The sequence below is a fragment of the Phyllobates terribilis genome, unplaced genomic scaffold, assembly GCF_046119375.1.
Source record: "Phyllobates terribilis strain yellow unplaced genomic scaffold, ASM4611937v1 Scaffold_4__5_contigs__length_816908805, whole genome shotgun sequence".
In the NCBI taxonomy this organism is placed as follows: Eukaryota; Metazoa; Chordata; class Amphibia; order Anura; family Dendrobatidae; genus Phyllobates; species Phyllobates terribilis.
In genome coordinates this window covers 503,676,263-503,820,441 of record NW_027362764.1, presented here as the reverse complement: position 1 = coordinate 503,820,441, position 144,179 = coordinate 503,676,263, and the positions used below count along the sequence as shown (strand labels likewise).

General features: G+C 43.9%; 1 protein-coding gene across 1 annotated transcript; it reads left to right on the top strand.

Moving 5' to 3' along the window:
- Positions 1-35,390: 35,390 nt before the first annotated feature.
- Positions 35,391-135,963, top strand: RNF144B (ring finger protein 144B). Its single transcript, XM_073678838.1, has 8 exons — positions 35,391-35,671; positions 87,904-88,102; positions 95,187-95,291; positions 101,818-101,878; positions 104,415-104,619; positions 116,819-116,963; positions 130,892-130,981; positions 135,161-135,963. Exons 2-8 carry the CDS (start codon positions 87,938-87,940, stop codon positions 135,302-135,304), a joined length of 915 nt encoding a protein of 304 aa, XP_073534939.1. The 5' UTR covers positions 35,391-35,671; positions 87,904-87,937; the 3' UTR covers positions 135,305-135,963.
- The last annotated feature ends 8,216 nt before the right edge of the window (positions 135,964-144,179 follow it).

Below are 144,179 nucleotides of genomic sequence, written 5' to 3'. Positions count from 1 at the left end.
GCCAGGTGTATGCAACATGAGAAAAGCTACTTAAAGTGGCCACTTGCAAGTTGTTCTCCTGTTTGAATCTCCTCTGAAGAGTGGCATCATAGGCTCCTCAAAACAACTGTCAAATGATCTGAAAACAAAGATTATTCAACATAGTTGTTCAGGGGAAGGATACAAAAAGCTGTCTCAGAGATTTAACCTTTCAGTTTCCACTGTGAGGAACATAGTAAGGAAATGGAAGAACACAGGGACAGTTCTTGCTAAGGCCAGAAGTGGCAGGCCAAGAAAAACATCAGAAAGGCAGAGAAGAAGAATGGTGAGATCAGTCAAGGACAATCCTCAGACCACCTCCAGAGAGCTGCAGCATCAACTTGCTGCAGATGGTGTCACTGTGCATTGGTCAACTATACAACGCACTTTGCACAAGGAGAAGCTGTATGGGAGAGTGATGCGAAAGAAGCCGTTTCTGCAAGCACGCCATTAACAGAGTCGGCTGACGTATGCAAAAGCGCATTTGGAGAAGCCAATTTCTTTTTGGAAGAAGGTCTTGTGGACTGATGAAACCAAGATTGAGTTGTTTGGTCATACAAAAAGGCGTTATGCATGGCGGCAAAAAAACACAGCATTCCAAGAAAAACACTTGCTACCCACAGTAAAATTTGGTGGAGGTTCCATCATGCTTTGGGGCTGTGTGGCCAATGCCGGCACCGGGAATCTTGCTAAAGTTGAGGGACGCATGGATTCCACTCAGTATCAGCAGATTCTTGACAATAATGTTCAAGAATCAGTGACAAAGTTGAAGTTACGCAGGGGATGGATCTTTCAGCAAGACAATGATCCAAAACACCGCTCCAAATCTACTCAGGCATTCATGCAGAGGAACAATTACAATGTTCTGGAATGGCCACCCCAGTCCCCAGACCTGAATATCATTGAACATCTGTGGGATCATTTGAAGAGGCCTGTCCATGCTCGGCGACCATCAAACTTAACTGAACTGGAATTGTTTTGTAAAGAGGAATGGTCAAAAATACCTTCATCCAGGATCCAGGAACTCATTAAAAGCTACAGGAAGCGACTAGAGGCTGTTATTTTTGCAAAAGGAGGATCTACTAAATATTAATGTCACTTTTCTGGTGAGGTGCCCATACTTATGCACCTGTCAAATTTTGTTTGAATGCAGATTGCACATTTTCTGTTAGTACAATAAACCTCATTTCAAGGCAGAAACATTACTGTGTCCAACAGTTATTACATATATCAAACTGAAATAGCTGTTGTAAAAGCACCAATTTTTATAAAACATTAAGCTTAAGATTAATAGGGGTGCCCAAACTTTTTCATATAACTGTATAATAGGGAGGGACCACATCCGGTAGCACCCTTCTCCCAAACGTGAGGTCAGAGGAGGAAGATCCAGCCTATAGTGCTTATAAAAGGTAGAAGGGGAAAATCACATTCCCACCTTACAGATCTGTTTGATGGAGACGTCCAACTTTCCACCCAGGACGTTGCCATAGCGCTCGTATAGTAGGCCTTCAGATCTTCTGGAACCCCCCACATAGGTTATCTTGATGGCTTCTCTTATCCATTTCGATAAGGTACCTTTCGAAACCCTTGATCCCTTTTTAGGGCCTGAAAGGATATGAATAGAGCCCTATCCTTCCTCAAAGATTCCGTAGATGCCAAATACTGCAGAAGGCATCTCCAAACTAGTGATGAGCGAATATATTCGAAATCTGATCTCCAAACTTAAATTCGACATGAATATGGCACATTCGGATTCGTGGTCATAAAGTCGATACATTTTACGTAAAAACCGACACCGTTCGTTGAATAAGTGTGGGAAAGTGATTGCGTGGTAACTACAGCATTTTTAACAGTTTTGCTAGCATAGTGCTGGTTTATGATGAGCGGAGGGACGTGGTAGATGAGTGGGGGGGCTGCTGATAGCTCAGAACAGGTCAGATCAGCGGCGCGCTTGTAATTTTTTTTCCCTGTAACTTTAAGTGAGGAAAGCGCGGCTAGTCAATCACAGCGCAGGAAGCATCCACCCTGTCCAGACACAAGGGCTTCTGGCATTGGCTGCTGAAATCACATGTCCTCTCTGTATAAAAAGCGGCCATGTTCCCTCAGCGCCATTTTATCCATGTCACTGCTAGAGACAAACATTGCTCAGTGCGCTCCTGTGTAATGAGAGATATTAGCTAGATAGATGGGCGCTTGTTTGGAAGTCAGCTAGTTTAGATAAGTCCTCTGCTGTGTACCTGTTCAATAGACCTTGCAGCACCTTTTTTTATCTTGCGCAATTACTGACATTCAGACAGAAAGAGGAGGGTCCATGCCATAGAACAGTATTGTGCACTGGTTGTATTGTGCTGAATGTGTAACACGGGTACTTTAGATGCAGTGACACAGAAACACAGAGCAGCCAATACGGGGTTAATAAACAGGGGAGGTTTATGATAACAGTGTCAACCTCCACGCAGGGATTATCAGGGGAAAATATGGGGGAAAAACAAGGGAAGCTTCAGGTAAAAGTCAATTACTGACAGTTCACAGTTTAACTAGATGTAGCAGAGTCGAACCGGTTGTAATCGACAGTTTTTTCACTTAGCTGACTCTTGCTCCTCACAAGGCAGTTGCCAGCTGATGCCGGTGTTGATTTTTTCAGGCGTCCCCACCCAAACAATGCTCCGTCTTCTGGCGGCAGATGGCGGTCTCCGGTTTTACCCGCTGAGCCCCTAGTCCATAACAATGCACCTCACGTGCTCGGCTCCACGGACCCTGCGTCTATTCTCCCTTTAGTCGGCTTGACTCCTCCGGTCCACTGCACTCGGATCTTGCTCCAAGTACTGTAGCTAGGAGCCTGGACCCTCTCACACTGCTCTGCTGAGCAGGACCCAGCTCCGCTTTTCCGCGCAAATGTCCTCGTCTCTTCCTCTCTCTAGCCACGCCACCAGTTCCCCGGTCACCTGACCTCCCAGCTCTCACTCTGGACACGCCCCCAGCTTCCCAGTCACCTGACTCCTGTGCTCGCAGTCTGTCTTCCCCCTGCAACCAGAGGCACGGCCCCGGCAGTTCCAGATCCCTTGCTCTGAAAGTACTTACACCCCGGTCTTCCCCCTTACATATGCACAAATATACCTTCAATCTATTTTTGCACTAGCTAATGTGATGAAGCAAGCAAGCCCTTGTAGGCCACTTTTGATTTTGTGGGGTTGAAATTCAGCTGTCTGCAGACTCTGCAGAGCTTCTCAGTGCAGAGCACAAAAACTTTTTTTTTTCATTTGCTAATGTGATAGCCCAAGCTGTGTTAGCCCAGTTTGTCAATTTTTTGGTGGGTGAAATTCAGCTCTATGCACAGTAAAACAAATATATTTTTTATTTTTGCAGGCAGAGTCCACAAAAGATTTTTTTGTGTCGCAAACATGATGCACTCTGCTAAAAGCCGCCTACTATTTTAGCGGCGGTGAACTTCAGCTGTTTTCAGAGTAAAAAAATAGATTTTTTCTGTTGCTTGAGTCCAAAATAAATCTAAATTTTGTTTTGCTAATAGTGTGCTCCTACCACAGTATCTGAGCAACATGAGTGAGAAAAAGAGAGGTCGTGGTGGAAGGAATAGGCTTGGTGTTCAAGGTATAAGTGGGGTAGGTGGTAATGTTAGTGAAAGCATTAGTGAACTAACACTGTCATGTCCTATCCAAAGACAACTAACAACTTCTGTTACTGGACGGGCTACTCCACTCCCTTTCTTTGGCAGACGCACAGTGATACACCTTGTTGATAAGGGTCAGAAAGAGCAGGTGCTCCAGTAGATGGCAAGCGCTGCTTCAAGTGGCCTCTCTTCTTTCTCTTCCACCTCAACATCACACACAGTACAGTCCACAAAGGTTGCACCCCAATTACCCTTGCTTCCCCCACGTCACAACTGTCCAAGTGCTCAACTTACTGTAGTGAACCACAGATGGGAGAGTCTGTTCACCCATTCTATACCACGGGCATCAGAAGTGTACTACAAACATTCACAGAGTCAAGAAGAGGAGGAAAGCATCTACACCGATGCCCACAATTTTTTTAGGTTGCATTCGGGGCAGTAAGGAGTATCGTCTGAGCAAGTTCCTGACCCTCGTGGCCAGATGCTAACCACCGGGGAGGGAGGTGATCCTGATGAGACTGAGACACCTGAGGCTCATGAGGACTGTACTGTGCTGTCAGGGCAACAAGAGGAGAAGGGTCACTCTGAGCGCAGAGAATGGGATAACACATTGGATGATGACGAGGTTGAAGATCCTACATAGCGTGAACCCAGAGTCATACAGCCGAGTAGCTCTTCTGAGGAGGTGGAGGAGGAACACGAGGAGGTTACCTTTCGCCCTACGGTGCAGACACAGAGTGATGCAAGCACGAGGAGCACTGCATCCTTAGCCACAACTGTGGCTGTGGCCAGCAGCGGTCTCGGGACTGCAGCTCGCAGGGGTGGCAAGGGTTGCCTAGCCTGGGCCTTTTTAGAGAGCATAAAGGATAAGCCAACTCACGTTATCTGCACACTTTGCAAGAAAAGACTCAGTAGAGAGAAAAAGTGCAATAATTTGACTACTACATGCATGAACCTTCACATGCGCACACAAGATGCGTTACGTTGGGAATCTCACTGCGATAAAATGCAGACCAGCGGACCTCAACAACCATCAACTGCCCCATCAACTGCATCCGCTGCTTCTTCCTGCTCCTCTGTTATCATGCCAAGTATTGTTACGCAGTTCTCCCAATGCAGAACCTCTGGTTCTCTACCACCACATCTTTCTCAATCCACCGTAACATCCCCGCCTGCACCTCACTCACGGTCCAGCAGTTTGTCCGGTTCACAACACTCCACCCTCTCTCAGCACTGTAGCCAGCCCTCGGTCCCGCAGTGGTGGTCACGCAAAAGATAGCTTTCTCATGTGTAGGATGAAACTAAGAGGTTGAACTCCACCATCTCCAATCTGTTGGCCACGGAAATGGTGGTTAGGCCCAATTTTTTTTTAAATGTGAACACTCCTGATTGTTTTTCCATTTGCTGGGTTGGCTGTAGTGGAAGATGTGTCGGTCCACATTATAATACATACACTCAATTTAAATTAATTATTTGTTCAGATATTGTTCTCACAGGAGAACACATGCTAAAATAGAAATTTTCTTTCTACCGTGGTACATAAAGCAGGCTACATCTCAGCTTAAAATTCTTTGGGGCAGATATTGTTCTCCATACAGGGGTACACAGACATGATAAACTCAAAATTGGTATATAAAGCAGACTACATCTCAGCTTAAAATTATTGTTCTTCATACAGGGGAAATAAAAAAAAGTTGGGTCCGAGCAGCTTCCTGACCCTCGACTGTACTGTGCTGTCAGGGCAAGAAGAGGAGGAGAGTGACTCTCAGGGCGAGGAATGGGATAACACATTGGATGATGATGAAGTTGTAGATCCCACTTGGTGTGAACCCAGAGGCATGTAGCTGAGTAGCTCATGTGAAGAGGTGGAGGAGGAGGAAGATGAGGAGGTTAAGTTGCGTCCTACGGCGCATACGCGGAGTGATGCAAAGACGAGGAGCACTGCATCCTTAGTCACAACTATGGCTGTGGCCAGCAGCAGTCGCGGGTCTGCAGCTCGCAGGGACGGCAAAGGTTGCCTAGCCTGGGCCTTTTTTTGAGACGCAGAGGATGAGCCAACTCACGTTATCTGCAAAATTTGCGATAAAAAACTCAGTAGAGGGAAAAAGTGCAATAATTTGACTACTACATGCACAAACCTTCAAATGCGCAATCAACATGCGTTACTCTGGCAATCTCACTGCAATAAAATGCAACAACCATGAGCCACCCCATCAACCGCATCTGCTGCTTCTTCCTCCTCTGTTACCATGCCAAGTATTGTCACGCGGGTCTCCCACCGCAGGTCTTTACCTGCTCCAGTCAGGCTGAGTGAGAGCCCGTCAGCTGTATCGGAAGCGGACATGCCTGTTGTTTTTGAGCGATCTCAGAAAACGAGCACACCATAACTTTATCAATCCATCGTAACATCTCCACCTCACGGTCCAGCAGTTTTTCTGGTTCACCATACTCCGCCCTCTCTCAGCACAGCAGCCAGCCCTCGGTCCCATAGGTGTGGTCACATAAAAGATTGTTTCCTCCTACACATGACAAAGCTAAGAGGTTGAGCTTCACCATCTCCAATCTGTTGGCCACGGAAGTGGTGGTGTCAGGCCCTAATTTTTTGAACTGTGAACACTCCTGTATGGCTGCTTTTTTACCGAGAAGAAAAATGGAGAACCTGGGGGAAACCCCTGCAAACACAGGGAAAACTACTTGCAGATGTTGTCCTTGGTGGGATTTGAACCCAGGACTCCAGCGCTGCAAGGCTGCAGTGATAACCACTGAGCCACCATGCGGCTCTCTGTTCTCCTGGCTCTGATGTCTAACTTGAACCTACTGCCACTCAGTGTCTTCAGCTCCTTTGTGAGAAAGTAATGTTTGGGCAGCCACTCAGTCTACCAAATAAAATTCCTGAGAAGGAAATTGTGGATGGCTTCGCTTCTGGTACTATTGGGTGCACTGCTAATACCATGGTGTGCCATAATTCACTGGAAATATTCCAGCCTGGTTGGAGACAAGGTCATTCCCACAGAAAAGTACCAGCAGCAAGCTAAGGAGATGGTGGCATCTATCATCATAAAGGAGTTAGCGCGTTGTCTAGGAGACCAACCACCGCTGCGGTCTACCTTGTGAACATTGTGTTGAAGCTTGCAAGGTGTCTCAGGTTTACCGTGACAGAGAGGAGCCAGAAGACCGCAGTGTCTGATTCCTCCCACTCCTGCAGTCATTAGAAGCCTTTCGCCTTCATATTTAATTGGCGCAGGGATTTATCTGCTCAGTTGTGAGCTCCTAGAAGCTTCCCTTCATTTAGGCTCTCAGCAGATTTGTCCCATGCATCTCCCCTACTGTGTAACTCTGTACCCCTACACATCAGACTGTCGCCTACCGTGGAAACCTTGAAAAGGAAGCTGAACACCCACTTCTTGTGACAAGCGTACAATTTGTGGTAACCCTCACTCCAGCAAACCGCTGCACGACGGTCCTCTCTCCTCTTGTTATCAGTCGGAGACCCCTTTTCACATGTGAAGCGCCACGAAATAAATGTCGCTATAATAATAATTATTATAGTACTTGAACTCTGGGTCAATTGATGGCACTTTCCATGTGTCTACATATAATTTGATGTGTTTTGGCAGCTTTTGGGCCCATTTGACAGTGTCGCATATGCATTTTTTTGCCCCCCCATTGAATCCTATGGCGTTTGGTAACGTTCGGCGAATATTCGATGAATAAATCGGCGAATATTGCAGATTCGCAATTCGGAACCCGAATATCAAAACATTCGCTCATCTCTACTCCTAACATCTAAGGTATGAAACCTTTCTACTCTATGATACTTAGTTTTACCATCGTTCTGTCCTAAACCTGTCTCCTGTGATTTATGAAATGTAGACACAACCTTAGGTAGAAAAGCCAGGTCTGGTTTCAAAATTATTCTGTCCTCCAGTACTAGAGTAAAGGGAGGATCTGCTGATAGAGCCTGTATGTCACTCACCCTACTGGGCTGATGGTAAAGCTACCAGTAGTATAGTTTTAGGGTTAATATTTTTATGGACCTCGAACTTAGAGGGTCAAAGGATGATTCTGTTAATGCATTTACACTAAATTCAGATCCCAAGGAGGAGTCTTTGATATAGGGATAGGTCTGGATCTAGTACACGCTTTAATTAACCTAGATACCCACTTGTTGCCTGCGAGATTGCAGTTGTATAGTGCCCCTAGGGGCAAAACTTTAACTTTTAAGGTGCTAACCGAAAGGCCTCATCCTAGTCCCTTCTGAAGGAACTCTAGAATAGTTTTGAGAGGCACATTTCCCCCCAAAGTAGCTCCTGTAGACAAAAGGAATTCCTTCCAGATGCTACCATATATTTTTGTGGTGATCGGCTTTCTACTCTCGGGTAAGGTGGAGATCAAATTAGACGAGAACCCTTTACTCTCTAGTAACATCATCTCAAGTTCCAGGCTGTTAAATGCAGCCCAGTTGCTTGAGGATGGTATATGGGTGTCACGGGTCTGTCAGATGCAACAGACAGTCGCTCTGCATCTGGCTGCAGAAGGTCTCTGCGTTTGGCATTGCAGACGCCTTCTTAATCCTTCTGACTTTTGGACTCAGCGGCAACCTCCCTCCTGCTCTGATTGACACACCTTCAGGGAGTCACCGGTGATATTCTCAATTTCCCTTGTGAAAGCTTACAGCTACAGCAGTCTGCTAACTTCCGCTCTAGTGCCCTTGGAGGACGTTTGGTGTTATCTCTTTGGAGTCTGCTCAAGCTAAGTTCCTCCCCCTTTGTTTGTCTCCCTTGTTGTCTTTAGTTTATAGTGGGGACGGACTTGTGCTCACCCCTCCTCTTCCCTATCCAGGGCCTAACTCTAGGGATACACAGGGCTTAGGTTCCCTGCTTGGCGATTGTGGAACCAATATAGGGACGGTAGGGTAGGCAGGGTGTTATTAGACCTGCCTGGGGGTCTCTACTCTCTTTTTCCCTAGTGTCTGTTTTTTTCCCTTATCCCTTCGTGTTGCACTTAATCTTTCCCACACTGTGCGTGACATTGGGTCCCTGAAAGAGAATATTAGAGATTTCTGGGAGAATCCAGTGATCTGTGATCAACATTTTCTTCAGCCAGAAGAACCAAGGTCTCTTGGGTCAGAAGAGGGCTATGAGAACCACCCTCCCTGATCTTCCTTAGAAAAGATGGAATCAGACATATTGGAGGAAAAGCATATGCAAGGCTTAAGTCCCAACTGATCAGAAAGGCGTCTACCCTCTAAGGGTTCTCCCTCAGTTCCAGTGAACAGAACCTTTCTATTTTGCTGTTTAGTCCGGTTGCAAAAAGATTGATTACCCGACAACCCCACATGGCCACAATCTGATTGAACACTGATTTGTTTAGGGACCATTCTCCCTGTCGCAGCTGTTTGTGGCTCAGGTAATCTGCTTTGGTATTGTCTTTCCCTCTGATATGTAGGGCCGATAATGACAGGAAGTTCGCTTCTGCCAACATAAATATCGGCTTTGTGATTAATATTAGAATTCTGGAGCGAGTACCTCCCTGGTGGTTCAGGTTTATGTATGTGACTGTGACCTGGTTGTCCGAGAGTAATCTCAAGTGGTGGCCCTGCAGGAGGGACAGTAATCTGTTTAGTGCGTTCTCCACTACAAGGAGTTCCCACATGTTTGAGGAGCCCATCTTCTCTTCCTCCGACCATGTCCCTTGGATTAGATGGTTGTCCAGATGAGTGTGTGGCGCCCCTGAGGGTTCAGTTGCCACAGAGGTACTGCACCTCACCCCGAGATGTGGTGTCTCCCTTCTCTCAGGTAAGGTGGGAGTGCTGCACGGAACCCCAAACACCTGCATCCAACACTACACTGCTCCAGGCCGGCTGGAGGGGCAACATGCAGAGTGCAGCTGCTGAGCCTTGACCCTGGCTGGAGTGGGGGGGAACCCAAAGGTAGGGGGAACCAGTAGTGGGTGTGGGTGGAGGAAGTAGTTAGAGGGAGCACTTTGGTAGGAGTATAAATAGGGAAGCCATCTTAGGGTGGCAGGCTAGTTCAGTGGGAGCAGTTCAGAAGAACAGCTCGGGAGCAGAGTCTCATTAGGAGATCTGCTCCACAAGAGGGGCCAAGTCAGGAGGCCCAGGAGGGGAGCAGGGAGTAGGCTCCGTTCTAGAAAGGATCCCAGGGGGTACGGCGCGTGCAGGACGGCACCCGTACGCCCTTCATCTGTCAGAAGACGGAGGGATCGCTGCCACATTCTAATCCCCTGAGGGTCAAGCAAGTCTGTGTAACTCCGACGGACAGGAGGGACTTCAGAGTACTCGAACAGGACTGAGGGTGGGCAGCGCAGAGCAGGAGGGAGAAGGACCTGGTGTGAAGACAGACAAAATAGGAACACAAGAAAATGGGGTTCTGCCAGGTATCCCCAAGCTGCCTGAGGAAGGATTGAACCCCTGCCCCGTGAATGCAGCGCGACGCGGGAGGCCTGCACCTGTACAGTGCACCTGTGGACTGTCTAAAGAATTGTGAGTAAAACCTCGGATGACTGCACTGTACTGCCTCCGTCCATTCTTTCATCGGCAGCATTGTTCCCCCCGCACTACAACGCCCAGCGCAACCCACTCTCCCTTACTTCACTGCCCTGAGGCCTGCTCCACCTGTGGGGAGCTGTCCCATCACAAGCTGCCCTAACATCTGCCTCAGAGGACTGTTGCAGTGCTGGTGATCCTCACCAGACACCACAGGTGGCGTCACGAACTTTCTATAATATTCCCTTTTTGCACTGACCGCCCTGGGTCATGGACCGGGCCAGCCACCATGATATTCCCCGCCAACCAGAGGCCGAGTACCCCACGGCCCCGGGGGCGCGTCAGATCTGGCGTCACGAACAGGATGCGTGACCAGCCCGTACCGTCGGGTGAAGTGTGCCTAAAGAGTTGTGTAAGGATACTGAATGTGGCGCCCGCCCCAGAAGAACGGGCGCCATAATGTGCGTGATCAAAGACAACAGTATGGAACCTCCCATCGTGGGCCGGGTCCCAGAATGGCGCCAAAAGCGTACCCTGCCCCTTGCAACAGTGACTGTCCGCATAGATGTGTCCGTCAAGGCAGGGAGGCCGTCACAGGGAGTGACCGACAGCAGATTGCCATGGGACCGCCCCCGAAAGAAGAGAGGAGGCGGAGAAAAGGAATGGAGACAGGGTGTGGTCTCAACCCGTCTAGCCAGACCGCACCCGGCAGCCAGAATGGAAGGAAGCAAAAGTCCAGCCTCCGCCTCTGGCCTGCCGCAGCATCAAGTGACCCCCCCTCACCATAGAGGGAGAAGTAGAGAAATTGTCCCCGGAGGACGTGGAGTTCCTCCAGAGCGAGTTCCTCGAGCTGGGCCAACAGGTGGAGCAAGCCCAGCAAGCAGCGGTCGCAAGGTGGAGAAGCGAGCTGCTGGAAAAGTTGGCGGCACGGTGGAAAGTGACACCGGAAGCCAGCAGTGGCGCCCCAGCCCCGGCGGAACCCGCGGAGAACCAGGAGGCCGTATGGAGTACAGGATCAGGTAGGAGAGAATCCCCAGTCCCGGGCGCTGCCAGCGCTGACCTGCTCCAGCCCTTGCCGTATGCTGTCGTACCCTGGCTGGAACAGCTGTGCAGCCCGGAATCTCCACCCCCCGGGCGCTGAACCAGAGGATCCCCCATATAGTGCTCTCCTGGAACCTCTAATTCCGGGCGCTGAAGCTGCGGGCCTACTGCTGGAAGCCCTCCCGCCGCCTCCACCTCCGGCACCCGAGTGGGTGTGCGACGCGCCTGCCTTCGACTGGTCCACCCGGATAGAGGACCAGCAGCCGTAACTGCTACTCCAGACACCAGCGCCCCCAGTTGCCTATACCAGCAGAGTGGAGTTTTGCTGGGACAACCGGGGGGGGGACCTGATGGGGTTCCCGTGGGAGACCGAAGCCGAAGCACTGCAAAGGCAAGAGTTCTGCAGGCGGGAGCACCGGCAACTAGAGAGAGAGAGCGACGCGCGCGGGGGGCGTCTCATTAGGAGATCTGCTCCACAAGAGGGGCCAAGTCAGGAGGCCCAGGAGGGGAGCAGGGAGTAGGCTCCGTTCTAGAAAGGATCCCAGGGGGTACGACGCATGCAGGACGGCACCCGTAGGCCCTGCATCTGTCAGAAGACGGAGGGATCGCTGCTGCATTCTAGTCCCCTGAGGGTCAAGCAAGTCTGTGTAACTCTGACGGACAGGAGGGACTTCAGAGTACCCGAACAGGACTGAGGGTGGGCAGTGCAGAGCAGGAGGGAGAAGGACCTGGTGTGAAGACAGTCAAAATAGGAACACAAGAAAATGGGGTTCTGCCAGGTATCCCCAAGCTGCCTGAGGAAGGATTGAACCCCTGCCCCGTGAACGCAGCGCGACGCGGGAGGCCTGCACCTGTACAGTGCACCTGTGGACTGTCTAAAGAATTGTGAGCAAAACCTTGGATGACTGCACTGTACTGCCTCCGTCCATTCTTTCATCGGCAGCATTGTTCCCCCCGCACTACAACGCCCAGCGCAACCCACTCTCCCTCACTTCACTGCCCTGAGGCCTGCTCCACCTGTGGGGAGCTGTCCCATCACAAGCTGCTCTAACATCTGCCTCAGAGGACTGTTGCAGCGCTGGTGATCCTCACCAGACACAACAGGTGGCGTCACGAACTTCTCAAATCCTCTAAATATTCCCCTTTTACTGACCGCCCTGGGTCACGGACCGGGCCAGCCACCATGATATCCCCCCAGCAGTCAGAGGCCCGGCTGCCGAGTACCACACGGCCCTGGGGTCGCGGCAAGTGCCCCTCACCCCCTGGGACAGACATCTGCGGTGACTACCATGTTGATGTTAGATACCCAAGGTACTCCCTCTAGGACTAACTCTATCCTCAACCACGAATGAAGAGAGCAGAATACCCCCATGGAATGTGTTAGTTTGCCTTTTAGATGTCCTTGTAAGGCTAACTCGTTTCCTAGAATGTACCACTGTAATTCTCTTGTATGGATCTGGGCCCAATTCACCTCTGGGATACAGGAGGTGAGGGAACTTAGTGGGGTCATTGCAAGGTTTTGTATTGCCATGGAGATCAGACTGACTATTTTTTCCCTTTTTTGTTCTTGAAGATGACACTCCTGACGGTCGGAGTCCAACATGATGCCTAAAAAAATTTGTGCTTTTTGTGGCTCTGATCTTGATTTTTCTAGATTCAAACATCATCATAAGCTTATTAAGGTGCGGTATACTTCCGCCACTTGTCCCTGACAATGATTGAATGAGCTTCCTACTATCAGGAAATCGTCTAGATAGGGAACAATCAGTCTGTTTTTTTCTCGGAGGTGGGCCGTAACTTCTGCTATTAACTTCGTGAACACCTGAGGTGCTACTGCCAAGCCAAATGGAAGATCTTCGTACTGAAAATGCCTCCCGACTCCCCCTATTGTTACTGCCAACCTGAGAAACCTCTGAAACTTCACATTATTGGTACGTGGTAATAGGCATCCTTTACATCTAGTACCACTATATAACATACAGGAAAGAGCAGCTTTATAGCTGATTTTGCTGACTCCATCTTGAATGTGGGAATTTTTAGGAACTTGTATAAGTTTTTCAGGTTGATTATCAACCTGTAAGAGCCGTCTGGTTTTCTTAGGAGAAATAGAGGGAAGTAGAACCCTTTCCCCTTCTCTTTCAGTGGAACCTCTAATAAGACATTCTTCTCTAATAGATTTAGCACTTCTGTCTCTAACGCCAGTTGTTCTAGCGGAGATGCCCGTGGAGGCATCATGACAAATCTCTCCGGTGGATGCCTTTAAAACTCCAGCCTCAACCCTGATTTTATTAGACTGAGTATCCAGAAGCTGGATAAAAATTTTTCCAGGCTGGAAGGAAGAGAGAGAGCCTCCCCCCACCAGGGAAATAAAGTCCTTCGGATGGTTTTCTGCCCTCCTGGGAGGGACCGCCGAAAATAAATCCTTTACTTCTTTTGGAGCAATCATCCCATTTATCTTGCTTTATGAACGTCCTCTTTCAGTTGAATTTCCTCCTCCGAAAGGGCCGCTTAAAGGATGAAAAGGGAGATCTTGGGAACCCATTTTTCCTATCCCCTGCTATTTCAAGGATGTCATCCAGGACTGTGCCGAATAAGTATTCTCCTTCACATGGGAGAGGGAACAGTTTGACCTTTGCCTGTGTATCACCCGGACAGCACTTTAACCAGACGACCCTGCTGCCTGCATTAGCCAATGCTGCGGACCTGGCTGCTAGTCTTGCCAAATCTGCTGAGGCATCTGACAGGAAGGCAGCTTACCCCTTTCATTACTGGGAGTGTGGCCTAGATGGAATCTCGGGGCACCTTATCCTTCAGCTGATCCTTCAAATTATTCAACCAGACCATAAGGGAACTAGCTGTACATGTCGCTGCTATGGCCGGTTTTAATGCCCCCGCTTAAGACACCCATGCACCGTTAAGGAAGCTATCGATCTTTCTGTATAAGGGGTCTTTTAACAATCCTCAAAGGGAAAAGAAAATTTCCTTGAAGCTTTAGAAATAGCAACGTCCAGTTTAGGGGCTTTGTTACACAACGTCAGAGCCTCTTCTTCAAAGGCATATTTCCTTTTGAAGGAAGAAGGAAAAGGCCCCTTTTTTCAGCTTTTTCCCATTCATTATTAATGAGCCCCTGCACTTTCTCGCTAATGGGGAAGTTCTTGTGTTTCCTCTGATCCAAAGTAACATTATATCCTGTACCGATTTTTTAGTTTTGTGGTCGACTAGTCCCATTGTGGATCTCACTGCCTTTACTAAATTGTCCAATTCATCTAGTGGAAAATGGAAAACAATGACCAGTTCCTGAGTCACTTTCAGAAGAGGAAGAACTTGAAGAAGACTCATACTGAACCCCTTCATCCGACCCAGAATATTTTTGGCTGTGTATTTATGCAATGTTTTTCCTGAGTGGGATACGGATCTCAAGGAATTTTCTACTTCTGTCTTAATGAGGAATCTCAAATTAGAGGAAAAATTTGGGATCTCTTCTGAAACAGTCTCGTCTGTACAATTCTGGCATAATTTTTTAGGCCACGTCTTGGCTAACCCCTGACCACACAAAGCAAAGGCTTTGTGATTAGTTTTAGCTGAACATTTTTTAGGGGCCCCTGGAACAGGATCCAGAATGTCGTCCGATAAAACTCCCTTTCTTCCTTGGAGACAACGGAGTCTTCTATTCTGCTGGAGTTGTGCCAGCTTTACCTTGAGTCCCTGGTCCTGCGTACTACGCCCAAGCGGCTGCCACTCTTATCCAGACATGCTGCTTTTCTTGAGGTCGCTTCTGACATCGTGGCTGGAGATGCTGTGACTGATGCTCTGATTCTGAATACTGCTGCTGCATTGTATGCTGCTGTTGCTGTAGAGAGGTCTGCTGTGCCTCCATAGTGAAAACACATGAGCACCTGCCTGGCCGGCGATCTTCCCTTAAATAAATCTATGTCACAAGGGAATCTGCTGGCCGGCAGGCTCCTGCAGCTTTTGGTACCCGCCCCCGGAAGTACAACCCTGGGTTAAAGGTCCCAGTGCGCGTCACAAGGGCTTCCGGTTCACGCCCTGTGATCGAGCATCCAGAACATGCAGTTGCCGGCCAACAAGTAAAACCATTGCATAAGCAGGTGGGGCCAAACTTTTGACTGGTACTGTAAAAATATAGTACTGTGCAAAAGTTTTAGGCAGATGTGAAAAAAAAACGCTGTCAAGTAAAAATGTTTTAAAAAAGTGTTAATCGTTTTTTTTTTTCACTTAAAACAAAACTAATGAGTAAAAAAATAAATCAAATTATAAAGAAAAGAAATCTAAATCAAGTCAATATTTGTTGTGACTACCCTTTTACCCTAAAACGGTATCAATTCTGTTAGGTACACTTGCACACATTTTTTTCAAGAAACATGGTAGGGAGATGTTTCCAAACATCTTGGAGAACTAACCACAGTTCCTCTATGGATGTAGGCTTCCGGAAATCATTCTGTCTGTTGATGTAATCCCATACAGACTTGATGATATTGAGATCAGGGCTCTGTGGGGGCATATCGGCATTTTCAGGACTTCTAGTTCTTCTTTACCCCGCAGATAGTTCTAAATGATATTGGTTGTATGTTTAGGGTCATTGTCCTGTTGCAGAATAAGTTTTGAGCCAATCAGATGCCTCCCTGATGGTACTGCATGATGGGCAAGTATCTGCTTGTATTTCTCAACATTGAGGACACCATTAAAGGGAACTATCAGCAGGTTTTTGCTATTTAGGGCAGAGACACATTGCGGTATTTCTCTTGCGAGGATCACATGATAAATCACGTACTGACTGGCACCTGTCCTGGCGTGAGCTTGACAGCTGCACAGAAATCCATCATGCTGTCATGCTCAGGTCAGGAGAGGTGTCGGGCCAGTCCATTCAGTGCGATGCGATCATCTCACGAGTCATACAGCAGTGTGTCCCTGCCCTTAATCTGAGAGTAGCATAATAAAAGGCAAATGAGCTTGATTCCAATGATGTGTCTCACTCGCGGATCATGGACCCAATGCACCACGGGCCGGGATTACCCTGGAGGGGCATGGCTAAGCGGCTACCTGGTTTTCGCTATTTCCTGATGGTGGAGTTAATAATAATAATAATAATAATATTTTTATTTATATAGCGCCAATATATTCCGCAAAGCTTTACAATTCAGACAATCTACAGACATTATCAGCACTGACCCTATTGGGGCTCACAATCTACATTCCCTATCAGTATGTCTTGGGAGTGTAGACAGGACGGATAATGGTACTGGTTCAGACAGTGGGGATTCCAGAACACTTGAAAGGACAGACACTGGAACTCGAGTCACTGGCAGGACAGGATTCGGAAGCATAGGTAGCCTGGATGTTGGAGCCTGTTCAGATGGAACAGGATTGAGCTTGGACAGAAAAAGATGTTTGGACAAGACGGACTCAGGAATAAATTCAGATTTTCTGATTCAGACAGGAACAGTCCAGCAATAGATACAGGTTCAGAAAGGTCAAGTTCAGCAATAAGTTCAGGTACAGACTAGGACAGGTTCAGGAATATGTTCAGACTAGGACAGGTTCATGAATAGGTTCAGGGACCTGAAAACAAACTAGCGGGTATAAACTCAAACTAAATACTAAACAGGGCGCTGTACAGGCACCTCCCTACAGGAGAGGATGCCTTAAGTACTGTAACATACCTGGCGGCGTCCTTGCATAGTGGTCCATCTCCCACTGTGCAGGAGCGCGCACTTGATCTCCTGTCCAGAATGTCTCTCTGGCTTCCCTCCATGCTGTCTGTTTGTGTCTGTCTCTGCTGCTTAAGGGCGGCGCCCGATCACTTCCTGCTTTTTGTACCTGCTGTGGGTCACACCCCTTGTGCGTCCTCAGCCTATTGCTGTCTGACACTTGGTATATAGCTCAGCAGCTCCCTTCTATCCCTGCCTGAGCATAGTGTTTTCCTTCAGTGTGTGTTTGCACTCTGAAGGTGCCAGGTCCCGTCTTTGTTTCCTTGTCTGCCTTTCCTGGAGGCTGTATTTCCAGGCCTGTCTGAACTTAGTCCTGTATGTCTCCTGCTTTGCGGTATCAGCTCCCGTGTCTGTACTGTGTCCTGTATGTCTCCTGCTTTGCGGTATCAGCTCCCGTGTCTGTACTGTGTCCTGTATGTCTCCTGCTTTGCGGTATTAGTTCCCGTGTCTGAATTGAGTCCTGTATGTCTCCTGCTTTGCGGTATTAGTTCCCGTGTCTGAACTGAGTCCTTTCTGTGTATCTTGTCTGTTCTGTCTGAACACGCTCCTAGCCTGTTCCTTCCGCCTTCTAGGGGCCGATTACCTAGACCCGCTCCTGTATCTGGTCTGTCCTGTCTGAACACGCTCCTTGCCTGTTCGTCCCGCCTCTCTGGGGGCAGTATTCCCAGACCCGCTCCTGTATCCCGCTGCAGTGTCGGTCTCCTCCGTACACTCAGTTCCAGTCTGAACTCTCTCCTATCCTTTACCTGTTTTTCCTCTATGTCCGTTCCCTTCCTTTTTCTGCAGAGTCTGAACTCGTACCTAACTCCTGCCTGTTGTCTCTGTACTCCCGTTTGTGAGTTTGTGGTCCACTCGCTACTTCACTGCAAGTACCCTGTGGGTGTCTGGCTCTGTCATTCCCTTCCTGTCTGTTCCGTGTGAACAGAGTCCTGTCCTGCCCTGTTTCTGCCCGCTGCTCCGGCAGTCCTGTCCTGCCCTGCTTCTGCCCGCTGCTCCGGCAGTCCTGTCCTGCCCTGCTTCTGCCCGCTGCTCCGGCAGTCCTGTCCTGCCCAGCTTCTGCCCGCTGCTCCGGCAGTCCTGTCCTGCCCTGCTTCTGCCCGCTGCTCCGGCAGTCCTGTCCTGCCCTGCTTCTGCCCGCTGCTCCGGCAGTCCTGTCCTGCCCTGCTTCTGCCCGCTGCTCCGGCAGTCCTGTCCTGCCCTGCTTCTGCCCGCTGCTCCGGCAGTCCTGTCCTGCCCTGCTTCTGCCCGCTGCTCCGGCAGTCCTGTCCTGCCCTGCCTGTACCCTTCTGCCTGTATTGTTCCTGAGTCCCGGTGTGTACTGGGTCCAATCCCGCCTGTGTTCCTACCTGCTAGTGCCTCCCTGTCTGCACTCTTGCTGTGCTTGCCTATACCCCCCTGCCTGCTTACCCGCCTGCCTGCATACCAGTCGTGCCTGCCTATACCCACCAGTCAGTGTGCCAGCCTACCAGTCTGTTCCTGTATTCCCCTGTGTGGGTCAACAGCCGTGTCCGGGGTCTGTCCTGGAGTAGCACCTGGTCCCTCTGCTCGGTTCCTCCTTGGTGCACTGGCGTCGTATGCCGTCGTGCGACCCTGGTCGGATCGGGTGAATACCTAGTTACGCCCCTCCAGGCATTCACTCTCCGGCACGGTCCAGTGGAATCACTACCAATCACACGCACACGCCGCTTAGCCCGGGCGTGTGCATAACAGCATGCTCAGGCCATGGTTCCCGTTGAGCCCCACGGCCTTCGCCCTCTGAGAAGTTTTCCAGCGAATATATGCATTAAAATAAATAAATAAATTTTTTTCTCTTAGCTGAGTTCCAGGCGAAATTACGCACCGTCCAGATGGATCTATCAGCTCTCGTTCCTGCGGATCCGCCACGTTACTATGGGGATCCAAGACAGTATCGTGCATTTGTGGAGCAATGCATGCTACACTTTAAGGCCTACCCTCTCTATTTTCCTTCCGATTGGGCTAAAGTGGCCTTTATTATGTCTTACCTGGCGGGTGATGCCTTGGAATGGATCAACCCCCTATATGAAACACAGGATCTGATCCTCCGGGACCTAATGGCCTTCCTGGTGGCCTTTCTAATGGTCTTCGATGATCCTAACCCGGAGGCTCCTGCTGAAGCTTCACCTCCCAATATCCCGGAGCAGCCCCGACGGGTAATGTGTGTGGGTAGCGCAATAGTCCTCCAGCCCAATGAGACTACTGCCCACCCAGAATCCTCACAGGGTGACTACGCTTTCCGGAATACTTCTCTCAACCTCAAGAGGCAGTCCAGACGTGCTAGACTTAGAGGCAAGCCGTCACGCCAGGGTCTGTCCTCCCTGAGTCCTCCTGACCCCAACCTTGAAGTCCCTACTGAAGCTTCACCTCCCTGTATCCCGGAGAAACCCCAATGGGTAATGTGCGTGGGTAGTGCACCAGTTCTCCTGCCCGAAGAGACTTCTGCCCATCCAGACTCCACACAGGAGAACTTCCTGCACCCGGCATCAGATGCTTCTCTCTCTTTAACCGGTGTGCATGTCCAAGGATGCTCCAAAGCTGTGGTTACCTCTGAGTCTGTGCACCTCTACTACCTGGCGGAGGATCCCCTGTTGCCTCCTGAATCCTCCGGGATACCACTCGATGACAAATGGAGAGAGACTTCTCTACACCCGGTACTCAATACTTTGTCCGCTTCGTCCTGTGAGCCTGACAATGGGTACCCCAAAGTGGTAGTTACCTCCGAGTCTCTACACCCCTCCGACCAGGCGGAGGATCTCCAGTTGTCTCCTGAACCCTTCGGGGTGCTACCTGGTAGCGAAAGGACAGAGACTCTCCTATACTCTGTACCTGATACCTCGCTCGCTTCGTCCAGTGAGTCCAACTTAGTATACTCCGAAGCAGAGGTTACTCCTGAGTCTCTACACCCCTCCGACCAGGCGGAGGACCTCCAGTTGTGTTCAGAATCCTTCGGGGTGCCACCTGGTGGTGAATGGACAGAGACTTTCCTATATCCTGGATCTGATACCTCGCTTGCTTCGTCCAGTGAGTCCGACCTAGTGTACTCTGAAGCAGAGGTTACCTGTGAGTCTCTACACCCCTCTGACCAGGCGGAGGACCGCCAGCTGTCTCCAGAACCCTTCGGGGTGCCACCTGGTGGTGAATGGACAGAGACTTTCCTATACTCGGTACCCGATACCTCGCCTGCTTCCTCCAGTGAGTCCAACCTAGTGTACTCCGAAGCAGAGGTTACTCCCAAGTCTCTACACCCCTCCGACCAGGCGGAGGACCTCCAGTTGTGTTCAGAACCCTTCGGGGTGCCACCTGGTGGTGAATGGACAGAGACTTTCCTATACTCGGTACCCGATACCTCGCCTGCTTCCTCCAGTGAGTCCGACCTAGTGTACTCTGAAGCAGTTGTTTTCTCTGAGCCTCTGCACTCTTCTGACCCGGCGGAGGACCTCCAGTTGTTTTCTGAATCCTCCGGGGTACCACCAGATAACAAAGAGACAGTGACTTTTCCTCATTATGTACCTGATAACCCGTCTATTTTTTCCTGTGAGCTTGACAAGATGTACCTCGAAGCAGAGATTACCCTCAAGTCTCTGTCCCCCTCCAACCCAGTGAACGACTGGTCCTCGAATTCCCTGCGGAAGATTCTGGCAGGCCTGAAGAAGAGGGGGCGTAAGGGGGGAGGTACTGTAACATACCTGGCGGCGTCCTTGCATAGTGGTCCATCTCCCACTGTGCAGGAGCGCGCACTTGATCTCCTGTCCAGAATGTCTCTCTGGCTTCCCTCCATGCTGTCTGTTTGTGTCTGTCTCTGCTACTTAAGGGCGGCGCCCGATCACTTCCTGCTTTTTGTACCTGCTGTGGGTCACACCCCTTGTGCGTCCTCAGCCTATTGCTGTCTGACACTTGGTATATAGCTCAGCAGCTCCCTTCTATCCCTGCCTGAGCATAGTGTTTTCCTTCAGTGTGTGTTTGCACTCTGAAGGTGCCAGGTCCCGTCTTTGTTTCCTTGTCTGCCTTTCCTGGAGGCTGTATTTCCAGGCCTGTCTGAACTTAGTCCTGTATGTCTCCTGCTTTGCGGTATCAGCTCCCGTGTCTGTACTGTGTCCTGTATGTCTCCTGCTTTGCGGTATCAGCTCCCGTGTCTGTACTGTGTCCTGTATGTCTCCTGCTTTGCGGTATTAGTTCCCGTGTCTGAATTGAGTCCTGTATGTCTCCTGCTTTGCGGTATTAGTTCCCGTGTCTGAACTGAGTCCTTTCTGTGTATCTTGTCTGTTCTGTCTGAACACGCTCCTAGCCTGTTCCTTCCGCCTTCTAGGGGCCGATTACCTAGACCCGCTCCTGTATCTTGTCTGTCCTGTCTGAACACGCTCCTTGCCTGTTCGTCCCGCCTCTCTGGGGGCAGTATTCCCAGACCCGCTCCTGTATCCCGCTGCAGTGTCGGTCTCCTCCGTACACTCAGTTCCAGTCTGAACTCTCTCCTATCCTTTACCTGTTTTTCCTCTATGTCCGTTCCCTTCCTTTTTCTGCAGAGTCTGAACTCGTACCTAACTCCTGCCTGTTGTCTCTGTACTCCCGTTTGTGAGTTTGTGGTCCACTCGCTACTTCACTGCAAGTACCCTGTGGGTGTCTGGCTCTGTCATTCCCTTCCTGTCTGTTCCGTGTGAACAGAGTCCTGTCCTGCCCTGTTTCTGCCCGCTGCTCCGGCAGTCCTGTCCTGCCCTGCTTCTGCCCGCTGCTCCGGCAGTCCTGTCCTGCCCTGCTTCTGCCCGCTGCTCCGGCAGTCCTGTCCTGCCCAGCTTCTGCCCGCTGCTCCGGCAGTCCTGTCCTGCCCAGCTTCTGCCCGCTGCTCCGGCAGTCCTGTCCTGCCCAGCTTCTGCCCGCTGCTCCGGCAGTCCTGTCCTGCCCTGCTTCTGCCCGCTGCTCCGGCAGTCCTGTCCTGCCCTGCTTCTGCCCGCTGCTCCGGCAGTCCTGTCCTGCCCTGCTTCTGCCCGCTGCTCCGGCAGTCCTGTCCTGCCCTGCTTCTGCCCGCTGCTCCGGCAGTCCTGTCCTGCCCTGCCTGTACCCTTCTGCCTGTATTGTTCCTGAGTCCCGGTGTGTACTGGGTCCAATCCCGCCTGTGTTCCTACCTGCTAGTGCCTCCCTGTCTGCACTCTTGCTGTGCTTGCCTATACCCCCCTGCCTGCTTACCCGCCTGCCTGCATACCAGTCGTGCCTGCCTATACCCACCAGTCAGTGTGCCAGCCTACCAGTCTGTTCCTGTATTCCCCTGTGTGGGTCAACAGCCGTGTCCGGGGTCTGTCCTGGAGTAGCACCTGGTCCCTCTGCTCGGTTCCTCCTTGGTGCACTGGCGTCGTATGCCGTCGTGCGACCCTGGTCGGATCGGGTGAATACCTAGTTACGCCCCTCCAGGCATTCACTCTCCGGCACGGTCCAGTGGAATCACTACCAATCACACGCACACGCCGCTTAGCCCGGGCGTGTGCATAACAAGTACTAGATGCCTCCCAGCTATTGGTTGGAGGCTAATCCAGAGTGCAATTATGTAAAGTGCAAAATAATAGTGGCAGTAACAAAACAAACAGAAGACAAAAAAACAGTGTTGCACAGGATCTAAGGAACTGAACCATAATAATAAAGACATATTCCCTTAAATCTAAGAACAAACAAACAATAGTGCACACTGTCATAAGAACTTATCTCTAATAAAACCCCTTAATGACCAGGGAACATTTTTTAAATCAGACATGTGTCACTTTATGTAGTAATAACTGTGGAATGCTTCAACATATCCCATTGATTTTGAGATTGTTTTTTGTGACACATTATACATTATGATAGTGATAAGTTTAGGTTAATAAGTTTTGTGTTCATTTTTAAAAATATCAGAAATGTGACAAAAATGTAAAATAATTTGCAATTTTCAAATTTTGAATGATTATCCCTTTAATCCAGCTAGTCATACCATACAAAAACATTAATAAATAACATTTCCCTCATGTCTGCTTAACATCAGCACCATTTGTAAAACGTTGTTTTATTTTGTTAACATTTTAGAAGGTTTAAAAATGTTGCAGTAATTTTTCATTTATTTCAAGGAACTTTACCAAACTTATTTTTTAGGGACCTATTCAGTTTTGAAATTACTTTGGGGGTCCTATATATTGGATATCCCCAAAAGTCATACCATTTTAAAAACAGCACCCCTACAACATATTCAAAATGGCTTTCAGGTAGGTGCTTTTCAGGAATTAATGCAAAGTGACATGACAGGAATGAAAAAAATGTATTTTTACCACCTAAATGTTTCTAACTTTTGAACAGGCCACTATAGCTAGAATACTTTAAAGCCGGTATTTAGCCAAGAATTGCCATGGGAAACATCAGGACCACACAATCAACATCTCAGGGTACCGATGAGGCTAAAGAGGGAGCCCCCACACTCTGTTAACCATCTAGATGCTGTAGTCACTATTGCCAGCAGTATTTAAGGGGTTAAACGGCCATGGTCGGTGCCAACACTGATCATGGCTGATGCAGCACAGACACTGGAACTTGAGTCACTGGCAGGACAGGATTCGGAACCATAGGTAGCCTGGATGTTGGAGCCTGTTCAGATGGAACAGGATTGAGCTTGGACAGAAAAAGATGTTTGGACAAGACGGACTCAGGAATAAATTCTGATTTTCTGATTCAGACAGGACCAGTCCAGCAATAGATACAGGTTCAGAAAGGTCAAGTGCAGCAATAAGCTCAGGTACAGACTAGGACAGGTTCAGGAATATGTTCAGACTAGGACAGGTTCATGAATAGGTTCAGGGACCTGAAAACAAACTAGCGGGTATAAACTCAAATTAAATACTAAACAGGGCATTGAACAGGCACCTCCCTACAGGAGAGGATGCCTTAAGTACTAGATGCCTCCCAGCTATTGGTTGGAGGCTAATCCAGAGAGCACGCGCTGCCCCTTCAAGAAGCCGGAAGTGTGCTCGCACTAAGCGTGCTGCTGAGAGACCTGCACGTCGTGTGCAGGCCTTTGGAGCAGGACAGGGAGACGCCACCTAGCGGCCATGGCAGTGAGTGTGGTGGTAAGTATGTTGGCGTCCCTGCCGGGAGGAGGGAGAAAGGCCATGCAGGGATGCCGACATTGGTGTTACCTGATGTATCACTTAGTTTACTGGGTTCAGCAGTTATGACACAATCAGAGTTCTTAGATGTAACATGAAGCAGAGCTGAGAAAGCTGCCCCCGCCTACACAAGCAGGGCTGCCACCAGGAATTTCAGGGCCCCATACTGGCAAAATTAAACCTCTGCCCAAGCTATACCCCAGCTCCGCCTCCACCCCTCGAGCCTTCCACAGTGACATGCAGATGTCATTGTGAAAGAAAGGGGAAGAGGTGAGCTGTGACACTACCTACTGTGAATGGTGGATTCTGTTATCTCTCAATGTAATCGTGCTTGTTCTGAAAATTAGGTGACTGATGAAAAGGGATCTCTCCTGGACCAGTCAGTCTATTAGAAAAGCAGTTTCTGTTTATTATTTTATAATATAAGGGGTGACATAAACTTTAAGGTAAATTCTTCCAAAACTTTAAACTATGATTAAAAGGATTGGTCATTTTCTGGTTATTTTTGATGACTGTGTTTGAGATGATGATAAGGCACTATAGCCTTTCTCGAATTTCGGCAATAAATATGAAGTATGGGAAACAGAAATATAGGCTATGTTGAATTGCTGCACTAGGTGCCTCTTAATCATCTCACAAACACATTAGTTAACAATAACCAGTGAGTGGTTAATGCCCTTAACATAAAAGTTTCGTAACACATTCCTACAAAACATTAATTCATTAATTAAAGCTATTTTTCAGAAGTCATTTAGCTAAATCCTTTGGTCAATTATGTAAAGTGCAAAATAATAGTGCCAGTAACAAAACAAACAGAAGACAAAAAACAGTGTTGAACAGGATCTAAGGAACTGAACCATAATAATAAAGAAACAAACAAACAATAGTACACACTGTCATAAGAACTTATCTCTAATAAAACCCCTTAATGACCAGGCAACCTTTTTTAAATCTGACATGTGTCACTTTATATAGTAATAACTCTGGAATGCTTCAACATATCCCATTGATTTTGAGATTGTTTTTTGCGACACATTATACATTATGATAGTAGTAAATTTAGGTTGATAAGTTTTGTGTTCATTTTTAAAAATATCAGAAATGTGACAAAAATGTAAAACAATTTGCAATTTTCAAATTTTGAATGATTATCCCTTTAATCCAGCTAGTCATACCATACAAAAACATTAATAAATAACATTTCCCTCATGTCTGCTTAACATCAGCACCATTTGTAAAATGTTGTTTTATTTTGTTAACATTTTATAAGGTTTAAAAATGTTGCAGTAATTTTTCATTTATTTCAAGGAACTTTACCAAACTTATTTTTTAGGGACCTATTCAGTTTTGAAATTACTTTGGGGGTCCTATATATTGGATATCCCCAAAAGTCATACCATTTTAAAAACAGCACCCCACAACATATTCAAAATGGCTTTCAGGTAGTTTATTAACCCTTTAGGTGCTTTTCAGAAATTAATGCAAAGTGACATGACAGGAATGAAAAAAATTTATTTTTACCACCTAAATATTTCTAACCTTTGAACAGGCCACTATAGCTGGAATACTTTAAAGCCGGTATTTTGCCAAGAATTGCCATGGGAAACATCAGGACCACACAATCAACATCTCAGGGTACCGATAGGGAGAAAGAGGGAGCCCACACACTCTGTTAACCATCTAGATGCTGTAGTCACTATTGCCAGCAGTATTTAAGAGGTTAAACGGCCATGGTCGGTGCCAACACTGATCATGGCTGATGCAGCAAGTTGTCAGCTATAGTGTACAGCTGACAGCTACAGGATTGTCTCCCGTCAGAGGATGCTAGTCTCTTATGTCGTAGGTCAGTTTTTAGTCGTATTTGTGGTCATTAAGGGGTTAATCTAGGTCCCATCTAGGGTACTGATAGTACATCGCTAGGTCCGGTACCTCAACTCCTGCATATAATGTGCCACAAAGGCCCTGGGCGCGCCGGCAGCTTAGGAACAGAGGGTGGGCCTGCAGCGACTGACATCACTCTGCTGTAGCCATACAATGTAAGTGGCTGCGGCTGTAAGTGACTGTGACCCGGGGCTTAATAAAGCAAAGTAAAGAAATTAGACCGTGCCCCAGCGTGGCACGAAGTGTGCCAGGCCATTTACACAGTGACTCAGCTGTGTTGCCTCAGCACAGGCTGCGTGTGTCTCACCCAGTCCGGGCCCCCTTTCTTTGCTTCTGCTCACCGAGTCCTATACACCAGTAATGTCAGTAACACCCTGATGGCAACCCTGCACACAAGGCTTTATATGCACATATAGTCTATTGACAGTGAGCTGCTTATCAAAGGAGGGGGAGTAGTCAGTTTAGCAAGCATGTGCCATGTAGTTTGGGCAGTGATCATCCCCACATGATAATATCTTCATTGTAAGTAAACAACAGCACCCAGCCAAAAAAGTGATACTTCGTTGAAATCTGTGTTTCAGCCCCTATCTCCTGCTGTCTCCAGATTACATAGCACAAACCTGCTGACAGACTCCCTTTAATCCTAACCAATCTCCAACTCCATTTGTTGAAATGCAGCTCCAAACTCGCAATGAACCTCCACCATGCGTCACTGTAGCCAGCAGACATTCGTTATTGTACCACCCTATAGCTTTTAGGCGAACAAACTGCCTTTTGTTACAGCCAAACATTTTTCATTTTCATTCATCATTCCAGAGCGCTTAATGCCATGCAGTTCCTATGTTTTCCTGCATGGATGAGTCGCTTGGCTTTGTTCCATGACCAAGGTACGTTTGTTTGGCCACTATTTTCCCAAGAAGATCATTTCTGGCCAGACTACTCCAAATAGTAGACTGGTTACAGCCAGTTCTGAGTTGACGGCACTGTTGGACACTTTCTGATTTCAAAGGGAAGCGTGAAGTGTTTTTCATCTGGTGCACTAAACTTCCTTGGCTGATCAGTGTGTCTACAGTCCTCAATGTTGCTCATTTTTGGTGCTTCTCCAAGAGAGCTTGAACATCACATCTTGAAAGCCTCATTCTGCTTTGAAATCTTTGTTGGGGGGAGACGTTGCTAATGCAATATAACTATCTTGTGTCTTGTTGCTTGTTGCTGCGTTCAGTCTTGCCATGGTGTGCGAAAATTCCACAACCTCACCTTTTTAACAGAGTTTGGCAGTTCCTCATCCAGTTTTAAGGCTGAGTTCACACGATGCGTTTTTAATGCGTTTCCGCGGCGGTTTTGCAGTTGCGTAAACGCCGCGGAAACGCATTAAAAACGCATGGTAAAAGGGCAGCAATGTTCCCCAATTGAAATCCGCATGTGCTGTGCCCATGATGCGGATTTTTCCGCAGCGTAAACGCTGCGCTCAAAAATCCGCAGCATGTCAATTAATTTTGCGTAAACGCGGCGTTTTGGCCGCCATTGACTTGCATTAGAACGCGCCAATTCCGCAAGACTGCATTTGTACTTCCGGACCCAGGAACCATTAAAAAAGTTGTAAAAAAAGAATAAAATAAAAAATAAATGTATACTTACCTTCTGTCGGCCCACGCACCGCTCCTGCTTGGTTCCCGGCACTTGGCAGTGAGTTGAAGGACCTGCGCTGACGTCAGAGTCATGTGACGGGTCACGTGACGCTGATGTCGGCAGGTCTTTCAATTCAAAGTTGCCGGCGAGGGAGAACGGATTGAGCAGGACAGCGCGGGCCATCGGAGGGTAAAGTATACATTTATTTTTTATTTTTTGACATTCTCTCGGGTCACACTATGTAAATCCATGCCGGTTGCATGGATTTATATAGTGTGACCTAGTCGTCAAGCACTTTCCAGGTGATGCTAAAATCGCTTGTCAATCCACATGCGGAAACGCATGTATTCCGCAGGAAAAAAGCATGCACAATCTGCATGCGTTTTTTCTGCCAGGGAGATGCAGAAATGATGTAGAAATTTTCTGCTTCATTTCTGCATCGTGTGCACATACCCTTAGACTCCTACACAAATATTTATTTTTCAGTTAATGACTGATTCAACCTTTAGGCTATGTGCCCACGATGCAGAAATGCTCCGGATTTTTTCCTGAGCGTTTCTGCATCTCCCTGGCAGAAAAAACGCATGCGGATTGTACATGCGTTTTTCCTACAAGGGACAAGCGGATGTGAAGCGTTCTTCACATGCATTTCCGCATGCTGGTTGACAAGCGCTGTCCAAGCGATTTTAGCATCACTTGGAAAGTGCTTGACAACTTGGTCACACCATATAAATCCATGCAACCGGCATGGATTTAAATAGTGTGACCGAAAGAATGTTAAAAAATAAAAAATAAATATTATACTTACCTTTTGATGGCCCCCGGAGTCCTTGTCTCTGCTTGCCGACAGCTCGCGGTAGATTTAAGGACCAGCCGACGTCAGCGGTCGCGTGACCCGTCACACGACTAAATGACGTCAGCGCAGGTCCTTTAGTCCAGGGTTCCCCAACTCCAGTCCTCAAGGCCCACCAACAGGCCATGTTTTCAGGATTTCCTTAGTATTGCACAGGTGATGGAATTATTGCCTGTGCAGGTGATGGAATTATCACCTGTGCAATACTAAGGAAATCCTGAAAACATGATCTGTTGGTGGGCCTTGAGGACTGGAGTTGGGGAACCCTGCTTTAGTCTACCGCAAGCCAAGGCAAGCACACTGGGGGCCATCAGAAGGTAAGTATAATATTTATTTTTTATTTTATTTTTTTTTTTAAAGGTTCTATGGTACCCGGGTCCGGAGGAGAGTCTCCTCTTCTCCAAACCTGGGTACCATCCGCACATTGAAACGCATGGATTACGCATGTAAAGATGCAGTGATGCGGATTCCATGCGTTCCAATGCAAGTCAATGGAGGCGAAAACGCAGCGCTTCCGCAAAATAATTGGTAGTGCTGCGTATTTTTCCACAATGATAATCCACAGCGGAAATTTCCACAGCACATGCGGATTATCATTGGGGAACATGGCAGACCTTCTACCAAGCGTTTTTTAAGCGTTTCTGCAGCAGAATTGCCTCTGCAGACACGCTTAAAAAACGCATAGTGGGCACACAGCCTTATATGAAAAACACAATCATTATTACCTGGCTGGTATATTTGGTCACTCATAGAGCTGAGTATATTCCTACAAAATCCCTGACTTTTTACAAGTGTAGCTAGAAGAATTGATGCTTCATAAAGACAAAGGGTGATAACAACAAATAGCGATTTAATTTAAAATTCTCTTTTGCTTATTCACTTTGCATTTTGTTAAATGATGAAAATAAAGTATTAATACTTAAATTTTTCAAACAATTTTTTCTACACTAGCCTAAAACTTTTGCACAGTACTGTAGTGTCCCCTAGTCCCTGCGTCTAGAACTTTACCACACAACAGCCTTGTACTAAAGTATCAAATGTGTTTGCAAAGTCCAGATATATCACATCAGCCGCATGACCAACATCCATTTTTGCACTTACACACGTGGTCAAAATTGTTGGTACCCCTCATTTAATGAACAAAAAACCCACAATGGTCACAGAAATAATTTGAATCTGACAAAAGTAATAATAAATTAAAAATCTATGAAAATTAACAAATGAAAGTCAGTCAATGCTTCCACAGAATTTAAAAAAAAATTAAACTCATGAAATAGGCCTAGACAGAAATGATGGTACCCATGAAAATGTGACAAAACGTACACGTTAAATCAAGTTGTGTCCACTAATTAGCATCACAGGTGTCTACAATCTTGTAATTAGTCAGTGGGCCTGTATATAGGGCTACAGATACTCACGGTGCTGTTTGGTGACATGGTGTGTACCACACTCAACATGGACCAGAGGAAGCAAAGGAAAGAGTGGTCTCAGGAGATTAGAAAGAAAATTATAGACAAGCATGTTAAAGGTAAAGGTTATAAGACCATCTCCAAGCAGCGTGATGTTCCTGTGGCTACAGTTGCACATATTATTCAGAAATTTAACATCCTTGGGACTGTAGCCAACGTCCCTGGACGTGGCCACAGGAGGAAAATTGCTGACAAATCAAAGAGACGGATAATACGAATGGTAACAAAAGAGCCCAGGATAACTTCTAAAGAGATTAAAGGTGAACTTCAAGCTCAAGGAACATGAGTGTCAGATCGCACCATCCGTCGTTGTTTGATCCAAAGTGAACTTCATGGGAGACAACAAAGGAGAACACCATTTTTGAAAAAAAAAACATAAACAAGCCAGACTGGAATTTGCCAAACTACATGTTGACAAGCCACAAAGCTTCGGGGAGAATGTCCTATGGACAGTTGAGACAAAAATGGAAGTTTTTGGCAAGGCACATCAGCTCTATGTTCACAGACAGAAAAATGAAACATATCAAGAAAAGAACACTGTCCCTACTGTGAAACATGGAGGAGGCTCTGTTATGTTCTGGGGCTGCTTTGCTGCATCTGGCACAGGGTGTCTTGAATCTGTGCAGGGTACAATGAAATCTCAAGACTATCAAGGGATTCTAGAGAGAAATGTGCTTTCCAGTGTCAGAAAGCTTGGTCTCATAGCAGGTCATGGGTCTTGCAACAGAATAATGACCCAAAACACACAGCTAAAAACACCCAAGAATGGCTAAAAGGAAAACATTGAATACCGACGGCCTTGTTGATGCTGGTACTCAACAACTGCCCTCTTCTGCTCACAAATCCTTCCCAACATCTGCAGTGTAGAGTTCCAACGCATTGGGACATCACACACCAGTCTGTGAGCCGCAAGCAGCAAACGCTGCTGAAACACAGCAAGGGCAGCGGAAGCTGTGACTTTCTAAAATGGGCACACAAGCGGCATATTTTAACAAGCAGATCCGGCAGCTCCGGGTAGGATTTGAGAAACTGCTGAACCACGAGGTTATGCACATGGGCCAGGCGTGGTACATGTTAGATTCTATGTTATTTTACTATCGGCCATCTTGTTGTGGTTTGCTGGCTTCTAGTCTTTTCCTCTGGTGCTGGGTGTCTTGGTCACGAGATCTCTTCACTCTTTATTACTCAGCACCTGTCTCCCATTCCCCGCTGGACATCAGTGTTGTTATGCTTGTGCCCTGGCTAAGTAGCCTTGTTAAGTTCTTTGTGCTTTGGACAATTGATTTCCTGGGACTTCTTGTTCCACCAGTTTTGTTTCCTTTTATCTTCGTTTCTGCAACTAACTTTTCTGTTAGGAGGTCTCCTGTTTTTGCTCCCAGTCCTTAGATCTTTTAGGGACCCCTTTCCTCTTCCTTCAGGTCTTCGTTTGAGTTCAGTGCAGGAGTTTCGGTGGGGCTATTCACAAGGAATAGGGCACCCACTCCAGATTAGGGTTAAGCTGAGTCTCAGTGCAGGGACAGCTTTTCTCTCCTATTCCTTTGTTCTAAGTTGCAGTTCATAATAGTACGTGTGTGAGCTTGCCTCAGAGCCGCCACCAGGTTCCGGCCAGTCACACACGACTATGCCTGGCTGTAGGTTCAGCGGTGTGAGCCACAGATCGGCCTGCTCTTTCAGAGCTGTCCACAACTCTTCAGCATTGTGCGGTTTGTCACCTAAGCATATTAGCTTCAGCTCAGCCTGTTGCCGCTTGGCCGAGGCAGTGCTGCAGTGCTTCCAGCTTGTGCCTGAAGTGGTCATTTCGGAGATGGACGCTGAAGAGGAAGAGGCTGAGGAGGATGAAGTGCAGGTGCTGTAGACTGTGGGGGCAACCCTGATTGACCTAGGGCTCATAATCCTTGGCGTCGGGAGGATATGTTCCATCCTAAGCTCCGACTGGGTCCCAGCTTCCACTATGTTAACCCAGTGTGCCGTCAGCGAGATGTCCCTGCCCACAAGTACTTGTTCACATGTCCGTGGTTAGGTGGACTTTCCCGGTAACTGCGTTGTTGAGGACATGGCTAATGTTTTGGGACACGTGCTTGTGTAATGTGGGGATGGCACACCGGGAGAAATAGTGGCGGCTGGGGACTGAGTACCGAGGGACGGCCGCCACCATCAGGTTGTAGAATGCTTCCGTCTCCGCGAGCCTAAAAGGCAACATTTCGAGCGCAAGCAGTCACGAAATGTGGGAATTTAGTAGTGTGGACTGTGGGGGCGTTGGCTGCGTATTTGTGCTTGCGTTCCAAGGACTGGGGTATGGACAACTGAACGCTGCGCTGGGACAAGGACATGCTTCCTGATGCTGCTACTTGAGAGTGTGCAACGACAGGTGCAGGGCAGGAGGCATCTTCGCATGCACCATGGACCGGGGATTGGCTTGCATGCACATCAGCGGAAGAAGCAGTGGTGCCACCCGCAGACACTGTTCCGGGGCCCTGGGGTCGGGTGCTTTGCCACCATGTGCCTGATCATGCTGGTGGTGGTCAGGCGGGTAGTTTTGCTACCCCTGCTGATGCTGGCCTGGCAGGTGGTGCAAATGACCTTTTTGGGGTTATCGGCAGAGTCTTTAAAAACCAGACTCGAGAAGACCAAACAGATGTACTGGCAACTTCGTCGTGTTGGTGTTAGGGGAATGGTTGCCCGCCTTCTGTCTGCAGCCACCATACTGCTTCTTCCTGCCTGTTGGGGTGCTCTGCCTCCCTCCCACTGTGTGCTGCTGTCCTCGCTCTGCATGTCATCCTGCCAGGTTGGGTCAGTTACTATGTCATCCACCACGTCTTCCACATCCGCACCCTGGTCCTCCTCCTGACTTTCTGGCAATTGTGTCTCATCATCGTCCACCTCTTGTGACACTTTCCCACTGTCGCCTTCGTATGACCGTGGCTGCTCAAATATTTGGGCATCGCTACATGCGATCTCCTCTTGCACCGCTTCAAGTGGATCGGGCGAGAGGCCCGAATCTATAAATGGAAAAGTGAACAGCTCTTCGGAGTGTCTAAGTGTGGGATCAGTTGTCTCTGGGCACTGGCATGGTGGGAGGAAGGAGATTCAGGGTGAGGAATATGTGGTCAAGACTCATGGCTACTGAGACTTGACCGTGTGGAAGACAGGGTGGTGGTGGTGGCTAAGTGACTGGAAACATTATCTGCTATCCAACCAATAACCTTTTCACACTGCTCTGTGTTCAATAGTGTTCTGCGGTCCCCTATTAATTGGGACAGGAAGGTCGAGCAAGAAGATGTGGGTGTTTGTTGTGGCACAATTTTAGCTTGGCCTCGGCCTCTGCATGCACCATCACCATCACGTCCAGTTCCCCGTCCCTTGCCCATTTTAAATGGAGGACAATAATTTCCAAGCTCACTACAAATGGCTGAATTTGGAGCGAATTTATATGTGATCCGTGTGACGGACAAACCACAGTTTTAAATAGCAGGCCTGTAGGTAACTATTTTGAACAGCAAACTGGTGCCAACAGCTTCACTGACAAACTAAAACAAATTTTTAATGGAGGCCAGAAATGGCAGTATTTTCTGAAAACGTATACGTGATCCGTGTGACGGAGAAAACACAGTTTTAAATGGCTGGCCTGTAGGTAACTATTTTGAACAGCAAACCAGTGTCAAAAACTTCGCTGACACGCTGAAAAAAAATTTCAATGGAGGCCAGAAATGGTAATATTTTCAGCGCATTTATATGTGATCCGTGTGACGGACAAACCACAGTTTTAAATAGCTGGATTTTTAGCGCTGTAATATGGAAAGGACCTGGCTGTATTCTGCAGTACCAACAAGCAAATGGCACAGAAAAACGGTGTTCTCTGGATTGCTTTTTAAGCAAATAATGAGGATTAAGATCCAAAAAAAAATTATTCCTGGCCCCTGAGCCTATGTCTAGAAATGTTTAACAGCAGCAGAAGCAGACAAAAATGGAATGGAGCCTCTTGTGCTATATGCACTGTAGTCTGCTATATACACTGCCTGCCTGCCTATATACACTGCCTGCCTGATATCTCTGCAGATGGATTAGTCCTCAGAAGGACTGTTTGTTGAGATGGATATGTGTAATATTCTTCTGTTCTACCTACACTACCTAATAAACAAGCGAATCTCTCCCTAGCTCAGCAGCACCTCTCCCTACACTGTCTGATTCCGGAGTGACTGTGACGAACATGGCGGAGCCAGGTCTGATATAGACTTGATGACGCTGTGCGGCCAGCCAATCACTGTAATACCACAACCGACATGGCTGCGGCATTGCAGTGAGTGGCAGGCAATCCCTGCATGTTCATTGGCTCTGTAAAGAGCGTCAAACATGCAGGGAGGGGACTTGAGCTCCCGCCGAGCAACCCCGGAAATACTTGAGCGCAGAGAATCTAGAGCAGTGAGATGCTCGGGCGAGCACCGAGCAGTAGCGAGCATGCTCGCTCATCACTACTGATAAACTTTTAACTCTTCTGACTAACAAAAAAAAATATGCTTCAAAAATTGAGCTGATTTAAAGCAGACATGTGGGAAATATTATTTATTAACTATCTGGTTTAAGGGCAGAAAATTCAAAAAGTTTGAAAATTGTGAAATGTTCACATTTTTTGCAAAATTTTCAATGTTTTCAGAAATAAAATATTATCGACCAAAATTTGCCACTAACATAAAGTACAATGTGTCATGAAAAAAAAAATCTCAGAATCCCTGGGATACATTGAAGCGTTCCAGAGTTATTACAACATAAAGTGACAGTGGTCAGAATTAAAATATGAGGCCCGGTCATTAACGTACAAAGTGGCTTGATCCTTGGGTGGTTAAGGGATGCTGCTGAAAAAAAGAAAAAACCCAAAATACAAGTAACCCCAGAGGCTGAAGCGTATGAAGGCGCAGTAGGACCTCCAAAAAGTCTATGGCCAACTCATTGTTTGCGTTTTTTATTCTTAAGTTACTTTTCTGTCATCTGGTATTCGTTGCCATTTTATGCGCTACATTCATCAACATGGCGCACTTGGTTCATGAATTCTGTGAAAACTCAAAAATTGTTTTATTCTTGTCTTTAACTTTTCTTTTTTGCGATTTTTTTTTTAGAACAAAAATTTCCAGCAAAATATCTGACGTCCATAAAGTTGTTCCGCGGACACTGGAGAACATTTGTGACCATTTTCGTGGCCTTTTGAAACCTCTAAACTTTGCTCACATTGACAAACCCGGAGAAACAAAACAGGAGAACACACAAAATAGTTTAAAAAAAAAAAGGCGCAAAATGGAAATATGAATATAACACGGAAGAAAAAAAGAATAAAACACCAAAAACTGGACAAAGCAACAATGAATGAGGCCCTGTGGGTGGCATTCTGAGCTCCAGACATCTGGGGGGTTGTGTGGGGCTACAATACCCCTGTAGCTGAGCGGATGGAGCTTTTTACCTCAGGTCCAGGCACTTTCACAGCCCGAGCTCCAGCTGTGCTGCACTGAGGGCGGACAGGGACCTGAGCAGCTGAGGGTTGATGTAATCACCTGCAGCTGCAGCGCAGCCCAGATGGGAAGTAGGAAGTGCAGAGCCCAGGCTTCCTGTACATACAGGCAGCGCTCCCCGCACACTGTAGACGGAGGGCGGGATTACCTCAGTGCCACAGCGGCGGTGACACAGTGCCTGCCCGGGAAGGTGGAGAGAGGCCACAGCGGGGAAGGCGGCTGACAGATGGAGCGTCTGTAGACGGCGCCCGGCTTCTGTGTGTGGAGAGAGGAGAGCGCCTTCTAAGGTAAGCAGGCTGTCTGCAGATGTGCCCGGCAGAGCTGTCACCTCACCACGGACTGCCAGTGTTATACATGACTGCTACTTACAATGTGCGCGATGATATGCCACCTGCCAAAGCCTGGCACATCAGGTACCTGGCATGTACTGCTGCTCCGTGCCCGCAGAAACCTCCTCTCCTACCTGTTGTCACAACACTTCTTGTTCCTGGAGCCAGGAGATGTTCAACTTTATACAGCCCATTGCACATAATGGGACTAGACAACAATATATGTATATATACATGTGTGTACCATCTATTGTATGTGCGTGTGCCGTCTCTAATGTATACACAATTATGTATGTGCGTGTGCCGTCTCTAGTGTGTGTGTGTGTGTGTGTGTATATACACATATGTGCGTGTGCCGTCTCTAATGTATACACAATTATGTATGTGCGTGTGCCGTCTCTAGTGTGTGTGTGTATATACACACATATGTGCGTGTGCCGTCTCTAATGTATACACAATTATGTATGTGCGTGTGCCGTCTCGTGTGTGTATATACACACACATGTGCGTGTGCCGTCTCCAATCTATACACATGTATGTGTGTGTGTATTTACACATGTGTATTTGCGTGTGCCGTCTCTATTGTGTGTGTGTGTGTGTGTGTGTGTGTGTGTATATACACATATGTATGTGTGTGTGTCGTCTCTATTGTGTGTGTGTGTGTAAATACACATATGTGCGTGTGCCGTCTCTATTTTGTGTGTGTGTGTGTGTATATACACGTATGTGTGTGTGCCGTCTCTATTGTGTGTGTATATACACATGTGTATTTGTGTGTGCCGTCTCTAGTGTGTGTGTGTGTGTGTGTGTGTGTATACACACACGTACGTGTGTGTGTGTGTGTGTGTGTGTGTGTATACACACACGTACGTGTGTGTGTATACACACACGAACGTGTGTGTGTGTGTGTGTATACACACACGTATGTATGTGCGTGTGCCATCTCTATTGTGTGTGTATACACACGTATGTGCGTGTGCCGCCTCTATTGTGTGTGTGTGTGTGTGTATACACACACGTATGTATGTGCGTGTGCCGCCTCTATTGTGTGTGTGTGTGTGTGTGTGTATACACACACGTATGTATGTGCGTGTGCCGTCTCTATTGTGTGTGTGTGTGTGTATACACACACGTACGTGTGTGTGTGTGTGTGTATACACACACACGTACGTGTGTGTGTGTGTGTATACACACACGTACGTGTACGTGTGTGTGTATACACACACGTACGTGTACGTGTGTATACACACACGTACGTGTGTGTGTGTGTGTGTGTATACACACACGTACGTGTGTGTGTGTGTATACACACACGTACGTGTGTGTGTGTGTGTATACACACACGTACGTGTGTGTGTGTGTGTATACACACACGTACGTGTGTGTGTGTGTGTATACACACACGTACGTGTGTGTGTGTGTGTATACACACACGTACGTGTGTGTGTGTGTATACACACACGTACGTGTGTGTGTGTGTATACACACACGTACGTGTGTGTGTGTGTATACACACACGTACGTGTGTGTGTGTATACACACACGTACGTGTGTGTGTGTGTGTATACACACACGTACGTGTGTGTGTGTGTGTATACACACACGTACGTGTGTGTGTGTGTATACACACACGTACGTGTGTGTGTGTGTGTATACACACACGTATGTATGTGCGTGTGCCGCCTCTATTGTGTGTGTGTGTGTGTGTGTGTATACACACACGTGTGTATGTGCGTGTGCCGTCTCTATTGTGTGTGTATACACACACGTGTGTATGTGCGTGTGCCGTCTCTATTGTGTGTGTATACACACACGTGTGTATGTGCGTGTGCCGTCTCTATTGGGTGTGTGTATACACACACGTGTGTATGTGCGTGTGCCGTCTCTATTGGGTGTGTGTATACACACACGTGTGTATGTGCGTGTGCCGTCTCTATTGGGTGTGTGTATACACACACGTGTGTATGTGCGTGTGCCGTCTCTATTGGGTGTGTGTATACGTGTGTGCCGTCTCTATTGGGTGTGTGTATACACACACGTGTGTATGTGCGTGTGCCGTCTCTATTGGGTGTGTGTATACACACACGTGTGTGTGTGCGTGTGCCGTCTCTATTGGGTGTGTGTATACACACACGTGTGTGTGTGTGCGTGTGCCGTCTCTATTGGGTGTGTGTATACACACACGTGTGTGTGTGTGTGCGTGTGCCGTCTCTATTGGGTGTGTGTATACACACACGTGTGTGTGTGTGTGTGCGTGTGCCGTCTCTATTGGGTGTGTGTATACACACACGTGTGTGTGTGTGTGCGTGTGCCGTCTCTATTGGGTGTGTGTATACACACACGTGTGTGTGTGTGTGTGCGTGTGCCGTCTCTATTGGGTGTGCGTGTGCCGTCTCTATTGGGTGTGTGTATACACACACGTGTGTGTGTGTGTGCGTGTGCCGTCTCTATTGGGTGTGTGTATACACACACGTGTGTGTATACACACACGTGTGTGTGTGCGTGTGCCGTCTCTATTGGGTGTGTGTATACACACACGTGTGTGTGTGCGTGTGCCGTCTCTATTGGGTGTGTGTATACACACACGTGTGTGTGTGTGCGTGTGCCGTCTCTATTGGGTGTGTGTGCGTGTGCCGTCTCTATTGGGTGTGTGTATACACACGTGTGTGTGTGTGCGTGTGCCGTCTCTATTGGGTGTGTGTATACACACACGTGTGTGTGTGCGTGTGCCGTCTCTATTGGGTGTGTGTGTGTGCGTGTGCCGTCTCTATTGGGTGTGTGTATACACACACGTGTGTGTGTGTGTGTGTGCGTGTGCCGTCTCTATTGGGTGTGTGTATACACACACGTGTGTGTGCGTGTGCCGTCTCTATTGGGTGTGTGTGTATACACACACGTGTGTGTGTGTGTGCGCGTGTGCCGTCTCTATTGGGTGTGTGTATACACACACGTGTGTGTGTGTGCGCGCGTGTGCCGTCTCTATTGGGTGTGTGTATACCCACACGTGTGTGTGTGTGTGTGTGTGTGTGCCGTCTCTATTGGGTGTGTGTATACACACACGTGTGTGTGTGTGTGTGCGTGTGCCGTCTCTATTGGGTGTGTGTATACACACACGTGTGTGTATACACACACGTGTGTGTGTGTGTGCGTGTGCCGTCTCTATTGGGTGTGTGTATACACACACGTGTGTGTGTGCGTGTGCCGTCTCTATTGGGTGTGTGTATACACACACGTGTGTGTGTGCGTGTGCAGTCTCTATTGGGTGTGTGTATACACACACGTATGTGCGTGTGCCGTCTCTATTGTGTGTGTGTGTGTGTGTATACACACACATGTGTATGTGCGTGTGCCGTCTCTATTGGGTGTGTGTATACACACACGTGTGTATGTGCGTGTGCCGTCTCTATTGGGTGTGTGTATACACACACGTGTGTATGTGCGTGTGCCGTCTCGTGTGGGTGTGTGTATACACACACGTGTGTATGTGCGTGTGCCGTCTCGTGTGGGTGTGTGTATACACACACGTGTGTATGTGCGTGTGCCGTCTCGTGTGGGTGTGTGTATACACACACGTGTGTATGTGCGTGTGCCGTCTCGTGTGGGTGTGTGTATACACACACGTATGTGCGTGTGCCGTCTCGTGTGGGTTTGTATACACACGTATGTGCGTGTGCCGTCTCTATTGTGTGTGTGTGTGTGTATACACACACGTGTGTGTGTGTGTGTGTGTGTGTGTGTGTATACACACACGTGTGTATGTGCGTGTGCCGTCTCTATTGTGTGTGTGTATACACACACGTGTGTATGTGCGTGTGCCGTCTCTATTGTGTGTGTGTGTATACACACACGTGTGGGTGTGTGTATACACACGTGTGTATGTGCGTGTGCCGTCTCTATTGGGTGTGTGTATACACACACGTGTGTATGTGCGTGTGCCGTCTCGTGTGGGTGTGTGTATACACACACGTGTGTATGTGCGTGTGCCGTCTCGTGTGGGTGTGTGTATACACACACGTGTGTATGTGCGTGTGCCGTCTCGTGTGGGTGTGTGTATACACACACGTATGTGCGTGTGCCGTCGCGTGTGGGTTTGTATACACACGTATGTGCGTGTGCCGTCTCTATTGTGTGTGTGTGTGTATACACACACGTGTGTGTGTGTGTGTGTGTGTGTGTGTATACACACACGTGTGTGTGTGTGTGTGTGTGTGTATACACACACGTGTGTATGTGCGTGTGCCGTCTCTATTGTGTGTGTGTATACACACACGTGTGTATGTGCGTGTGCCGTCTCTATTGTGTGTGTGTGTATACACACACGTGTGTATGTGCGTGTGCCGTCTCTATTGTGTGTGTGTGTGTGTATACACACACGTGTGGGTGTGTGTATACACACGTGTGTATGTGCGTGTGCCGTCTCGTGTGGGTGTGTGTATACACACACGTGTGTATGTGCGTGTGCCGTCTCGTGTGGGTGTGTGTATACACACACGTGTGTATGTGCGTGTGCCGTCTCGTGTGGGTGTGTGTATACACACACGTGTGTATGTGTGTGTATACACACACGTGTGTATGTGCGTGTGCCGTCTCTAGTGTGTGTGTGTATACACACACGTGTGTATGTGCGTGTGCCGTCTCTAGTGTGTGTGTGTATATATACACACACGTGTGTATGTGGGTGTGCCGTTTCTAGTGTGTGTGTATACACACACGTATGTATGTGCGTGTGCCGTCTCTATTGTGTGTATATACACATATATGTGCGTGTGCCGTCTCCAATGTATACACACCTATGTATGTGCGCGTGCCGTCTCTATTGTGTGTGTGTGTGTGTACACACGTATGTATGTGCGTGTGCTGTCTCTATTGTGTGTGTGTGTATACACACGTATATGTATGTGCATGTGCCGTCTCTATTGTGTGTATACACACGTATATGTATGTGCGTGTGCCGTCTCTATTGTGTGTGTGTGTGTGTGTATACACACGTATATGTATGTGCGTGTGCCGTCTCTATTGTGTGTGTATACACGCGTATATGTATGTGCGTGTGCCGCCTCTATTGTGTGTGTGTATACACACGTATATGTGTGTGCGTGTGCCGTCTCTATTGTGTGTGTGTGTATACACACGTATATGTGTGTGCGTGTGCCGTCTCTATTGTGTGTATGTGTGTGTGTATACACACGTATATGTCTGTGCGTGTGCCGTCTCTATTGTGTGTGTGTGTGTATGCACACGTGTGTGTGTGTGTGTGTGTGTATGCACACGTATATGTATGTGCGTGTGCCGTCTCTATTGTGTGTGTGTGTGTGTATACACACGTATATGTGTGTGCGTGTGCCGTCTCTATTGTGTGTGTGTGTGTGTATGCACACGTGTGTGTGTGTGTATGCACACGTGTGTGTGTGTATGCACACGTGTGTGTGTGTGTATGCACACGTGTGTGTGTGTATGCACACGTGTGTGTGTGTGTGTGTGTGTGTGTATGCACACGTGTGTGTGTGTGTGTGTGTGTGTATGCACACGTGTGTGTGTGTGTGTGTGTATGCACACGTGTGTGTGTGTGTGTGTGTGTGTGTGTGTGTGTGTGTATGCACACGTGTGTGTGTGTGTGTATGCACACGTGTGTGTGTGTGTGTATGCACACGTGTGTGTGTGTGTGTATGCACACGTGTGTGTGTGTGTGTATGCACACGTGTGTGTGTGTGTATGCACACGTGTGTGTGTGTGTATGCACACGTGTGTGTGTGTGTATGCACACGTGTGTGTGTGTGTGTATGCACGTGTGTGTGTGTGTGTATGCACACGTGTGTGTGTGTGTGCATGCACACGTATGTGTGTGTGCATGCACACGTATATGTATGTGCGTGTGCCGTCTCTATTGTGTGTGTGTATACACACGTATGTGTGTGCCGTCTCTATTGTGTGTGTATGCACACGTATGTGTGTGTGTATACACACGTATATGTGTGTGCCGTCTCTATTGTGTGTGTGTGTATGCACACGTGTGTGTATGCACACGTGTGTGTGTGTGTATGCACGTGTGTGTGTGTGTATGCACGTGTGTGTGTGTGTGCATGCACACGTATGTGTGTGTGCATGCACACGTATATGTATGTGCGTGTGCCGTCTCTATTGTGTGTGTGTGTGTATGCACACGTGTGTGTGTATGCACACGTATGTGTGTGTATACACACGTATATGTGTGTGCGTGTGCCGTCTCTATTGTGTGTGTGTGTGCACACGTATGTGTGTGTATGCACACGTGTGTGTGTGTGTGTGTGTATGCACACGTGTGTGTGTGTGTGTGTATGCACACGTGTGTGTGTGTGTGTGTGTATGCACACGTGTGTGTGTGTGTGTATGCACACGTGTGTGTGTGTGTGTGTATGCACACGTGTGTGTGTGTGTGTGTGTGTGTATGCACACGTGTGTGTGTGTGTATGCACACGTGTGTGTGTGTATGCACACGTGTGTGTGTGTGTGTATGCACACGTGTGTGTGTGTATGCACACGTGTGTGTGTGTATGCACACGTGTGTGTGTGTGTATGCACACGTGTGTGTGTGTGTGTGTGTATGCACACGTGTGTGTGTGTGTGTGTGTATGCACACGTGTGTGTGTGTGTATGCACACGTGTGTGTGTGTGTGTATGCACACGTGTGTGTGTGTGTGTATGCACACGTGTGTGTGTGTGTGTGTATGCACACGTGTGTGTGTGTGTATGCACGTGTGTGTGTGTGTATGCACGTGTGTGTGTGTGTATGCACACGTATGTGTGTGTGCATGCACACGTATGTGTATGTGCGTGTGCCGTCTCTATTGTGTGTATGTGTGTGTGTATACAAACGTATATGTCTGTGCGTGTGCCGTCTCTATTGTGTGTGTGTGTGTGTGTATGCACACGTGTGTGTGTGTGTGCGTGTGCCGTCTCTATTGTGTGTGTATGCACACGTGTGTGTGTGTATGCACACGTGTGTGTGTGTGTGTATATGCACACGTGTGTGTGTGTGTGCATGCACACGTATATGTCTGTGCATGCACACGTATATGTCTGTGCGTGTGCCGTCTCTATTGTGTGTATGTGTGTGTGTGTATACACACGTATATGTCTGTGCGTGTGCCGTCTCTATTGTGTGTATGTGTGTGTGTGTATACACACGTATATGTCTGTGCGTGTGCCGTCTCTATTGTGTGTGTGTGTGTGTGTGTGTATGCACACGTGTGTGTGTGTGTGTGTGTGTATGCACACGTATATGTATGTGCGTGTGCCGTCTCTATTGTGTGTGTGTGTGTATACACACGTATATGTGTGTGCGTGTGCCGTCTCTATTGTGTGTGTGTGTATGCACACGTATGTGTGTGTGTATGCACACGTATGTGTGTGTGTATGCACACGTATGTGTGTGTGTATGCACACGTATGTGTGTGTGCGTGTGCCGTCTCTATTGTGTGTGTGTATGCACACGTGTGTGTGTGTGTGTGTGTGTATGCACGTGTGTGTGTGTGTGTGTGTGTATGCACGTGTGTGTGTGTATGCACGTGTGTGTGTGTGTGTGTATGCACGTGTGTGTGTGCATGCACACGTGTGTGTGTGTGCATGCACACGTATATGTATGTGCGTGTGCCGTCTCTATTGTGTGTGTGTGTGTGTGTATACACACGTATATGTGTGTGTGTATACACACGTATATGTATGTGCGTGTGCCGTCTCTATTGTGTGTGTGTGTGTGCCGTCTCTATTTGTGTGTGTGTGTACACACACACACACACACACACACACACACACACACACACACACACACACACACACACACACACACACACACACACACACACACACACACACACACACACACACTCACTAGAGACCAAAGCCAGCGGCGAAACGCGCGTCGGACCTGGTCAGCACACAGGGGTGAGCTTTAATTATTACTATACATCCTCATTGCATGCTTTGGTTGGACTTCCCAACATTATACATGGTCTTCCACTTTGATAGGTGTGATTTTTGAGATATTTACAAACAATTACCCATAAGCAAGTTACAATAGACAACATTTATCCTGTTGCTTTAAGAGTCTAATCAGTATGGAGCCTTTGCACGTAGCACTTTATACAGATATTCTTCTGATATTCTCTCTCTGCACTATGTAGTAATACCATGTAATAAATTGTACTTTGGGGTATTGATTTGCTGATATCAAGCTATCCATAGCACCTTTTTGCAATAGGGCATTGCAGGGATGTTTTACTGATTTATACACTGCCTGTATCCCCCTGAGTCTGACCTTTCTATGTATGTTTTTTTTCCCTTTGTCCAGATATATACTTTTTATGTGTATTTTATCAAATTCTCTAATAAATGTTATATTTTACGTTGCCATAGTTCATATGTCATGTGTATAAGGTTTCTATTAATATGGTGGGCATATGAACATTGTTATTGTGCGTGCACTAATACCGTTGTCATGAATATCAATTGTTTTGCATGTAGATGATCCGAGGTTATTTAATGGGGTTGACCACTACTAAGACGACCCCTTCTCATTCACCATCTCACTAATCAGCAGGAAGTGAGAGCTACACATGGCCGCTCACTTCCTGTTCATTACTAATAGTTCTTAAAACTGGGACAGTGACGCCAGCGCTGATTGGGCGCAGAACTCACATGTCATAACAATTGTACATGAGCCCTGGGAACGTGAGTGCCGACATCACTGGAACTGCACCAGCATCGGAGGTGAGTATGTGTTTTTATTTTATTGGGGCCAAACATTGGGAATGAGAAGGGGTTGTCCTAGTAGTGGACAACTCCTTTAATGCCACATGTTGTACAGTGTTAGCCCACCTTGCTACTTGCATTATGATCTTGCATTGGCCAGACGTACATTTAAAAAAACACATAAGTATCAAATGGACAGCTCCACGCATCCATGTAGAGTAATGGTCAGACAGTACATCTAGGCTTATGTTTGACTATATGCAGAGTATACAATTTCTGTTTAAATGTATAGTAAAGCACAGGAAATACCACACTTCTAAATAAAATCTATATCTCGTGTAAAGATGGTTGAACATAAGCATATCAGTACTATATGAGATTACAATCTGTGGCTATGCAGAGCACTAACTTTAATGGTTTTTTTTTTTGTATTTTTTCACATGTATTGGCTTTGATGCCAAGATTGGTATGTAAAGAACCCCTTATTCTAGATTCATACCACATCTTTATATGTATCTAGTTTCCTGTAAACAAGGGTATGCACTATATGTAAATTATATGCTGTATATCTGGATTTGTTAGTTTTTCACTGAAGGTGGTTTATATTTTTGTTTTTCTGACTTCACAACGTTACCCCTTTTAAAGGGAGCCTGTCTCCTCAAGAAATGCCATTTACCTGCAGGTGTAGGGTCATTCTGCAGGAAAACACTTTTGAAAGCCTGCGTATTTGGCTGACTGGGAGAACACCTACTACAGGAGGAAAATTAAGTTTTATTCTCCCTACCACCACTTGCTTCCAGTGACAGACATTGATGGCCTACTCTGCAATATGTGTGTGTGCAGCGCGGGCTGCCAATCAAAGTGTCGTGAAGTTATTACAGCGCTCACTGTGCAGTAACTCCTAATTGTACCAACACACTGCACAGCCAATATGACTGGAAGCAAGCGGCAGCAGGGAGAATATCACTTCATTTTCCTCCTATCACTACTCTATCAGAAAGTCAGCTAATAAGGCTTTAGATGCTATTCACCTCCAGATTGACCCCACATCTGCAGTTAAGTAGCGTTTCTCAAAATGATAGGTTTCCTTTTAAAGGACGAGGTAGTCCAGGACATTTGTAGGATCTTACTATGACGCCTAACATTGTGTAATGTACTTGTCAATTTACCACCCCGTTTGCAATTTGAATCGAGACAATCATGTGCCAGCCTCTTGCTCTTCTGCTTCGTTCATTGTTTTAACTGAGAAAAGCAGAAGAGAAAGATGGCATGTGATTGTATGTATGCAAATTGCATATGGAGCATTGATATGATGAGTGTAGAGAGTGTGAAAACAGCTAAATTCTAGTGTGTGTGTATCTATGTAATATATATAATTTTTTTTTATTTATTTTTTTAGTGTGTACCGTGCCACATACTTGTATTGCCACATCATGTTCAGTTCCCACATCTTTGTTGCAGTAAGATTGGTACTGTATCTTTAAAAGTAACGGTGGCTAGTACAAAGCCCTTTACCTCTGCTGTTTCAATGCAGCGGCCAGACATAAGCAGGCTAAAGATGGGACACCTTAGCTTATGGGTCACTGCTTTGTGATTGCTCCCCTTCCTTCCTTTGCTGGCTAAAATTTTCCTGCCAGAGGCCAACATATTTAAAAGCCAACTTCACTCTCTTCTGTAATGTACTGACTGGCCATGAGTCTCCTGATTCAAACTCAACAGTCTCCTATATATGCCTGCCTATGAGGCTATTGCATTTGAGTCAGGAAACAAGTAGCAGGTCTAGACATCTTGTTCCATATTCAACATTGACACTAAAATAACCAAAAGTAGAGTGTGCAGGTTCAAATGATAATCTAAAGGGGTTGCAGCTGGGCATATGGACATAATTCATTCTTATCTGAACTTCAGAACATAATGCTTGCCATGTCATGTCTCTGTGAGATAAACACATTACAACTGAGCCTTATGCAGGGAAATATGTGCTAGTGTATTTCCCCTCACAGTGAGATATTCTCATTAGCAGTTCCTTTGAAAATCCCCTAGATTTTTAGCAGCAACAAAAGTTAAGATTATGGACTTTTGGAGTCTGGAACACTACTAACATATTGCAGTACAGTGTCCATTTTAGGACCTTATCAGATATCAAAGTCAAACATTAGAATCTCATTTTGAGGCTAAATACCCTGTCTGAGAACTGACTTTGACATGCGATAATAATAACATTCCTCTCAACTTTTGAAAAATGAGCAGATCGTGTAGTGTGCCGCGGCAAATTTTGGCCACACCCCAATCCACGCCCATTTACCATTTCTTTCTTCCCTTGAAGGAGGAGTTGTCAGAGGGGCTCTGGTAACGAGGGTCATTCAGCAGATGCCCGAGACTTCAGGGTTCAGACCAAAATCCAGGACTGTCCTCTGTATCCGGGACAGTTGAGACTAGAGATGAGCGGATGGATTCCTGGATCTCTGGTCCAGCATCCAGGTCAGTGTTACCTGGTGGCTGGAAAGGAGTCTGTGAATCTCTAATGTCCCCTGCGGCTTTTGATCACCCAGGGCGGCGCGACATCACCTGTGTGTCCTGCTCATCTCTAGTTGGGACCTGGAGCAAAAAATAATCCACTTCATTCACAGTCGGAGGCGCCAGAACTTTGTCATCTTTATGTAGCTTCACTATACGGCTTTTTTGTGTCTGTAAGGCCGTGTTCACATGTCCCAATCCTGGTATGCATGGCCCCCTCATCCCCAATCCTGGTATGCATGGTTCCCCATCACTGCACACACAAAAAAAATAAACACTCCTACTCCCCTTCCTTACCTCTGCTCCAGCGCTGCGTCCTCTTCTGCCATGCGCCCTCAGACCCTGATATGAGCTGCGGGAATATTCACTCCTCTCCACGCCGGTACTATGGCCGTGGAGAGGAGTAAATAGTCATTCTCCTTAATAGCGCGCACTGTCAGCAATTATGCAGCTCCTGCTGCGACTCGGCGATCCTGTGTGCCAACTACTAAGGAGAATGAATATTCACACTTCTCCACACCCGTGGAAGTGGGAGAGGAGTGAATATTCATTCTCTCTCATAGCGGGCATAGAAGATCACTGAGCCGCTGCAGGAGCCGGCGGCTGAGATTAACAGTGTGCGCTATTAAGGATAATAAATATTCACTCCTCCCCACTCCCATGGGCGTGGAGAAGAGTGAATATTCATTTTCTTTAGCAGCGAGCACACGTGGTAGCTGCAGCAGCTGGCTACTGCCTGTGCCCGCTGCTCCACCGCCGCAACCCCCGCCCTCCACAGCCAGAATGTATAGAAGCTGGGAGAACAGCTGAGCCGTGATGGGACGCTTGACTGTGCCCTCAAAGCGGGACAGTCCCGCGGAAAATGGGACGGTTGGGAGCTTAACCCCTTAACAACATCTGACGTACTAATACGCGTCTGTGCCCTGGGACTTAAGAGCCAGACCCGTATTAGTAAGTCATGGCGATCGCGCGCGCACACAGGCTGTGCGGGCGCGATTGCCGCCGGGTGTCAGCTGATTGTCACAGCTGACACCCGATACTATGTGCAGGGAGCGGTCCTGCACCGCTCCCAGCACATTAACCCCCGCGATGCTGCGATCGAAGTCGATCGCAGCATTGCGGGGGCAAGGAGAGGTGATCGCAGATACTCACCTCCTCTTCCGGCTTCCAGCGCTGTCTGCAAAGGCTTCCCGGGTGTTGCCATGACGACCCGATGTCGTCATGACAACATCCGGGTCACCAGACAGCAGGAAGATTGTTTGGACATGCGCAGTGCATCTCCAAACAATCTTCTCCCTGTCCAGCGCTGACAGCCTGCATGACACAGGGATGGTGCTGCATTCCTGTGCCATGCAGGCGATCAAGAGGAAAAAAAAGTGAAAGTCCCAGAGTGGGACAAAGTAATAAAGTATATAAACTTTCAGAAAGTGAAAAAAAAAAAAAAAATTGCAAAAATATTAAAAAAATAAATTAAAAAAATGAATCCACCAAAAATAAAAATATAATGTACCCATCAATAAATATTATTAAAAAAACAATAAAAGTACACATATTTGGTATCGCCGCGTCCGGAACAACCTGACCTACAAAACTGTCCCACTAGTTAACCCCTTCAGTGAACACGGTAAAAAAAAAAGAAAAAAAAAAACAAGCAAAAAACAATCCTTTATCACCATACCGCCAAACAAAAAATGGAATAACACGCGATCAAAAAGACAAATATAAATAAAAATGGTACCGCTGAAAACATCATCTCGTCCCGCAAAAAACAAGCCAGCATACAGCTCCATCAGCCGAAAAATAAAAGTTATAGCTCTCAGAATAAAGCTATGCTAAAAAATATATTTTTCGATGAAATTGCTTTTATTATGTAAAAGTGCAAAACATAGAAAAACGATATAAATGTGGTACCGCTGTAAACATACTGACCCGAAGAATGAAGCTGCCTTATCAATTTTACCACACGCGGAACAGAATAAAACAAAAAACAAAAAAAACAATTCCTGAATTGTTGGTTTTTGTTTATTCTGCCTCCCAAAAATCGGAATAGAAAGCGATCAAAAAATGTCACGTGCCTGAAAATGGCACCAATAACAATGTCAACTCATCCCGCAAAAAACAAGCAGTCACATGACCCTGTCTGCCAAAATCTGGAAAAATTATAGCTCTCAAAATATGGCGATGCAAAAACTAGATTTTACAAAAAATGCGTCTTTTAGTGTGTGACAGCTATCAATCATAAAACCCCATATGATTCTGGTATTGCTGTAATCACACCGACCCGAAGAATAAAGTCGTCTAATCACTTATACCGCACGAGGAACGGCGTCAAAAATAAGCTCTTGGGTTAGGGCTGGGTTTGGGGTTAGGGTTGTGCTAGGGTTAGGGTTGTGCTGGGGTTAGGGTTGTGCTGGGGTTAGGGTTGTGCTGGGGTTGGGATTTTTTTCAAAAGTAAGAAAAAAAGATGACGATATGGCGACTAGTGTTGAGCGCAAGTGCTCGCTGCTTGAGTTTGCATCGGGTGCTCTGGTATGCATTGAGTATCGTGGGTATTTGAGTGACATGCTCGAGTCTCTGCCCCATATGCTTCACGGCCAAAAAAACTTTACGGGGATTGCCTGCCATGCACGAGCGATCCCCGCATGTTTTTTTTCGGGTGTCTAATAACCGTGAAACATGCGGAGCAGGGACTCGAGCATGTCACTCGAGCACACGCTGTACATGGTGCATACCTGAGTACCCGATGCAAACTCAAGTAGTGAGCACTTGCGCTCAAGACTAATGACAATATGATGACCTAATGTAAACAAATTCTGTGTCGTACCTCTGGGTTCAAAATGTTCACTATACACCTTAATAAAATCCTTGAGGGGTATAGTTTCCAAAATGGGGTCACTTGTGGGGGAGCTCCACTGTTTAGGCACATCACGGGCTCTCCAAACGCGACATGGTGTCCGCTAACAAATTGAATGGAAAATCGGCTCAAATTGTTAGCGGACGCCATGTTGCGTTTGGAGGACTACTGCGTGCCCAAACATTGGAGCTCCCCCACAAGTGATCCCATTTTGGAAACTAGACCCCCCAAGGCACCTATCTAGATGCATAGTGAGCACTTGGAACCCCCAGGTGCTTCACAAATTGATTCATAAAAATGAAAAAGTGTTTTTTTTTTTCACATTTTCATTTTTATGAATCAATTTGTGAAGCACCTGGGGGTTCCAAGTGCTCACTATGCATCTAGAGAGGTGCCTTGGGGGGTCTAGTTTCCAAAATGGGGTCACTTGTGGGGGAGCTCCAATGTTTGGGCACACAGGGGCTCTCCAAACGCAACATGGTGTCCGCTAACAATTTGAGCCGATTTTATATTCAAAAAGTCAAATGGCGCTCCTTCCCTTCCGAGCCCTGCCATGCGCCCAAACAGTGTTTTTTCCCCACATATTGGGTATCTGCGTGCCCAGGGGAAATTGCACAACAAATTTTGGGGTCCATTTTTTCCTGTTACCCCTGCGAAAATAAAAAAAATTGGGTCTAAAGTAACATTTTTGTGAAAAAAGTTAAATGTTCATTTTTTTCTTCCACATTCCAAAAATTCCTGTGAAGCACCTGAAGGGTTAATAAAGTTCTTGAATGTGGTTTTGAGCACCTTGAGGGGTGCAGTTTTTAGAATGGTGTCACTTTTGGGTATTTTCTGTCATAAAGACCGCTCAAAGTGACTTCAAATGTGATGTGGTGCCTAAAAAAATGGTTTTGTAAATTTTGTTGGAAAAATGAGAAATCGCTGGTCAACTTTTAACCCTTATAGCTCCCTAACAAAAAAAAATTTTGGTTCCAAAATTGTGCTGATGTAAAGTAGACAAAAATGTTATTTATTAACTCTTTTGTGTGCCATATCTCTCTGATTTAAGGGCATAAAAATTCAAATTTTGAAAATTGCAAAATTTTCAAAATTTTCGCCAAATTTCTGTTTTTTTCACAAATGAACGCAAGTGATATCAAAGAAATTTTACCACAATCATGAAGTACAATATGTCACGAAAAAACAATCTCAGAATCAGGGGGATCCGTTGAAGCGTTCCAGAGTAATTACCTCATAAAGTGACAGTGGTCAGAATTGTAAAAATTGGCATGGTCATTAACGTGCAAACCACCCTCGGGGTTTAAGGGGTTAATATAATAATAACGTTCACTGTACACTGCTGGGACTTGAACCAAAAACTCTGTCTGGAAGCCAGTACACTTACCATTGATCTATACACTTAGTTCAAGAAACGTAGGCATTCTATGTGGTTATGTTATTTTCCATGCAAACGTGACTGAAACTCATTGGGACTTTCACACAGACCTCCTCCAAGCCAAATTCAAATGATGTGTGACTTTGATATCTGACTTTAAACATATTATGGTTGTGTAGTTGTTTGATTTTGCACATTGGTCTGCTCAACTGTTTGTAAATTCCAAAAAGCCCCAACACTCACGTGATGAAATGTATCCTATGAAACTTCTTTGACTTATTTATTTTATTCACTTATTTAGCGCCATTAATTCCACAGCGCTTTACAGACATTATGGGCACTGTACCCATTGGGGCTCACAATCTAAATTCCTTATCATTATGTCTTTGGAGTGTGGAAGGAAACCGGAGAACCTGGAGGAAACCCACACAAACACGGGGAGAACATACAAACTCCTTGCAGATGTTGTCCTTGGTGGGATTTGAACCCAGGACCCCAGCGCTGCAAAGCTGCAGTTCTAATCACTGACCCACCGTGCTGATATAAAAAGAATTTATTCAACATCACGTGAGTGCCAGGACTTTTGAAATTTGCTATCGTATTTTTCAACGAGCACCAGCTGGACATACGGAGTGCCAATCCATTTTGAAGCTTTTATATTTGTAATGCTCATTTGTTTGCACTGGCTTAGTTCTCCCTCTGTGGGACTCCCCATACTGTCACACCTTGGCGCATTATTTCCACACACCCTGTTTGCTTTCTTTTATTTTTATATATACATGGTATATCTATTTACTCTATGCATTACACACCCATCCATTATTTAAATATTATTGATATTTTCTGTGTGTATACCCTTCCATCTTATATTTGCAACCAATGTGGTGGTTTGATTCAGAGGTCTTCAAGTATATATGGATGGTATTTAGCTGAAAATTGTAGTTACCATTGACAACAATGTTTTTATATTTTGCCCTGGGTCTGTTTTTTGCATCCTACACATTCCTCTATTTTCTCTTTTTAAATGGTTTTAATATGTACCATATATCCCTTTGAATTGATGTACTAATAAAGGATTTTTACATTAATCATTGGAAAAGAGTATTTTTTTTTCTATCGTATCTATAGAGATAGATAATAGAGACACTGCTCAAAAAAAATAAAGGGAACACTTAAACAACAGAATATAACTCCAAGTAAATCAAACTTCTGAGAAATCAAACTGTCCACTTAGGAAGCAACACTGATTGACAATCAATTTCACATGCTGTGAATGGAGTATATACTACCGCGCTCGCAGGCGTCAAAAATAAGTGTCTGAAAGAATCTAGAACACCAGGGTAAACATATGTCAGGAGTAATGCAGATAATGCCGTAATAGACCTACCTCCAGTAGTGTCAATAATAAAATGGGAAAAAAGAAAAAAATCCCTGCACCTGCAATCCCCTATTGTGCTGCTATAGGGATCACATCTCTGGGAGGACGCTCTCATTACAGACTTTTTCACCACCAGGCATTATACGTGGATTCCAGGACCCAGCACAATATAGGAGTACAAAGCAAACTACACAGGTACTTTAACCATTGTGCTATCCCTCTGCATTGGTCCATATGTAGTGTCTAATTGGATGATTTTATCAGTTGTCTCTGTGATCCCTATAGCAGCACAATAGGGGATTGCAGGTGCAGGGATTTTTTTCTTTTTTCCATTTTATTATTGACACTACTGGAGGTAGGTCTATTATGGCATTATCTGCATTACTCCTGACATACGTTTACCCTGGTGTTCTAGATTCTTTAAGACACTTATTTTTGACGTCTGCGAACGTGGTAGTATATACTCCATTCACTACATTTATTCCCACAGGCAGGTGATCACACGAAACCTGCTCTACTACCAGCAGCTGCATTTCTTCTAGCAATTGTATAGCGCGAGTGGGTGGTGATTTTTAATTATTCAATTTCACATGCTGTTATGCAAATGGCATAGACAATAGATGGAAATTATTGGCATTTATCAAGACACCCTCAATAAAGGAGTGGTTCTGCAGGTGGGGACCATAGACCACATCTCAGTACCAATGCTTTCTGGTTGATGTTTTGGTCACTTTTGTATGTTGGTTGTGCTTTCACACTCATGGTAGCATGAGACGGACTCTACAACCCACAGAAGTTGCTCAGGTAGTGCAGCTCATCCAGGATGGCACATCAATGCGAGCTGTAGCAAGAAGGTTTGCTGTGTCTGTCAGCGTAGTGTCCAGAGGCTGGAGGTGCTACCAGGAGACAGCCCAGTACACCAGGAGATGTAGAGGGGGCTGTAGGAGGGCAACAACCCTGCAGCAGGACCACTACCTCCACCTTTGTGCAAGGAGGAACAGGAGGAGCACTGCCAGAGCACTGCAAAATGACCTCCAGCAGGCCACAAATGTGCATGTGTCTGCACAAAAGGTTAGAAACCGACTCCATGAGGGTGGTATGAGGGCCCGACGTCCACAGATGGGGGTTGTGCTCACAGGCCACCACCGTGCAGGACGCTTGGCATTTGCCACAGAACACCAGGATTGGCAAAGTCACCACTGGCACCCTGTGCTCTTCACAGATGAAAGCAGGTTCACACTGAGCACATGTTACAGACGTGACAGTCTGGAGACGCCGTGGAGAGCGATCTGCTGCCTGCAACATCCTTCAGCATGACCGGTTTGGTAGTGGGTCAGTAATGGTGTGGGGTGGCATCTCTTTGGAGGGCCGCACAGCCCTCCATGTGCTCGCCAGAGGTAGCCTGACTGCCATTAGGTACCGAGATGAGATCTTCAGACCCCTGGTGAGACCATATGCTGATGCGGTTGGCCCTGGGTTCCTCCTAATGCAGGACAATGCCAGACCTCATGTGGCTGGAGTGTGTCAGCAGTTCCTGCAAGATGAAGGCATTGAAGCTATGGACTGGCCCGCCCGTCCCCAGACCTGAATCCGATTGAGCACATCTGGGACATCATGTCTCGCTCCATCCACCAACGTCACGTTGCACCACAGAATGTCCAGGAGTTGGCGGATGCTTTAGTCCAGGTCTGGGAGGAGATCCCACAGGAGACCATCGGCAACCTCATCAGGAGCATGCCCAGGCATTGTAGGGAGGTCATAAAGGCACGTTGAGGCTACACACAATACTGAGCCTCATTTTGACTTGTTTTAAGGACATTACATCAAAGTTGGATCAGTCTGTACTGTGTTTTTCCCCTTTAATTTTGGGGTTGACTCCAAATCCAGGCCTCCATTGGTTAATACATTTGATTTCCATTGATGATTTTTGTGTGATTTTGTTGTCAGCACATTCAACTTTGTACAGAACAAAGTATTCAATGAGAATATTTCATTCATTCAGAACTAGGATGTTATTTGAGTGTTCCCTTTATTTTTTTGAGCAGTGTAGAATGGCACAACTTCCCCTGACATATTATAAAATTGCACCATGTGGAGCTTATTGGACCGCTTTTTATGATTATATTAATGAAAAAAATATTTTCCTATCACCCATGACAGCATCATAACGAGAGAGGGGATCCGCCCTTCCAGGACAGGAAACCTACAGAATAAAAGGGCGGCGCCTCACCACCACCTCAGTTGGTTTCCTGTCCTTGAGGGGGAACCTTATTAAAACGGCAGCAGAAGAAAGAAAAGAAGATTATTCCCAGACCTGGGCCGGTTGGTTTCCAACAAGGCACAGTCTCTGCTGCGGCCGGTGCCAGGGACCTGGAAGCGCCATGGTGGGTCCAAGGGGGCCTGTTCCGTCGGACAGGCGCGAGCAGCAGCCGCACCATTACCTTATGGTGGCCTGGCAGCCGCAGGCCGCTATCCAGGAAGTCGCGCCCTAAGACGCACGCCGGTGAAAAAAGAAGTAGCGGAGACCCATGTCTTCTAACATGTTTCCTGCTACTGTTTTTTTACTAGCCTGCGGCCCTGATGACGAGCGTACCGGAGGGTCCTTGATGGGAGAACCTTAGACAGGCTTACCTGTTGAAGATCCGGATACGACTGAGCGGTGCCCCTGCCTGGGGTTGGCAGCTCCAGCTCCGTGCGTCAGTGGAGAAGCTGCTGTGGAACTCCCCCCTGTCTGGGGTCGGCAGCTTCAACTCTGCACGTCAATGGGAGCACCTGTTGAACTGCGCCCCTGCCAGGGGTCAGCAGCTCCGGCTTTGATCGGCGCACTACTGGAGGCGCCCCTGCCTGGGATTGACCACCCCAGTTTTGCTCAGGCATGGCCAGATGGAGAGGAACAGGCCTGTGACTTGGTCCAGCCTCCGAATCTGTACAACTGGTGGTGAGTGATCTTCGTGAATGTTTACCTTGTTTATGGGGCCCTTTCCTTGTTATTGTTACTAGGAAAGGCTGAATGAAGTTAGCGCAAAACTCAAAAATGGGTGTGTATGCGCTCTGTAAGACCCCATCTGGGCCAAGGGCCTCGTGCTTTAAATTTGGCTTCAGGACGGAAGCTGGACTTTAGACCTCTAGGCTAAAGTTAGCCACATGTCTGGGCCGCACAGAGCCTCATGATTGGGCTTCAGAATTTACCACAAAAATGAGCCTCAATCTGTTCAGTAAATGTTAAAGTAACACTGAGGTTTTTACTGTTGTACTCCAGTCTGTTTACTCCATCCATAGGACAGCACATGGTGTTAATACAGCACATGGTCTCTGTGAAGGTCTGCTGTCCAGCTGCGTCTCATCAGTTGGCTCCTTCGGGTGGGGCTAGTCTGACAATTGAGATTTACCACCCAAAAGAAAGGTTTTATCCTTCATTCAGATGGATTACTCTTTTTAAAAAAAATCTGAGCGCAGTGCCTCATAAAGCCTCTTTGCGCTTCACAAAGAGCACATCATAGTGCCACATAGGACATCATAGTGCTTCATATTATAGCGCTTTGTAACACATCATAGTGCCTCACAGCGCCTCTTGGCACATCATAGTGCCCTCATAGCATAGCGCTTTCTAGCACATCATAGTGCCTCACAGCGCCTCTTGGCACATCATAGTGCCTCATAGCATAGCGCTTTCTAGCACATCATAGTGCCTCATGGCACATCATAGCATAGTGCCTCATAGTGCTTCACAGTGCCTCATAGCACTTCATAGCGCCTCATAGGCTATGAGTCACTATGATATGTTATGCTATCACAGTGCCTTATGGTGCATTCATAGTGCTGTATAGCGCCTGTTAGTGCCTCATAGCGCTTCACAGTACCTTTTTAGTACCTCATGGGGCCTCATGGTGTCTCTCAGTGCTTCAGGGTGCCCCTGTGCCTTGTAGGGCTTTATAGGGTGTCTGTGCCTTGTAGCGCCCCTGTGCCTCATAGTTCCTCTTTGTAAAGGTACTGGTTGCACAACTAAGTTTGTCTGACAAAACCAAGTTCAGCGACTGTAAACTGTGCATGGCAAGCTTACCGAATTCAGGGGGAAAAATATCCTAGCCTCTATTTTGAGACAGAGGGTGGCAATATTCCTGGCTGGTGCTCAGCTGGCTCGGTGGAATGCCGGTTGGAGGCAGGTGACAATAAGATCGCTTCCTTAGTTTTGCAGGTTAATAATAAACCTTGTAGGGATTCACTCTTAGAGGTAGGAGGCATCATGTAGTGCTCATACAGCCATTGTGGGTTTGGTCCAATCGAGCAGTTTTATTGCTTTTTACAGGTTGCACAGAAGTCATAAACATTTAATATATTCTGGTCTTGTCCAAGCTCTGACTAAATAGGACAGACCCTGACTACTCATATACAGCTCGGCTAACCCAGCTTGATAAAACAAAACAATATTTATCCAGGGCAACCACTGATACTTGTGGAGTCTGGCCTGTGTCTCTGATTAGCCCCAAGACACGTACCGTCTGCTCTGCTTTCCAGCAGTCTGACTAAAGTGAATGCCTAGCCTGCTCTGGTGCTTAGCTCTCCAGGGGCCCTAATCAAGACCTGTAAAGCTATTATTTAACCCAGGCCTACCTGGGTTTGCTACAACCCAAATGGGCTGTACAGATTCCTGAGTTAGATCATTGGAAATGGACTCTATAAGACCTACTAGTAAATCTGCAATTCCAGATTGCTATATAGTAGTATAGGCGTTTAAGGAGGTATACAATCAGGTTCCAATTCACATGAAACATCAAATTTCCTGAGAATAGTTCTTGGCATAAAATGAGGATTTAGGCTTTCAGTTTGTCTCCTTCCATTCAGATGTTAATGAGCCTTAAGGCTTTATGGAGAATTATAGTAGTTAGGACAACTCTCATTTCGAAGGAAGAGGCATTGACAATAGTTTACTTCAAATATTTCGGGTTTATGGGCAGATCCATTGAGCACTACAGAACTCACTGGGCAGTGAGTAAGCGTTGTTGTCTCCCAAGGTAGAATAAGGAGTCCTGCTATATGTCAAAATTAATAAGCAGTCTGGCCACAACTCTGAACAAGGCAATTGCTGTTAATAACTCTAATCTCCTACATTCCAGTAGTAGCATGGCCACAGGTACACACCCGTGGGCTGCCTCTAAAGACCCGGTTCCTCTTACCTAAAGAAGCTTTAGGCAGTATATAAGAAAGCTCCATCCATCTATGCATGGTCACAATGTAAAGGTATTGTCATTCAACAGAGTAGCTTTATCTTACGTAAACGATTATGGAGTATCTCTGCCAAGATCCCTAATGACACTTATGTCTAATCAGTTCAGATGGCGAAGTCTCACCTTTTATCTTTAACCCCTTTACAGCCCATGACGTATTAATACGCGTCTGTGCCCTGGGACTTAAGAGCCTGACCCATATTAGTACGTCATGGCGATCGTGCGCGCACACAGGCTGTGCGGGCGCGATCGCCTCCGGGTGTCAGCTGATTGTCACAGCTGACACCCAGTACTATATGCAGGGAGCGGTCCCGCACCGCTCCCGGCACATTAACCCCCGCAATGCTGCGATCGAAGTCGATCGCAGCATTGCGGTGGCTAAGGGGAGGTGACCGCAATACTCACCTCCTCTTCCGGCCTCCAGCGCTGTCTGCTGCGGCTTCCCGGGTGTTGCCATGACGACCCGATGTCGTCATGACCACATCCGGGTCACCAGACAGCAGGAAGATTGTTTGCTCATGCGCAGTGCATCAGCAAGCGATCATCTCGCTGTGCAGCACTGACTGCCTGCATAGCACAGGGATGGTGCTCCATCCCTATGCTATGCAGGCGATCAGAATAAAAAAAGTGAAAGTCCCAGAGTGGGACAAAGTAAAGTGTAAAAACTCTCAAAGTGGGGAAAAAAAAAAAAAAAATTTTAAAATATTAAAAAAAAATAAATAAATCCACCAAAAATAAAAATATAATGTACCCATCAATAAATATTATGAAAAAACAAAAAAACAATAAAAGTACACATATTTGGTATCGCCGCGTCTGGAACGACCCGACCTATAAAACTGTCCCACTAGTTAACCCCTTCAGTGAACACGGTAAAAAAAATAAAATAAAAAATGAAGCTAAAAACAATGCTTTATCATCATTCCGCCAAACAAAAAATGGAATAACACACGCGATCAAAAAGACGAATATAAATAAAAATGGTACTGCTGAAAATGTCATCTTGTCCCGCAAAAAACAAGCCGCCATACAGCTCCATCATCCGAAAAATCAAAAAGTTATAGCTCTCAGAATAAAGCGATGCAAAAAAATTATTTTTTCTATAAAATGGCTTTTATTGTGTAAAAGCGCCAAAACATAGAAAAACTATATAAATGTGGTACCGCTGTAAACGTACTGACCCGAAGAATAAAGCTACCTTATCAATTTTACCACACGGCGGAGTAGAATAAAAAAATTTTTAAAAAAACAATTCCTGAATTGTTGGTTTGTTTATTCTGCCTCCCAAAAGCTGGAATAGAAAGCGATCAAAAAATGTCACGTGCCTGAAAATGGCACCAATAAAAACGTCAACTTGTCCCGCAAAAAACAAGCAGTCACATGATTCTGTCGGCCAAAATATGGAAAAATTATAGCTCTCAAAATATGGCGATGCAAAAACTAGATTTTACAAAATGTGTCTTTTAGTGTGTGACAGCTGTCAGTCATAAAAACCCGATATGATTCTGGTATCTCTATAGTCGCATCGACCCGAAGAATAAAGTAATCTCATCACTTATACCGCATGAGGAACTGCGTAAAAAATAAACGCTGGGGTTGGGGTTAGGGTTGTGCTAATGTTAGGGTTGGGGTCAGGGTTGGGCTAGGGTTGTTGTTGTGTGTTTTTTTTTTTTTTTTTTTTTTTTTTTTTTTATTAAAAAAAAATAAAAAATGACGATATGGCAACTAGTGTTGAACGCACGTGCTCGCTACTTGAGTTTGCATCGGGTGCTCGGGTATGCATTGAGTATCGCGGGTGCTCGAGTCTCCGCCCCATATACTTCCCGGGCAAAAAAACCTTGCGGGGATTGCCTGCCATGCTCATGCGATCCCCGCATGTTTTTTTTTGGGGTGTCTAATAACCGTGAAACATGCAGGCGGGGACTCGAGCATTTCACTTGAGCACCCGTCATACATGGTGCATACCTGAGTACCCGATGCAAACTCATGTAGCGAGCACTTGCGCTCAAGACTAATGACAACTTATTCAATATGATGACCTAATGTTATCAAATTCTGTGTCGTACTTCTGGGTTCAAAATGTTCACTATACCCCTTGATAAATCCTTGAGGGGTGTAGTTTCCAAAATGGGGTCACTTGTGGGGGGTTTCAACTATTTAGGCACATCAGGGGCTCTTCAAACGCGACATGGCGTCCGCTCTCGATTCCAGCCAATTTTGCGTTCAAAAAGTCACACAGTGCTCCTTCCCTTCTGAACTCTGCCGTGCGCCCAAACACTGTATTTTCCCCACATATGGGGTATTGGCGTACTCAGGAGAAATTGCACAAAAGTTTTTGGGGTCCATTTTCTCCTCTTACCCTTGTGAAAATAAAAAAATTGGGGCTAAAACATCATTGTTGTGGAAAAAGTTTGATTTTTTTTTTTTTATTTTCACGGCTCAATGTTATAAACTTCTGTAAAGGACTTGGGGGTTCAGGGTGCTCACCACACATCTAGATAAATTCCCTGAGGGGTCTAGTTTCCAAAATGGTGTCACTTGTGGTGGGGTTTCCACTGTTTAGGCACATCAGGGGCACATCCGCTAATTATTCAAGCAAATTTTACATTCAAAAAGTCAAATGGCACTCCTTCCCTTCCGAACCATGCTGTGCGCCCAAACAGTGGTTTTCCCCCACATATGGGGTATCTGCTTACTCAGGAGAAATTGCACAACAAATTTTGGGGTCCATTTTTTCCTGTTACCCCTGCGAAAATAAAAATAATTGGGTCTAAAGTAACATTTTTGTGAAAAAAGTTAAATGTTCATTTTTTTCTTCCACATTCCAAAAATTCCTGTGAAGCACCTGAAGGATTAATAAAGTTCTTGAATGTGGTTTTGAGCACCTTGAGGCGTGCAGTTTTTAGAATGGTGTCACTTTTGGGTATTTTCTGTCATAAAGACCCCTCAAAGATGGCACCCTGGGATCTGAATCCAGTGCTTACGGCTCTAACAAGCCTTCGCTTGAACCCATGGATTCAGGGTCTTCACATTAAAGACCATTATCCCAGTGGCCCTGAGTTCAGCATGGTAAGTCAGTGAGATTCAAGCTTTGTCGGTTAATCCTTTGTTTATACAGATCCTAGAAGATGGGCTGGTTCCGGAGCTACCCTATCTTCCGAAGATAGCTTCCAATTTCCATAGAAGTTAGGAAATTGTGCACCCTACTTTCTGTGCTGATCCGGGAATCCATGGCGGAACAATAAGAAAGCGGATGTCCCCATCAAGCATTATGTAAGGTTGCAATTCAGTCTTCACCTTGCACCTTCTATAGACACTATAGGCTTGATCTGGGATCTTCTGCTGTCCTTTCCTTTAGGAAAACTGTTCTACAGGCTGTGGTCCCACCCTAACTTTAGAATTTTTTTCTCTGTAAATCTCTCGTTGTAGGTGCTGTCGTGAGTGATGGGAAAACACTAAATTACTTACCGGTAATGTGATTTTCCTGAGCCCATGACAGCACCCTTATATTCCCTCCCATCACTGGTAGAAGTTGATCACTTCATTTCCTTCGTCATGTTTGATTCACGCGGTGTGTAGAAGGAAAAATCATGGGATATAGAACTATTAAGTAGTGTACTCTCATGCTCTGTAAACAACTGAGGTGGTGGAGAGGCGCCGCCCTTTTATTCTGTAGGTTTCCTGTCCTGGAAGGGCGGATCCCCTCTCTCGTTGTGGTGCGGTCATGGGCTCAGGAAAATCACATTACCGGTAAGTAATTTAGTGTTTTTTGTGTGTGTTTTTATTTTTTCTTACTGGGTTAAGAATGGGGGTGTCTGATAAACACTTCTCCATTACTAACCCCAGGGCTTGATGTCAGTGTTGTAAGCTGTGAATTGTCCAAAAACATCAATCCCAAGCACCATTACCCCGATTGCCAAAGCGCCAAGGTGAAGAGCCAGAAGTGGCGCATCTTCTGTGATGGATGCAAGCTGGTATTTTTAGGCTGGGAAGGGCCCAATAACAAGGAACTTTCCCAGCTTGATAATATCATCTCACAGCTGTCTGCTTTACGTTTGCTGGTTACAAAAAATTGGAGGACTCCATGTTGTTGTTGTTTTTTTTAATTTTTATTTATTCATGAAAAGCTGTCCAATAAGCTCCACAGGGTGCAATGTGTCGGGGGGTTGTGCAATTATGTCTGGCTGGCTATATATCTACTAGCTAATGAACCCATTCTACGCCCAGGTGGTGAGCATTTTTATTGGTATATGGTCCCCCATCCTGGTATTTGTGCTGCCCCCATCCTATTCTGGTATGCATGGCACCCCCTCATCCTCCAATTCTGGTATGCATGGCACCCCATCTCTCATCCTGGTATGCATGCTACCCCTCATCCCTATCACTCTGTGTGTGTGTGTGTGTGTGTGTGTGTGTGTGTGTGTATATATACACACATACACACACACACACACACACACACACACACACACACACACATACACACACACACATACACACACACACACACACATACACACACACACACACACATACACACACACACATACACACACACACACACACACACACACACACACACACACACACACACACACTTATACTCACCTTTCTTCCCTGTGCTTCAGCGCTGCGTCCCTTTCTGCCGGGGGAGTAGTGTGGTGTCGGAGTACGCACGTGCCCATACTGCGCTGTCGGCGCCATTTTGCTGAATACACACTGCAAATGTGGCTTCAGTAAAATAGTGCCGGATTGCACGCTATGCGCATGCGCCGATTCCAATGCCACACTCCTGCCCCGGCCTCAGGCCAGAATAGAGGCGCTGCGGCAACACTCCTCCCGGTCAGGTAAGTATGGCGCCAGAGATCGCGTTATGCGTTCAGTGTCTGCGCATACGGTGATCTCCGGCGCCATACACTCCTTATACTTGTAACGGCTCGATGCATTGTTCTGTCTGGAGCCAGACTGCGCAGGCATGACACGCTTGTGCAGTCTATAAAGGCTTCAGACAGAGGGACGCATCTATGATTATATTATAGATATCTATCTCTACAGCATTAATTTCTGTCCAAAAACACTAAAAAAAGCATGAAAAAGCTAATTTTTGTCACTGCGTTTTTCCTGCCAACAGATGCAGAAATGGTGCAGAAATTTCTGCATCCAAATACTCAACGTGTGCACATAGCCTTAGGGTATGTTTACATTTAGCGTTTTTGCAGCATTTTTTTATGCAAATTTTCAGCTTTGTTTTACAGTACCAGCAAAGTAAATGAGATTTCAGAAATCTCATGCACACAACTTGGTTTTTTTCCTGATTGTTTTGTCAAAGAGCTGCGTTTTTGCAAAATGCAGCATGTCCCTTTTTAGCGCTTTTTCAGTGTTTTTCACCCATTGCTTTCGGGTAATGCAAAAATGCTGTAAAAAATGTAGGTATCAGATTTTGCTGCGTGGTTGGAGCCAAAGCATGAGGAATTTGAATTGGGTTATTTTTTTTCTGCACTAAACTTTATCAGCATGCACAAGAGCGAAATGTACACTGACAAAAACGCAGTAAAAAAAACGCTGCTAAACCTGCTTTTTTGACGTTACTTCTTTACTGCCAAGAGAGCAGGTTTTGCCTGTGGGGAAAAAATGCAACAGAACATAGCCTAAAAGTGCATGTAATCCAAACAAGACTGTATGAATAAAGTTGTCAAAGTCAAATACCAGGTAATATAAAAAACAAAGCGGTTTTACTTATAATATGACAAACCAAAAATAGATAAAGACGCAAGTAATCTATTTTACCTAATAGGTGCAGAAAATCTTCAAGATCAAAAACTCATCAAATGGTATCGTGGGAATGTAGCCAAAGTCATTGTAACCATTAACACAGTTTTCACACCTTATACAGGTATTCGTCAATAACCACTACCTTTTTGAAGTGCCTTTTTTATTTCTATATTGATGCAAAAAAAAATATTTTTTTAAATCCATGATACTCAGTGGAAGACAGATTGACGCAACTCGTGAATTGTCAATTCTTTATCAATTTAGCTAGGTTTGCACCTGCATTTTCTTGTTGCTCATACTAACAAATTTATTAAAAAGCATAAGCTATCACCAAAGTGTGTAATACAGTATTTTCACTGCTGTAGTATATCAGTCACAGCGACCAGCTCAGAACTACGCCAAAAGGGCAACTGTATTTTCTTTGTAGTTCAATAACAACTGGTCAGGCATACTGGCCAATAGGTTTTGCTATCGGACTACAGAAGTTTTACAAAAGTAATCTATCTAGCACTCTGGAGAAAATCTTCAGTACTTTATTACTCTAGGTCATACATGTCAAACTCTGACCTGTGGGCAAATCTGGCCCGCAACACCAGAACCACCACCCCTGTGTGGGACCATTATACTGCATGGAAAGCTATGTGGGGCCATTTATTCTGTACGGAGGACTGTGTGGGGCCCATTATACTGGTTGGCCCGTGACTTTGTCCAAGTTTTTCATTTGGCCCTCTGTGTGTTTTGAGTTTCACATTCTTGGTAAATAGTACAGAAAAAAATTAAATTACTTATTTCAATACTTTTTGTGCTTTGTTTGCAAATGGGTGTGTGTAAGCAGAAAGTGTTTGGGCCAGATAAAAAGGGACATGGCTTAAAGGAAACCTGTCAGCAGGATTTAGCCTTATAAATTAAAGGTATGGCTATAATGGCGTTGTGATGCTGATTAATATGATACCTTATGTGAAGGGATCCACTCAGTGGTTGTTTAATACTCGCCTTATGAAGTTTTCTGAAAATGACAACGTCTTCTGTGCTTGTGTTCTTCGGGGTGGGACTTGGGGGCAGGATCCTCTTCTCGTCCCCCCCCCCCCCCACACACACACACACACCCACACCACCCTCCTCCACCAGTCTCCTCTATTTCTTCTTCTGTGGGAGCCAGTCCTGTGTGCAGGACTCCAATAAAATGGCGCCAAAGGTGGCACATGCACAGATCGAGATTTTGGCTCTGAACTGAGCTGAGATGGGCCAAAAAAGAGGGATTCAGCACTCTTGAAATTGGGATGTTCTCATTGAACAATTAAAAAGTTGTGTTGCCAATAGTCAACAGTCACAAAGAAACTTGTTGAAAAAAAAGATGCACATTAAGGCTGTGTGCCCACGTAGCGTTTTTCAAGCGTATATGCTGCGGAATTTCCGCAGCGTAAACGCTTGAAAAACGCATGTAGATCCGCACCCCATGGTCCCCAATGGCATTCCGCAATGTCAATGCCCATGCTGCGGATTTTTCCGCAGCGTATATGCTGCAGTCAAAAATCCGCAGCATGTTCATTAATTTTGCGGAAGCGCTGCGGAATCAATGTGCGGATGGTACCCAAGTCTGGAGGAGAGGAGACTCTCCTCCAGACCTGGGTACCAAAGAACCTGTAAAAAAAAAAAATAAAATAAAGTTTATACTTATCTTCTGATGTTTTCCCTCCGTCGCGCTGTTGTCTGAAGGACCTGCCACGTCATTGAGTCATGTGACCCACCACATGACTCAATGACGTCACCGCAGGTCCTGCACACAACAGCGTGAGCCGCTCAAGACTCCGGACGGGGCAGAGAATGCATCGGAAGGTGAGTATAAAGTTTATTTTTTTATTTTTTACCATTCTGAACAAGTTGTCAAGCACTTTTCCAAGTGATGCTTGGAGAAGTGCTTGATAACCCGCATGCGGAAATGCATGCAAAGACGCCTCACAAACGCTTCTACCTGGCGGGAAAACCGCATGTAATATCCGCATGCGATTTTCCCGCCAGGGAGAAGCGTAAAAAATATGCTTCAGGTCCGCAACGTGGGCACATAGCCTAAGGCTATGTGCCCACGATGCAGAAATGCTGCATATTTTTTCTGCTTCTCCCTGGCAGGAAAAATGCATGCGGTTTTTACATGCGTTTTTCCCACCAGGTAGAAGCGTTTGTCAAGCGTTTTTGCATGCATTTCTGCATGCGGGTTATCAAGCGCTTTTCCAAGCGATTTTAGCATCACTTGGAAAAGTGCTTGACAACTTGTTCACACTATATAAATCCATGCAGCCAACATGGATTTATAGTAGTGTGACCAAGTTAGTTAAAAAAAAGAATAAGAATGGTAAAAAATAAAAAAAGATTATACTCACCTTCCGATGTCCTCCCGGTGTTATCTCCACTGCATCCGGTCTCTTGCATTGCTCACGCTGTTGTGAAGGACCTGCGGTGACGTCATTCAGTCATGTGTCAGGTCACATGACTCAATGACGTCATGGCAGGTCCTTCACAACAGCGCGAGCAATGCAAGAGACCGGACGGAGCAGACAAAACACCGGGAGGACATCGGAAGGTAAGTATAATCTTTATTTTTTATTTTAAATTCTTTTTTTTACGGTTTCTATGGTACCCAGGTCTGGAAGAGAGTCTCCTCTCCTCCAGGCCTGGGTAGCATCTGCACATTGAACCGTGTGATATCCGCTTATCCACATGTAGTGATGCGGATGTCACGCGGTCCAATGCAAATCAACGCAGCATGGGCATTGACATTGCGGCTTGTCATTAGGGACCATGGGGGGTGGATTACCAAGCCTTTCCCAAGCGTTTACGCTGCATAAATTCTGCAGCATAAACGCTTGGAAAATGCTTCGTGGGCACGCAGCCTAACTGCAAAAGATTTGAGAAGAATCAAACATGAGACGACCAGGATGCAATATACATCGCATAGGAGATGCTGCCACTGCCGCAATGTACATCGCATAGGAGACGCTGCCGCTTCTGCAACATTAAAATAGTTTCCATATTGGGACTCGCCCCAAAGCCCTGATTTGGGGAAAAAGACCAGGAGCTGCAGCTCAGGTGCGCAGAGGAGCGGAATCCATTTTCTCACCAGTGAGCAGTGACTGGAGAGTGTTAACTACACCCACAAAAGACGTCCTTACTCTGGTACTGGCCACCATCAGGCATGAAAATCTTAAAAGCAAAGCCACAAAAAGAGGGATTGAAATTCCCCCAAAAATTCAAGAATTTACACCGCATAAAAGGGCAACAATATTTACTTTCCCAGGTCTCAGAACTACTGCACGATCAGGATGCAGCAAACCTTAAAATAAAGATGGCGGCAACACAGGTGCAGAACACCGGTGTTGTCACTATCTTAATTATATGGGTTTGCTGCATCCTGATACTGTATTAATTCTAAAACCTGGGCAGGTAAATGTTGTTACTGGAATTAACATAGCAAAAAAGGGTTTCAGACATTGTAGCAGTACTGTGTGCACTGCTGCAGAATTGTGATCGTGTACGTGCGCACTCAGTGCAAGCATGTAGAATTTGCCTGGCTTGGCAGATTGCCAATTCGGGCCTGCTTCTATGCCTGTGACTCTCTCCACTGTGCATTTATGACCTTTTCCTCGTTGGGGTATATTCACACAGGTTTTTTTGACCATTAATAAACTGATTTTACTACAAAATGCATGTAATAAAATGCTTCCTATTGACTTTAATGGTAAATGCCCAAAATATGCATAGAGCTTTACCTCTCTAACACGTTCACGTCCTTTGATGTATCCATATGTCCTGGTCGGTAGATACTTACTGACCTTGGGCGTATGGACACGTCATATCTTTAATGCAGAACCGCAGCCGCATTAAAATTTTGGTGCCATCTTGCAGCAGGGACCCGGGAATCGTCATACAGGGGGGTGGCACCGCCGCCCCCCCCCCCCACCTCCGCAAGAACAATGTTGAACAGCCAATCAGAGCGTTTCTCAGTGTTTCAGGCAATCAGATTGCCTGAAACACTGGTGCCCAGCCTACGGTCGGTGCTGTAAGAGTAACGTTCGTAGCCTGGTGCCTAGCAACACCAGAGTCACCAGAGCCAGCTTTTATTTGGTGCGATCGACGATGACAACGATCACACCAATCAGAGCGCACAGACGCGGTCTGAACTCTGACCGCTCTGTGCTTCCTCATTCCGGGTTTCAGACATGAGAAAAGTGGTCACTGAGAGAGATCTTCTGTGCTGCTTCATGCTGTGCTGGGTCTTCTGGTTCCACAGACTTTTTAAAGCCTGTGCCGCCACTGCTAGTGTTTCTACTGTTGCTGGTGGAGAAAGAAGAGTTCCTGATCCCTCCTTGATCCGTTCCTGATCTTTCCTAATCAACCCCGATCCTCCTCTGCCGCTGAGCACTATTAAGTAAAGACACCAAAAAATAATTACCAGCATACAACACAAGCTATTAAAATAAAGTATGTGCATATATATCTATATCTATATCTCTGACCAAAAGTTTGGACACACCTCATTTAAAGATTTTTCTGTATTTTCATGACTATGGAAATTGTACATTCACACTGAAGGCATCAAAACTATGAATTAACACATGTGGAATTATATACTTAACAAAAAAATGTGAAACAACTGAAAATATGTCTTATATTCTAGGTTCTTCAAAGTAGCCACCTTTTGCTTTGATGACTGCTTTGTACACTCTTGGCATTCTCTTGATGAGCTTCAAGAGGTAGTCACTGGAAATGGTCTTCCAACAATCTTGAAGGAGTTCCCAGAGATGCTTAGCACTTGTTGGCCCTTTTGCCTTCACTCTGCGGTCCAGCTCACCCCAAACCATCTCGATTGGGTTCAGGTCATCTGGCGTAGCACCCGATCACTCTCCGTCTTGGTCAAATAGCCCTTACACAGCCTGGAGGTGTGTTTGGGGTCATTGTCCTGTTGAAAAATAAATGATGGTCCAACTAAACGCAAACCGGATGGAATAGCATGCCGCTGCAAGATGCTGTGGTAGCCATGCTGGTTCAGTATGCCTTCAATTTTGAATAAATCCCCAACCGTGTCACCAGCAAAGCACCCCCACACCATCACACCTCCTCCTCCATGCTTCACGGTGGGAACCAGGCATGTAGAGTCCATCCGTTCACCTTTTCTGCGTCGCACAAAGACACGGTGGTTGGAACCAAAGATCTCAAATTTGGACTCATCAGACCAAAGCACAGATTTCCACTGGTCTAATGTCCATTCCTTGTGTTCTTTAGCCCAAACAAGTCTCTTCTGCTTGTTGCCTGTACTTAGCAGTGGTTTCCTAGCAGCTATTTTACCATGAAGGCCTGCTGCACAAAGTCTCCTCTTAACAGTTGTTGAAGAGATGTGTCTGCTGCTAGAACTCTGTGTGGCATTGACCTGGTCTCTAATCTGAGCTGCTGTTAACCTGCGATTTCTGAGGCTGGTGACTCGGATAAACTTATCCTCAGAAGCAGAGGTGACTCTTGGTCTTCCTTTCCTGGGGCGGTCCTCATGTGAGCCAGTTTCTTTGTAGCGCTTGATAGTTTTTGCAACTGCACTTGGGGACACTTTCAAAGTTTTCCCAATTTTTCAGACTGACTGACCTTCATTTCTTAAAGTAATGATGGCCACTCCTTTTTCTTTACTTAGCTGCTTTTTTCTTCCTATAATACAAATTCTAATAGTCTATTCAGTAGGACTATCAGCTGCGTCTCCACCAGACTTCTGCACAACACAACTGATGGTCCCAACCCCATTTATAAGGCAAGAAATCCCACTTATTAAACCTGACAGGGCACACCTGTGAAGTGAAAACCATTTCCGGTGACTACCTCTTGAAGCTCATCAAGAGAATGCCAAGAGTGTGCAAAGCAGTCATCAAAGCAAAAGGTGGCTTCTTTGAAGAACCTAGAATATAAGACATATTTTCAGTTGTTTCACACTTTTTTGTTAAGTATAGAATTCCACGTGTTCATTCATAGTTTTGATGCCTTCAGTGTGAATGTACAATTTTCATAGTCATGAAAATACAGAAATTTCTTTAAATGAGAAGGTGTGTCCAAACGTTTGGTCTGTACTGTATATATAATGCAGTGCACACAAGGATCACAAACTAAAGTGGCATGGTGCAGATGTTAAATACTAATTCATAAGGTGATACAACAGATGATCCATAACATACCCAAATTCATGCTGCGGGCTCCGTGCGCTAGGATATCGACACTCCAATGCGCGTTTCACACGTTCGCTTCCTCAGGGAGTGATAACAAGTAGAAAGAGTGTGATGTGTATATATAATCCATAGATAAGGGGGATAATGAATAACAGAAGCTCATTATCGGACGCATGGTTACCTTCCGCCGCCATGACTGCATGCACTAACACTTTAGATCTATTCTTGGGCATTGTATGTTATATATGTACCATTGATAGAGTCCCAGTTTACAGCATAGCTACTTTATGAATTTAACTATATGGGGCACTTTACATTTATGATCTGGGTGGATAGCAATATTGTATTATTTATGCTGTGTGTGACCTGTTGCTTTATTTTAATTGCTTGTGTTGTATGTTGGTAATTATTTTTTGGTGTCTTGACTTAATAAATACAAATTGTATCTTTTTACGAATGATTTCATTGTAGTTCTTGAGCAGTTCTTTAGGTTCTATGTTTTGCTTTGCTGCTTAGGATCATGCCCTAGTGGCAATGTGTTATGTTAATATGGTTTTGGACTTAAATCCTTCTATAGTTTTGGTAATAAATTTTGAGGTCCGTTTTGTCCTGCTACCCTTGCAAAAAGAAAAAAAAATGAGTTTAAAGTAAAATTTTAGTAAAAAAAAAAAAAAAAAGTTTAAATGTTCCTTTTTTTTTTTTTCTTCCACATTCCATTAATTCCTGTGACGCACCTGAGGGGTTAATAAACTTCTTGAATCTAGTTTTGAGCACCTTGAGGGGTGCAGTTTTTAGAATGGTGTCACTTTTGGGTATTTTCTGTCATATAGACCCCTCAGTCACTTCAAATGTGATGTGGTCCCTAAAAACAAATGGTTTTGTAAATTTTGTTGGAAAAATGAGATCGCTGGTCAAGTTTTAACCCTTATGTCCTAACAAAAGTTTAAAAAACTGTGCTGATGTAAATATGTGGGAAATGTTATTTATTAACACTTTTGTGTGACATATCGCTCTGATTTAAGGACATTAGAATGAAAGATTTTCGCCAAATTTTGTTTTTTTTCACAAATGCAAGTCATATCTAAGTAATTGTACCACTATCATGACGTACAATGTCATGGAAAAACAGTCTCCGAATCAGTGGCATCCGTTGCCTCATAAAGTGACACTGGTCAGAATTGTAAAATTTGGCCTGGTCATGAAGGTGAAGAGGTTAAAATCAATCGGAAGCTTTTTCAAAGAGCATTTGAAACTTTTTTTTTATGTGAATATCGGATCAGAATCTATTTCTAAATCTTTATAAAAACAAAACTCAGTTTGATTTTACTATTAGGTGGAAAATTTAATTACGAGACTCCTACACAACCACCTATTAGACTATTATGGTATATACTTTCAATGTTCTGTAAATATCACAGAAGGTAATACGTTTAACTTTCATTGCAGCTTTTGGGATCAGTTCAGTATGTCAATGTGGCCCTTGAGCCAGAAAAAGGTTGTGCACCCCTATTCTAGATAGACTTGCACATACACACATAGTCAAAATTGTTGGTACCCCTCTTTTAATGAAAGAAAAACCCGCAATGGTCACAGAAATAACTTGAATCTGACAAAAGTAATAATAAATTAAAAATCTATGAAAATGAACAAATGAAAGTCAGACATTGCTTTTCAACCCTGCTCCCACAGAATTAAAAAAAATAAAATAATAATTAAAATTATGAAATAGGCCTGGACAGAAATGATGGTACCCCTGACAATGTGACAAAAGGGACATGTTAAATCAAGTTGTGTCCACCAATTAGCATCACAGGTGTCTACAATCTTGTAATCAGTCAGTGGGCCTGTATATAGGGCTACAGATACTCACTGTGCTGTTTGGTGAAATGGTGTGTACCACACTCAATATGGACCCGAGGAAGCAAAGGAAAGAGTGGTCTTAGGAGATTAGAAAGAGAATTATAGACAAGCATGTTAAAGGTAAAGGTTAGAAGACCATTTCCAAGCAGCTTAATGTTCCTGTGACTACAGTTGCACATATTCAGAAATTTAAGATCCATGGGACTGTAGCCAACCTCCCTGGACATGGCCGCAGGAGGAAAATTGCTGACAAATCAAAGACGGATAATACGAATGGTAACAAAAGAGCCCAGGATAACTTCTAAAGAGAATAAAGATGAACTTCATGCTCAAGGAACATCAGTGTCCGATCGCACCATCCGTCGTTGTTTGATCCAAAGTGGACTTCATGGCAGACGACCAAGGAGAACACCATTGTTGAAAAAAAATCATAATAAAAAAGCCAGACTGGAATTTGCCAAACTACATGTTGACAATCCACAAAGCTTCTGGGAGAATGTCCTATGGACAGATGAGACAAAAATGGAAGTTTTTGGCAAGGCACATCAGCTCTTTATTCACAGATGTAAAATGAAGCATATCAAGAAAAGAACACTGTCCCTACTGTGAAACATGGAGGAGGCTCTGTTATGTTCTGGGGCTGCTTTACTGCATCTGACACAAGGTGTCTTGAATCTGTGCAGGGTACAATGAAATCTCAAGACTATCAAGGGATTCTAGAGAGATGTGCTTTCCAGTGTCAGAAAGCTTGGTCTGAGTCGCAGGTCATGGGTCTTTCAACAGGATAATGACCCAAAACACACAGCTAAAAACACCCAAGAATGGCTAAGAGGAAAACATTGGACTATTCTGAAGTGGCCTTCTATGAGCCCTGACCTAAATCCTATTGCGCATCTTTGGAAAGAGCTGAAACATGCTGTCTGGTAAAGGCAACCTTCAAACACGAGACAACTGGAGCAGTTTGCTCATGAGGAGTGGACCAAAATACCTGTCGAGAGGTGCAGACGTCTCATTGACGGTTACAGGAATCGTTTGATTGCCTCAAAAGGTTGTTCAACAAAATATTAAGTTAAGGGTACCATCATTTCTGTCCAGGCCTATTTCATGAGTTTGTAATTTTTTTAAAAATTCTGTGGAAGCAGGGTTGAAAAGCAATGTCTGACTTTCATTTGTTCATTTTTAATTTATTACTTTTGTCAGATTCAAGTTATTTCTGTGACCACTGTGGGTTTTTCTTTCATTAAACGAGGGGTACCAACAATTTTGACCACATGTGTAGCTTTTGAAGGAACTTGGTAGGGAGGTTCCACAAAAGTTTGAGAACTAGCCACTGATCTTCTGTGGATGTAGTCTTGAGCAAATCATTCTGTATCTTCATGTAATCTCTGACAGCCTTGATGAGGTACAGATCAGGGCTACTTGTGGGCTATCTGATTACTTGCAGGACTTTTTATTCTTCATTACACTGAAGATAGTTCTTACTGACTTTTAATGTATGTTTCTGGTCGTTGTCATACTGCGGAATAATTTTTGAAATGGTCAGACACCTCACTGATAATATTTCATGAAGTATAAGTATCAACCTGTATTTCTCAGTACTACATGAGGTTAGGGTAGTGGCCTAGAAAAACACTAAATTACTTACCGGTAATGTGTTTTTCCTGAACCCATGACAGCACCTACAACGAGAGAGGGGATCCGCCCTTCCAGGACAGGAAACCTACAGAATAAAAGGGCGGCGCCTCTCCACCACCTCAGTTGTTTACAGAGCATGAGAGGACACTACTTAATAGTTATATATCCCATGATTTTTCCTTCTACACACCATGTGAATCAAACACCATGAAGGAAAAGAAGTGATCAACTTCTACCAGTGATTGGAGGGAATATAAGGGTGCCGTCATGGGTTCAGGAAAAACACATTACCGGTAAGTAATTTTAGTGTTATCCTATCACCCACGACGGCACCTACAACGAGAGATTTACAGAGAAAAAATTCTAAAGTTAGGGTGGGACCACAGCCTGTAGAACAGTTTTCCTAAAGGAAAGGACAGCAGAAGATCCCAGATCAAGCCTATAGTGTCTATAGAAGGTGCAAGGTGAAGACTGAATTGCAACCTTACATAATGCTTGATGGGGACATCCGCTTTCTTATTGTTCTGCCATAGATTCCCCGGATTAGCACAGAAAGTACTGTGCATAATTTCCTGACTTTTATGGAAATTGGAAGCTATCTTCGGAAGATAAAGTAGCTCCAGCACCAACCCATCTTCTAGGATCTGTATAAACAAAGGATTAACCGAAAAAGCTTGAATGTCACTAACTTACCATGCTGAAGTCAGGGCCATCGGGATAATGGTCTTTAATGTGAAGACCCTGAATCCATGGGTTCAAGCGAAGGCTTGTTACTGCCGTAAGCACTGGATTCACATCCCAGGGTGCCATCTTTGGACTGAAAATGGGCCTAGATCCAAAGCTCACTTTTCACAATCCTTGCTTATTCAATGAAGGTTGGACACTGTTCTAGTAGTCTACGGCTAAAAAGGTCCACTTGCAATTCTCTTCCTCTTTATATGAGGTGCTGTTAAAGATAAGAGGTGAGACTTCGCCATCTGAACTGATTAGACATAAGTGTCATTAGGGATATTGGCAGAGTTCCTCCATAATGGTTTACGTAAGATAAAGCTACTCTGTTGAATGACAATACCTTTACATTGTGACCATGCATAGATGGATGGAGCTTTCTTATATACTGCCTAAAGCTTTAGAGGAACCGGGTCTTTAGAGGCAGCCCACGGGTGTGTACCTGTGGCCATGCTACTACTGGAATGTAGGAGATTAGAGTTATTAACAGCAATTGCCTTGTTCAGAGTTGTGGCCAGACTGCTTATTAATTTTGACATATAGCAGTACTCCTTATTCTACCTTGGGAGACAACAACGCTTACTCACTGCCCAGTGAGTTCTGTAGTGCTCGATGGATCTGCCCATAATCCCAAAATATTTGAGGTAAACTATTGTCAATGCCTCTTCCTTCGATATGAGAGTTGTCCTAACTACTATAATTCTCCATAAAGCCTTAAGGCTCATTAACATCTGAATGGAAGGAGACAAACTGAAAGCCTAAATCCTCATTTTATGCCAAGAACTATTCTCAGGAAATTTGATGTTTCATGTGAATTGGAACCCGATTGTATACCTCCTTAAACGCCTATACTACTATATTGCAATCTGGAACTGCAGATTTACTAACAGGTCTTCTAGAGTCCATTTCCAATGATCTAACTCAGGAATCTCTACAGTCCCTTCGGGTTGTAGCAAACCCAGGAAGGGCTGGGTTAATTAATATCTTTACAGGTCTTGATTAGGGCCCCTGGAGAGCTAAGCACTAGAGCAGGCTAGGCATTCACCTTAGTCAGACTGCTGGAGAGCAGAGCAGATGGTATGTGTCTTGGAGCAAATTAGAGACACAGGCAAGACTCCACAAGTATCAGTGGTTACCCTTGATAAATATTGTTTTGTTTGATCAAGCTGGGTTAGCTGAGCTGTATATGAGTAGTCGGGGTCTGTCCTATTTAGTCAGAGCTTGGACAAGACCAGAAATATTAATGTTTACGACTTCTGTGCAACCTGTAAAAAGCAATAAAACTGCGCTCGATTGGACCAAACCCACAATGGCTGTATGAGCACTACATGATGCCTCCTACCTGTAAGAGTGAAACCCTACAAGTTTTATTATTAACCTGCAAAACCTAAGGAAGCACTCTTATTGTCACCTGCCTCCAATCGGCATTCCACCGAGCACCAGCCAGGAATACTGCTACCCTCAGTCTCAAAAAAGAGGCTAGGATATTTTTCCTCCTGAATTGTCTAAGGTTCTCCCATTGGGAATAATGTTCTCTTCTTTCTTCTGCCGCCATATTAACAAGGTTCCCCCTCAAAGACTGGAAACCAACTGAGGTGGAGGAGAGGCGCCGCCCTTTTATTCTGTAAGTTTCCTGTCCTTGAAGGGCGGATCCCCTCTCTCATTGTAGGTGCTCGTTGTAGGTGCTGTCATGGGTGATAGAATAAATTAAAATTGCAGCGAGTCACATACAGCTGGCGAAATAAGTATTGAACATGTTGCCAATTTTCTAATGGTTCTATTGACATGCGATTCTCACCAGATGTTGGTACCAACCTATCCAATCCACATAGGCAAAGAAATCAAACCATAGATGTCCATAAATTATGTGTAATAATGAGAAATGATAAAGGGAAAAAGTATTGAACACATGAGAGAGAAGTGCAAAAAACAAAGGAAAGTCACGCCACTAGCTGAAATTTATCAGTAATTAGAAAGCAATTGCTTAGTGAAAAATATCAGCTGGTTCAACTGATGGCCTATAAAAAGGTGTCTCATTACCAAAGTGCTACAAAAGAAGCATCTCTTGACGGGTAAAACCAGTGAGCTGTCTCAAGACCTTCACAACCTTATTGTTGCAAAATATACTGATGGCATTGATTACAGAAGAATTTCTAAACTACTGAAGGATTCACTGAGCACTGGTGTGGCCATACTCTGGAAATGGAAAGAACATTATTTCACCATAAACCATGACCAGGTGCTCCCTGCAAGTTTTCAGTCAGAGGAGTGAAAGAACTAACATTGAAGCTGTCCAAGAGTCAAGGACCACTTGTGGAGAGCTAAAGAAAGACCTAGAGTCATCAGGTACAATTGTTTCAAAGAAAACAATAAGTAGTGCACTCAACCTCCATGGCTTGTCCTTGCTGAGCAAAACGCTTGTCCAAGGAAGTTTAAAGTTTGCTCAACAACATTTAGATAAGCCTGTGAAATTCCAAAAAAAACAAAAATTGTGAGACCAAAATAGAACTCTTTGGATTCCATAATACACACCATATTTGGAGGCCAAAAGGTACTGCATATCACCCTAAAAAGACCATACCAACAGTGAAGTTTGGAGGTGGGAACACCATCGTGTGAGGCTATTTTTCAGTATACGGCACTGGAAAACTTCATATAATTGAAGGAATATTGAATGGACAAATGTACCGAGACATTCTTGATAAAAATCTGCTGCCATCTACCAGGATGATGAAGATGAAATGAGGATGGACATTTCAATAAGACAAAAAATAAAGCTGCTAAAATGACCCTGCCAATCACCTGCCTGAATCCAATAGAAAATTTATGGAAGGAGCTAAAGCTCAGAATTCATATAAGGAGCCCCGGAACCTTCAGGATCTGAAGAATATATGTGTGGAAGAATGGACAAAAATCACACCTGAGCAATGCATGCGACTAGTTTCTCCATACAGGAGTTTTGAAGCGGTCATCACCAACAAAGGCTTTTGTACGAGTTATTAAATATATTTCTGTAAGCGTGTTTAATACTTTTTCCCTGTCATTTCTCATTATTATACACTTTTATTTATGGACATCTATGGTTTGATTTCTTTGCCTGTGTGGATTGGATGGGTTGTTACCAACATCTGGTGAGAATTTAATTTCAATAACACCATTTAGAAATATATTTACTTAGAAAATTGGTAATATGTGCAATACTTATTTCACCCGTTGTATAGGGAGAGGACCTGGAACTGAACCATGAGGAACCCTGGCAGTAAGGGGGAAGAGGAGCCAGCAAAAGATACAGTGAAGGAGCGGTCTGAGAGGGGTAGGAGGAGAACCAAGAGAGATCAGTATCATTGAGTCCGATAGAGCAGAGCATAGTGAGGAGGACACGATGATCCACAGTGTTGAATGCTGCATAGAAATTCAGGCGAACCAGCAGGGAGTAGTGACCTTTTTAGGTTTATCTGTTAGTAGATCATTAGAGACTTTAGCAAGGGCAGTTTCAGTAGAGTGGAAAGGGTCAAGATTAGCCTTATCTGAGAGATCAGATTAGACTGGAGTGGACCAAACCTTGAAGAAGTTTGGAAATTAAGCCGAGATTAAAGACTGGTCTGTAGTTAGCAGAACAGTTCTGGTTGAGGGATATTTTTTAAGTAATGGGGGTATGCTTGCTTGTTTGAAAGAGGAGGGAAAGATACCAGATGAGAGAGAGAGAGAGAGCGGTTAAATATTTTAGTTGGATAGGTGGCTGACAGCTGTAAAAATGGGACTGAAGGAGATGTGAGGGAATAGGGTTACTGGTGCAGGTAGTTGGGCAAGAAGATGTGAGGGGCCTGGTAACTTCAGCTTTATTCAAAACATGACCTAACAAAGAGATAAAAAAAAAAAAAATACAAAAAAAGCATGTACAAATTCACTCAAAAATACAATGAAAAAAAACTCAAGTAATGCTTCAACATTAAGCCCTTAACAACATCTGACATACTAATACGCGTCTGTGCCCAGGGACTTAAGAGCCAGACCCGTATTAGTTACCTCATGGCGATCGCGCGCGCACACAGGCTGTGCGGGCGCGATCGCCGCCGGGTGTCAGCTGATTGTCACAGCTGACACCCGATACTATGTGCAGGGAGCGGTCCTGCACCGCTCCCAGCACATTAACCCCCGCGATGCTGCGATCGAAGTCGATCGCAGCATTGCGGGGGCAAGGGGAGGTGATCGCAGATACTCGCCTCCTCTTCCGGCTTCCAGCGCTGTCTGCAAAGGCTTCCCGGGTGTTGCCATGACGACCCGATGTCGTCATGACAACATCCGGGTCACCAGACAGCAGGAAGATTGTTTGGACATGCGCAGTGCATCTCCAAACAATCTTCTCCCTTTCCAGCGCTGACAGCCTGCATGGCACAGGGATGGTGCTGCATTCCTGTGCCATGCAGGCGATCAGAATAAAAAACAGTGAAAGTCCCACAGTGGGACAAAGTAAAAAAGTATATAAACTTTCAGAAAGTGGAAAAAAAAAAAAATTGCAAAAATATTTAAAAAAAAATAATCCACCAAAAATAAAAATATAATGTACCCATCAATAAATATTATTATAAAAACAAACAAAAAAAAAACAATAAAAGTACACATTTGGTATCGCCGCGTCCGGAACAACCTGACCTATAAAACTGTCCCACTAGTTAACACCTTCAGTGAACACGGTAAAAAAAAAAAAAAGAAGCAAAAAACAATGCTTTATCACCATACCGCCAAACAAAAAATGGAATAACACGCGATCAAAAAGACAAATATAAATAAAAATGGTACCACTGAAAACGTCATCTCGTCCCGCAAAAAACAAGCCGCCATACAGCTCCATCAGCCGAAAAATTTAAAAAGTTATAGCTCTCAGAATAAAGCTATGCTAAAAAATAATTTTTTCTATAAAATTGCTTTTATTATGTAAAAGTGCAAAACATAAAAAAAACGATATAAATGTGGTACCGCTGTAAATGTACTGACCCGAAGAATAAAGCTACCTTATCAATTTTACCACACGCGGAACAGAATAAAAAAATCAATTCCTGAATTGTTGGTTTTTGTTTATTCTGCCTCCCAAAAATTGGAATAGAAAGCGATCAAAAAATGTCACGTGCCTGAAAATGGCACCAATAACAACGTCAACTCATCCCGCAAAAAACGAGCCGTCACATGACTCTGTCGGCCAAAATCTGGAAAAATTAGAGCTCTCAAAATATGGCGATGCAAAAACTAGATTTACAAAAAATGCATCTTTTAGTGTGTGACAGCTGTCAGTCATAAAAACCCCATATGATTCTGGTATTGCTGTAATCACACCGACCCGAAGAATAAAGTCGTCGAATCACTTATACCGCACGAGGAACGGCGTCAAAAATAAATTCTTGGGTTAGGATTGGGCTAGGGTTAGGGCTGGGTTTGGGGTTGGGGTTGTGCTAGGGTTGGGGTTGTGCTAGGGTTGGGGTTGTGCTAGGGTTGGGGTTGTGCTAGGGTTGGGGTTGTGCTAGGGTTGGGGTTGTGCTAGGGTTGGGGTTGTGCTAGGGTTAGGGTTGTGCTAGGGTTAGGGTTGTGCTAGGGTTAGGGTTGTGCTAGGGTTAGGGTTGTGCTAGGGTTAGGGTTGTGCTACGGTTAGGGCTGGGTTTGGGGTTAGGGTTGGGGTTAGGGTTGTGATGGGGTTGGGATTTTTTTCAAAAGTAAGAAAAAAAGATGACGATATGGCAACTAGTGTTGAGCACAAGTGCTCGCTACTTGAGTTTGCATTGGGTGCTATGGTATGCATTGAGTATCGTGGGTATTTGAGTGACATGCTCGAGTCTCTGCCCCATATGCTTCGCGGCCAAAGAAACTTTACGGGGATTGCCTGCCATGCACCGAGCGATCCCCGCATGTTTTTTTTGGGGTGTCTAATAACCGTGAAGCATGCGGAGCAGGGACTCGAGCATGTCACTCAAGCACACGCTGTACATGGTGCATACCTGAGTACCCGATGCAAACTCAAGTAGCGAGCACTTGCGCTCAAGACTAATGACAACTTATTCAATATGATGACCTAATGTAAACAAATTCTGTGTCGTACCTCTGGGTTCAAAATGTTCACTATACACCTTAATAAAATCCTTGAGGGGTATAGTTTCCAAAATGGGGTCACTTATGGGGGAGCACCACTGTTTAGGCACATCACAGGCTCTCCAAACGCGACATGGTGTCCGCTAACAAATTGAATGGAAAATCAGCTCAAATTGTTAGCGGACGCCATGTTGCGTTTGGAGAGCCCCTGCGTGCCCAAACAATGGAGCTCCCCCACAAGTGACCCCATTTTGGAAACTAGACCCCCCAAGGCACCAATCTAGATGCATAGTGAGCACTTGGAACCCCCAGGTGCTTCACAAATTGATTCATAAAAATGAAAAAGTGTTTTTTTTTTTCATTTTTACTAATCAATTTGTGAAGCACCTGGGGGTTCCAAGTGCTCATTATGCATCTAGATAGGTGCCTTGGGGGGTCTAGTTTCCAAAATGGGGTCACTTGTGGGGGAGCTCCAATGTTTGGGCACACAGGGGCTCTCCAAACACAACATGGTGTCCGCTAATTATTCAAGCAAATTTTACAATCAAAAAGTCAAATGGCGCTCCTTCCCTTCCGAGCCCTGCCGTGCGCCCAAACAGTGTTTTTTCCCCACATATTGGGTATCTGCGTGCCCAGGGGAAATTGCACAACAAATTTTGGGGTCCATTTTTTCTTGTTACCCCTGTGAAAATAAAAAAATTGGGTCTAAAGTAACATTTTTGTGAAAAAAGTTAAATGTTCATTTTTTTCTTCCACATTCAAAAAATTCCTGTGCAGCACCTCAAGGGTTAATAAAGTTCTTGAATGTGGTTTTGAGCACCTTGAGGGGTGCAGTTTTTAGAATGGTGTCACTTTTGGGTATTTTCTGTCATAAAGACCTCTCAAAGTGACTTCAAATATGATGTGGTCCCTAAAAAAAATGGTTTTGTAAATTTTGTTTGAAAAATGAGAAATCGCTGGTCAACTTTTAACCCTTATAGCTCCCTAACAAAAAAAAATTTTGGTTCCAAAATTGTGCTGATGTAAAGTAGACAAAAATGTTATTTATTAACTCTTTTGTGTGCCATATCTCTCTGATTTAAGGGCATAAAAATTAAAATTTTGAAAATTGCAAAATTTTCTAAATTTTCGCCAAATTTCCATTTTTTTTTCACAAATAAACGCAAGTGATATCGAAGAAATTTTACCACAATCATAAAGTACAATATGTCACGAAAGAACAATCTCAGAATCAGTGGGATCCGTTGAAGCGTTCCAGAGTAATTACCTCATAAAGTGACAGTGGTCAGAATTGTAAAAATTGGCCTGGTCATTAACGTGCAAACCACCCTCGGGTCTTAAGGGGTTAAAAGCTCACCAAATACTCATTATAGCAAGATAGCCTCAGTGGGTTTTGCATATATAGGTGTGTGGGGAAAATGTTTCATTGTGAAATGTGAGCTGGGATCTGGGATCTTACTTTGATTTTTTTTTTCTTTTTATAGGTAGAAATGAACATAATATTTAAAAAAACAAAGACATTTTTAATAAAAAGAGATGTGCTGATTTACTTCTCTGACAAAACATTGCTATGTAGACAAACAGCAGTTTCCCATTATGCAGTGAGAATGTTGTATGTTGGCGCATTAATTTCCTATGTGCAGTAAAATACGTCTGTTTTGGTCATTACATATTAGTGTCTCTGCTCTGAAAATGACTTCACTTTCATACATTAAAGGGGCTTTTCTTAACTTTCTTTACAGGTTAGAATAAGCACTGGGAATCCGTTGTAGCTCTGTTTAGAGGTTTCCCCAGCTGACCCATCTTCCAATGCTAGCTGATTCTGATGGGCCTGCGTAATAAAGCCTCTGTCTATAATGCATGCAGGTATTGCATGGTGTCAATTCAGAAATAACCAGCCATGAAATACATGGTCTTACAGAATCGATGACAGCGCTGGCTTTCTGCTCTGTCTAATGAAGATCCACCTCTGTTTTTTTTATTCTTGAGTATAGTATATTTTGTTTAACAGAGTTTGGATTATTTCATTTTAGGATATCCGCCTTTTTTTTTTTTCTAAGGCTGATTTTAAGATTTATTACAGTAAGCTGCTCATGACTCTATGAACCTGTAATACTTAATTTTGGTAAACTGGAGCGAGGCCAGACCTATGTGCATTTACTCCATTCTCACATATTTAATTAAAAGTGCAAGAGGGACTGATTTTATCCAGTTATTCAAAAGGGGTAAAGCTGTGTTCTTGTCACGTCTAAGCTTTTCATCAGGCATATCTGTTTGGAACATTCCCAAACCTATAATTCTGACAGGAGGCTCCAATGTATTCCAATGTATACTTATGTTGTATCATTTATTCAACATTGGGCCATCTGGCACTTATCCAAATTTAATGATTGAACCCCTTTGATCAGGTTTATTAAAAAATAAGTTACTAAATAGTAAATATATACATATTTTAGTATTCAATTACAGGTTCTTCTCACTAAATTAGAATATCATCAAAAAGTTAATTTATTTCAGTTCTTCAATACAAAAAGTGAAAGTCATATTATATAGTCATTACAGAGTGATCTATTTCAAGTGTTTATTTATTGTAATGTTGCTGATTATGGCTTACAGCCAATGAAAACACAAAAGTCATTATCTCAGTAAATTAGAATACTTTATAACAGCTTGAAAAATGTTTCTAAAATCTGAAATGTTGGCCTACTGAAATGTATGTTCAGTAAATGCACTTAATACTTGGTCGTGGCTCTTTTTGCATAAATTACTGCATCAATGCGGCGTGGCATGGAGGTGATCAGCCTGTGGCACTGCTGAGGTGTTATGGAAGCCCAGGTTGCTTTGATAGCAGCCTTCAGCTCGTCTGCACTGTTGGGTCTGGTGTCTCTTATCACCTTCTTGACAATACCAGTGTCGAAGTCAGGCGAGTTTGCCGGCCAATCAAGCACAGTGATACTGTTGTTTTTAAACCAGGTATTGGTACTTTAGGCAGTGTGGACAGGTGCCAAGTCCTGCTGGAGAATGAAATTTCCATCTCCAAAAAGCTTGTCAGCAGAGGGAAGCATGAAGTGCTCTAAAATTTCCTGTTACACGGCTGCGCTGACTTTGGTCTTGATGAAACACAGTGGACCTACACCAGAAGATGACATGGCTCCCCAAACCATCACGGATTGTGGAAGAACTGAAATAAATAAGCTTTGATATTCTAATTTTGTGAGAAGCACATGTAATTGTAGTAAATCTCAACCTGCATTAATTATTTATTTTCATATTTTGATCAGAGCTTTTATTCCTTAACAAAAACTTTAAATCGACTGCATACATTATAGTCCTTGAAAACCTGTTTCACTGTATATGTTCATAGCAACACACACACACACACACACACACACACACACAAGAGTGTACTGTGATCCAGCAAAGTCTACATCACTATGCAGGAGATTTGGAACTATAGAACAGAGCAGTAATTAAAATTTGGATACATTAAATTCACGGTCATGAATATTTACATGTATAGACCAGTAAAGCATGTAGTAATTGAGATTATTGAACTTTTAACCATAGACTGTTATGCTGTATGATATAAGACTGAAGAAAGGCTTACATGATTGATTTTGAAACACCAAAACTATAGTGAGGTAATTTTGTTATCCTCACCCGCTTTTCAAATCGCGCCTCTGGAAAAGATCAGTGAGAAATGATGTAGGTGTGTTATGCTTAAACCATTATGTAAAGCGGCTTATGGTTTTAAGTCTACATGAAATCCATAAACAAACCCATCCGTCAATTGTCAGATGATTGATTCTGAAAGTATTTTTTGATGGAATGTGGAAATGTCCCAGAAAGTAGATCACGCCTAAATAAGATGATGACTTCATCGAATGAACCGGTTTCTTTAAATTATCTTGTGATCATAATGTATGCAAGAACAAACCACAAACCAAATATAAGGTTCACTTAGTTGCTCATTCTTATTTTCTATGAAATATGGAACTACTGTTAAGGTATGTTCACATTGTGTCTTTCTGGCAATCAAAACTTTTATTTTTTATTTTTAACTGTTTTTTGATATTTTTTAACAATAAGTAACATTACTATATGAAGGCCGTTATCTCTGATAAAAATAACATTTCCTCTAAGTGCAAACTTGGCTCATAAACCATGTAACTAAATGCGATTTTTAAAAAAGATACAATCAAGGGACTGTAATAGCCATAACTTTAAACTAGGACATGACTAGATGCACACAAATAGAAAAAGGATTGGGGAATAGAGAACCAATTAGTAAACTGTATTCAGTAATGAACTGAGGCAGCTTAAAGCTGAAGAATATTGGCAATGGTTTGCTGTCAGATCATGTTCCGTCCAGTAGTTGTCCCATAAAGTCAAAGTATCCATTAAAGGTACCTACTTTTATCTTGGAGTACAGCTGTCAGATAGTCCATGTTTCTAACATCCTTGATTCGTGAATTGGGTTGATGGTGGTTGGGTTATTTTCCATTGTTTTAAAATTGAGCATTTGACAGCCGTTAAGAAGTAGATTCGCAGGCTGGCTTTTTTTTCCCATTGGGAAGTGTAGGACATTAAGTAATGCATTGGGTTCAGTGATATCTTTTATATGTAATATTTGAGAGAAAAAATCCTTAACTTATCTCCAGAAATTACGGATTAGAAAGCAGGACCAAAAAAATATCAATTGTCTGCCCCCATCTCCACACACCGACAACCTCTATCCGGTACTTTTTAAATAAGTTTGTGCAGAAAAGAGGGTGTAGGATACCACAGGAATAACAGCAAATTGTTTTCCCGTACAAATTGGTAGGATTGTTCTTTTGATCATTTTGTTAGTGCCTTTTCCTCCATTTTATTTATTTTTTTTGTTTTGAGCCTAGTCGTTTAGGAACATCGGAAAAAGTTGGAGTGTGAAGATACCCTTAAGCTCCACTCAGCTATTACATAATACAACCCCTGGCAAAAATTATGCAATCACCGGGCTCGGAGGATGTTCATTCAGTTGTTTAATGTTGTTGAAAAAAAGCAGATCACAGACATGGCACAAAACTAAAGTCATTTCAAATGGCAACTTTAGGGCTTTAAGAAACACTAAAAGAAATCAAGATAAAAAATGTGGTACTGAGTAAGGGTAATTTTTTTTTCAGACCAAGCCAAGGGAAAAAATTATGGAATCCATAACCAATTCAAAACCATTTGAAATGACACTAGGTTTGTGCCATGTCTGTGATCTGCTGTTTTTTCAACAACCTTAAATAACTGAATGAACATCCTCCGAGCCCGGTGATTCCATAATTTTTGCCAGGGGTTGTAGTAGCATGTGGTTATAGATTTCAGAATAGTTACTGAAAAGTCTGTGTGTTGCATGATTTTCTATTTATACACCCATGTTTCATGACTTTTATTTTTTGTAGATATTGAAGTATCTGTGTTCACTTATAATGTGTTTATTAGCTACAGTATGTGTTCTTATGATCTGTTTTGGAGCTTTTTTCATGAGCCTAAGCCTGAAAAGGTTAAAAATTGTATGTTGTTCTTAATATGGTAATAAGCTACAAAGTATTTGCTCTCTAAATCAGTGTCTATCTCCTAATATAGGCCATGTGTATTTTTTATGGACAAATAAAATAGCTTTTTCTTAAATGCTTCATCCTGTGTCAACTACACATCAATATACTAAGTGATAGTCATTTTGTTAACTGAGTTAATACCATCCATTTTGGTATTTGGTTTTTAAGATCTGACTTCAAAGTAAGAATTCATTTTAGAGATGTAATTGAGTCCTGAGAATATGTAAGCACTGATTATAGAAAATGTACATTCCTTGGTCTTACACTGCTGTAATTAGTTAACCCATAACTGTGACAATGTCAGTCCAGTACAAGGGTCTTGAAAAGTGGAACCTTGGCATTGCAATTTGTCTGGGACAAGGTCTAAAGCTGGATTGGATGGCTGTTGGCCAAACTATGCTTCGGCAGATCTTTGGCTGGCGGCTTTCTTAACCGACTTTCCTATACTGAGGAGCGCTCGTTTGACCACATGCTCCTGTGTTCTGTGAGAAGGCTAGCAGTTGACACGTCTGCCGGCGGCTTATCTCCTAAAGAACAATGCTATTGGCAGTCTGAAATCTAATATGCACATATGACATCTACCTACAATCAGTCAGTTGGCACCCCCATACATATTTGACAGTCAGCCTTAACTGTCGATATCAGTGGGTCCGGCTAACATTAGCCTAATGTGTAAGGAGCCTTTAGGGACTTTCCCATTCTTTATTACGCGCTCTGGCAAGTAAGTTTTGGATGGTTTTCGAAGTAGTCCTAGATTAGTAGAATGTGGCACAAATGTTTAACTCTGAGTAGTCAAAGCGGAGTCATAGCCAGCAGGGCTGTGGAGTCTGAGTCGTGAAGTTGGAGTCTGTGTCCATTTTGGTGGACTCTGTATAAAATGGACCGACTCCAATTCCTAAAATATATAAGGTGGCCCAGTGGTTAGCACTGCAGCCTTGCAGCGCTGGGGTCCTGGGTTCAAATCCCACCAAGGACAACATCTGCAAGGAGTTTGTATGTTCTCCCTGTTTTTGCGTGGGTTTCCTCCGGGTTCTCCGGTTTCCTCCGACACTCCAAAGACATACTGATAGGGAATCTAGATTGTGAGCCCCGATGGGGACAGCGACGATAATGTTAGCGCTATATAAAAATAAAGATTATTATTAATAAATTGGGTACAGTAGTTCAATGCAGTTTGTGGGGAATATTTTTCATAAGAATTTGGGAAAGTTATGAAATCTACTATAAATGTCTGTCCTATTCCTGATCTAAGGGTCTAGACTTTTAGCTGAGATGAATCTGTGCTACAGTAAATTTATCACTTAAACATGAGCCATGTATGAGGGAGTCGGAGTCATGGAAATTGAGGAGTCGGAGGTTTGGCGTACCGACTCCACAGCCCTGATAGCCAGAAGACCAGTCAAGAACAACAAATCCAGAAGTCTTAAAGGATGTAGACTCCTGAATCCAGGCCAGAAGTCAAAGTAGAGAAGCAAACAAAAATTATCAAATCCAAGAGGCATGAGTAGAGACAAACACAAGCATGCTATAGAATAGATACAGGCATGATCCAGCAGCAGAATCTGATACTCTGTTACATAATTAGATACTTGGGTTGGTGACATAAAGGCCAAGTGCCCTATTACAAAAGTAACACCTGGGCACATCAAATTGTTGTGGAGGTGCAGTGCTGGAATGAGGAGAGGGGAGTAACTATATCACTCTCGCTTATAGTAATGTAATCATTTTAATACCTGGAGTGGTAAATCGATTAATTGGTTTGATCATTGACTTCTACAGACTTTCTTTGGATCTTTGGGCAGACTCTGGTAAATGAGCTGTTTCCCACCAATTAGATAGAGTTGGTTGCGTGACAATTGCAAAATGACTTCCATGACACTGCTGTGCATTGTGTAAGCCCCCATGCACATTAGACTAACGTCATCTGAACTTCGCAGTATCGGTGGCCTTGGCAGACAGTCTCGTGTGTATGCGGGCCTCTCGACTCTTCCCCCAACAAATTTGGTCGGGGATAAGATTCCAGCATGTCCTAATTTGCACTGCAGATGATGATTTTTGGTCTCTGCAAGATATCCTGCCCCAAGAAGAATTTGGCAGCGTCTCTTGTAGAGAACACAACAGTGCACGGCAGGGCGAGCGCTCTTGTGTATGGAGGATTTGGGAGAGCTAGCTGCTTTTCGAACCATCGTTTGACTAACCGGTATCTATTGTATATGGGGCCCCTGTGACATTTTTTTATTTTATCTTTATTTCAGTACAGAGTGGTAAAGATGCCGGTTTAGTAAAATCATGGCTTCTGCTGGTAAAATCTGTCATCATGCCATGATGAGTGGCAATTTGTCTCCTGGAGAATTGGCTCTGGAACCTCTGGTTATGTGCAAGCTGTGTCTATGTGAACATCCCCTTGATATGATGACCACCCTTCATGAATGCAGCTGTATCTTCTGCACAAAGGTAAGAAGTTTCTTTATAATTGATGGTAAATAATATTGTAGGGTTGAAAGTTTGATAATAGAAATAAAATCCACCACTTTCCACCAAATCAAATTTCCAGATATTTTTTTCTTCATCAGACTTTCCACTGCCCTTAGCAGGGCGCTAGATCCTGAATTTGAAAGTGTTCAGTAAAAGCACAAAATACTGTGCATACTCCATATAATTTTCAGTTTATGAATAAAGTCTATTTAGGCTAGCATGTCTAACATGTGGGCCGAATGAATAGTCCTTTTATGCATGTGTTATTTCAGTGTTTTATAGCATCCTGACAAACTGCACAAAAAATGCAAAATTACATACTTATTCAACATTTTAGCAGAGCAGCACTAGACTATACAGGTTTATTTTCGCCTGGGTAGGTATATAATTTTTTCATGTACATCTCATGTTAGTGAGATAAAACAGAACATAGTAACTTCATTCCCAGGAAATTAACCACCCACAACTTCTGCTTTGGGGGTTGGGAGGCTTCAGAAATTAAATAAGTTACATGCCCATCAGTGGTTTACTGTTATAGCTGATGCGTGTTTGTGTAATATGTTTGATATATGTAAGACTTGCATAGAAAACCGTAGAATGGTATTTTACTATGAGGAAATCCAAAAGATCGGAGAATGCCATATTTAGTAATTCTAAAAATGGCTCCATATTGGAATGATATATATACAGGTTTGTTTCACAATAATTGCTATGCATAACATTGAGCAATAATTAAAGATATTTGGAGACCATCTTAAAGGGAATCTGTCGCTAGGTTTTTGATACCTAATACATGAACAGTATAATGTAGAGACAGAGACCCTGAGTCCAGCAAAGTCACTTTTTGGGCTGCTTACTGAAGATTTCATAAAATCCCTGTTTAATCAGCAGGATATGATCAATTAAGGACTAGTAAACCTATTGCCATGTAGTCCTCCATATTCATGGGCTCTGTATAACCTCACCCACCAGCACTGATGGGCAGAAAACAGCCAATGTACCGTGTACATAGAAAGCTGTGGGCAGGATTATACAGACTTTAACATTCAGAGAACTGGAAAATCTGCAGGAAAAACATACTTTGAGAAGCCACCTGGGGACTATGTCTTTTGGATTACTAGTTTGAGGCAGGTCCCCATTGGCTTCTCCATGCCCCATTGCCCCTAGACTGACAGGGACATAGGGAAAAAAGTATAGGGAGAGACCTATCAGACCTTTTATCGAAGCACATAAAGCCTCACTTACGTAATACTTAAAGGGGTTGTCCGGTACTTTTAAAAAAAATGCCAGTGTGTTTTAATGATAAATACAACCTTCTTTCTAATTACCTTGCGCTGCTGTTTCTGCCTGTGAGCGGCGCCATCACTGGCCGCGCACAGGCAGCACGTGACCCCCGGCTGCAGCCCACAACCCAGCACCCACCGCAGGGACCCCAGCGCTGAGTCACGCCTCACTTGTCGTGAGGTCACGTGCTGCCTGTGAGCGGCCACCAATAGCGCCGCTCACAGGCAGTATCAGCAGCGCAAGGTAATTAGAAAAAAGGTTGTATTTATCATTAAAACACACTGGCATTTTTTTAAAAGCACTGGACAACCCCTTTAAACAGAACTTAATTTTTGGCATTCAGTAGTCCAGGAGAGTTGGTTACATTTTAATATTTTACCAGAATGTGTTTTGACCCTTTCCAAGCCTTTAACTCCTTAGAGGGGTAGGCCGCTTTTATCTTTATTTTAACTAATGTGCTGTGGCACTTACTAATATATGCAATAGCAGTCAAAAGTTTGGACATACCTGTTCATAGAATGGTATTCTTTGTTCTTATTGGAATGTGCACATTGTAGATTCAGACTGAAGGCAGCAAAAACGAGAAGAGTCAAATGTGGAAACAAGGATTAAAGAAATAGTTGTGAAACATACCAGAATATTTGTTTAATCTTAGATTTCTCAGAGTATACCATTTTTACTCTGGTGACATGCCCTTGGCATTCTCTCAACCAGCTTCATCAGGTAGTCACTTGAAATAGCTTCTGATGAACAGATATGCCTCGTGAAATGACAATCCATTATTAGTTTAAGACATGAATGTTCGTTAATCTGCACTTGAGGATACCTTAAAGATTCTAGCCATTTTCCAGTCATGAAAACCATTGATTGCTAAGATGAAACTGGCTCTCATACAAACTGCCCCAGGAAAGGAAGACCAAGAATTCTGTCTGCAGAGGAGGATAAGTTCATCATAGTTACCAGCCGCAGAAACTGCAAATTTATAGTACCTCAGTTAATAGCCCTGATAAATGATGCAGAGACATCAAGTAACCGACACATCTCAACATCAACCTTCTAGAGCAGACTACGAGAAGCAGTCCTTTCTGGTCGAATTGCTGCAAAGAAGCAACTATTGAGGACCGCAAACAAGAAGAGAAGACTTGGACTAAATAACCCAAGGACTGGGAGATTAAATTAGTGGAATTCTGTGTTTTGGTTTGATCAATCAAAATTTTTAGATTTTTGATGCCCACTGTGAAGCATTGAGGGGGAAGTGTAATGATGTGAAGGTGCTTTTTTTGATGATATTGTAGGTAATTTATGTCAAATTCACAGCTCACTTACTGAGCATGGCTACCACAGCATTCTGCAATAACAAGCCATCCCATTTGTTTTGCACTTAGTAGGGCCATCATTTGTGTTGCTACAGGACAATGACCCAAAACACAACTCCAGGCTATGTAAGTGCTATGTGACTAAGAAAGTAAAGTGCTGCCTCAGATGACATGGTCTACACAATAACCTAACCTCAATCCAATTGAGATAGTATCGGAAGAGTTAGTACCGCAGATTGAAGGCAAACCAGCCAACAAGTGCTCAGTACCTCTGGGAAATCTTTCAAGACTGTTGGAAAGCTATTATAGGTGACCATCTGTTGAAGCTGCTTGAGACCATGAATAGTTTGTGAATCTAAGGTATGGCTGTCTGGTTTGTTTCACGTGTGTGTGTGTGTGTGTGTGTGTGTGTGTGTGTGTGTTGTTGTTGTTTTTTTTACACCTCGTTTCTATGTGTTCCTTCGAGGTTTTGCTGCCATCTGTTTGAGTATACAGTGTTCACATTCCAATAACAAGGAAAACCATTGCATTAATAGGCGTGTCTAAACTTTACATATTTGTAATTATTACAGATTTTCCTACTCCACTAACCTCTGGAGCGTAGTGTACTGTATTAATCAGTGAGCATATGCCTGTAAGAGCAGTGATTAGAAAGCGCCTCCTCCCTTCCCCCTGCACCTCCCACATTCCCCGCTGCACAATTGCAGGGCGCCAGTGGGTCACCATGTCAGCCGTGGGCCTAGGCTGGGCTTCACAGGAGAACATCAGTTATACTCTACTGCAATACAGATCACAGGGACTAACGAAAAGGAAAAAAATGTAAAAAATCTTTTAAAATCTAAAATTTCAAATTGCTACATCTCATCCCCCTTTTCCTTGTTCAAAAATAAATAAATTGACAACACCAAATATGTTTTTTTTTTATATATATATCTGTAAAAGCATGATATTTCAAAATATAAAATTGTTTAAACAGTACGGTAAACACCAAAATGAAAACAAAAAAATTGAACCTCCCAGAATTGCCTTTTTTTTTTTTTTTTTGATTGGTCGCTGCTCCCCTCCCCCCTCAAGCACCTCAAAAAAAATTCAAGAAAAAGCGATTGAAACATGGTGTGTACCCTAAAATGGTATTAATAAAAATAAAAACTGTAGCACAGTGTGCAAAAACAAGCCTTCACACAGCTCTATTGACAGAAATATAACCGTTACTGGTCGCAGAAAATGGCGACACAACCAAAAAATATTAACTTTTAAAAGTTTGGTATCGCTGCAATCGTACTGAACTTGAGAATAATGTCGCCAGGTCATTTTTGCCGCATACTAAATGTAAAAAAATTGCGGAATTATTATTATTATTTTCTCTCTTTATCATTCCTTATAGTCTCATGCTATGTACCATTTCAAATTCTTCTGCTATTTTGTAAATGTTTAGTGTAATGATCACATATGCCAAGATCCATACAAACGAATGCAGGAGCGTAATGCCACATACTGAAAGAAGGGAAACCTAATCCATAATGATGACGGCTGGGTGCAGACAACTGTAGATTCTCTTGTCCGAGAGAATCGGGCCGATTATGCAAATCAAACTCTGATCGAAGTTTGATAAGAGTGTGATCAGTGTTCTCAGATTCTCTCGTACGACAAGATAGAATGGTGAAGATGGGGAATTTTTTTTTTCTCTAGCTGCACCCAGATGACATCCAAGTGCAGTCCAATGTTTGCACGCACTCATTGGCTTGCATGGCCGAGTACGTTCTGAAATCGGATATGTGCACGACTCCATAGAATAGCATTGGTCTAAGTGCGACCCAATGTTTTGTCGGATTGCACTCGGACTGAAAATACGGCTGTCTGCACAAGCCCTAAAACTGATGTGTAGAGTGTAGAGTGTAGAGTGTAGAGTGTAGAGTGTAGAGTGTAGAGTGTAGAGTGTAGAGTGTAGAGTGTAGAGTGTAGAGTGTAGAGTGTAGAGTGTAGAGTGTAGAGTGTAGAGTGTAGAGTGTAGAGTGTAGAGTGTAGAGTGTAGATAAAAATGTGATGATAATATATAGACATCCAAGCACATGGCCACCAGTACTGTAGAATATAAATGTTTATGCACATACTGTATCTAATGTGGTACGCAAAGCCATCACCACTGCATAGCTGCTTGTATATAGCCTAATTTATGCAAAAGGTAAACTTTCTGCTATACATTTGACCTATATATTCCTATGGGTACATTAAAGTATACATTTGGATAATTGTGCACTTGTTTTTTTATAGCCAAACATCTGCGGACTAACACATAAATGTGACATACAGTATAAAGACAGAGCCTAATCTAGTCATCATCGACTATTTTAATGCCCATTATATGAATAAGGCTAAAGGAGAGGATGCACCGCCGTGTAAAATTTAGGGTGCTACACAGATGTTGGCAGTAATTAAAGAAACACAAAAAAACACAATACTCATAACCGTGTGTACGCCTATATGGAGATATTAAATATTTATTGTAAATATAACATGTACAAAATACTGGACAACAATTAAATACAAAAACTAGAGAGAAAAAATCTATCCACCACGGCATAAGATAAATATAAGTATGCTCAGATGCAAGAATTATGATATACACTTGTAAACCAGTTTCTGATAATCAAATTGTGAAAGACATGTCCGTATAATATAGGATAGAATGTCTGAGAGAGTGCATACAGTGAGGTTGGGATATGAACATAATAAAATAGAAACTGTGGGTGAAGTATAAGATGTAATGCCAATACAATCAAGTATAATATACAGGGTAGAATGTATCCATAGATCAGATCAATATCATATAGCAATTGTAATACTGGTAAGCCTAAACCTATAGTAAAAATGAATGCAAAAATAAGAAACTATCAAATGTCAAGTAAAAAAAATATATGTTAGGAAAATATACAAAATTCAAAATGTGATGTCCAAAACCTTTGGGAGAGAATAAAAAAATGAACATCAAGGGGCAAGGTTATAGTGCCATAGGTGTAGACCCCATGCATATCGCTGCTAGTAGCAGCTTTATCAGAAGAAAAGACATTTGTGTTATGCCAGATTATTTAATGCCCACTGCAATTTTTTTTTTTTTTTGGCAACTATAGTTAACTATCCACACTAAGAGCATCATCATGAGATCTCTTGAGTATTATAGTATACTACCACTGTTTACCCCATACAATACATCAGTATACAGTTTCTCTATAGTCACAACTGTAGAAAACCATTGTAATATTTATATCTACATATTTTATGTTCCATTCTTGATAAATGTTCTTGCTCTGTAATCATGGATTCTTTAAATAGAGAATTCAACTCCTTCATGGACCCAGAAGTCAAAATAACTTTTGAACGTGTTTGTTCACACATTGCATTATTCTAGCATTTTTTTTCAAGAGTAAAACCTGCTGTTATGGAAATAAACCTGTCCCGGGTAATTCCTTTCAGGTCTAGTTTCAGAATCCATAAGGTATCGGCTATTATTGTAAGAAAACTCTGCAACTTGCAAAATGGAGCTATTTAGATACATTGTCAATAATTTAAAGAGTTACTCAAAATACTAAATAATTCCCTATCTAGAAGACTAGTGATAACTTACTGATCTGTGGGAGTCAGAACAGTGGACCCCCAGCAATCCAGAGAATCGGGCTCTGGAAAGCCTGTCTTGAATATAGCAGAGGTGCACAAGCTTGACTGCCAGATAAGTCGGCGTGCAGCAGCTTTCTCTAGCATTCCAATAGATATTACATGGAGCAGAGGTTGAACATGTACACCAGATCCAGTACCCCATTAGGAATTGCTGGATGTCCCAGAGGTCTGATCCCCAGTGATCATTGACTTATACCCTATCTACAGTCTGATTTTTTTTTTTTTTCATTTGAAAGGGAATCTGTCACCAGGTTTTTGCTATGTAATCTGAGAGCATCGTGATGTAGGGCCAGAGACCCTGATTCCAGTTATGTAGGCCTTGCTGGGCTGCTTGCTGTAGTTTTGAAAAAATCACAGCTTTCTCTGCTGCAGGTCTAGCAGTTCTCTGAATGCTGAGCTCAGTATAACCCTGCCAATACCCCAGATTGCCATCTTTCTGCCATTGTACAGGGTACACAGAAAGCTCTCAATCTGTCAATGACCGAGCAGGAGGACAACATGGCATGAGTCTGCTGATTTAAAAAATACTTATTTTATTGATACTACAACAAGCAGCCCAGTAATGGACACATCACTGGAATCCGAGGTCAATGCCCCTAACTAATGCTGCTCTGAGATTACATGGCATAAACCTGCTGATAGATTCCCTTTAATTTTGTTTTAACCATTTTGAAGCAGATCAGACAATCGGGAATAGAATATTTTTGCACACAAATATGTGCACATGGTACTGTTGGGTAATCAGAATGTACCTACACTTATATTGATGAAGTGCTTTTTGTCCCCTCTAGTGCCTCAGACAATATGTGCAGTTGGCAGTTCGGGAAGGATTCGGTTCTCCTATCACATGCCCAGACATGGTGTGTTCAAACCGGGGTCTCCTTCAGGAAGCGGAGGTACAGACATCTAAACTGCTTCCTTTTTTAGATAAAAGCCCCAATTATTACTGACTTATTTAGGCGTTTTCCTTACCAGTAATGTATACCTGCCATCAATCTCTTATTGCTCTGAAAGTCACAGTGGAGTTCTATGCCTGCAGTAATGTTTACCTTCAGCTATTTTATATCCACTGAAATATATCCTAATCTTCTATGAGCTGGTAAAGTACCAGCTACTGCTGAGCCTTATGACTGCGGTGTCCTGTGTGTTCAGGCTGGCGTGACCCGCTCCTTCCTAGTTTGCATGCTTCTGCACAATCATATGTGCAAACAGAACTATGTGTTTTGTTGTGGCAATAAGAATGGGACATGAGAGCCGGGCATTAGTAAATAAAAGATGATAAAAATATGCAAAGTCTCAATAACAGTCAGTTTTCCATGCAGATAACTTGTTTGCCACTCAGATCCTCATTCTATTTTTCTACATCTAGTATATATTTGTATCTTTTGAAAAGATAGGGGGAAAAAGTGTTTTTTTTCCCCATGGCAAACAGTCAGATAGTTGGTTGAATGTTATCTATTTTATCTCGGTGTTTTCCATTGGTGTGCCAACGTTCTTACTTGTATTACCTGCAATGCAATTTGTTTTGGACATTATTTAGTACAAACTTATTACATTTTAAATTAAATTCTTAAATACACTGGTAAGGCTCTGTTCACATTAGTCACCAGTTTGTTAGGGCTACCATAACTGCAGATGGTAAGTTTAGAGAAGCAAGCAGTGATGCTCATCTCATCAAAATTACGGACGGCTTGACTGAGCCCATTAAAGGTCAAAGATCTGTTGACATCATGGATTTTACCATAAAGAGAAGCTATGACGCTAGTGTTAACAAAGCCTAAAATGTATAAAAAATCACATTGATGTAAACAATGCAACATTAAACCTTCTCTTTCATCTTCCCATTGTGATTATTAAAACAAAGACTCTTAATTAGGTTTTATAAACTAGTCCAATCTTGTCGTAGCCCAGCGCATCCACCTATGATTGTCAAATACACATTGCTACATCTGTTTTTTGATTAACCTGTAAAGGACCCAGACATTTTTCACTCTTGCACTTTCATCTTTTTCTTCCCCTTGTTCAAAGGGCTAAACCTTTTTTATTTTGCCATGAGGGTTTGTTTTTGGCTGTTTTCCATTTTTGCTCCTTTGGTTTCTTTCTTCCCCATATTCCAAGAACCATAACATTATTTTTTTTTATTTCATGTTTTTTAAAACTTTTGTTTTTACTATATTTTGTAGTTCCCTTAGGGAACTTGAACCTGTGATTGTCTGTCGCTTGTACTACATACAGCCATGCCAAAGTATGGCTGTACAGTTAGGTCTAGAAATATTTGGACAGTGACCGAATCTTCATGATTTGGGCTCTGCATGCCACTATTTTTTACTTAAAATGAAACGACTGATATGCAATTCAAGTGTAGACTTTCAGGTTTAATTAACCCCTTCACCCCCGGGCCATTTTCCGTTTTTGCCCCCCTTCTTCCCAGAGCCATAAGTTTTTTTTTGTTTTGTTTTTTTTTCAGTCACTATGGCCATGTGAGGGCTTATTTTTTGTTGTTGTACTTTTGAACGACACCATTGGTTTTACCACATCATGCACTGGAAAACTGTAAAAAAAAAAAAAATTCCAAGTGCGGTGAAATTGAAAAAAAGTGCAAATCCACAGTTGTGGGTTTTTTTGTTGTTTTTTTAACCATGTTTGCTAAATGCTGAAACTGACCTGTCATAATTCTCCAGGTTATTACAAGTTCGTGGATACCAAATATGTATAGGTTCTTTTTTATTTAAGTGGTGAAAAAAAATTTCCGCGCCGAGCTGGCATTTTAATTGATAACATTTTGGGGTAGATATGATGTTTTGATCGCCGGTATTGTATTTTATTGCAGTGTTGCGGCAACAAAAAAAAAAGTAATTCTGGCTTTTTTGATTTTTTTTTCTCATTACGCAGTTTATCGATCGGATTAACTCTTTTTATATTTATAGATCAGGCAATTCTGAACGTGGCGATACCAAATAAGAGTATATTTATTAATTTATTTTTTTGCTTTATTTTAAATGCAGCAAAAGGGGGGTGATTTAAAAAAATGTGTGTGTGTGTATATATGTATACAGTACAGACCAAAAGTTTGGACACACCTTCTCATTTAAAGATTTTTCTCTATTTTCATGACTTTGAAAATTGTACATTCACACTGAAGGCATCAAAACTATGAATTAACACATGTGGAATTATATACTTAACAAAAAAGTGTGAAACAACTGAAAATATGTCTTATGTTCTAGGTTCTTCAAAGTAGCCACCTTTTGGTTTGATGACTGCTTTGCACACTCTTGACATTCTCTTGATGAGCTTCAAGAGGTAGTCACCGGAAATGGCTTTCACTTCACAGGTGTGCCCTGTCAGGTTTAATAACTGTGATTTCTTTCCTTATAAATGGGGTTGGGACCATCAGTTGTGTTGTGCAGAAGTCTAGTGGATACTCAGCTGACAGTCCTACTGAATAGACTGTTAGCTGCTTTTTTCTTGCCATTATACAAATTCTAAGTAAAGAAAAACGAGTGGCCATCATTACTTTAAGAAATGAAGGTCAGTCAGTCCAAAAAATTGGGAAAACTTTGAAAGTATCCCCAAGTGCCGTTGCAAAAACCATCAAGCGCTACAAAGAAACTGGCTCACATGAGGACCGCCCCAGGAAAGGAAGACCAAGAGTCACCTCTGCTTCTGAGGATAAGTTTATCCGAGTCACCAGCCTCAGAAAGTGCAGGTTAACAGCAGCTCAGATTAGAGACCAGGTCAATGCCACACAGAGTTCTAGCAGCAGACACATCTCTACAACAACTGTTAAGAGGAGATTTTGTGCAGCAGGCCTTCATGGTAAAATAGCTGCTAGGAAACCACTGCTAAGGACAGGCACCAAGCAGAAGAGACTTGTTTGGGCTAAAGAACACAAGGAATGGACATTAGACCAGTGGAAATCTGTGGTTTGGTCTGATGAGTCCTAATTTGAGATCTTTGGTTCCAACCACCGTGTCTTTGTGTGACGCAGAAAAGGTGAACGGATGGACTCTACATGCCTGGTTCCCACCATGAAGCATGGAGGAGGAGGTGTGATGGTGTGGGGGTGCTTTGCTGGTGACACTGTTGGGGATTTATTCAAAATTGAAGGCATATTGAACCAGCATAGCTACCACAGCATCTTGCAGCGGCATGCTATTCCATCCGGTTTGCGTTTAGTTGGACCATCATTTATTTTTCAACAGGACAATGACCCCAAACACACCTCCAGACTGTGTAAGGGCTATTTGACCAAGAAGGAGAGTGATGGGGTGCTACGCCAGATGGCCTGGCCTCCACAGACACCAGACCTGAACCCAATCGAGATGGTTTGGGGTGAGCTGGACCGCAGAGTGAAGGCAAAAGGGCCAACAAGTGCTAAGCATCTCTGGGAACTCCTTCAAGATTGTTGGAAGACCATTTCCGGTGACTGCCTCTTGAAGCTCATCAAGAGAATGCCAAGAGTGTGCAAAGCAGTCATCAACGCAAAAGGTGGCTACTTTGAAGAACCTAGAATATAAGACATATTTTCCATTATTTCACACTTTTTTGTTAAGTATATAATTCCACATGTGTTAATTCATAGTTTTGATGCCTTCAGTGTGAATGTACAATTTTCAAAGTCATGAAAATACAGAAAAAGCTTTAAATGACTAGGTGTGTCTAAACTTTTGGTCTGTACGTGTGTGTGTGTATATGTATATATATGTATATATATATATATATATATATATATATATATATATATATATATATATATATATATATATATATATATATATATATATATATATATATATATATATATATATATATATATATATATATATATATATATATATATATATATCTCCTGCAGACCTCGGGTTGTCATGCCAATCCTTCGGCGACCCACAGTCATGTGACTCAGACGCAGATGGGCTTGACTTCTGACGTTCTTCCGCCGCTTCCATGTTAAATGCCAATGTCAGAGATTGACAGCGGCATTTATCATGTTAACAGCCTCTGGTGGATCGCAATTTCACCGCGGCTGTTGGATGTACATGACAGCTGATCAGATCAGCTGTCATATCCCCAGAAAGGTGCGGGCTCTGCCGAAGAGCCTGCACCAAAGGGAGAGGCCCGACATGTACGGCACATGTCGGAAAGGGTTTAAAGGGGTTGAACAGAAATATCCTGTGACAGGTTTAGGAATTGCAACCATCTTTCTGCCTTAAGTTTTGTCTTAAGCATGTGAAATGTATGCCCGATGGGGTTGCGTCATATCAATAAACACGCCATCACACTGCCTCCACCATGTTTTACAGAGGATGTGGTATATTTTGGTTCATGAGCTATTCTGAGCTTTCCCCATACTTCTTCCCATCATTTTGGTACAGGTTGATCTTGGTTTTATCTATTTAAAGATATTTAGATGTTTTTTGGTAAAGTCTAATTTGGCCTTTTTATTTTTAAGGCTTATTAATGGTTTCACCTTGTGGTGAACCCTCTGTATTTGCTCTCATGAAGTCTTCTCTTTATGGTGGACTTAGATACTGAAACACCTACTTCCTGAAGAGTGTTCTTCACTTGGGTGGATGTTGTGAAGGAGGTTTTTCTTTACCATGGAAAAGATTCTGCGATCATCGACCACTGTTGTCTGCCGTAGACGTCCAGGCCTTTTTGAGCTCCCAAGCTCATCAGGGCACTCCTTCTTCTTTTTTTTTTTCTTTTTTTTTTTTGGGAGAATGTAACCAAACATTTAGCCACTCCTAACATTTCTGCTATCTCTCTGATGTATTTCTTATTTTTTTCAGTCTAATGATGGTCTGTTTCTTTTCCATTGAAAGCTACTTTGACCGTATGTTATGGGTTCACAGCAACAGCTTTCAAATGCAAATGCCACACCTGGAATCAGCTCTATACATTTTAGCTGCTTAACTGCTGATTGATGTATGAGGGAATAGCCCATGCAGCCCACTAAAAAGCTTTTGAAATAATTGTCCAGTTACTTTTGGTCCCGTTTTAAAAAGAGGCTACATAATAGAGTTGTAATTCTTAAACCCTTACTCCAATTAGGATGTGAATACCCTCAAATTAAAGATTCTACACTTTAAGCCCATATTTATGATCTAACTGTTATCTTGAATATGTTACGGTAAACGACTAAAATGCCAAAATTTGTCAATGTCCAAATATTTCTGGACCGAACTGTTTAAAGCAAAAATAAGACTTTCCTATTAACGCCAGTTACAGGGTAAGGCTACATGCACACACCTTCAGTATTTGGTCAGTATTTTACATCAGTATTTGTAAGCCAAAATCAGGAATGGAACAATCAGAGGAAAAGTATAATAGAAACACGTCACCACTTCTGTATTTATCACCCACTCCTAATTTTGGCTTACACATACTGATGTAAAATACTGACCAAATACTGAATGTGGCCTAACTTTCACTGTAATGACAAATGACAGGCACAGAGGTTTTCAGCAGATAATTTAAATGTCAGTTTTTCATGTGTGCGTAGTCTCTTCTCTTTACGCTTTTTGCCGTTATGTTCACACACACTGTTTTTGCAGCATGTTTTACAGCACCAGCAAAAGCTGAGATTTCAGATGTCTCAGGCGCACACTTTTTTTTTTTTCGAACTGAATTTGATTGCTGTGTGTAAACATGGTCTAAAGTGAAGTCCGCACAAATTCAGGACAGTCCAGCTTCATCTGGGACAATTAGAAGGTATATTCACTCCTATGGCCAGCATCCTGGACTTCTCTAAAATTTATTAGGCCTTGCGCAACGTCGTCATGTGCGGCACATAGTGCTTTTGTGACGTCGCAAGTCCTTGTAAATACCGGAGACGTCCAGAATGCTGGACCTAGAATGCAAAAGTGAAGACTGGCTGGGTAGCTCGAATCTTTCATTTCAATTCCAAATAATAATGAAAGCTGCTGGTAATCCATGTCTAAACTCGCATGCAGATTTTACTGTAAATTTGCTTTGGAAAAATGTTCCATTAGTGGACCTACTGAAAGGAAAGGCTGGTAATTCCTATCAACTAATACTATACAATGCAAAATTACAATGTGATTACCAGATTCTTATCTTAAATTGAAGATTGCGTGGGCTACTTCTTTTGTTTGGGGTTTTTGCTGCTGCATTGTATCTGTATTTTTTTTTTTTTTTTTTTTTTTTTTTGTGAGTTACAAATTACATTGAAACTGCATTGTAGCCAGCAGAAGCCCTTCAGCGATCTACAGAACTGTTTTTAGGTTCTGTTGCCATTTGTACTTTGTGTTGTGAATCTCATGACAGGCAATATCTTGTGATCAATCATTTTTACAAAGTAAATCTGCTAAACTGTGCGTCTCCTTGAAACTGTTGACACTTCTGTTTTTATTAGACAAATACTGGATTTTTTTTTTTTTTTGCTTTCATTCCTAGATTGCTTGCTTGGTATCCAGTGAGCAGCTACATTTCTATCAGCGGTTAAAACTTGAACGAGGTATGTCCTTCTCATTGTCTTAAGAGCTTTCTACTGCTGGACAACATTTTCTTTAATCACTTCAATGGTACATATGGTATAAAAACAATCAATACTTCCCACCTGTAGCGGCACCATTCTTGCGATGTTAATGCTGCTATTGTTGGCGGTTCACGTGACCGTTCAGCCAATCGTTGGCTGCTGATTGGCTGTAGGCCTTCAGTATTCCATCAGAGCGGATGTCATAGTAGCTATGTTTAAATGAGAATCTGTCCGTAAGATCAATCCCTCCTAAACTGCATATATGGAATGCAGAGCTTTGAAATATAATTCAAACACACTTTTATATCTTCTATTTCTTGCTGCCTTCCCTAGAAATCAGCGTTTTAATTCATATGAAAATGAGGCATGAAATGATCTGGGAGTGATAGAGCATTTCCCGACTGTCTGCCTCGCCAAGGTTGCATCTCTGCCCACCACCAACTTCTTTAACCTCATTAATGGCTCACTGTCTGATTCCTTTGCTGGAGCCTAAAATCACAGAGAGAGCGAGCCATCAATCAAGGTAAAGATGCTGGTGTGGGTGGGGAAACGAGCTCTGGAGGCTGAGGCTCAAAGTGCTCTGGAAGTTAGTTTATTAGCATATTAATGAAATTCTAATTTCTTCGAAATGCAGCAACCGATAGAGGATATAAAGGTGTCATTTGGATTTAGATTTCAAAGGTGCATGTCCATGTATGTGGTTTGGGAGGGTTGATCTTACTTATAGATTTCCTTCAACTCTATACTGCATTCTACTGTGTGTTACACAAGACGAGGCATGTATGCAATGAGGGGTAAGCACGGTCACTGTACCATTTACCTGTTGTGTAGGTAAAGCAAGACCATGTCCAGACATAATTTTAAAGATTAAAAATAATCTCTCCTTTGTTCTCCTAGCCATTCTATGCTTAGTCTTAGTGATCGCTGTAAAAGGCAGTCCTAGAACACAGAATTTGATGGCAACATTATCCTATGTGGTTCTTGTGTCACTCATTTCCCTAGACAACAGGTCAATTTTATACACAGTGAAAAATGACAAAATTGTTTTTCTTTTTTACACCAAGAATAAAACATGCAATCATTTAGGGGGATGTATGTGGTCAGGTGACTGAACTGGTATGTCAATGGATGTGTTACTGGTGACGACCCATTGCAATCACCTAACCACTACAGCCAAATACAGGCCATCATCACCGCATGACCCAGTGGAGAGACCCCGGAGTGGCCTGCGATGGAGACACACGGCTAACGGCTCCTGGGAGGAATATAGTTCATTTTCTCCCAGGAGACACACTTTCAGTACAGTGGCTGGGCACCTTTCTAACACTATTTGCCAGCAGTTTAACCCTATATCTGCATTATAGGTTCTCTTTGAGTGGAGTTTTTTTGTATGTTTGAATACTGAACTGAAGTATGAATACCGGTCAGTGGTCATGACACCTGCTGGGTGTTCTATTCTTTCTAGTATAAGGTGATTTTCCTATGCATTATGGCACAGCTAGAGGAGTAAGCTGCTAGCTATTCTTGTCGGTCTTTCACTAGAATCACCAGAGCAAAGAGTTACAAGGGAGGTAAATTATGTAGCTCAAAAGTTATTTTACGCTTTCTGTTTTCCCGCTGTATGGCTGCTGTTTTCTCTGTGTATATGTACTCAATTTACAAGAAGCGGTATCCCTCTTCTGTGCTGAATAATGCACTGGAAAAGCTTAGTACATGACTGATAAAATGACAATATTCTGTAGAAAGTAGACTTCAAACCTCATATTTCTAATCTACTAATTGTAAAAATGCACTGACCTGTTAATTTCTATTACATGCGATTCTTGTTTGGGCAAATTTTACAATAAATATAGGCAAATTGATTCTACCAGGAGGGAACATATCATTGGTGCAACTGCACAAGGGACTAAGAGTTAAAGGAGCCCATTTCTACCTCCAAAGCAGATGGAATTCTGCATTATGATGAGCTATTTGAGACTGCAAAGGGCCCATATATTGCTCTTGCCTCTTCTGTCTGTGTCAGCTAGTGGATTCTCCCATCTCCTTTTTTTTGGAGTAGCCCTACTTGCCAACAATCCCAATTTTGACAGGACAATCCTATGAGCCAAATTATAAAATTGGTGGAGTTTATACAAACGTCATCAAACGAGGGACTTCCTGACTGTTTGAGGTTTTTCCCTCGGCTAATACCACTGCTTTAATAGGTTAAATTCAGTCACCTCCTATTATTCAAGGGAATGTATCTTCATCAGAAAATTACCTATTGTTTAACCTCTTCCTGACATGTGATGTGCAGGTGTGTAGAGTGATGATATCAGGAGATGAGCCCAGATCATACCCTGCAGATGCTGGCTGTACTACACAGCCAGCATATGCATGTAATGGTGTTCAGAGCAGAGCTGCAATCGCTACTGTCAACCCCTTAAATGCCGTTGTCAATCTCTGACAGAATAGGTGAAAAATATATTTACATGGTATATGCTAAAAGCTTCTTTTCTGGGTATTGTTATTTTAGAAGTTCACCTTGACCCTTGCCGAACATGGTGCCCTACTGCAGACTGCCAAACAGTGTGCCAAGTTGAGCTGGGTGACTCTGGTATGCCTATGTCAGTGGACTGTCATGTTTGCTATGTGAAATTTTGCTCTGCATGCAAAAGGACCTGGCACCCTGAACACGTCTGTCAAGAAAAGGAGCCAGTTGCTGAACAGCCTGAAAAAGGGTAACTTGATTTTACTTGGAATTATTGTAAAAGTCACTGAAAATGATTGTTCTCTGCCATTTATATTGCTTGCCTTTTTTGGCTTACATTGATGTGAAAAAGTGTTTGCCGCCTTCCTGATTTTTTATTCTTTTGCATGCTTGTCACACTTAAATGTTTTTAGATCACAGAACAAATTTAAATATTAGACACAGATAACGCAAGTAAACACAAAACACAGTTTTTAAATGAAGTTCTTTATTAAGGGAAAAGAAATCCAAACCTACAGGGTCCTGTGTGAAAAAGTGATTGTTCCCCCCCCTTAAAACAGAAATTAACTGTTTATCACATCTTTGGGAAGCGGAGTTAAATTTCCTTAGCCACACACAGGCCTGATTACTGCCACACCCGTCAAGAAATCGCTTAAATAGGACCTGCATAACAAAGTGAAGTAGGCCAAAAGATCCCCAAAATCTAGAAATCATGCTGCAATGCAAAGAAATTCAGAAACAAATGAAAAACAAAGTAATCAAGATCTATCAGTCTAGAAAAGGTTATAAAGCCACTTCAAAATCTTTGGGACTCCAGCAAACCACAGTGAGGCATTATCCACAAATGGCAAAAACATGGAACAGTGGTGAACCTTCCCAGGAGTGGCTAGTTGACCAAAATTACCCCAATAGTGCAGCGACTACTTATTCAAGAGGGCACAAAATACACCACAACAACCTCAAAGAACTGCAGGCCTCACTTGCCTCAGTTAAAGTCAGTGTTCATGACTCCACTATAAGAATGAGACTGGGCAAAAATGGCATGCATGGAAGAATTCTGAGGCAAAAACCACTGTTGAGCAAAAAAGAACATAAAGGCTCATCAGTTTTGCCAGAAAACATCTTGATGATTGGTAAGACTTTTGGAAGAATACTCTGTGGACTGACAAGACAAAAGTTGAACTTTTTGAAAAGTCTATGTCCCATTACATCTGGCGTAGAAGTAATGCAGCATTTCAGAAAAGGAACATCATACCAACCGTAAAAAATGGTGGTGGTAGTATGATTAGTCTGGGGCTTTTTTGCTGCTTCACGACCTGGAAAATTTGCTGTGGTAAATGAAACCATAAATTCTGCTGTCTACCAAAAAATCCTGAAGAGAATGTCCGGCCATCTGTTCGTGACCTCAAGCTGAAGCTCACTTGCGTAATGCTGGTGTGTTTTCGATCAATGTCCTGCTGCAAGTCCACCTCTAAATGGCTTTAGAAAAACAACATTAAGACTTTGGAGTGGCCTAGTCAAAATCCTGACCTTAATCAATTGAGATGCTGTGGCATGACCTTAAAAAGACGGTTCATGCTCAAAAATCCTCCAATGTGGCTGAATTACAACAATTGAGCAAAGATGAATGGGCCAAAATTCCTCCAGAGTGTTGTAAAAGACTCTTTGCCAGTTATCTCAAACGCTTGATTGCAGTTGTTGCTGCTAAGGGTGGCCCAACCAGTTATTAGGTTTAGGGGCCAATCACTTTTTCACACAGGGCCCTGTAGGTTTGGATTTCTTTTCCCCTTAATAATAAAGACCTGCATTTTGTGTTTACTTGTGTTATCTTTGTCTAATGTTTAAATTTGTTTTGTGATCTGAAACATTTAAGTGTGACAAACGTGCAAAAGAATAAGAAATCAGGAAGGGGGCAAACACTTTTTCACACCACTGTATTTATCCTCTGTGTAATTCTTGTGTTGTAGGGTTTATCTTCTAAACAAACTAATAATAATTTTCTTATTTTTTTTTAACAAACTACTCAGTCTGAATCATAACCTACTAGATTATTAAGACATAACAGAAGCATTACATGATTTATTTAAGATCTCCACTGTTCAGAAAAATGGGGTAATATGAGCTGATGTACTGTTTTGTTCTTTAGTGTGTACAAAGCTGGGGAATATGGAAAAATGTTCCCCAAATTGAGCAGTTTGGTAGTAGTATATAAAGGCTATTATACTTAAAAATTCTAAATTTAAATTGTATTAATGTCCAGACCACCACCAATTCCTAGACCAAAGGGCCTGCAGACTTTTTAGCACCCATCATCCTCTCTCCCTGTTTAATTCTGGAGATATGCTTTTGTGCCATAGCTCTAATTTTTTTAGGGATTGATGTTTCTGCTTCAGGACCCTCCATAAATGCGCTTTTGCTATGTCTATATATCATGTCAAAAGTTACCGTATATACTCTAGTATAAGCACACCCGAGCGAAGGCACCTAATTTTACCACAAAAAATTGGGAAAACTTATTGACTTGAGTATAAGCCGAGCAGCAGCTACTGGTAAATTATCCCATCCTGATATGCATGGCACCCCTCGACCCCAGTCCTGGTATGCATGGCACCCCTCACAGAAAAGAGTACATTTACTTTAAGCTATACATATCCTAGAACATCGTCACTGCCTTGTTATATTAGGAATGGGCCTGCAGCATTTCTGCATATACATACCTGACAGTCCAGTGCTTGCCTTCATGACTCTTTTATAATCATATGCTGTGAGTTATTTAGGTGACATCAATTAAATAATTTAGACTCATTGCAGCTTATTTAAATTAATATTTGCTTACATTAATATACTTGCTTTTATTCCTATACATTAAAAACTGGTTATGCCACTTGTTTTTCAGTGTGGGTCAGAGATCATTGCCATTTTTTTTTCTCCCTATCTACTCAGTGATGTTAGATTTGGCGTTGAAATAATAAGTTAAAGGGAACCTTTCATGGCAATTTGAAACGCTGCAGAGTTTCAGAGAAACATACTTTGAAATGCTGCCTCTGGTCTCAGGTAACTAGTCCGATGCAGATCCCCGGCGGCTTCTCTTGACTACAATCCCCTTGACTGACCGTTTTCTCACTATACACACACCCAGGAAGAGACTTGTGGCTGGAAGAAGTTACTGGGATCTTGCTTCAAAACAAGTCATCTGAGATGCACAGTCCCTGGCCAGCTTTTCACAGCATGTTTTCTCTAAAACACAGCAGAATTTCAGAGTAAAACATACATTGCTGCAATAATGCAGCTGGTGTATAATGTACAGTGGGGGAAAAAAGTATTTAGTCAGCCACCAATTGTGCAAGTTCTCCCACTTAAAAAGATGAGAGAGGCCTGTAATTGACATCATAGGTAGACCTCAACTATGAGAGACAAAATGAGAAAACAAATCCTGAAAATCACATTGTCTGATTTGGAAAGACATTTTTTTCAAATTTTGGTGGAAAATAAGTATTTGGTCACCTACAAAAAAAACAAGATTTCTGGCTCTCACAGACCTGTAACTTCTTCTTTAAGAGGCTCCTCTGTCCTCCACTCATTACCTGTAGTACTGGCACCTGTTTGAACTTGTTATCAGTAAAAAAGACACCTGTCCGCAACCTCAAACAGTCACACTCCAAACTCCACTATGGTGAAGACCAAAGAGCTCTCGAAGGACACCAGAAACAAAATTTTAGCCCTGCACCAGGCTGGGAAGACTGAATCTGCAATAGGCAAGCAGCTTGGTGTGAAGAAATCATCTGTGGGAGCAATAATTAGAAAATGGAAGACATACAAGACCACTGATAATCTCCCTCGATCTGGGGCTCCACACAAGATCTCACTCCGTGGGGTCAAAATGATCTCAAGAACGGTGAGCAAAAATCCCAGAACCACACGGGGGGACTTAGTGAATGACCTGCAGAGAGCTGGGACCAACATTATACAGGCTACCATCAGTAACACACTACGCCGCCAGGGACTCAGATGCTGCAGTGCCAGACGTGTCCCCCTGTTTAACCATTACATGCCCGGGCCCATCTGAAGTTTGCTAGAGAGCATTTGGATGATCCAGAAGAGTATTTGGAGAATGTCATATGGTCAGATGAAACCAAAGTAGAGCTGTTTGGTAGAAACACAACTCGTCGTGTTTGGAGGAGAAAGAATGCTGAGTTGCATCCAAAGAACACCATACCTACTGTGAAGCATGGGGGTGGCAACATCATGCTTTTGGGGCTGTTTCTCTGCCAAGGGACCAGGACGACTGATCCGTGTACACGAAAGAATGAATGGGGCCATGTATCGTGAGATTTTGAATGCAAACCTCCTTCCATCAGCAAGGGCATTGAAGATGAAACGTGGCTGGGTCTTTCATCATGACAATGATCCCAAGCACACCACCAGGGCAACGAAGGAGTGGCTTCGTAAGAAGCATTTCAAGGTCCTGGAGTGGCTTAGCCAGTCTCCAGATCTAAACCCTATAGAAAACCTTTGGAGGGAGTTGAAAGGCCGTGTTGCCCAGTGACAGCCCCAAAACATCACTGCTCTAGAGGAGATCTGCATGGAGGAATGGGCCAACATACCAGCAACAGTCTGTGCCAACCTTGTGAAGACTTACAGATAACGTTTGACCTCTGTCATTGCGAACAAAGGATATATAACAAAGTATTGAGATGAACTTTCGTAATTGACCAAATAATTATTTTCCACCAGAATTGAAAAAAAAATATTTCCAAATCAGACAATTTGATTTTCAGGATTTGTTTTCTCATTTTGTCTCTCATAGTTGAGGTCTACCGATGATGTCAATTACAGGCCTCTCTCATCTTTTTAAGTGGGAGAACTTGCACAATTGGTGGCTGACTAAATACTTTTTTTCCCCACTGAATTCGATTCCCTTTAATGAACCTTGACAGCACTGTGTTGCATCTTTCCTCAGAAAACATTACTTCTTACATGTTTATCCAACCAGTTTCCTCTATAGACCGGTCTGGCCAGACATAGTCCCGCCTAAATGACTAATCCATCTAGCCAAATTTTTTCCTATATAGAGATGCAGCCAGCCAGAGTTACCTTGAAAATAGCCAAGCATGACACCAGCATATATATGTACAGTACAGACCAAAAGTTTGGACACACCTTCTCATTTAAAGATTTTTCTGTATTTTCATGACTATGAAAATTGTACATTCACACTGAAGGCATCAAAACTATGCATTAACACATGTGGAATTATATACTTAACAAAAAAGTGTGAAACAACTGAAAATATGTCTTATATTCTAGGTTCTTCAAAGTAGCCACCTTTTTGCTTTGATGACTGCTTTGCACACTCTTGGCATTCTCTTGATGAGCTTCACGAGGTAGTCACCAGAAATGGTCTTCCAACAATCTTGAAGGAGTTCCCAGAGATGCTTAGCACTTGTTGGCCCTTTTGCCTTCACTCTGCGGTCCAGCTCACCCCAAACCATCTCGATTGGGTTCAGGTCTGGTGACTGTGGAGGCCAGGTCATCTGGCGTAGCACCCCATCACTCTGCTTCTTGGTCAAATAGCCCTTACACAGCCTGGAGGTGTGTTTGGGGTCATTGTCCTGTTGAAAAATAAATGATGCTCCAACTAAACGCAAACCGGATGGAATAGCATGCCGCTGCAAGATGCTGTGGTAGCTGTGCTGGTTCAGTATGCCTTCAATTTTGAATAAATCCCCAACAGTGTCACCAGCAAAGCACCCCCACACAATCACACCTCCTCCTCCATGCTTCACGGTGGGAACCAGGCATGTAGAGTCCATCCGTTCACCTTTTCTGCATCGCACAAAGACACGGTGGTTGGAACCAAAGATCTCAAATTTGGACTCATCAGACCAAAAGCACAGATTACCACTGGTCTAATGTCCATTCCTTGTGTTCTTTAGCCCAAACAAGTCTCTTCTGTTTGTTGCCTGTCCTTAACAGTGGTTTCCTAGCAGCTATTTTACCATAAAGGCCTGCTGCACAAAGTCTCCTCTTAACAGTTGTTGTAGAGAGGTGTCTGCTGCTAGAACTCTGTGTGGCATTGACCTGGTCTCTAATCTGAGCTGCTGTTAACCTGCGATTTCTGAGGCTGGTGACTCGGATAAACTTATCCTCAGAAGCAGAGGTGACTCTTGGTCTTCCAATTTTTCGGATGACTGACCGACCTTCATTTCTTAAAGTAATGATGGCCACTCGTTTTTCTTTACTTAGCTGCTTTTTTCTTGCCATAATACAAATTCTAAAAGTCTATTCAGTAGGACTATCAGCTGTGTATCCACCAGACTTCTGCACAATACAACTGATGGTCCCAACCCCATTTATAAGGCAAGAAATCCCACTTATTAAACCTGACAGGGCACACCTGTGAAGTGAAAACCATTTCCGGTGACTACCTCTTGAAGCTCATCAAGAGAATGCCAAGAGTGTGCAAAGCAGTCATCAAACCAAAAGGTGGCTACTTTGAAGGACCTAGAATATAAGACATATTTTCAGTTGTTTCAGACTTTTTTGTTAAGTACATAATTCCACATGTGTTAATTCATAGTTTTGATGCCTTCAGTGTGAATGTACAATTCTCATAGTCATGAAAATACAGAAAAATCTTTAAATGAGAAGGTGTGTGCAAACTTTTGGTCTGTACTGTATATATTTGTAGTTGGAGATTATATATGTATATATGTGTGTGTGATCGATCCAACTTTGATCCAGGCTGATCCAACTTTGATGTAATGTCCTTAAAACAAGTCAAAATGAGGCTCAGTATTGTGTGTGGCCTCCACGTGCCTGTATGACCTCCCTACAATGCCTGCACATGCTCCTGATGAGGTTGCGAATGGCCTCCTGCGGGATCTCCTCCCAGACCTGGACTAAAGCATCCGCCAACTCCTGGACAGTCTGTGGTGCAACGTGACGTTGGTGGATGGAGCGAGACATGATGTCCCAGATGTGCTCAATCGGATTCAGGTCTGGGGAACGGTCGGGCCAGTCCATAGCTTTAATGCCTTCATCTTGCTGGAACTGCTGACACACTCCAGCCACATGAGGTCTGACATTGTCCTGCATTAGGAGGAACCCAGGGCCAACCGCGCCAGCATATGGTCTCACAAGGGGTCTGAGGATCTCCTCTAGGTACCTAATGGCAGTCAGGCTACCTCCGGCGAGCACATGGAGGGCTGTGCGGCCCTCCAAAGAAATGCCACCCCACACCATTACTGACCCACTGCCAAACCGGTCATGCTGAAGGATGTTGCAGGCAGCAGATCGCTCTCCACGGCGTCTCCAGACTCTGTCCCGTCTGTCACATGTGCTCAGTGTGAACCTGCTTTCATCTGTGAAGAGCACAGGGTGCCAGTGTCGATTTTGCCAATCCTGGTGTTCTGTGGCAAATGCCAAGTGTCCTGCACGGTGTTGGGCTGTGAGCACAACCCCCATCTGTGGACTTCAGGCCCTCGTTCCACCCTCATGGAGTCAGTTTCTAACCGTTTGTGCAGACACATGCACATTTGTGGCCTGCTGGAGGTCATTTTGCTGGGCTCTGGCTGCGCTCCTCCTGTTCCTCCTTGCACAAAGACGGAGGTAGCGGTTCTGCTGTTGGGTTGTTGCCCTCCTACGGCCACCTCCACGTCTCCTGGGGTACTGGCCTGTCTCCTGGTAGCGCCTCCAGCCTCTGGACACTACGCTGACAGACACAGCAAACCTTCTTGCCACAGCTCTCATTGATGTGCCATCCTGGATGAGCTGCACTACCTGAGCAACTTCTGTGGGTTGTAGAGTCCGTCTCATGCTACCATGAGTGTGAAAGCACAACCAACATTCAAAAGTGACCAAAACATCAGCCAGAAAGCATTGGTACTGAGATGTGGTCTGTGGTCCCCACCTGCAGAACCACTCCTTTATTGAGTAGGTCTTGATAATTGCCAATAATTTCTATCTATTGACTATTCCATTAGCACAACAGCATGTGAAATTGATTGTCAATCAGTGTTGCTTCCTAAGTGGACAGTTTGATTTCACAGAAGTTTGATCCACTTGGGAGTTATATTCTGTTTAAGTGTTCCCTTTATTTTTTTGAGCAGTGTATATTATTGAGAGAATACACAGGCAGATATACCTATTAAGACAAGTCTTTTCAACTACTAAATGCAATATCGCTACTTATGACTGAATGACAATCTGTTTAAAGTGAGGATGACTCCAGTCCTACAAAGCGGCTTTTCTTTTGGTTTATGGGAGTGGGGAGAGGGTAACTGAAGGACCCTTGATACCATAATGTTCCTATGCCTAAAAGCACATAAAGGTCAACCAATGAATATCTCTCCAAACTGCAAGCTGTAGTCAGACAGGTATATAAAATTTATAGGCTGCCATAAAATACTAACCGAAGTATGGTCACAAGCGCACTTACGGAAATTCGGTCACTGCTGCAGAGACCAAATTTCCACTGAAGGTGTTTTTCTTCCATGCTGCTTTTGTGGCAGTAATGAAAATGTATGTTTTGCTGCTAACATTAGCCAGATAGTAAACGGAAAATTTTTTGAACATTCCAGAACATTATTATTTTTTCTAGTACAAAGTGTTTTGTATAACAAAGCAGTAATTAACAGGCACACAACCAGTCTTTCTGGTTTAGGAGAATGGAAGCATATTCGTCTAGGGAAAGCCATTCTTGTGTAGTATTGTGCTCTCGATGCAGCGAGACGTGTTGGGCTATGTGTGCACGTTCAGGATTTGAATGCAGAAAATTCCTTAAAGAAGTTGTTCACCCCCCCCCCCCCCAAATGTATCCCCCCGGGGCCCCTAAGACTTATTGTAAATACCTTCTGTTGCTGATAATGCCTGTGAGCAGTTCTATCGGTGGCCCCTCACAGGCATCACGTGACCCCGCGCTGAGATCACAACAAGTGAGGCGTGACTCAGCGCTTGGGTCCCCGCAGTGGCTGCTGGGTTGTGGGCGTGGATTATTCCCCGCGTCACACCCAGCATCCACAGCGCGCTCTCCCAACGAATGGGGAGAGGCAGAACGCGCGGTGGATGCTGCGGATGTCAGAGCCGGCTGCAGCCGGGGGTCACTTGATGCTTGTGAGCGGCCAGTGATAGCGCCGCTCACAGGCATTATCAGCAACAGAAGGTAGTTACAAGAAGTCTTAGGGGCCCCGGGGGAATACATGGGGGGGGGGGGAATATAAAGTAGTGGACAACCCCTTTTTAAGGTTTCAGCATATCTTGGCAGGAAAAATGGTGCAGAGAAAGTGGTTTTTTTTATGTGTTTTTGTACATCAATGAATGCTTTTTGGAGCTAAATAAAGATATTTGAAAAAAGAAACGTGTGGCATCGTTTTAACCCTTGAATTACCGTCAGACCTGGGGTGAGTATATTGGTTAATTTAAATGATTAAAGAATGTGTCTGTTGTATTTCAAATTAAAGTAATTTACTGTGTGTGTGTGTGTGTGTGTGTGTGTGTGTGTGTTGGTTTAACTCTTTACTTTAATTAGGTTTAGTAATGAAAGGGTTTGATTGACACCTTGTCATCACTAAACAAAATGGTTAGGTGTCAGCTAAACCCAATCTCATTAGCATTCCCATTCATGTAATTTCTGGGGCAGCTGGGAGCTGCTATTTTTAGCCTAGGAAGGTGCCATTAGGCAAATATGTTCCCTGGCTGTTAACAGCTCACAGCTGTCTCGTTAGCCGCTATGTCCCCATGATCTGCAACCACCAGTGCTTTGGATTCAGTGTATTTTAGCTGCGTCCAAAACTCTGTGTTCTAATGCCGCATTTTTGTTGTAAATACATGTGGATCCACCGCATGTAATGACACTTTAATTGGTCAAAATCTGCAGCGTAGACTGGCGTCTCCACTACAGAAATTGACATCCTGCGGGTGAGTTTGATTACGTGCCCACAATCAGGAGCCGCTGCGGGTTTGAAGCTGCGTGTTTATGGAGAGTCAAACCCGCAGCATCCAGATGTTACAGCGTAGTGGATGGGATTTTTAGAAATCCCATGTCCACTATATGTGCGTCTGAGGCTGCGGATCGCCCGTGGACACTGACATGCGGCACATCTTTCAGGACCGCAGCATGTCAATTTCTCTTGCAGAGTCGCTAATCTCTGCAACAGAAATTTGGCCACTAGAATATATTGAATGCGATAAATCCGCATGGTTCAGCAAACACAAGCGGATTTACCTGTGTTCAATAGAACACAGCGTTTTGGACTCAGAAAAAATATGCTGCATCCAAAGCGCTGCTACGTCCGGATCGTGGGCACATAGCCTAAAATTTTTTAAAAAATTACGTGGACTCCCGCGTCACTTTCATAACCGCCAGAGGGAAAGCCGACCACTGGGAGCTGATATTAGTAGAAGGGGAAGGGGCCATTAGCCAAAAAATGTTCCCTGGCCATTAATAACAGCCCTCAGCTGTTTGCTTAGCCTTTACGGGCTAGATTACAGGGGGACCCAAGAAAAAAATTGACGTTGAGTCCCCATATAAAATCTAACCAGCAAAGGCTAAACAGACAGCTGCGCGCTGATATTATTAGCCAGGGCAGGTGCCATGGATCCTGGCCTGCTCCGCGGCTAATATCCGCTCTCAACTGTCCCAGAAATGGCGCATCCATACGATGCGCCAAATCTGGCTCTTAGCCTCTCTTCCCACTGCCGTGTAGTTGTGGGGTAATAGGGCTGGGGTTCTTGTATTGGCAGCTGACATGAAGCCCAGGTTAGTAATGTAGAGGCGTCTATAAGATGCCCCCTTTACTAACCCCGTAGTAAGGTTTTAGATGTTTTTTCAATGAAGACATGGCCAGAATAAAGTCTTTTATATAAATAAAGTTACACACTGTTTTAATGTATTTATTATTCGCTTAATCCCCGAATCCCTCGTCTCCTGTAAAAAAAAAACAAAAAACAAAAATAAACAACCATATCCCTCACCTGTTCGCCGTCATGACGTAATCCCAGTGTCCCACGGCGATCCTGGTCACTTCTACAGCAGCCACATCAATCACACAACACATGTGCCATAAAATGAGGTCCCGGAGCTCTCTGCTGATCTCCAGCTGATGAACTCCGATGAACCCAGCAGCGCAGCGATGTACACTGCTGGGAGCGAGCGCGCTCGTGTCCCTGTGCCACCGGGTGATCGGGTCGCCGGGGGACATCTGGAGGACGGCGGACAGGTGAGAATAAGGTGTTTATTTTCATGTAGATTTTTACTTTTTTTTTTTTTTTTAACACCACGCACAGACGCCGGCTCAGCTGAGGAGCACCGCTCACTGTTATCAGCAGCGGTTGGATGATGGGAGGCGTAGTCTTCTTCCTCAGCTCGGGTACCATTCTTTTGTGAGTTTTTGCGGCATATTTGACTCATTGACTTGAATTGAGTCAGTCAAATACGCAGCAAACATCCACAGCAAATACGCAGATATATTTATACCTGCAGGTTTGCTGCGGTTCAATTGTCCTTAATGGGCGGGAAACGCTGCAGAAACGCTAAAAAGAATGGACATGTTGTGGATTTAAATGCAATGACAATCCTGAGCGGAAAATTCCTGATCACGTGCACATTACATCAGGATTGTCATTGCATTAGCTGGCAGACGGATTACCTAGCATTTTTGAGGCATTTCCGCTCGGAGAGAAAACGCATCAAAAACGCACAGTGTGCACATAGCACATTAAGGCTAAAAGTTTCCTTAACACAAATGTAGTATAATACACATTGATATCTATTTATGGACTGTTGGTTGTTGTTTTACACACTCTTAAGTTAGATGTAATTGGAGAAAATAGCGGTTGTGTATCCACTGGAAATAGAGACTTCGTTTGCATGTTCAGTATTCAGTAAAAATTGTTTTTGTGATTTGAGTTAATCTTCAAGGCAAGGAATGACTTTGTTATGAAGAGTGTTCAGAAGAATAGCAATCTAGATTTAGTGCAAATTGCCACTATAAAAATTGAAGCATCACACTGGTGTAAAAAAAATAAATAAAAAAAAAAAAATTCAGTTTGTTTCCAAACTTTTGGGTTACAAGTGTAGATCTTCCAATATTTTTGTTCATATATTTTACATGTCTGCAACTGAGCTGGTGTCTTATTGGGCAGCAGGAATCTGTTGACAGGTTCCTTTTTAAAAGTAAAATCTATAGGTAAAAATGTCCTTCAGTGTGTACAGCATGCTTTGTTTGAGGGGACGACGACACTGCATGAATGGAGACTACCTAAAAAGCACCACTATACCCTGACCAAAACAATGGGTGTGTATTCCGTGGAAAAGGGGTTCAAACTTTGATGTTATGTGTAGCAGACCATTAACTCACTGATTAAAACAATTAATGTTATGAGCTGCCTTTGTGAAATCATTAATTTGCCTTCAGTATTTTTCTCTTTTTTTTTTTTTTCTTTTTCAGAGTCCTTGTTGGTGCAGATGAGGATGCTTGTATCAAGCAGTGCCCTGTTTGTCATATTTATATTGAGCGGAATGAAGGCTGTGCACAAATGATGTGCAAAAACTGCAAACACACATTCTGTTGGTACTGCTTACAAAACCTTGATGTAAGTCCTTTACCTATTCATTACTGTTAATATGTTATATTCGCGTATATACAGTATACAGTCAATGACCCTGTGGAAAAAGTATCGTGGGATCAACTTTTCCTGGTGTAAAAGGCAGGGTGTAGTCTGGTTGTGGCACAAAATAAGGACTCGAGGCAGTAATCCGTTAAAATTGGCCTTTTTCTTAGTTTTATTCCACAGGTTGCATATCACAGAAAACAAAATCTAAACGCACAATCCCTAGCCTTGTCCTGATGCTAACTAAACAATATCAGTCCCTGATTACTTATACAAGGCTGAGCTAGTCTCAATCCTGTTAAACAAAGCAACAGTTGTGCCAAATATACTTGCAGTTAGTAGCACATGTTCATAGCAGGTCCTCTCAGAGAGACATGGATAATTATCTGTCTGCTCAGTCGCTTATTCTGGAGAGAGAGAGAGAATTGCCTGGATTTATAGCACACCCGGTCTGGTGCACCTCATTAGGAGCTAGAATTCTAGGATTTAAAGGGAGCTTGTCACATTATAAAGTACGGCCACCACCATTAGGGCCTTTTTTTACAGCATACTAGAATGCTGTAAAAAGTCCCCAATCCAGTCTGCAGATCCACTGAAATAGTTTTTATTCTATTTCAGACGGGGTGGTCAAGTCCGACGGGCGTCTCTGGTCTTGATCCCGCGTCCCCTCTCTCTTTTTTTCGATTGCCGTCTTCCTTCCCTGCTTCTTGTGGATGACGTGTCCTATGTCATCCAAACAATGTCTTCATGCGCAGGCACAATTCTATCTGCCCTGCTAAGGGCAGAGCAAAGTACTGTAGTGCTCAAGCACCGGAAAGGCCAAAGAGTGCCTCTGACCTGGAAGTTAAGTCTGCGCATGCGCACTATAGTACTTTGCTCTGCTCTCGGCAGGGCAGATAGAAGTGTTCTTGCGCTGAAGCACGATGGAGGACACACTGTGGATGACGTAGGATAAGTCATCCACACGAGAAAGAGAGAGGAGGAGGATGGCAATCGTAAGAAGAGGCGCTTGGTTAAGACTAGAGATGCCCATCAAACTGAACTACCCCATCTGTAAGTGTGGCGCCCCTGGGGTCCAGTCGCCACAGAAGTACTGCATCTCAGCCAGAGGTGTGGTACCCCACTCTCGGGTAAGGAGGGAACACTACCCGGGACCCACACACCCACATCCAACACCACATCACTCCAGTAGGGAAGGGTGAGATTGCTCCTGAGGGAGAGCATAGTCCCTGTCCCTGTCTGGAGGAGGGAACTAGGTAGAGGAGGTGGGTGGAGGAAGTAGTTTAGGGGAGCACTGTTGGAAGCACTGAAAGTAGAGGGGACCACGTAGAGTGACAGTTGGTGACATGGGTCACATGACAGGTAGTATAAAAAGGCGGGTAGAAAGATCTAGAAAGTCAGTCAGTCAGAGCAGTTGGTGACAGGAGTCTGTCACAGGGAGTGAGAAGGGGTCCTAGGAGTAAGAGCGCAGTGAGTGAGGACCGTTGGAGAGTGAGGGTCCTGTCCGATGGGCCCAGTAAGAGAGAGAACGAGAGGAGCGAGGGAGTCAGAGAGAAGGGCTCCAGATACAGAGAAAGGATCATAGGGGCACGGGAAGTGCGTCGACCGTGAAGGGATCGGGTCGCAGTAGGGGACCAGCCCCAGACTAGTGGAGGACTGCAGGACTCACCGCAACCTCCGGTTTGCTAGCTATCTCCTGCTGTAGCCAAAACCACACACATTCGCTGAAAAGGTGGCCATATAGGACCAATGGGACAGAGAGGACTTCGCCCGACAAGGCCCGGGGCCACTGGCTCGGGACACTGTGTGTGAGGCGCAGGGCAGGAGGGCAAGAGCCAGCGCAGAGAGACGACCTGGGAAGGTATACAAGAAGGGGGTCCCGATCAAGTGCACCCAAGTTATCTGAGAGTTGCTGGATCACTTCCCCGGAGGTTGAATCCAGCAGTTGTAACCTGGAGCACCGTAAAAACTGTGAGTAAAAACTTGAAGACTGCAACCCGCTGTGTCCTAGACTTAATTGCTGCGTCACCTGCCTTGCACTACACCACCAACATCAAAAATTCCTATTTAACTGCCCTGAGGCCTAGCTCTACCCGTGGAGAGCTGAACTATCTCTGCTGCATCACCAACGGCCCCAGTGGATCTGAACAGCAGTGGCGGCCACCTAGACCCGCATACCCAGGGTGGCGTCGCAAAACTTTATCCCCAAAACTTTATTCCCCTCTTTTCCTTTATTGACCGCCCGGGGCCCCCGGACCGGGTCACGCCGCCATGACTATCCTAAAAGAACAGACTGGCCCGGCTACCGAGAACCCCAAGGCCCCAGGGGGCACGTCAGAAGTATAATAAAAGCTTTTTTGGGGGGATCTGCAGACTGGGTCGGAGACTTTTTTTTGTGCAACATTCCAGCATGCTGTAAAAGGCCCTAATGGTGGTGGTCATACTTGATATGGGAAAAACCTGGTAACTGATTCCCTTTTAACCCTCTCATACATACTGTAGCTTTCCCCCCATACAGCAATAACCTGGGATACACATAGCAATAACTTGACCATGTAGTATACCACAGACTAATGCACATCTGAGATCATTGAGAGAAGTGAAAGAGAAAGCCGTAATCATGCGATCGACTATATCTAAATCGTATGTGGAGCAGTCACCAGATTAGTGTGGAAACGGCAGAAACTTTACACTGAATACATTACAGGCTGTCAGGAGTCTGCATGTCAGTCTCTTTCAGGTTCTATAAATGTCGTGGAAAACCCCTTTAGCTTGCATAGTTGAAACTCATGACCTCATTATTATCGCAAACAATTGAAACAGAGAAGTAGTTGTGGATTCATTACAAACAGCAGGTCTCAAGGTTTGTTTTTCTAGATTTCTGACATTTATTAATTTTACATGGTAACACTGTAGTAGTCCAACGATTAAAGCATGAGGCTAACCACTTGCTAGTCGACTATTAACCAGTGTTACAGGTGTTTTCAATAAAAAAAGCAAACACTGAATTTTGTTAAGCAGGACATAATTTACCAGTAACTTCTCTTTGTAATACACTTAAGCCCAATGTTAGCTTAAAGCCTACAGGCCCCTTTGCATTGATATTTTTCTTTTATTGTACAATCACTACTTAATGCAAAATTTAAAAAAAATTTAGAGAATCTTCAATCTTCATTACTTTTTTTTTTACCATCTATGTTAATGTGTGCAACTCTTTCACATAGCTAACTGCCATGCTATTTTGAACAGCACTCTTGGCTCTGTGTTCTTCCTCTCTGCTTTGCAGTCACTCTTCTTTCAATATCAAAGAGAGCAGAGTGTATGAAAAGGATGTATACAGCAGATCAGAGAGTGGAGAGCATCCAAGTCTTCAGGGAGGGCAGATAAAAATGCTGTTTTGTATCCATGTCAATAGGAAATAATCGGCTCACCACTGCACTTACTTAGCTATAGTCCCTGTACCGCATTGAAGTCAGAAAAATATCTCATCCCAAAAACAGAAAGGACACAAGATGCTTATGGGTTACTCCATGCAGACTGAATTACAAAGACTGGCAAAGTACAATGGACCAGGGCAGTCCAGATTGGTAATGCTTAATCTGTTGGTATAAAATCCGCAAGTAAAGGGGAAATTCAGGCTAGCAACACAGAAAAAGAGCAAACAAAAAAAACCGGTGAAGTAAATCAACAACAGATAAAAGAGCCCTCATGAAAGTAACTGGCATTCACTGACACAAAAGTAACATTGCAGTCATCATAATGCTGTTTGTAGTTTGCTAAAACATAACTCCTACATGATTGTTTCGCCTGGCAACATAGCTGTGGGTGCTATATAAATTTATAATCAAATGCGGTGACTAAAAGTTTAGCGGTACAGACACTGCTAAACAGTGGCAAATAACGTCTGACACAGCAAAATGGGAAATTTTGGTGAAAGTACAGTTCTTGATGGCAATATTTAAAGCGGATTTGCGGTTTCATCTGACTTTTTGCACATATATTAAAGCTCATTCAGAAATGGCATGTTTTCTGCCATTATGACTTGCAACCCAAATTTTTTATTTTTTTTTTTTCCATAAACTCTCTCTAATTTTTCAATTGTCTCTTGCAGGTGGGGACTAGCTATGTCCTCCATTCACAACAAACACAAACTAATTCCTACTCTCCTGTCTTTCTGGAGCACATTTTCATAGTACATAGTACTACTCTGTGCTGGATGCCAGAGATAGGTGCTGGAAGAAGGAAGAATTGGATAACACATTTTGCTTAAATGGAGGAGCAGCAGTCAGTGTGGCCAATACCGCATACTCCACTGGGAGAAGGCAGGCAGGCAAGAATGCTGTGTTGTGACATGCAACCGCTGACAGCAAAGTTATAAGACTTGTGACAGTGTGGCATCCTACTGGGAATTGAGTTGATGGCTGCTGAGCTGCAAGCTTAATGCATTATATGAGGACACATTGAAAGTGGCACTTTGGCCATCATCTACTATGTTGATCACAATTGACAGGTTTCCATCCTCTGTCATACACACGAACATAGCTAGCAAGGTAAACAAGGACTGTCAGGGGGCTTTGGGATAGTTGGGAATTTCATACGTGGAAATGTCTTTTCCCTATTGGTATTACATATACTGCTGCCTTTTTCATTATATTTTTAAAACCCCAAAGAAGATTTTGCATTTGCACACAAAAATGAAAGCTTGCTGATTTGTAGACTAACCTTTTCTAATGGTTAGCAATAGCTGTATGTGGACTTGTAAAGTAATCTAGCCGAGAGATCTGAAGTCTAGGCATTTTTTCAGTGAGGCATGACTCTTCACAGTAACACAGGAAAGAAGAAAGTTGGCTTACAATTAGTGATGAGCGAGCATGCTCGGTGCTCGCCCAAGCATCTCACTGCTCTAGATGCTCGACGCTCACAGAGTATTTCCGGGGTTGCTCGGGTCCCCTCCCTGCATGTTTGGCGCTCTTTAGCGCGCCAATCAACATGCAGGGATTGCCTGCCACTCACTGTAATGCCGCAGCCATGGCGGTTGTGGCATTACAGTGATTCAATGGCCGCACAGCGTCATTAGGTCTGTATCAGACCTGGCGCCGCTGTGCTCGTCACAGTCACTCCGGAATCAGGCAGAGTAGGGAGAGGTGCTGCTGAGCTAGGGAGAGATTTGCTTGTGTATTAGGTAGTGTAGGGAGAAAAACCGTACATTACACATATCCATCTTAACAAACAGTCCTTTTGAGGACTAACTAATCCATCTGCAGAGATATCAGGCAGGCAGTGTATATAGCAGACTGTAGTGCATATAGCACAAGAGGCTCCATTCCAATTCTGTCTTCTGCTGCTGTTAGATATTTCTATACAAAGGCCCAGGTCTCAGGGGCCAGGAATACTTTTCTTTGGATCTTAATCCTCATTATTTGCTTAAAAAGCAATCCAGAGAACACGTTTTTTCTGTGCCATTTGCTTGTTGGCACTGCAGCATACAGCCAGGTCCTTTCCATATTACAGCACTAGAAATCCAGCTATTTAAAACTGTGTTTTCTCTGTCACACGGATCACATATACGTTTTCAGAAAATACTGCCATTTTTGGCCTCCATTCCAATTTTTTTTCACTGTGTCAGCGAAGTTTTTGACACTGGTTTGCTGTTCAAACTAGTTACCTACAGGCCAGGTATTTAAAACGGAAGATACTGTCCTCCATTTAAAATGGGCAAGGCATGTGGCAAGGGACGGGGAACTGTACGTGATGGTGCATGCAGAGGCTAAGGACAAGGCTGTGGGCAAGCTGAAATTGTGCCACAACAAACACCCACATCTTCTCGCCCGACCTTCCTGTCCCAATTCCTAGGGGACCGCAGCACACGACTATTGAACCCAGAGCAGTGTCAAAATTTTGTTGGTTGGATAGCGGATAATGCTTCCAGTCACTTGGCCACCACCACCACCACCCTGTCTTTCACACGGTCAAGTCTCAGTAGCCGTGAGTCTGGACCGCATATTCCTCACCCTGATCCTCCTTCCTGTCTCCATGCCGAGTGCCCGGAGACCAGTGATCCCACACTTGGACACTCTGAAGAGGTGTTCACTTTTCCATTTATAGATTCGGGCCTCTCGCCCAGTCCACTAGAAGCGGGGCAAGAGGAGATCACGTGTAGCGATGCCCAAATATTTGAGCAGCCACGGTCACACGAAGGCGATTATGGGAAAGTGTCACAAGGGGTGGACGATGATGAGACACAATTTCCAGAAATTCAGGAGGAGGACCAGGGTGCGGAAGTGGAAGACGAGGTGGTCGATGATATAGTAACTGACCCAACCATGCAGGAGGACATGCAGAGCGAGGAGAGCAGCACACAGGGGGAGAGAGGCAGAGCATCCCAACAGGCAAGAAGAAGCAGTGTGGTGGCCGCAGACAGAAGGCAGGCAACCGTTCCCCGTAACACCAACATAAAGGAAGTTGCCAGTACAACTGTTAGGTCTTCCCGAGTCTGGTTGTTTTTTAAAGACTCTGCCAATAACCCCAAAAAGGCCATTTGCACTACCTGCCAGGCCAGCATCAGCAGGGGTGGCAAAATGACCAGCCTGACCACCACCAGCATGATCAGACACATGGCAGCAAAGCACCCGACTTTGTGGGCCGAACCCCAGGGTCCAGGAACAGTGTCTGCAGGTGGCACCATTGCTTCTTCTGCTGTTGTGCATGCAAGCCAATCCCCTGTCCATGGTGCATGCGAAGATGCCTCCTGACCTGCACCTGTCGTTGCGCACTCTGAAGTAGCAGCATCAGGAAGCACGTCCGTGTCCTTGTCCCAGCTCAGCGTTCAGTTGTCCATACACCAGTCCTTGGAATGCCAGCGCAAATATGCAGGCAACGCCCCACAGGCCACACTAGTAAATTCTCACATTTCACGACTGCTTGCTCTCGAAATGTTGCCTTTTAGGCTTGTGGAGACGGAAGCATTCTGCAACCTGATGGCGGCGGCTGTCCCTCGGTACTCGGTCTCCAGCCACCACTATTTCTCCCGGTGTGCCGTCCCCGCATTACACAAGCACGTGTCTCAAAACATTAGTCGTGCCCTCAACAACGCAGTAACCGGGAAAGTCCACCTAATCACGGACACGTGGACAAGTGCTTGTGGGTAGGGACGGTACATCTCGCTGACGGCACACTGGGTTAATATAGTCGAAGCCGGGACCCAGTCGGACCTTGGGACGGAACATGTCCTCCCGACGCCAAGGATTGTGGGCCCTAGGCCAATCAGGGTTGCCCCCACGGTCTACAGCTCCTGCACCTCAGCCGCCTCCTCCTCTTCCACCTCCATCTCCGAAATGACCTCATCAGTCACAAGCTGGAAGCACTGCAGCTCTGCGTCGGCCAAGCGACAACAGGCTGTGCTGAAGCTAATATGCTTAGGTGACAAACCGCACAATGCTAAAAAGTTGTGGACAGCTCTGAAAGAGCAGGCAGATCTGTGACTCGCACCGCTGAACTTACAGCCAGGCATGGTCGTGTGTGACAATGGCCGGAACCTGCTGGCGGCTCTGAGGCGAGGCAAGCTCACACACGTACCATGCCTGGCCCATGTGCTTAACCTCGTGGTTCAGCGGTTTCTCAAATCCTACCCAGAGCTGCCGGATCTGCTTGTTAAAGTACGCCGTCTGTGTGCCCATTTTAGAAAGTCATCTACAGCTTCCGCCGGCCTTGCCGTGTTTCAGCAGCGTTTGCAGCTTCCGGCTCACAGACTGGTGTGTGTGATGTCCCCACGCATTGGAACTCTACATTGCAGATGTTGGGAAGGATTTATGAGCAGAAGAGGGCAGTTGTTGAGTACCAGCATCAACAAGGCAGTCGGTATTCAGTTCAGACTCCACACATAAGACCTCAGGAGTGGACATGGATGTCGGACATATGTACCATCCTCCAAAACTTTGAGAACTCCACCTAGATGGTGAGCGGCGATGACGCCATAATTAGGGTCACCATCCCACTTCTCTGTCTTCTGAAACGCTGTCTTCTCACAATCAAAGAGGATGCATTGCAGGCGGAGCATGATGAGATGCTGCAAGGAACCATACAGGGTGATTACACACAGCCAAGCCTCATCTCATCCCAACGTGGATTGGGTGACAATGAGGAAGAGGAGGAGGAAGGACAGGAGCTAGTTTCATGCGCTATAGACTGTACTACCTGCACAGCTGTCATACAGTCTGCTCAGCGTGGATGGCCAGAGGACAGAGAGGAAGAGGAGGAGAGCATGGTCAGTCATCCTCTTGGTGAGGACATGGAAGTCTTGCCTGTTAGCAGTCTGGAATGCATGGCAGAGTTTGTTACGCTGCCTTTCCCATGACCCTCGCGTTCTCAAAATTTTGGGTGACAATCATTACTGGTTGGTGACACTTCTAGACCCACGCTACAAGGAGAACTTTATATCTTATTCCTGAGGCAGACAGGTCTACAAAAATGGGGCTGTACCAGAAGGCCCTTGTTGCGGAATTATTAAAAAAATTCCCATCTGAAAACGCTGGCGGCAGAGGGCACACTTCGTTGGACAACCAAGGAGTACAGGCGAGCGAGACACAACTTCAATCCAGCAGAGGCAGGGGAGCACTGTCAAAGTTCTGGGAGAGTTTTCTCAGACCCTCCCATCGCACAGGCCCTGAGGCGCGGGGTACTCTCACAAGGAGTGCAAAGTTTGGGAAGATGCTGAGGGAGTACTTTGCCGACCGTACCAACGTCCTCCGTGATTCTGCTGTGCCTTATAATTATTGGTTATCCCAGCTGGATACGTGGACTGAACTGGCTCTCTATGCCTTAGAGGTCCTGGCCTGCCCTGCCGCCAGTGTTTTATCAGAGCGGGTTTTTTAGTGCCGCTGGTGGAATTATTACTGATAAGCGCATCCGCCTGTCAACTGAAAATGCTGACAGGCTGACTGTTATAAAAATGAACAAGAGCTGGATTGGGCCAGACTTCTCAACACCACCGAATGATGGCAGCATAACATAAACTCAAATCCAGTGTCTTTTCTTGGGAGGTGTATTCCCATGCACCTTTTCACACCCACACATGGGTATACGCTTCCTGATTTTGGCTATTTGCTCTTGTCCTCCTCCTTCTCCACCACCATATCACCAGGGTGACCGTGGTCCGTGATGCAACACCCACATAATTTTTTTAAAGGGGGTTTATGATGCCCGTAAAAAAAAAAAATTTTGATACAGTATGTTCATGTATACCCCCCAGGGGTAAATGTTTGTCAGCCCATACACTTAGTGCATGGGCATTACAAGTGTAGGAGGCCCACTCCTTTCTAATGGGAAAAAAATTTTATGAGGCCCTCCTCCACGTCTCTTCCAAGGGGCATTGGAGTGCCTCCAAATTTTTGGCAACCCTTGCATTTACTGCATAGGCCAACACTATGGGAGACTCTCTCCTTTCTAATGGGAATTTGTAGTTACTGTGGCCCTGCTCTGTGTCTTTAATTTCTTAGTGGGGTTTTTCCTAAATTTGGTCAGCCGTTGGACTCACTGCATACCCTATAACTGTATAGCAGACTCTCTCCTTTCTAATGGGAATTTGTAGCTATTGTGGCCCTGCTCTGTGACTTTCAGAGTCCCTCCATCATAAATGAAATAAGATGTCTGATGATGTGTCACACACCACATTGCCAGATAAGGTTGTAAAATGTTAAAATGACATTTCCCGGTGAATGCATTTGCCTTAAAAAAATAACGTATAAAAAATAAAAAAAAGTAGGATCTTTCTTTAGTATAAAAACAGAGTCGCCAATGTAATCACACTGTTCAGCTCCTGCACCACCTCCTCCGTCTCCGAAATGACCATCAGTCACAAGCTGAAAGCACTGCAGCACTGCCTTGGCCAAGCGGCAACAGGCTGTGCTGAAGATAACATGCTTAATGCTTAGGTGACAAACCACCCAGGGCTGCAGAGTTGTTGAAAGCTGTAACACAGCAGCTTGATCTGTGGCTCTCACCTCTGAACATACAGCCAGGCATGGTCGTGTGACAATGGGCGGAACCTGGTGACAGAGAAATGACAGCCGGGGTAGATACGGTTTCCCTCTATGCCAGTCCTTTCACCGAGCTAAAGAATATGGCTGTGGTGAAATACAACTCCCACTGAGAAGCTGTTTCAGATTGAAAAACATTGTGCCCACCAGAGGATTTGATTCTGAGGGCTCTCCTTTCTCCCCTGCTCAAGAGCCCCATAGCAGCTGCAAAGTTAGCGCTATCATGAACTCTCCTGATGTAGAAGCCAGGGCACACCAGAGGATTCTCTGGTGGTACCGTCCAAACCTGCCGAGAAGTAGGAAGTAGTCCTGGCTAAGAAAAGTGTGTGGGAAGGTTCCCAGACACTATGGCTGCTTTTTTTACTAAGGTGGAAACCCACGCAAACATGGGGAGAACATACAAAGTCCTTGCAGATGTTGTCCTTGCTGGGATTTGAACCCAGGATCCCAGCACTGCAAGTCTTCAGTGCTAACCACTGATCCAATGTGCTGCCGTTCACCCTCTAATATGTAACAGGCTGGAGAAACTTGCACCTACAGCCACTCTATCTTCAGCTCCTTTGTGAGAAAATGTATTTGGGCAGCCACTCAGTCTACCAAATAAAATTCCTGAGAAGGAAATTGGGGATGGCTTCACTACTGTTACTGGGGGCAGTGCTAATACCATGGCGTCGTACCATAGTTTACTGGAAATATTCCAGGCTGGTAGGAGGCAAGCAAATTCCCACAGAAAAGTACCAGCAGTAATGTTCAGGGACCCACACTTGTAGAAGGCGGAGACAACAGCGGGAGAAATAGTGACGGCTGGGGACAGAGTATGGGCATGAGGCATGAGGTTGTGAAAAGCTTCCGCCTCCACGAGCCTAAAAGGCCACATTTCAAGTGCAAGCAGCTGCCCAGAAATCTGGCAGTTTAGTATTGCAGCCTGTGGGTGGGTGGCTGGCTGCATACTTGCGCTTGCATTCCAAGTAACAGAAAACTAAGCAGATGGTGGCCGCTATCATCATCATGGCCTCACCTCGGCACTATGAACTCTCCTGAAGGAGAAGCCAGGGCCCGCCGGAGGAGTCTCCGGTTTTCTGGTGGGTCCGTCCAACCCTGCCGAGAAGCAGCCCTGGCTAAGAAAAGTGTGGGGGAAGGTTCCTGGACACTCTATGGCTGTTTTTTTAATGTGGATCGGACGTGCTTATGCATGTTATTTCTCAAACCGGATTGCAGATCAGGCCATTGCCCAACTCTGTAGTCATGAAATTAAATGCGCAAAGAAACGGTTTCCCTCTATGCTAGTCCTTTCACCGAGCTAATTTAATATGGCTGTGGTGAAATACAACTCTCAGCAAAAAAAAGCTGTGGACTGGCTCCGTACCGTCCCTGGCCGCATTCACCTGTCCGCGTGTTTGTGGTTAGGCTGTCCTTCCCAGTAAGTGCACTGGGGAAGGCACGGGTAATGTTGTGAGACCCGTGCTTGTGGAAGGCGGAGACGACACCGGGAGAAACAGTGGCGGCTGGGGACAGAGTATGGACACCCGGCCGCCGCCGGCATGAGGTTATGAAAAGCTTCCGCCTCTGAGCCTGAAAGGCCACATTTCAAGTGAAAGCATCTTTAGAGGACTTCCTGGGAGAAATGATAGTTGAGTAGATATGGTTTCTCAAGTCCTTTCACCAAGCTAAAGAATATGGCTGTGGTGAAATACAACTCAGCAAAAAAAGCTGTGGACTGGCTCCGTACCGTCCCTGGCCACATTTAACCTGTCCACGTGTTTGTGGTTAGGCTGTCCTTCCCAGTAAGTGCACTGGGGGGGTACAGGTAATGTTGTGGGACCCGTGCTTGTGGAAGGTGGAGACGACACCGGGCCAAATAGTGGCGGCTGGGGACCGAGTATGGATACCCGATCGCCGCCGCCATAAGATTGTTGACAGCTTCCGCCTCCACGAGTCTAAAAGGCCACATTTCAAGTGCAAGCAGCTGTCAAAAATTTGGCAGTACAGTATTGCGGCCTGTGGGATGGTGGGTGGCTGGCTGCATACTTGCGCTTGCATTCCAAGGAATGGGGTAGGGACAACTGAATGCTGCACTGGGACAAGGATGTGGACGGTGATTGTTGCAAGTCTGCAACGACAGGTGCATGGCGGGAGGCATCTTCGCATGCGCCAAGGATCACTTATGATGGGCACACTTTTAGGCAGTGACCTGGGAGTCAGAGATTCTTCCAGAGGTCTTCCCCATGCTGTTCCCGTGTCTTTTCAGCACTGTATGCATGTGTCTGATGATGTGTCACACACCACATGGCCAGATAAGGTTGTAAAATGTTAAAATGACATTTCCTGGTGAATGCATTTGTCTTGGTTGAAAGCAATGCAAAAGTGCAAAAACGCATCAAAAACGCTACGTGTGAACATAGCCCAAGGTGTGGAGGAGCATTTTTGTTTTTGGTTATTTATTTTGCCTTATATACAAGTCATTACCCTGGAAAGGATGTTCTTTAACATATTTCCCAGGAAAATCCATTTTGGTTTCGCTTTTGTAGGTTTTATTGTGAGTCGTAAAAATGGCGTAATACTCTGACAATGTTGTTAACAGAAGTGACTTGGTAGTCAGAAATGCTTCCGGGGGTCTTCCCCATGCTGTTCCCATGTCATTTGAACACTGTTCCCATCGATTTGGGCAATTTTTAGGCCCTCTGCAGACCGCCGGGGGGAGCCGCCTGAAAAATGCTCAAGTTTCCCATAGACTTACATTGGGCTCGTTGCTCGGGTCATGCACCCGAGTATTCCAATGTGCTCGACCCGAGCAACGAGTACCCAAGCATTTTAGTGCTCGCTCATCACTACTTACAATGTATGGCAGGGTCAATTTACATGGAGGAGAAAGCCACAAGTAATTCTATACAGCTTTAGTTCTGTGCTCAGGTAGCTAAAGGAGTTATAGGCCCCAATTAATCAAGACTGGCGTACAAAACTGGTCTGCTGTAGTACGATACACCAAAATCATTGAGTTGTGTGCCTCGTATTAAATTTGACTTATCCTTCAGTTGCTTAGTGCCACCACAAGATATATACTCTAGTCCAGAGTACATTTACGCCACTTTTTTACGGTAAATTAGGATGAATTTGTTGTCCGCATTAGGACACACCCTTCCAGTTAAGCTCCGCCCATTTTTAAAACAGTGGGCAGAGCTCTTCGTGGCTAGCGTAAAAATGCCAAAAGTTGTACAGTTTTATAAAACAAAACTATATGATCAGGGTAATATTCTATTGGCAGGAAAAGTTTGGTGCACAGACTTCTGATCTTAAAAGACAAAGACAGTGCATTATTGCTAATGATTCAGGGGCACTGTTAAAGGGAACCTGTCACCATAAAAATGCCGTCCAATCTGCAGGTCCCATAGAGCAGGAGGAAATGAGTAGACTGATATATAGTTTTGTGAAAAAGATTCAGTATAACCTGTGTTTCAGTCATTTCATCCTCTGCTCTTTCTGGGATTTCTGGTCCAGTGGTCTTATCCGTGACTGACACCTATCTCTGTATGCACACTTATACGAAGCAGCCAATCACTGTTAGGACTTCCCACTGGACCAAAAATTCCAGAAAGAGAAAAGGATAAAATGACTAAAACGCTAACTATTCTGAATCTTTAATTCGAAAACTCTTTATCAATCTACTCTGCTCCCCCTGCTCTACAACATGGAGTCTGCAGATTACACTGCATTTTCAAGGTGACCGGTTCCGTTTTAAACTTTCTTCAATTTAGTGGCTTCAGACCACAAAGATGTTGCTACCTAAAATAATGACTTCCCCTTTGTTGCTCAACTAGACCAGTGACCCATTATTACGGCTTTGCATCTTATGAGATATATTATTTATTTATTTTTCAGAATGATATTTTTCTACGGCATTATGACAAAGGTCCTTGTAGGAACAAACTTGGACATTCAAGAGCGTCAGTTATGTGGAACAGAACACAGGTATTTGTTCAGAAATTATTATTATTTATTTATATAGCACCATTGATTCCGTGGTGCTGTACATTAGACAGGGTTACATACAAAATACAAATATCACTTACAGTAACAAATAAACAATAATAGACTGGTACAGAGGAAAGCGGACCCTGCCCTTGCGGGCTTCCATTCTACAGGAATGGGGAAGGAGACAGTAGGTGGGGGGAAAATGTGCACATATTGCCACAGTCAGCAAAATTTCTGGTTGTCTTCAACCCTAAATAACTAACTTTTATTCATCTAAATAAACAGTTCTATTATACTTATTGTAGCCACATTTTATGGATCTAAAAAACAGGTTAAGGTGACCATGTATTCTTCAGCAATAATTTCTATACTGAACTTTAATTGGTGCCAGGCGGGTGCTGCTAAGTTATAGAAGATCATGCATGACCATGCAGTTTCACCCTTACGTTGCGGTAACAGTGTTTTTGGGGGGTTTTTTTGCTGCAATTTAAAAAAAGATTAAGTTTTATCACGATTGGGTCAAAAAAAATATTGCAACACGGCCACAGCTTGTGAATACAGCCTTTGTATAATTCACTAGTAAGATTATAAATTAAATACTGCTTAGGCCGAATTCAGGTGTCTGTTTTTTTTCCTCTTGTATGAAACACTGCCTTTTTTTTTTCTTTTTGTGTGTAAGATTTTACAATCTGTATTGTTTTGTTTTTTTTCTTGTGAATAAAAAAACAAAAACTTTTCAAAGCGTCTATCAACTCCTCCATGAAAAACTGACTAAATCATCTGAGTGCTTGCAGTTTTTTTCGCAGGCTCGTTCATTTGAATGGGCAACTTTGATACACAAATCGGGATAAAATAAGACTAGTCCCCTCCTTATGTGTAGACCATTGGTCCAAAAAAACACCTGAACATCAAACTATACCATTTGATATACAGAGTTAGGGTTCATGCAGATGACTGTATTTTCGGTCAGTGTTATTCTATGGGGTCATGCACATGTCCGATTTTTTTTTTTTTATTATTTCTTTGGACCGAGTCTGACATAGGAAAAAATCACAGCATGCATGATTTGCATCAGATTGCGCTCAACCATGCAAGTTAGTGGGTTCTTAAAAAAAATAAATAAATAAAAAAATGGATCGCACTCTGTCGTAGCCCAAGTGCAGTTCAATTTTCACGGAATGACAGAATGGACAAAATGGAGACATTTTTTTTTTCTATCTTCTACTCATCCAAGAAAATTGGATCACACTCTGATCAAAGTTTGATCACAGTATGATCAGAGTGTAATTAGCATGAGGAGGCCAGTTCTCTCGGATGAGCGAAAATATGGTCATGTGACCCAAGCCTAAGGATCAGGTGTTAGAATTCAAGTGATTTAAGCATCTTTGGAAGAAGAGCCTCAGGAATGGGTGATTGATAAGGTGAGTGTACTTTATTTTAATTATTTAACAGCATTCTGGATGAAAAATATTTTACATCCGTATTTGTAAGCCAATACCAGGAGTGGGTGAAAAATACAGAAGTGGTGACGTGTTTGTATTATAGCTTTCCTCTGATTTGTTCCACTCGTGATTTCTCCTTAGGGAGACACAGCCAAAATTAACCCAGTCCAGAAACAGGTGATTAAAATTAAGAGAATAGGTTAGATAAAGAAATGATTTCGAGTTAGCAATTTTAGCACTGTTTGGAGAAAAGACAACTTGGGATATGTACATACAGTTTTTTTAGGTCTTAAGTGGAAACTGCTTTAGAAAATGTTCATTTGAGGAGAATTTGGAGAAGTTTTATTTTTGAAAAATTTTAGAAGATTTTCTTTGAAATTTCTGTAAGGTTTTTTTTTTTTTTACAGCTTTCTGGAAGGATAATGCCTAGTGGAACAGATTACATCAGGAGCTGCTTCAAAGATGTAATGTGCACTTTATTTTCCACCATGCATTTTTCAAAACCTGAAGCACCCCCTCCCCACAGGCATTTTTGGATTGGACTCATTCCAAAAAACTGCTGTGCTTGTATGCTTAAGAGTAACTTATTTACAAAATATAAATGTATTAAAGACCACTAGAGGAAGCTGTCTTTTATGATTTTTTTCCTTCTAATCTAGGCCTATAAATTGACAGGAGGGCACTAGGCCTATTTTTCTTTTTTCCATAAGCATTGAGTGCATTGAGTACAGTTTATCTGCTAAGGCTTGGTTAAAGTATTTAGTCAGATTTATTAATACTGTTTTAAACTTAGCTTAAAACTAGTGCTGGCAGAAGATGTAAAAATTGAGGCGTGCTTTTGATTTTTGATCAACCACACACCCGGTATGTTAGATTTCACTCAATGAATTGGGTGAGATTCACTGTAAATTCTAGAACAAAATCTGTGCTCAACACATGCCGATTTTGGTGTGGATTTTCAGGCTATTTCAACAGTGTATTGGGTGCACCATGTGGCTTTTTTTTTTTTCTTTATTTTTTAAGAAAGATATATGTAATATTGCAGACTATAGCCCCGATTCATCAAAGTGTTTGTCAGAAAACTGTCACAAAACGCTTTCAAACACAAAGTTGCATAAAAATGTTGTGACCCTTGTTTTCACACGCATTTCAGTCTGCTCCATCAATATGGACGAAACTGGAGAGGAGCTGGGCCGTGACCACGCCTGTCTGACAAAGTCAATAAAAGCAGAATTTTGTGCACCACAAATGTTACTGCAGTCCCTGACTGGATTAACATTTCTGGCGAGGTACGCACCACTAAGAAGATCTGCCAAATTCATTAAGTGGCATGTACTTTTTAATGACTTGAGTGCATCTTATTCCTGCACACCCCGCGTTAAGACTGGTGTACAAAGTGCCAGTCTTAATGAATTGGTGCCTGTGTATATTTAATTTCAGAGATGGATAAGCTCCAAGGATTTATTTTGCTATTTTCGGACATGAATGACTTTTGTATTTCCTTTTTGCCTACATTTAGAATACCGAATTAGGTCTCATGCAGACGTCAGTGTTTCACATCTAGGGTGCTGTTTACTAGGGTTGAGCGAGTATTTTCTGTCCGAGTATGCTCGAGCCGAGCTCCGAGTATTTGCAGCTGCTCGGTGATATGGTTGAATCGCTCCCGTGTGCATGATTTGCAACTGTTTGACAGTTTTATTACATGTGAGGAATGTGTAAGAAATAGACATTCCTCACATGTAATAAAGCTGTCAAACAGTTGCAAATCATGCACACGGGACCGATTTAACCATATCACCGAGCAGCTATAAATACTCGGAGCTCGGCCCAAGCATACTCGGCGAAAGGGTTAATAGAACATACTCGCTCAACACTACTGTTTACCTGTTCATGTTCACGTGTGTGTTTTACGTACACATGTCTGTTTTTTACTGGCATCATGGATGAAAAGTTCCAATAGAAGACTGATCCATGAAAGTCATGGACAGCACACGGATGTAATCTGTGGAGTCTGTGTGCTGTCTGTGATTTAACATTGCAAAGGATAGGAGAACATTTGTCCTTTTATTTTTTGTGTGTAAAAAAATCACTGATGAAATACTGATGGTAAAAACTGCCACACTGATGAAACTCTGATCCAAAACACTGATGACCATAGGATCATTTTTGCGAACATGAAAAAACAGATATCTGAATGTTCCCTTAAAGAGGTTTTCACATGTAGAATGCATATGAAGAGGGATTGCTCGCAGTATAGGTAATGATAAATGTCGAATTGCTGTAACCTTACTACTGAGACCCTGTCCTATCACTAGATTGGGGTCCTAGAGTTCCCCATTCCTCTTTGCTGCATAGATCAAGGATGTACGATGCCACTTTATTCAAAGTCTATGGGACCATGGGAAACAGCTGAGCACAGTACTTGGCTGTTTCTGTCAGCCCCATTGTCTTGTTGATCAACAAAGGTTAGGGTGCTGAGATCCTTGCTGATATCTCAATTAAAGGGACAGATTTTTTATGGATGTGTACTCTACTCATCAAGGAGAACCAAACATGGTGCTCAGATGTGCTCTTCTGTCCCTTTTTAATTAAATAGATTTTTCAGGATTTTGCATTTCTTTTCCAGTAGGTAAATCAAACAATGACACTATTACATTGCCTGTGTTGAATTGGAAAGTCATTTCATGTGAGCAGAATCCTCAAAACTCTAAAGTTTTTTTTTTTTTCATTACAGGTTGTGGGTATCCTTGTTGGCCTAGGTATCATTGCAATTGTGACATCGCCTCTACTGCTTTTAGCATCACCATGCATAATCTGCTGTGTCTGCAAATCCTGTAAAGGAAAAAAGAAGAAGCATACTACAACACCAACTACATAATCCGGACAGAACTTTCAGAGATTTAATTAATCCCTCACTTGGATTTTTACATTCGGGGACTTGATATGAATAAGCAGACTTATATGGGAACAGAAATATTAATAAACAATCTATTTTTTTCGCATTTTACTTTCATGATGTACTTTGTTTTGGAAACTATTTTACATAATGTACAGAGTATTGACATTTTATGCTATATTTCTCTTTTGTTCTTTAGGATACCTATATAAAACTATTTATATTTCAGAGAGGGTAATGAAATCTAGTACAGCACTGTCAAAGGGATTTGGTTTTCATCTGTAATTAGTTATTTTTAACCATATTTTGGGGGGTAATTTCTTTTTAAAATTAGATTTTTTTTTATGGTTTCCTTTGTCAGGAAGATATTTCTTATTGGCAAGAATGTGCATTAATTAGGTTTAGAGCTTTTTCACTGCACAGTATACCTGAGTAATTTAATGGAAAAAAATACAGTTTTTAAGAAAATATTTGTGCTGAATATGTTACATATAGTAGAATAATTATAATATTTTACAATAAATCTGCACTGATGGAGAAATATTACTGTATGTTTTTGTGAATTCATGTATGCAAAATATTCCTTTAAGATTTTTTTTAATGACATTTTAAATAAATTCTGTCCAGATTTGGAAAATTTCTTTTGACTGAAATTGGATTTGTATTTATGCGTAAAATGAAATACTATTATAGTGTAAATTAGTTTTAGAGCAGCATCCCCAACTTAGTCGCCAAAAGCCACATTCTGGTGCCCATGATTTTCTCTTGCGCAAAAAATGGCCCACGTTTCAGAAGTGTGTTTAACCTGATTTTCATCATGATTTGATGATAAAAGCCGAAACACACTGACTACTGGGGGAATATCCGTGTGAAAATCCGTGATGTGCAGGCTTTTGGGGGGAAAAGTTATCAAGGCTAGTTTCAGAATTGGTTTATTAATGGCACTTGGGGTTCAAGAATAATGCCTTTTGCTTGATTCACCAGTTCAGCATGCAGTGTACGCACAGCAAATTAGAGGGTTGTTTAAGTCTGAAAATCACAACTTGTTATAATACTTAGCAAATTATGGATCATGAAAAAGGTTTATTTTTTTTTTGTGGGTTGGGAGGAGTTCTGAAGTGAATATCTAATAACTACCAAAAATGGAATGGGCAGTTGACCCCAGTCTGAAGAGCATTGGAGGAATGCCTTAAATTGGAATGCAAATAAAAAAAAATTGTAGGAACTGGAAAGTAGACAAAATTAAAATTTAAAATTTTGAAGCTTGGATTAGGGACATATTAGCCCCTTCACCCTCCAAGCCTGTTTTCACCTTCATGACCAGGCCAAATTTTACAATTTTGAACAGTGTTACTTTGTGGTAATAACCCTGGAACCCTGATCCCACTGATTCTGAGACTATTTTTTTTCGTGACCTATTGTACTTCATGATGGTGGTAAAATTTGTTCGATATGACTTGTTTTTATTTGTGAAAAAAAGGAAATTTGGCATCTTAAAATTTTCGCCACTTTCTAACTTTTAATTTTTATGCCCTTAAATCAGAGCGTTGCGTCACACAAAATAGTTAATAAATAACATTTCCCACATGTCTACTTTACATCAGCTCAATTTTGGAAACATAATTTTTTTTTTCTTAGGAAATTATAAGTGTTAAAAGTTGACCAGCGATTTCTCATTTTTCCAACAAAATTTACAAAACCATTTTTTTAGGGACCACATCACATTTTAAGTGACTTTGAGGGGTCTATATGACAGAAAATATCCAAAAGTGACACCATTCTAAAAACTGCACCCAACAAAGTCCTCAAAACCACATTCAAGAAGTTTATTAACTCTTCAGGTGTTTCACTGGAAATAATGCAATGTGGAAGGAAAAAATGAACATTTTACTTTTTTTTCACAAAATTTTAATTTAGCCCCAAATACAGGAGAAATTGGACCACAAAATTTGTTGTGCAATTGCTGAGTACGCCAATACCCCATAAGTGGGGGAAAAGTACTGTTTGGATGAATGGTAGGGCTCAGAAGTGAAAGAGCACAGTTTGTCTTTTTGAATGCAAAAATTTCTAGAATCGAGAGCAGACTAAATGTCTCATTTGGAGGGCCACTAATGTGCTTAAATAGTGGAAACCTCCCACAATTTTGGAAACTAAACCCCCTCAAGAAATGTATCAAGTTTGGAGTTTTGAACCCCAATGTGCTTCACAGAAGTTTTATAATGTAAAGCGGAGCAAATAATAAGTCACCATTTTTCCCACAAAAAATGTTATTAGCTCCAATTTTTCTATTTTCACAAGGGTAACAGGAGAAATTGCACCATACAATTAGTTGTGCAATTTCTCCTGAGTATGCCGATACCCCATATGTGGGGGGGGGGACTACTGATTGAGCTCACAGCAGGGCTTGGAAGGGAAGGAGCGCCATTTGACTTTTTGAACTCAAAATTAGCTATAATCATTAGTGAACACCATGTCTGGTTTGGAGAGCCCCTGATGTTCCTAAACAGTGGAACACCCTCACAAGTGATGCCACTTTGGAAACTAGACCCCTCAAAGAATTTATCTAGATGTGTGGTGAGCACTTTGAACCCCCAGGTGGAACCATTGCTGGAATGGTTTGAGGGTGCCATGTCACATTGGCAGAACCCCTGAGGTGTCAAAGCAGCAGAAACACCCTCCATAAGTGACCTCATTTTACAAACTACACCTCCTCAATGATTTCATCTAGGAGTGCAGTGAACATATTGACACCACATGTGCCTCACAGAAATTTATACAATTGGGTAGTGAACAAAGAATAAATAGCATTTTTACCGCTAAAATGTTTTAGCCCAAAATTTTTAATTTTTATAAGGGCTAGTAGGAAAAAATGGAATTCTCAGTTTATTGTGCAATTTCTCCTGAGTGCACTAATACCCTAGATGTAGTCAGGAGCTACTTTTGGGGCATAGTGCATAACACAAGGGAAAGAGCGCCATAATTTAGTGCAGATTTTACTGTTATGGGCTGCGGATGCAATAACATGCTGAGAGATCCCCTGAGGTGCCAGAACAGCAGAACCCCCCCCCCTTCCCCATAAGTGATCTGATTTTACAAACTAAACCTCTCAATGAAGTCATCAAAGGGTTTAGTGATTATATTGACACCAAGGGTGTGTCACAGAATTTTATACCATTGGGCAGAGAAGAAAAAATAATTAAATTTTTACCTATAATCTTTTTATCCCTAGATTTTACATTTTCACAAGGGGAAATGGGTAAAAATGGCACCAAAGTTTGTCACACAATTTCTGCTGAACGTGGAAATACCCCATATGTGGCTGTACAGTACTGCTTAGTAACACGGCGAGACTCTGGAGGGACGGAGCGCTATTTGCATACTGGAGTGCAGATTTTCCTAGAATACTTTGCAGACTCCATATACAGAGCCCCTAAGTGCTAGAAGGGCAAAATACCCCCCTCAAGTGATCCCATTTTGGAAATGATACCCCTTTTGGGAATTTATCTACAGGTGTAGTGGTGATTTGACTGCATGGGTGTTTTCCAGAAACAAGCAGCAGTGGATGTTGCTGAGTTAAAATTGCAAATCTGCTATTGTAGTTCTCAGTAAAGTATGCCAAGCCTGTGCTTCTGGAGACTTGCACCCATAAATTAGGCGGGCTCTCATCGCTACAGAAATGCCAAACGTGTGGACACTAAATGTGGTTTAGGCACACTTTGGGGCTCAGTAGGGAGGGGGCATTTGGATTTGGGAGTGCAGAATTCACGTGACTTCTTTTGGGGGTGAGGAGCCATAGTGCTTTTCCAGAGCCTTTTTGCTACTAGTAACGTGGAAGCCCCCTATTCTTCCGTTAACAGATGACGGACCCGAGTGGGGACTTGCTTTTTTTGTGGATTGAGAGAAGCTTTTATTGGGAACATTTTACATAACGTTTGGGATCACATTTATCCAACGCTCCATGCTGAGCACTTACAGCGGGGTTTCCATCTAAATCTCCAAATGACGTGATATGTGAGATGGAGTAAAGATAATGAGTTCAGATTTGTCCACATTGAGCTTGAGGAAGCGAGAGGAGAAGGAGGATATGGCTGATAGATACGCTGGGATTCTGGACAACAGAGAGCTGACCTCTGGGCCAGAGAGGTAAATTTGAGTGTCATTAGCGTGCAGATGGTCCTGGAAGCAATGGGACTTTATGGGTTGTCCCAGGCCAAGGGTATAGATGAAGAAGAGTAGGGGTCCTAGGACAGCGCCTTTAGGGACTCCAACAGAGAGAGGGCGGAATGAGGAGGTAGTGTGGGAGTGGGAGACGTCAAATGTGCGGTTAGAAAGGTCTTTGACATCAAAGGAAGAGAGGGTTTGTAGTAGGAGGCAGTGGTTAACTGTGGGCAGAGGGCAGGTCAAGAAGGAGGAGTATAGAAAATTGTCTTTTAGCTTTGGCTGTAAGTAAGTCATTAGTAATTTTGGTCAGGGCAGTTTAGGTGGAATGGTGGTGACTGAACCTATGCCAACGCCGCCCATATGACTGGGACCTGAACGCAGCTGGGAGGAATAAAGATAGACCCACGCTGCCGGGAGGAAATTAAGTACTGGTGCCAGACTGGTTTACAGTAGAACGCTATTAACCTGAAGATTAACCCCATATCTGCCGGTTGTGGTAAGACTACTCGCTCTGCCGCTTCCGGAAGTAGACTCAGGAACCGGGTTTTCTCAGCAGGCTTTATTATATGGCATAAAGCCCTGCAACTTCAGAAAACATAAACACAGCCTTACTGGCAAAACGACAAAACAAAAGATAAACGATAGCACAGTCCATATGTACTGTATGTGGAACTCGCCCACACAGGGTGTAGTTCCAGCCTTCAGCTCTGTCCTGAGCTGAAGCTTTCTCAGTCTGGAGACCTTGCCTCTCCAGACCACAACATAGAAAAAAAAACAGGACTTAACATTTGAACTATGCTCAGCCACACCCTGAGGGGAGGTATGGTGAATGACGTCCCTCCCATCTCTATGTCATTCACATAAAACTGCAACCTTTTAAAAGAGTTAACCCCCAGCATATAACATGCTGGCAGAAATTCAGTAGGTCTCAGTTCACACAGGAGAGCAACCTGAGTGACACATACTTCCCCCTCATATATCACACCAGTGACTCGGTCACAAGGTTTATAGCGTTTTTCAGGTGACAGGTTCACTTTAAAGAGGATTTATAGCTGGGCCCACAACTTGCCGGGACTTGCATACTACTGAACTTTAAGAGTTATAGCTCTACTACGCCTAATATATCATTTTAATTACTGTTCGTGTATACATGTACAGAACAGAATAGCAAAGGATTTGCTAAGCCCCTAAAGCAGAAACTACCATTTTTTAAGGCTCTGATCTATATGTCGGAAGAATATACCAGAAGTATTTCTTAACGTTTACCTCCAAGTTGTGCCACTACATAGTTAGAGAGTAGTATACATTACATCTTGGCCACAATACAGAACAAAACCTGAAAATCCGGCACTGCAATGTAATATGGTATTTCCATAGCTCCCAAGCATCCCAGATTCAGCGATACTGTCCCAATATGAGGGCTCAGTCCCGCCAGGTCAGGGCTTTGCCCTGACTTCCAATGCTCACCTATCTCCGATGTCGTCATTACTCCATGGCTCCTCAACCTTCTTAAGGGGCGGGGACGTATCGCTCTACTCTGACATAAATGAAATAATTTTCTTCTTGTTGATTCAAATATAGAGAGCGGTGGCTGTAACCGTGCCCCTGGCTCTGACTAACAGTAGCTCAGCATTAGGGCCGACTATCAGTCACTCCCGGGGAAATGGTTATATCCACCACTCTATACATAGAGCGGTGACTGAAACCGAGCCGGCGCTACCCCTGTGACTAAATGCCGAACACTGCCAGGGGGAATAAAGTTCCTCCTGGCAGCGGGGCTCCAAGTGCGGGCTCTGGGCAGGTTCAGAATGCTATTAACCTGCAGATTAACCACATATCTGCAGATTAATAGCATTTTATCATGTGACAGGTTCCATTTAATCAGCAATTTTTTATTGTTCCAACAAAATTTACAAAACCAATTTTTTTAGGGACCATATTACATTTGAAGTGACTTTGAGGAGCCTGTATGATAGAAAATACCCAAAAGGGATACCATTTTAAAAACTGCACCCCTCAAAGTAATCAAAACTCTATTCAAGAAGTTTATTAACCCTTTAAGTACTTCACAGGGATTAAAGCAATGTGGAAGGAGAAAATGAAAAATGTAATTCTTTATACAAAAATGCTGATCAAGGCTATGTGCCCACGATGCCGAAATGCTGCATATTTTTTACGCTTCTCGCTGGCAGGAAAAACGCATGCAGATTTTACATGTGTTTTTCCTGCCAGGTAAAAGCTTTTGTCAAGCGTTTTTGCATGCATTTCTACATGCGGGTTATCAAGCGCTTTTCCAAGCGATTTTAGCATCACTTCGAAAAGTGCTTGACAACTTGTTCACACTATATAAATCCATGCATGGATTTATAGTAGTGTGACCAAGTTAGTTAAAAAAAAAAAAAGAATAAGAATGGTAAAAAATAAAAATAAAAAAAAGATTATACTCACCTTCCGATGTCCTCCCGGTGTTATCTCCGCCGCGTCCGGTCTCTTGCACTGCTCACGGTGGTGTGAAGGACCTGCGGTGACGTCATTCAGTCATGTGTCAGGTGACATGACTCAATGACGTAATGGCAGGTCCTTCACAACAGCGCGAGCAGTGCAAGAGACGGGACGGAGCGGACAGTTTCTATGGTACCCAGGTCTTGATGAGAGTCTTCTCTCCTCCAGACCTGGGTACCATCCGCACATTGAACCGTGTGATATCCGCTTGTGCAGATGTAGTGATGCAGATGTCACGCGGTCCAATGCAAGTCAATGGCGGCAATTACGCTGCGTGTCCGCAAAATGAATGGACATGCTGCGGATTTTTGAGCACAGCATAAATGCTGCGGAACAATCCTCAGCATGGGCATTGACATTGCAGCTTGTCATTGGGGACCATGGGGTACGGATTACCAAGCGTTTCCCAAGCATTTATGCTGCGTAAATTCCGCAGCATAAACGCTTGGAAAATGCTTCGTGGGCACGCAGCCTTAGCCCCACATTTTTCATTTTCCCAAGGCTAACAGGAAAATTGGACCTCCTAATTTGTTGTACATTTTCTCCTGATTACATCGATACCACATATGTGGTGGAAAACTACTGTTTGGGCGCGTGGCAGAGCTCAAAAGGGAAGGAGCACCATTTGACTTCTGCAGCACAAATTTGGCTGGAATAGATAGCTAACGCCATGCCACGTTTGCAGAGATCCTATTGTGCCAAAACAGTAGAAACTCCCCATAAGTGGCTTCATTTTGGAAACTACACCCCTCAGGGAATTTATCTAGGGGTGTACCTTGAACCCACAGGTGCTTCACAAAATTTTAGAACCTTGAGTAGTGAAAATTAAAAATGATTTTTTTGCACAAAAATGCTGCTTTAGACCCAAATTTTTCATTCTCACAAGGATAAAATGGATCCCACAATTTGTTGTGCAATTTTTCCTGAGTACACAGATACGCCATATATGATGGGAAGATACTGTTTTGGCACACTGCTGAGCCCCGAAAGGAAAGAGCATAGATTTTAATGGAATAGTTTGCGGACACCATGTCATAGATGCCAAAACAGCAGAAACCCTCCACAAGTGACCCTATTTTGGAACCGATATAATGGTGTATTGGGATATAGTTGTATTGAGGGTTTCCTGATATCCTGGGTTTCCTGTGAATTTATAATGTGATTGCATATGTAAATTGTGTACAGTACATCAGGGTGGCATATGTAAATTGTGCAGAATATATCAAGTGGTGCAATAAATGAAATCATAAATAAACGTAGTAATCCATGGATGAGTGGTACACTTAGAAACAATGTTTTTGTCGTAGTCCGGTTTGGAGATTCGATCTGTGACCTCTTGCTCTGTTGTCTGTTCTCCTGTCTGCTGTGCTATTGCCCTTTTTTTCCTTGTCCTTATGCTGATGGTTCCAATGATATTATTTTTCCTTTCTGGATTTGTTCCTCTTCAGACAGAGGAGTATCTAGGGAAGGTTGGGGGCAGCCGCGGCATGTGCCCTGGGCGCAGCCAGCAGGGGGGCACAGTCGGGCTACGTAATGCGGCGGTCCGAAGTGTCTTCCCCAGTAGGTTCAGTCTGCCGCCCCCCACATTGGGATTCGGCCGTTCTCTGACATGAGTATAATTGAAGCTCTGAACGTCACTCGCCGGCGCCCAGAAGAGAGAAGACAATCGGTGGTAAGTGCTCCTCTGGCTGTGGAGCTGAAGACACCGAAGATTTAGCATGGGGGGATTTATTCTGTGTGTGGGAGAGGGGGGATTTATTCTGTGTGGGGGAGGGGGGGATTTATTCTGTGTTGGGGAGAGGGGGGTTTATTCTGTGTGGGGAAGAGGGGGGGTTTATTCTGTGCGGGGGAGAGGGGGATTTATTCTGTGTGGAGGAGTGGGGGGTTTATTCTGTGCGGGGAAGTGGGGGGGTTTATTCTGTGGGGAGGTGGGAGATTTAATCAGTGGGGAGCGAGTGGGTGGTGGGTGCAGATACAGTATGATGAGTGGGGAGATGGGTGTTGACACAGTGACTAGTGAGGGCAAAAATGTGTGAGGACATAGTATGGGGAGCGAGGGTGATGGGATATGCGCAGACACAGTATGGGGAGTCGGGGAGGATGTGTGAGGAGGAAGTGTGGAGAGCAAGGGGGTAAATATGTGAGGAGTCAGTATAGTTAGCAGGAGACAGCATGAGGAGGGAGGGGGAATTGT

Bases quoted from the DNA above. Each gene is read 5' to 3' on its own strand.
- RNF144B (XM_073678838.1), top strand. From the start codon at position 87,938: ATGGCTTCTGCTGGTAAAATCTGTCATCATGCCATGATGAGTGGCAAT. The intron at 95,292-101,817 runs GTACAGACATCT...TTTCATTCCTAG, and splicing joins GTCTCCTTCAGGAAGCGGAG to ATTGCTTGCTTGGTATCCAG. The intron at 104,620-116,818 runs GTAACTTGATTT...TTTCTTTTTCAG, and splicing joins GCTGAACAGCCTGAAAAAGG to AGTCCTTGTTGGTGCAGATG.